This window comes from Pungitius pungitius, chromosome 17, assembly GCF_949316345.1.
Source record: "Pungitius pungitius chromosome 17, fPunPun2.1, whole genome shotgun sequence".
NCBI classification, from domain to species: domain Eukaryota; kingdom Metazoa; phylum Chordata; class Actinopteri; order Perciformes; family Gasterosteidae; genus Pungitius; species Pungitius pungitius.
Window position 1 is genome coordinate 17,270,246 of NC_084916.1, and position 132,958 is coordinate 17,403,203.

The window sequence follows — 132,958 nt, forward strand, 5'->3', positions numbered from 1 at the left end:
TAGTTAACGGTAATTAGACATTTAACAAATATTATAATTATGAGTTTGTGGTCTCGGCCTTTAGTTTCAAGTCTTCTTCAATACAGTAAGATGTCTATTTAGTGAATGATGGTCTATTAATGGCGGGCTTTAGGGGGCGGGCCTTCCTGTGATTGACAGATAGCTACCTTATCTCTTCCTGAACTCAGTCAAATGCTTTCTCATTTAAAAGAAAATCGCAGTTGGTGCGCACGCTACCTGACAGGATGAAGAATATTCCGGAGACGAAGGCGAGGATGGTGCGCTGCGGCCGGATATGTCCGATGTTGCTGATGACGAAGGCGGTGAAGACGAAGAGCAGGGAGACCATCGGGAAGGGAGTGGCGGTGCGGACCATTTCTGGAGGACAGCAGGATTTGGGGAGAGAGAGACAAGGACACGACGGATTAAAAAAACCCGACCGAGGGGAATGACCTCAGAAAGTCCCAATCCAATTCAGATTATTTATCCACTCCTATTTGATAAAATCACAAACTCACCATCACATGCACCACATAATGTTCAGCACGGGGGAGCATTTTATAGAACTCTTCCTAACCACTAATCCCCTTAAGGACTTAAGAGAACATTTTGTAAATTTCCCAGTTAGAAGAACTTTTTTTTTTGTTTCCTTCTGACCGAATGTGTACTGCAGCTCACTCAGGCACCAGGCAGCGCATGATTTATTCAACCACACTGTTACTACATTGTTACGACTTGTGAGTGTACCTGAGGACATTTATCTATCTAATAAAAATAACCTAATGTCCCCCCCGGGGTCTCCAACCACACCGCGTTCTTCCCTTCAGAGACACCGCCGGTTCACAGTGTCAGCGTCTTAAATCTTTAAAACGGCTCACAGACAGAATCGCTCCGTGGGGAACTTCAGCGAGCTCTCCACATTCGTTTAATGTTTCAGCAAAAAAAAAAAAAAAAAAAGAAGCGTGGCTCGGATCTTCAAATCCCAAAGGTTCTGGTTGGTGAGCATCAGGACTTACAGAAAAGAAGCTAAACTCCAACAGATTGTGTGTTTAAAGAATCAGCGTTTAATTTTCAAAGTGTGCAGACCTTGATCTTGTGTTAGCGATGTGCAGATGTTCATTGCTTTAGGTTGGTGATAGATAACCATCAAGGTCTAATTAGTCTCATAAGACCATGGGTGTGTATAGATGTTTCTCCCGATGTACTTCTTTTTCTTCTTCTTCAACTCACTGAGGATGTTGGCTGTGTTTTCTGTCGTGATCTCTATCTCCGGCTCGGTGAAATACTCTGACGCCACACATCTGCCCTTCTCTGGCCCTGAAACAGAGAGAGAAGACACCCGAACGGATTGAGCAAGAGAGGTAGAGACATGAGGGGGGGGGGTCAGACAATGTGGAAAAAGAAGGAGAAAGGGACCGAGTGTCGGGGAATAGGCGAAAGAGGAAAGGGAGACCCAAGAGGAGGCTATGAGGAGGGAGAACAGCGAGTTAATGTGGATGTTTGAGTTGAATACAGACAGGACAATTAACCTCAAAGGCAGAGAGGACACACACACACACACAGCTCTTCTAAATGCCACCATGGTTTCCTCCTCTGACCTTCTGCACCAGGCGTCAGACGACAAGGAAACACAAACACAGCCGTCCTCCCGAGAGCAACGGCGTGACCCCAACATGGAGACAGCCACTGCAACCAGGCCGCTTATTTGTACCTGCGCTGTCCACCCTGCTGCCGAGTGTGTGTCTCTGTTTGTCTGCACGTGAGAGGGGATTTCCTGCAGCCCACGTGAGCGATGGCATTGAAAAGTGCCGACAAAATCACCGGACGCGACGGGGGGGTCACCCACCGGCCACGAAGCACACCCGCCACAGGCCGGAGTGCAGCGCCATCTTGACCTCGGTGGTCTGGTTCTGCTGCAGCACGATGCCCTCCTCCATCAGCAGCCAGTAGTCCGTCGACACGGCGACGCCCACCAGCAGCAGACCGCAGGCGCCGAACACCGACGAGAGCAGCGTCAGAGCCCTCGTGCTGAACGAACTCATCTGTGGAGACAAAGAGCACCGAGGGGGGTCAGAGGAGACGGGTTGGATCTCGGTGGAGATACGTGACGAGCCGCTGCAGAGGAGGAACAGGATGGGTTTATTCAGGGGGGAGAGAGGGAAAAAACAGAGAAGACACGGCGTGACGGGAGAAGGACGAGGCGAAGAGAGGATGGAGATTGAGTTAATGTATTGATTTTTAAATCTTTAAATATGCAAAACAAGATCAGGGATGTACGGAAACGATGAGTGAGGAGCCTCTGATTTTCATCTTTCTTGACTTTCATCGACTCCGGCTGTTAAATATGTATGTGGTATCGGACAGGAGACGAGATGAAAGGAGAAAGTGAAGGACAGGAGGGGGAGAGGGTGGGCGAGCTGCATTGCGAAGCGTCAAACAGTTTGTCAAACCAGTGCTGAGATTTCTGGAGGGTTTTAGAAACAAGACGACTCAAATCAATGGATTGCACATATTTATGAGCCGCAGTGCAAACTGACACGGATGAACCACGTTAATAAAGTACATAAAACTTACTTCTTCAACTTTATTGCTATTTCTATGCCATTAATCAATTTTTTTTTTTACCTAAGTTCCTTTGGTTATGCGTTTTTGTGGTAGTAATAATGTTAAATCTTAAAAAGAAAACAAACGACAACACAAATTCAGCCACTACGATTCTGTGGTGTCTGATCCCAAGTCATAAACACACGGTTTAAGTTGTGAATTAAAAATACACACAAACACTAGATTTAGGTTTAGGAAAATGAAACTTGAAAAACTTACGTGGAGACAAACAAAAAGCACATGAAAACGTGTTCAAAAGAAGCTCCAGGTTGTACCGACTTGAACCGAGAAGTCAGAGAAGCTCCGAACCGACGCAACATTTACGGTGAATATGAAACAAACAGCCTGCAGGAGGACGGTCGCTCCTCGCTGCATCACAAACAGGAGTGACCTCATCAGGAGAGCCAGGATGACCTCATCAGGAGATGAGGCTTGAGTTGTGTTCTGTTCATTTCATTCCATTCCATTGATCCAGAACTTAGGTGAAAATCTAGGTAATCTTTGATCTCTGGGTAAATAAAATCTTTGTTTTGAGGATCCAGGTCGTGTCTCAGTCCGATCAATTCCTCACCATGATGTGTTTTCTTCTGCCAATGAATAATGAATAGCTTTTTCTTTTTTGTTCGATTTAATTTAATCAACACAAAGGACCAGAGGTGTGTTGAGGAAAGACCAACTTCACACAATCAATAATTTGAGATAAAATGTGCATCAAAGATGAAAATATTTAACTATTTTAAAAATGTATCACGAATATGTTACAAATCACCTTCTGGTTCCAGTTCGAATTTCCTACAAACATGTTGACTTTGCAAAAAGTAATAAATAAGGATAAAAAAAGCATCATTTATTTATAAATGATTCATTTTAATTCTCTTGTTTCAATACTTTCTTGGGAATTGGCTTTTCAAACAGCAGAAAATGAAATTCAGAATTCAGAAATGTGGGTTTGGACGACAATAACAATCATGCACAAACACACACACACACACACACGCCCACACACACACACCCACACACACACACGTGTCTGCTGTGATAGTGGACAACAAATGGGCTGGGATGAGTTTCTCTTTGTAGTTTAGGTCTGAGGAAAATAACCACAATTCCCAGGTCGCACCAGCTGCTAATTATGTGCGTGTGTGTGCATGTGTGTGTGCGTGTGTGCATGTGTGTGTGCGTGTGTTCATGCTGGGAGAGTCCAGGAGCCGAGGCGATGTAATGAATTACAGATGAATACAGCGTAGGTGGTCAGGCACAAACAGGCGGAGGTAATGATGTGAAGAAGGAGGGAGGGAAAGTGGAGGAGGAGAGAAAGGAGAGAAGGACATGAAGTGAAATGAGAGGAAGGAAGGAGGAATGGAGGGAAAGGATGATCGAAAGAGGGAGATGGGAGTAAGAGAAAGAAGATGAGGAGAAAGGAGTTGAGGATGGAAAGAGATGAGGGAGAGAATACCATCAGGAGATAATGCAAAGATATTAGGCGGGGAAAAAGGAGAAAAAAAAGGGTATGAAGGAAGGATGGAGGGAAAAAAGCAATGAGGACAGGAAGCAAGGTGGGAAGGAACCAAAAAGTGTGTAAAAGTCAAAGAAATGAAAGAAGGCAGGATATAATCGAGCAAGGAAGCAGTGAGGGAAGGAAGAAAGGATGGATTGAAAAGTGAAGGGTCTAAAAAATGATTAACGGAAAGCTCCTTTATTAAAAAGGACTTCATTTTCAATGTATTAAATGTGTCTATTTAAGTCTATGTTGACTAAAATAATTACTTTAAACAAAAATGAGGACTCATCATTGTAGGGAAGCATTTTTAATTGGCAGCACAACTATGTGTTCTGTAATAATGTGTCTCATAAATCCCTCTCTCTCCCTCTCTCTTTATACATACATATCTACATAGATATATATCTATACATCTATATCTATATATAGATATGTATGTATATGTGTGTTTTGTCATAATAAGGATTCTTCTTGTGTAGGAATAAATGTGTGTCCACATTTACAGTTTCCCGTAGAAACGCACACATTTGGGGGGAGCTGTCCACCGCTGTGGTGCTGAAGCCATCCCCTCTCCTGTCAGCACACTGACCACTTCCTGTCACTCTCGCGTCTCTCTAGCGGCACCAAACGATCGCGCTTCTTTTGGGGGGGATTTGTCGAAAAGTGTAAAGTCAAAGCGGCGCTGACTGTTCTGGGATGGACCTGCTGTAGGAAAAGCGTGATGCTGATGAGGAGCACGAGGCCTCTCGGGGAGGGTGTTGTGATGGAGGCAGCTAGACGGCAGTTAGCATCCCGTCTCCTCTCAACTGGCAGCCATGTTCTTTTAGGGTCAGAGCCGGATGGGTTGCCTCCCTGCGGTGCCGGAGGACATGACACTCCTTGCATTTGATTTGTATTTTTTGGGTCATCCTGTTATGTATGAACTTTTTTGGGGGGGGGGGGATTAAAAATGGAATCATTGAATCCATGACTTCTTCACTACAAAGCAACTCAACGGGAAAGTTGTATATTCTATCTGTGTTCATTATTAATTCTGTTTAAATTTCATCTGAGGCTTAGAAGCAGCTTCCATGGGGTCGAGGTAGGAGAGCTGATAGGTTTCATTTATCAGGAGCTTTGTCCATGGAAATTCATTTCCGTAAATAGTCTTCGTTTACTTAATAAAAAGCCCATTGTGCAGCGAGGTCTTGATCCAACAGGATCCTTTGTTGGTGGTTACTGGGTTGGTACCCGGGCGTCTCGCCTAATGAGTGAGGACACACACGTTGGCCCGTTTGACACACACAAACGACGTGGACTTAATTAGCAGTCAGATTAGAACTGAGCAATAATAAAGGATTAGCATCGGATGAGACTTGGACACATTAAAGTCTGGTGACACGATCGACTCAGACTCAGACTTCCTGCTCCAACGGGATCCGTTTGATTTCCTCTCACGGGTCAGACGTTTGTTCAGATCATTCTTCAAATGTGGAACTCGTGAGCTTCTTTGCAACAAATCAGGATTAAGAAACATTTGACTTTGTATGATGATTTTATGGGTTGTTTAGTTTTTGTGGATTAAATGTTGGATATTGTAAGTTTTAAATGATTCATAAATAACTCAAAGACATTTCTTATTTAATGATTTGAAGCCAGTGTTCATTTTTCATGTGTGGATTTGTGATGAAGCTCTCGCTGATTGATTTTAGAATATAGATCACAAAACCTGTCAGGTGAAAGCTGAATTAATTCAAAGGGTTTCAGTATTGAACACCAGCAATATGTAACGGGCAATGTGGAGAAAAAGACTATTCATGAATGACTCATGAGGGTTTTGGAATCCTTTGTGGTGTCGTTGTGGGGTTTGGCAAAGTGAACTTGTTTTTTTCCTATAAGTTCTCTTTCTGTTTTTCAACAACAAAAACCCTCACAGCAACATGAATCATTGATTTGTGTGTGTCAGGACGTCTCCTCAACCTGCTTCCAAAATAAAGAAGGGGCGAAGAAAGAAAGTGAAGAGAGAAGACGAGGGAATTGGATGAAACAGACGTGAGGCTCTGCAGCAACGACGGGTCAATACGAAGCCGAGCGAAGCCACCGGGTCGGTGAATACCAACACGTTCCATCGGACCGGGATTATTCATACTCAACTCATTTCAACCGGCAGGAGTGGAGAAGTAAATTTAAAGTTTACAAGAACGACCACGAGCAGAGAGGAGACGATGAAAGGAGACGGGATGAGGAGGGGTGGAAGGTCAGATACGTCTGAGGGAGGAAGGCGAGCGCTGTGAGGCTTAAGAACTGCTCTAAAGGATTATAAAAAGTAGTAATAAGTGAGGAGAGGAAGAAAAGACAAGCGCAGAGAGAAGAACGCTGCTCATCAAAACAGAAACAAGAAAACATTTGTTGCTAAACTGGCAAAAACTAATTGTGTTTTAAAAATAGCATCAACGCTCTCCAGGTGCTGAAGAGAATTCTGAACCACGTTCACGTCTCCGGGACTCGGTGCTCAAAGTGAAACACTTAAGACGATGAAAGCTTTGGGAGACGAACCCTCGTCCTGCCGTCCGCCGAGCGGCTGCTGGGCTGATAAAGATAATTAGCTTATACGGGGGCTAAGAAAACACACACACACACACCCACACACACGCACACACATTGTGGAGAGAAGGAGGGGAGGCCTGTACCAGACTGTTAATGTGCTGAGGAGATGTAGATCAAACACACACAGGGATGAGCAGAGGAAGAAGAGCTCACTGGAAAGACCTTGGCCCCAAAACTGAGGAAAGTCCTTGTGCCACACACACACACACACACACGCGCACAGTGTATGTCACACACATGCACACGCACACACACACGCACACAGTGTATGTCACACACACGTGCGCCACAGCTAGCAGGCACACACACACACACACATTCACGCTCCTCCATTCAGTTTGGATGTTGTGTAATTTGAGTTCGTGGTCACATTTGGCTTCGGCTCGGAGGGGGGGAGGGGGTGAGTGGTGGAGGGGGGAGTAGTGGGCGAGGGGGGGGGTCACCTCTAACTGCGCACGATGCAAACACGGTACTACATGTAAACCCCCCCTGGTGGTGGAACCGCTAGAACCTCCAAAATGTCTGCGTGCCAGGAAAAAGCAGCCTGCAGCAGGATGGAGTGAGCGGCTCGGGGGGGCACGGCGTGGAAGTGTGTCCCCCTTACGTCCACTTGTGTGAATTGTGTTGAGACAATCAAGAAAAAAACGGACAACGCTCTGAGCTGCCAGAAAGGACATTACGGGACACTTGTGTCTTTGGCCGTGATTTGAACCAGAACCGACATGTCGGATTCCAGCGAGTTCCTTCTGCATCAAAGGTTTGGATTAAATAAACTTCCTCTAAAAGCCTAGAGTCTCTGAACATGGCGGCTAGGTTGCAAATATTCAACAGGGAATATTCAAAGTTGACTTTCCACGCGAATTAACGGAAATAAACTGTATTCACCTTGTCATAAGCAGACATGCATGCAAACATCTCTAATACAACCCTTTTTTGATATTTTGTGAGTAGAACTTTATTCTTTGATTCTTTCAACGTCCTCCTCACTGTCTCCTCACTGACTCCCAAACAGTGACCAGTTGCCTCAGACGCTCTAAACGCGACGCGGGACATTTGTGGTCAGTTGGCGTGCGTCGCGTATTCGCGGCTGAGAGGGGGCGTGGCTTATCACCCTGAAACAGATCAACTTTCCGCCATGGTTTTCTCCTCACACACGTGATCATTGAGCAAGCGTCCTTCATATCACTTGATATTAAGTCTACCAGTACGTCATCGGGTCTGTGCACAGTGTCTCCTGTGGCGCAGAACGCTGGCGACGCGTTCGGCGTGAACGTGATTCATTCCTCCATCAGTGATGGTGATGATGAGGATGATGATGGTGCTCCACGTCTTATTCAACCAGAGGTTCTGTAAACGTCTCTGCAGTCGACCAGATGTTTGGGACCTCCTCCCTCCTCCGTGGGTGGGATTGCACCATCGTTCCTCAGCGGTTCCTCCACACCAACGTGAGGGATTGTCAAACTCTGACAGCATGCGCTCTTCATCCAAGTCAAAGTCTTCCTCTCCGCCAGGTCACCCTTCACCCATTAAAGGCCCCTTTGACGAATGCACACAGAGGTCTGCAGATGTTGTTACGCAGCCAGCTGCAGTCCCAAAGTTGTGGATCCAAAAGCCGCGTTAACTGAAGCCGCATTTGTCTCGTATGGACGTTGCCACAGATACAAATCTTTGACTTCCGTTCTAGATTATTGCGACGGGAAAATCTGTGGCTGTGGGCATGAATTCACCAATCGAGGCCCTTTCACTGGATATTGGGATCGAACCATGCCATGTTGAACTATTAGATCTTCTTAACTGATAATATCAATCACATACTGATATGGTACTTTATTGACTTAACTCGATGCCACAATGTAGCATTTGGCCCTATTGAGCTGCATTCCTCTTTAGTGGGTGAAACACATACTGCTGTGAACAATCTGTCGGGTGGCTTGAAGACTTTTATCTTTAAACCAAGTGGGATCTTCATGCCATTGACTCCCATTATATGTCATTACTGCAGCTTTGGGAATGCTAATGCAGAAGCTTCCACATAAAGGTTAAAGCCTCCATTCTATCATTACATCATTATGTCATCTGTCATATTATACCAACAATATTACATTGCCCGTCCAGCTAGATGCCAAATAGCAGGAAATGAAAAGAGAAACTACTTGAACACTTATCATATATATACAATAAGGGGGGGGGTATCACAGGATGGGAACCCTAAGACGTAGGCAGAACACACACGCGCGCACACACACGTGTACATTTTTGTTTGCCTCACTCTTGGCCTCTCCTCCCAATCCTCTCCTCACTCTGACACACACACGCCCCCCCCCCTCTCCCTCCTCCCTCCTGTGCCCCCCGCTGCGCTCCTCCAGGCTCCACATTAAGTGTCACAGAGGCTCCTCTGTGATCTCCGTGCGGTGGATCCTCCGCTAACAGACCAGGACCAAGGCAGAACCCCCCCCCCCCCCCCCCCCCCCCCTCGCCCTCCTCCCGCCTTTCCGACGGCTGTCGGCACACAGCGCGCATCCCCTCTGCAGAAAGCAGAAAGACGTGAGGCTCGTCTCTTACACAACACCCTTTAACACACAACGCACGAGCATCATCTCTGAAGCCTCCAGCCGAAACCCAAAGAAGCGCAGCTTCAACAGGAGTGCGAGATACGAGGGGAGAGCCGCGGGGGGGGTCATGGGGCTGGATCGGCTCGGCTCGGTGCGGCGCAGCAGGTCTACTCACCGTGCGGCGCGCAGAGCGGGTCGGACGTGCAGCCGACGAGAGGAGGTCCGTGCGCACTTGGAAGCGCGGCCACCAAATCTGCAGTTTCCCCCTTATCGCTCTCTCTCCCCCCCTCCCTCTCTCTCTCCCTCCCCCTCCCTCTCTCTCTCTCTCTCTCTCCCCCCCTCGCGCTCTCTCCCTCGCCCTCGCCCTCGCTGCACAACCCCTCCTTTCTCTCTCTTTCTCTTCGTGTCTCCCCGTACCTCCCCTCTCCTCCTCCCTGTTCTCCCCCTCTTTCTTTCACTCCTCCTCCTTTACTTCTCTCCGCTCTTCCAGCACTGCGGAGAATCGTTGGTTTGGGCTTCACTGTACTTTGGTTTAAGGGAGGTGGGACTGGTGTGTGTCTGTGAGGTAGGGGAGGGGAGTGGAGGAGGGGGGGGGGTCACAGTGATGTAGGCTGAGGGGGGGGGAGCGGCTTCTTTAGATCAGAAGTCAATCACAACAGTTATTTCAGACTGAACCTCGTTACAAATAAAAGTGTCCTTATACTGCTAAGTTGTACTAAACGCATATTAACATGTCGTGTTCAGACTTGTACTTTGATGGACTTTAAATGGACATCAGCTCGTGTTTCTGGTTTTGGCAGCTAACCATTGCTCTGCAGCACTGATGGAGGCTAACGTGTCTAATGCTTCATTAAAGTGTCAATAAGAGGCTGTTCATTAATGTGGAAATGAGTTTAGTCCATCGTGTGTCCACTTAAAATGTAACCATGACACAAAAACGCAAAACCCAAAACAGGGTAGGAGACCTGACAGGATGTCACATGTATAAAAAAAAGGAATGTGTGTCCCTGTGTTTTGGTTAGTGGCGTTGTGTGTGTGTGTGTGTGTGTGTGTGTGTGTGTGTGCGTGTGTGTGGTTGTCTGTTAGGCCTCCGTACCCTCTTTCATGGTTGAGTGGCCACATCAGCCCCAAGCGACCCACAGACTGGTACAGTAGCCTGTGACTCACGCTGTGTGTGTGTCTGTGTGTGTGTGTGTGTGTGTGTGTGTGTAAGCGCATGAGTACACACGTGGGAGCAACAATGGAATTCCTCCCGCCGACCGCCACTACTCCGTCCACACGAGAGGCCCCACTGTTGACTTCAATCAGAAGACGATGCTGAGCGGGAGAAGGATTCTGACCGTAAAACGTGGTGAACGGAGTTCTCCCGCTGAAGCGTATCTTCGGCTCCCCGATGGACTAATGCGGCTCGGGTGCAGTTGTAAGACTCCCACAACGACGCGACAACGAGCCCGCCTTGTTTATCATCATCCTTCCAAGTGCAAGGAGAGCTTGATGTGAGCTGACATGTGCCATGTGGTCTCTATAAGGTGCAGAGCCAGCGGTGATTACAGCCTCCAGCGCTGGCCCACATTCACACTGGCGTTTCCACAGGAAGGAGAAAGGGATTAGTTCAAGTGGGTCGTCCCCGCTTCAGGTGGGCTCTGATCCCGCAGGCGTCACACCAGCAGTCTGCTACCATGAGTCCCGTCCCCGGGGGGGTAGGACGCTTCTCATCCGGGTTCTGACTAAGGTTAGTGTGGAGTACCACAGGGTCCCTTCCTAGGTCCTGTTTCATTACCTCTGATGGTGATGAACTAGGCTCAATGACGACCCCCCTCATCAACATTATCCTCATGATACACTGCAAAACGCTTAGTGATTTTGTTTCAGTCAACCTTTTATCTGTTTTTAAAAAAATGATCAAAATGTAATTATAATTTTTGACCCGGTGAGATCACCTGACTGATCATATTGTTATTGTATTTAAGACAATATAAAATTTCTTATTGATATGAAACATGCTAATACTACTTAGTATAGTAGACTAATGGCTCATTTGAATCTTTGTTTAACAAATGATGTGATGACATCCGTCCATTCCTCTTAACTGTGGACGATTCAGCTTGTTGTTGTGTTCCTGTAACCTGCTTTCAATAGTTGCAGAAGAAACTCTGCTAGAAATCAATTTAAACTTAGGTTTGTTGGTTTTTTGCTCGCACGGTGGAAAGAGTAAAAAAACAAGAACACTCCTAATGAAGCCCAGAATGCAGAGGGTGAAGGAACCTGGTGACGCGTGACTCATGATCACAAACATAGTAACAGCGAGGGAGCACACGTCCTACTTAACAGTCAGGCCAACTGGTCCAGAGTCAGACATCAAGGGGGGAAACACCATCCATCAGTGTGGGCAGCCGACTCACAACTCCAATCAAAAAGACCCCTGGACAGTCCCAGCATTTACATATTGTGAGCTATGCATGCTGGGAAATATGCTCCCAGCGTGCAGCTGTTTGCAAAGGGTTTTGAGCTTGGAGGCAGAAAATGATGTTGGAAGCTTTGAAAGTAGGGAGTTAAATAGACAGATGAATCATAAACTTTGGTTTTTTTTTTCCAAAACTATCAGTTAAAAGGTTAAAAAGGTATCTGAGCTGAACCTGGGTGTATATTTGTGAATGTAAAATCATTCTCAGGTCAGGCCTGCTACATGTAATCTGCTGCAGGAGGCAGAGGACGAGCGAATTGCTTTGCTTTTTGTCTTTGTCCTGGAGACAGAGACAGGAAACGAGACGTGTCGGTGGGGGGTCCATTCAGTGACGCTGGCAGCACCTGGGCCCCATGCTCCTAATCCCTGGAAACCGCCACCTCACCCCCCCCCCCCCCCCCCCCCCTCCCTGAGGCTCTCTCTGTGAGCAGCAAAATACACATTTTACTCTTTTTCCTTCTCCAATGTGTCCAAAAATGTGTGCTTTTGAAAGTGGTGTTTTTGTTAAAGTAAGAGTGTTTGTTTTGATTTATTTACAGTGGGCTGGTTAAGAAAACAGAACGAGGAATGGATGCAGATCATTTTCAGGTCATACTGGAATAGAAGTCAACAATATATTAGTTCCTAAAAAACAAAGATGGATGCCTTGCATCACAACATTGAAACCCTCTAACAACCCGCTCTGCATTCATCACACTGTCTCTTCTCCACGTGAACTCTCATGGAGGATGAGTTATTCACATGGGAATCCTTCCCATCCGACTGTACCGTCACACTCGCTCTCCGTTGACCTTCTCTCCTCTGGACCTCTCTCTTCCTCACTTTCAGAGTCGGAGCATCTAACGATGGATTTTCATAGAGCAAATGTAGGAAATGTCCAGCGTTGGGATGTAAATGATGTGTAACGAGACTGATTCTCCACGGCGTGCAGAAGGATGACGTGAACCCAGCGATCTGCTCGGCTCCCGAGAACCTCCGGGTGGTCCTCGAAGCTGCTCCTTCTGCCAGAGAATCAAACTCCCCCAAAGGATAACTGACCCCCCCCCCCCCACAGACTGTAACTGAGTGTCTGCACACGGAAACAATGAAGGCTTAAAATCCTTCAGAAATAAAGGCAGCAGAACTGTGCAGCGACGAAGGAGGTAAGAAGTGGAGCTGCATAGAGCAGAGTCCACATATTGTCCTTGTCCTCCCTCGTCCTGTCTCTGTATTATTCCTCTGGGGTCCCTCCCCCCCCCCCCTTTCTTCTCGCCCCACACTCTATTTTTAGCTCCCTGCCAGGGAAATCCAATACATGAGCAGCGCTATTTATAGCCAATGGTGCATTGATGTACAACAGCACAGAAAGGAGGGATTTCTACATCAATGGACTGCAGACCGGAGGGGGGTGTGCAGGGAGGGGGGGTAATGAGGGAGTCAGCTGGTCTGCAGCCTGTCGGTAAGGTACAGTTAGAGCCGATCACTCCTGTTCATTATAAATCTACATTTATAGTGAATATCCAGTGGAAATGATGGGTTCCAATGATTGGATGGTTAAAGAAATGTAAATAAATGAGATAAAAGGAGCAATGAGAACAGAATGATGGATTAATATGAATTACATGAATCATTTATCTTCACAGGAATGTGACTGGGCCATTTGCATTGCATTCTGGGGCCTCAGTGCATCCTGATGCAAATGTCCCATTTAAGCTCCATGCACAGAACACACACGCACACACACACACACACACACACACACACACACACACACAAAACAAAGATGTGACAGCAGCATGAACTCATAACACAATAAATTGTGTACATGGGGGATTGTGTTCATGTTTGCATGTGCGACTGGATGTAGATAATCTGCATGTGCGGCTCTCTGTGTATATTCAGTATGTGTGTGCGTGTGTGTGTGTGCATTCACGTGCACCCTGGGTAATCTTACTCTATTCCAGTGGAACTGAAGGCATTAGATTGTAATGTTGGAGGACAAAGCCTGAAACAGTGTAACTGCACATTTCCCACGATGCTTTTGGAAGCCGTCGGCTGCTTGTTTTATAGCGTGAGCAGCATTTAAAGGCCAGAGGTGAAACCCCCATTGAGTTGTGTGCTTTGGTTGTTGTACAGATGTGTCTTTGAAGATCTCTGAATGTGTGTCTGTGCAACGTGGGAGATGTTTGGTAACAAACCAAACTGATTCTCAACGCACAGCTTTTTATCCTCGTTATTTACAGCCGCGAGATCTCTTTTGCTTTGATAACGTGTCTCTTCCGTCAGACTAGTGGAAAGAAAACATCATATTTTACTTCTGTCTCTATTAGCGGCTGTAGATTTACAAACATCTTTGCCGTTTTTACATTTTTTTTAAATCTCCGACTCGTTTTAGTATCCATAAGTTCCCAGTTTGCTTCCTCTCTACTTCCTAAAGTTTCACTGAGCGGTTTGTTCATCCATCCTTCACAGCATGATTCACACACACACAACACATACTGTATTTGTGTTTCTGGTTGTTTTGTGATTCGTCCGGTGGAGGAAAGAGAAAACCTCTGACTCGCTAACAAGATGAAACAACAACATTGATCTTCACATCCTTGTCGATTCCTCGTCATCCAAACAGCTTCAGGGTGTCAGACGGGGTGTGATGTGTGTGTGTGTGTGTGTGTGTGTGTGTGTGTGTGTGTGTGTGTGTGTGAGGAATCACGCTGCTTCACGCCAGCAGGCTGAATCGGTGGAAACGAATGTCCACAGCAGTGAACCAGCCGACGTCTCGTGGAAGCTTGTTTCCGGTGATTTGGCTGGTTGCCGAGACAACGGTGATCAAGAGGAATTCCATCGGGGAAATAGCATGAGGTAGAAGAGGTGAAGGATGGAGGGGAGGAAGCAGCGAGGGAGTGATTATTATTAAAAAAAGAATCTGGAGAGGTCTCACAGTCAGGCGAGAAAGGGGGGGGGGGGAGCTTAAGAATGCACAGAGATGGAAACATGAGCTGAATACTGACAAACCAATTAATCATGTTTATTAGATATAACTGAGGCTGATTGACAGCTGGAGACGTGGAGAGAAACAAAGAGAAGAAGAAGCCTAGGCTGGCATTTCTGTTTCGGGGGGGGGGGGGGGGGGCTTTTCTCCCAGAGGACACTCGGCTCAGGCTTGGCTCAGAAAACTGGAGTTCTGACAGATTTATGTCCGATTCCACCCTCCAGACCATCCGGGGAGAGAGCTCACCTGGGACCCCGATCAGAACTCTGAACACTGGCCAATGAGAGGGGAGACGGAACAGCCGACGGCGTTGCCAAGCAACAGGAAGTATTATCGTTAGCTAGCATGCTGCTTTTGACCGATTTTAATACTGACAGTTAAAATCTCAGTTTAAAGCCATAGGGCCTGGGGCTCCTCCATTACCCAGCATGCTCCAGGGCGTCTGATGCCTGGTGACAGAAGGATGAGGTGGAAGCGTCTGTGACACTTGAGCTCGTGTCTTCACAGAGACCCCCATCCATCGTGGTCCATTTACCAGGCTCCACTCGGACAGAGAGCTGCACTCTGATTGGACGAGGAGAGCTGCACTCTGATTGGACGAGGAGAGCTGCACTCTGACTGTTGCATATCGACAATAAAGGAGCCTTGAATGCTAATGCTCACGCTAAGATTCTGTGAGTGGTGTTTGCTCTAAAAAAAAAAACACTGAATAAACAACATCAGAATGTTTCATCCCTCCGAAGCCTTCGGTGTCGCCATCACGGCGCTCCCAAGGTCACAGCTCAGCATGTGGAGACGGGCGTGGCGCTGTCTGACGCACGCATTATAAATTTAAAGAGGGCGCGAATCACTAATTCATAGAAAGCAATGCGTCCCTGTCCTCTGTCCCAGGTCAAAGCGCAAGTCAAACATCACATTTCATAGGAATTGTAACACAAAGAAAACATGTCTGGATTTTGGGGATCAACTGCAGAGGTTTCATATTTATATCTATTAGTTATATTTTAGCTCTTATGCAGCTGTAGTTTCTTCAAAAGGTCCAGAATCTTACAGAGAAATATATCTTTAAAAGCCTTTTGCTCACACTCTGATTCAGAAAACGTGGCACAACCTTTCAAAATAAAGTGTTGATCATTTCATCTTAAATCCCAAATTGAATAGATTGTATTTGTTTGAAATGAATAACGGACACAATTAGGTTAATTAACTGAATATAACTTATTGATGAACACATCAATTAGAGTTACAGGTCAAATCTACGTGATCTAAGTGATGAAGTTAAACAGCCTCCCCTTCCTCACCACTTCCTGTTAAAACGCTGCGAGCCTCGTTGGGTCAGCAGACGCTGCTGAGGCCCGAAGGGACTGGACACACACACACACACACACAAACACACAAACACACACACACACACACACACACACAGACACAGACACTTATTTATTTTATTTTCACTTAAAACCACTAATAAACCAAAGTGCAACGTATGACCCGTTATCAGGGGAGACAAGAGAGAATGATGTCATCAATTCTATCAAATGGGATTAAGAAGATAAATTCTGACTTTTTAAATGACGAATGACATTTTCCAAGGTTACCTCCTCAGGAAAATCATGAAATGTGACCTATTAAAATCTCAAATATGGCTGCTTCACTGGGTGTGCAAAGCACTGAAAGTGAAACTGTGTGTGTGTGTGTGTGTGCGCTCAGGTTGTGATGCCTCTGACCCATTTAGGGCCTCCTGCTCATCCAGATGAGCGACTGCATGTCTGAGGGCTCCGAGGCCTCGGCCCCTCAGCTCCGGCACATCTGTGACAGACTGCAGGCTGCGTGTGTGTGTGCGTGTGTGTGTGCGTGTGTTTGGATGATCTAAGCTTGTGTGGACTCATTGCTAGAGGTCCAATCTGGATGTTCTTTCCTTCAGTGAATGTTTAAAGTTTCTATGCACATATGGGACACACAGGAAGCACACCCTGTCAGTAGGAGTGAGGAGGGTGCAGTAGCAGCGTGTCTCCAGCAGGCTGCAGAAGCCCCTCCTGTCGCCGTCATTCTGCCTCACGTAGCAAATCTAATGAGGAGCGATATGAAGCGTTTGATCTGCTGCTAAACGGCTTCTTTGTTCACGTGCTTCTCCTCACTGTTGAGATGAGTTCAGGGTCATTTCACTGCAAGTGAGTCCGGATTCGTTCCAATCTCTCGCCTCGTTAACCCCCCCCCCCCCCCCCCTCAGTGCTTTCACACGTTTGCACAATGAAGCAGGCCGGCTGCTTGATGAGCCAACGCAGTGTGTACAAGGTGGCCTGACGACCTTTGACCCCTGGAAAGAACCACCCCGGAGTCAACTCATCCGTTAACAGACGAGGTTCGATTCCTGCCCCCCCCCCCCCCCCCCACCTGTGGGATGTTTCATTCACACACATCCACAGCGCTTCAGTCGTGCAGCTTTGTTGAGTAAAACAGTGCAGCTTGAATCTTGAAGTGGTTTTGATTAAATTCTGCTTTCATTTCGAAGCTTTTCCAAAAAATGATCTTCTTCCATTAAAACGTTTGAATGCAGCGTTTTTAAAAGTCAACTCCAGCTGTGGAAATACATTTTTGAGTGGCTCGCTCAAATTGGAAGCTTTTATTCCAGAGGACAAAGAGACTTCTTCTTCTTCTTCAGAACGTCACCTGGTGACGGATGCGACATTACTGAGGAGGCAGAAGAATAAAACGTTTCTGCAGCCTGTTGGAGGACGGAAGGAGTCGCTCATCATCTTGGACGTGAAAGGAATGACGACGTCAGGAATATTCACGGCTTGAATAAAACGGACTCTGTCCACAGAGCGTTTAACGGCCGCCTTCTGTGACGAGATGACGCATCGCTCAGAACATCCATGATGGGGGGGGGGCCAACGGCCTTTACCCCCCCTTGTGAGACGCGTTATTCTAAATACATGGAATCACAACTGACATTCAGAGCCTCTTCCTCCTGAACACACACACACACACACACACACACACACACACACTCACAACGGGGTCACAGAATCTCTGCTCGTCTCGTCTCCTCTGATGGAGTCGGGCTCAGGAGGGAGGCTGGATCTCCTGCTGACTGTCATCAGCCGAAGCGTCAAACTGCACGCACACGCACACACACACACACACACACACGTCTCTCTCCTGCTCTTCTGCAGATGTGAATACAAGGCAGCCAGCTCAGACTTTTATTACAGGTTTTTTGTCCTTCTCTCTTCATGGTCCTTCAGGTCCTGATTCCAGGTTGAAATGAGATCTGAGTTATGGACACAAGCAGCAGTCAGTCACTCATCATCCGAACTGCACAACCTCCCGTTAACTCAGAATCATTCAGATGGAAGGTTTTACTTTGTTATCAACATTACTTCTGAAAACACCTTCTTGAAGTCCCAGAAGACTTTCCCACAGTGAGCTGGAGACCTGGAGCTCAGAAGGTCATGATGTCACCCTATCGATGCTGTGACTGGCACACACGTAGATCTCAGTGTGCGTCACATGGACATCACACCTGGGGCTGATGGTTAGAAAAAGGAACCACGGATGCCACATCAGCCAAGTGATTCAATAAGTCCTGAAAAGACGCACACACACACACACACACACACACACACACACACACACACACACACACACACACACACACACACTCCCATCCCTCTTTGTAACACTCCAGCTACACTCATTCTGCTCTATTGAATTCCTGTCAGTTCCACTCTGCTGGCTCTGCTGCAGTCCACTCCAGTCCAGTGCGGTCCAGTCCATGTAGTCCAGTTTGTTCCGGTCCAGTCCAGTGCACATAGCCCGCTCCAGTCTGTTCCATTGCAGTGCACGTACTCCAGTACCGTCGGTCGAGTCCAGACTACATCGTGCAGGGTTAAGAGAAGAGGGTCATGAGATGTGATCGGGTCGGGCTGAAGGAGCCAGGACGTCACGGTGCGGGTCGACGGGAAGGCGATGGGAGATTCTCCTCAACCCGCCCTGAGATCAGCGCATCTGGCTCCCTCTAGAGGAGGAAAGCCCAAAGTGCACCTTGTGTGAGAGTGACAGCAGGAGGATGGTCACAGAGATCAGGTGACCTGCAGGGTTGATCACTTATGTTGGGGCAATTCTTTTAAAATAATTACAAGTTTTCCTAGATGTTAGGTTTGCAAATGCAAATGACGTTCTGATTGGTTGAGAGTGAGTCACGGGGTACATCATTGAGCGCTAATGTACAGTTGCTGTTCACATTGACCCCAGCGTTCCATATCACTGCTGTTTGGATTTAAGTAAGAGGCAAAATAATAAAAAGAACATCTAATGGATAACATTTTTACTCTCTTCCACAACTATAATAAACACATATATATATATATATGTGTGTGTGTGTGTATTTAAATCGACGTGTTTCCCAGACCTGCTTGGAGGCCACAGCAGCTCTCTGGGAGCAGAAGATCTGCAGTGATTCACTGATTCAATATGTGTTCAGTAATGTATTCAGCTGATGAGTCAGACGGGACAAATATCAAAGAGGAAAAAGAGAAATATATAAATATAATGTAATGGGGCTGAAAGAGAACATCCAGCTCGTCTCTGTGTCTCTTCTTTTCATCTCCACCATGTCCTCGTCCTCCCCAGCAGGACCTCGCTGACCCAGCAGCGTCTCATCTCATCTGTTGGGTGCATTCATCACTTCTTACCTGTTATGTTCATATATATATATATGAGGAGCGTGTTACGACCTTTAATCACTTCATCCATCAGCCTCAGTGATGCACTCAGAGAAGTCCGACCCCGGGACGCGGCGCTTTCACTGAGGCAGCCGTGCTGCGCTCTGATTGGCCGACCCCCGTCATCGGGGTGAAGGGCTGAGTGGTGCGAGCGTCGGACTGGTGTGTGCACACACATACCTGCGACAGCCTCTGGATACACGTTGTAAAAGAGAGAGGAAAAAAACCACATCAGTCTCATCAGTATTGAGACCGATGGGCATCGTCTGGTGCAGATTAAGAAGATTCCTCTTCTTGCTCTACTGGGGGAACCACTCTGCTGGCTTAGCCAAATGTAATCAAAGCCAACGATTTTGAAAAGGTGCTTGAAGAGAGACACAAAAGAGTCCAACGTGGCCCGTGGTTAAGGTGAGGAAGATGAGGAATGACTAGTGGGAGGAGGAGATGTGTCTGGTCCCTGTCAGCCTCCACCTGGGCCTGCTCCACCACGCCTTGTTTTTCTCTCTTTCATTCAGGATGGACACAGTATGCAACACACACACACACACACACGTTGTTGGGAGAAATGAGGTATCACAGAGCTGCAGAACTCTACTTAAAGGTTCTAATGTCTTTCATCGGGTAACGACTCGACACAAAAGTTGTGAGGAGAGTTATGTTTTTTAATGACTGTGTCTCAGGTGGGATTGTTTCCCTCTGAGAACCAAAGGGAGGATTATACAACAGTTCTCATGATTAACTACCGAGCTGGAACGCACTCGGGGAATACTTTATGAAGCGTCTCTCGCATTATGGTTTGAATCATTAAACCCGAGTAGCAATGAGTCCGACTCCTAGAAACCATATTACCTCAGTAGACTTTTTCCCACCAGAAGAATATTTTAGAAAAAGCAGAGGAAGCACCTGAAAACTTCTGTTTTCTTCGCATGAAATACTCTCAGATCATAAGAACGCTTTAAAAGAAACTACCACGTCCCATATTGGTTTATACCAGAGAGATGTGTTAAAATAAATTCAAATAAGAAATAATCTAGAGAAATATTCTTTGATTGAGAGGTCCTACAGATAAGAGGATGATAACCCTCACACATTTAATATTTACAGTTGTCGGGCCAATTTTTGTATTTATCCTTGTTCAGTATTTGCTTGTTGATGGATGGACAGCAACGATAAAAAAACAACCTCAAATCCAAATTCAGCATGAGCAAACCAATCAAACTTTATCAAAGGCAAACGTAGTGTAATACTGTCTGAATAGTTCAAACATGTAATCCTAGCTCATAAAAAGTTGAAAAAGCATCATCCATATCTTCTTAAAAAATGATATTCAATACCTTGACGTAGCAGTTTGCATAGCTGGAAAAGCAACAAAGCAAACACCAAGATGTCATGTGTTCATGGTGACAATGTGACGCTATCAATAGTTTATCTAAGTCCAGACCTGTGAATATCATCATCGTCATCAAGTTTGTTCACAACGAGGCGAGGAAGAAGCTTAAATTGTGCCGATGCAGCCACCACACTGCTGGACAGATGTGATCAGCTTCCCTCGGGTCAATAATCGCTCTTCTGTTCCCATGGGAATGGAACTAAGCTCCTGCAGGAAGATCAAATATGAATCTCATGACAGTACAAGCTTCATGTAAGACAGCGCCGTCTCCTGCATCAAAGGGGAAATGAAAGGAAGGGAAAGAGCAAAGTTAGAGGGTAAACTGTATTGATCCAGAGGGTGTCAGGTAGTGTCTATAGGCCGTGTCATTGATTGATTAGATAGGACTACACAACTAATCCCCCCCCCCAATCCTCACATCCTGTGAGAGCCACCAGCTGCTTTTTATATATTTAATATATATAAATATATTGAATTGAAAAATGTATCGAGAATATAATGCCGATCACAAGGTGACAATGACACTGTCCCAGTACACCTTTACTGGCTAGCGTAACTGTTCCAGTCTTCTGACCTCAACAGGTAAGTCAAAAAATGTTATGATGTGTATATTTAAAAATTCTAATGTTTTGAATAAAATGCATTCAACATTGTGTTGATGTTCAAAATATGTGAAAAAAAGTAATGAAAAAATGGAAATGTTTTTGCAAAAGAAAAAAAAGATTGTCAAAATGTTTTTAAAGGCAATCAGAAATATACTAAATCAAAAAGGATTTTGTAAAAAAGTCAAAAAGGTTAAGGTCGTTAAAAATCATGGGAAAAAAGTAAAAAAATTGTTAAAAAAGATGTTAAAAATGATTTTCAAAAGTCAAATTAGGGGAAAAGTCAAAAAAGGAAATGAAAAAATCCTTAGATGAAACATTTTTTAGAAAAAAAGTGAAAATATGTAAAAATATGATGGAAAAAAGTAGTAAACGCAGTCCCATCTTCCCCTGTCACCACTGTGGACTCCTTCCGTTTCCTGGGCTCCATCATCACCCAGGACCTCAACTGGGAGCTGAACATCAGCTTCATCACCAAGAAGGCTCAGCAGAGGATGTTCTTCCAGCTGAAGAAATTCAACCTGCCAAAGATGATGATGGTGCACTTCTACACGGCCATCTTTGAGTCCATCCTCTGCTCCTCCACCACCGTGTGGTACGCTGCAGCCACTGCCAAGGACAAGGGCCGGCTGCAGCGCGTCATCTGCTCTGCAGAGCCCGGGCCCCCCCCCTGACTGACTCTCACTCTCATGTACATTCACTTTATCACTTTCTGTTGGCTGGGGCACTTTATTTTTATCTTAACTAACCCATAGCATTATATTCTATTCTATTTTATCTTATTCCTGCACTATTTGGCACTTATTAGCTAAAGGAAATAAATGTAATGTAATTGTCGTACTGTCTGCTTTCATGCATCAACCGCCAAGTCAAACTCCTTATATGTCTGACATATTATGGCTGGCAATAAATGTTTCCTGAGCATCAGCTGATGCGTGATGGGGCAATCACATGTCATGGAATGCCTCAAATCTGCAGGTTTATTTCCAACCAATCAGGACACCAGGTGATTTCACTGATTAACGCACCGTCAAGGCAGCCAGGAAGAACTAATCAGGAAAATCAGCAGTGTGCGTGTGACGCAATTCCTCAAACAGGAAACCATTCGAGGCGCTAGAAGTAGTTCCTGAAGCAAAAAAAATTAATTTGAATTATAATTATTAGCAGATAATAATTAAGAGTGACTACTTGAAAACAAGGCTCCTACAGCTAAATAGAAGAGCATGAGCATCGGTGTGCACAACAAAACGTCCCCACTCTCACTACTCAGTGTACTGCGTGAAGATTCATGACCTCTTCTTAAACTTACCTAGTTTACACTCTACCTAAGAACCTGTACGTCCATCCGGCTAAACCTCAACTAGTCTTCGTTGGCTTTCCCGGGCACGCCCCCCCCCCCCCCCCCCCCGCCCCCAGGGTTACCACACCAAAAAACAATAAAGTGGTGCTGGTCTCTCCAGATCCCGCAGGCTCTGGAATCCACCAAAGATCTAGATTCTACAGACCGATGGATGACGTAAAGGAGACTACGCTGAATATTTCTTTTTTGGTGCAGTGAGACCCTTGGCGAGCTCTGCTGGGCCTTTTGTTGTTTATTTACACCCTCAGAGACAAAGGTGCTGTTTGGAGAGAGTGCGCTCGAGGCAAAAAACGTTGAGTTTTCCTCTTAAAAAATGTAATCTCCACCACTGATGTAGCAAAGGAAAGATGAAAACCCACCAGAAGAGAATGGAGAGCCTTTGATGCTGCAGTGGGGCACCGTGTTGGATTACATGTGGAAGCTGCAAATGGAAAAGTTTTTTTATTTATTTATTTACTTTCCCTTTTCATTCATTTCACGTCTTCCCTTGCAAGAAAAGTGTTTCACAAATTAAGTTCCTTCCTCTTCGTCTCGTCGCGTCGGTGCAGACCTCCAGCGGCCGACAGTCGATGCACTTGAGCCGCTGTTACCTCCGTTGCCCCCGGATACGGGGACGATCTTCTTCTTCTCCCATCATGCAGTGCGTTGGGTTCCGAGCACACAGAGAGGAGTCTCACACACACGCCACACACACACACACACACACACACACACACACACAGTGCTAAGACTATCAGAACAGATCACGACTGAAGACCACTGAAGTTCAGAGGAGAAAAATGTGTGTGTGCGTGTGTGTGTGTGTGTGTGTGTGTGTGTGTGTGTGTACAAGCAGTACAAGCAGAAACTGTCCAGAGCTCAGAACATGAATATTAGATTCAGGCAACATGTGTCCAAAGTGCTGGATTGTGTTTGAAATGGTGAAACACGGAGCGTGAGCGCACACAGGAGCAGTCACTTATTTCTGTGTGTGTGTGTGTGAGTGTGAGAGAGTGTGTGTGTGTGTGTGTGTGTGTCAGCTACTTTCTGCTGCAGCGAGATTTCAGCGATGTGACATCACAAGAAAATCCATCTTGTCCGATCAATGCAGGTTTGTTCCCCGCAGCGATTACGGCTCCCAAAGCGGTGGGGGGGAGGGGGAGGGGTGGTTGGGGGGGGGGGGGGCGCCGCGTTAGCACCATGACATCACTAACTGGAGGGTCTTCACTGAAAGAACAGCAGAGAAGGCTTGACTCGGTGTGTTTTGAAATCAGTGACATATTACGGTTATGTTTCATTAAACAAATTTACGCATTTACGCAATTATTATTAATTTGCCTTGTGACCTTTTATTGAATACAGGTCAAATGTTCAAATGTTCCTTGAGCTCTGGTTAGTTTCTAGTTGAACTAGTTTCATAGAATGGTATTTAAGGAAGTGGATTCACGGAGGGGTAACGTTTGAACAGCCGTCCCGTTAGAACTTGGACTGTTGCAAGAGGTCCAGTCGCTGTGTGCAGGTGTTTAGATTTACTCCTTCCTGCATCTGTGAGGATGTGCAAAGAGAACAATACGTTGTGAACACATGAATGAACATGGGCATTGCCGCTTCAGTTGAACGCTTCAGCGTATTTAAGTGCTTGTTGTTATTGTGATTGCACACATTAGGAGACGCCGCTGCACTCCTCCAACCCCTCAGGGAGGGGGAGGGAGACGCAGATGAAAGAGAGGGCCCACTTCTAAAAGCATGTTAGCATGTAAAGCTTTGAGAGCAACGTTGACCCTGCAGACGTGCAGATGAGGACGTGGAGGGATTAAAAAAAGAAAAGAACAGGTCATGAATGCATGTGGAAACATTTAATGAGATGATTACATTTCCAAAACAGCTGCAGTTTAATAAGAAACATCCTCTCTCCATCAGAATAGATGATAAGAATAATAATTTGCTGTTATTGTGATTACAGAGAAGGAGGTTTATGGATGAATTTACACATGAAAGGGGAAGCGACGCGATATGTTAAAACTTCGGTAATTTCACATCAATTATTATTAGAATAATGAAGGTGTTAGTGTGATTATAAAGACCAGGTAAAATCAGCACAGCAAATACAAAAGTTCAAATAAATGAAAACCACTCCTCGGGGTTCGCTCCTGCAGCACAGTGAAGAACATCTGGAAAGCGTTTACACTGAAGCTGATCAGTCCAATCAAGTCTGATCAACCTTCATTTATCGAGGCATCCTGAAAGATCGGCTTCAGGCAAAGTGATGAAACCACTACGTCTTTGAAAGAAGCATTTGTTGGAACAGAAATGAATGCAGAGAAAGGTAAAAATAAATCAAATCCCACCCCAAGTCAAAGGGGCTTTTTAATCCTGCCTACATGGCCCTGATTGGTCATCATCACTCCAATCAGTGCACAGGACGGGTCGCATCGTCTCGTCTCTCTTCGTCGTTTCTCCATTTAATGTTTGCATCGTTGCTTTGTTCTTTTCAGGCAGAAGGAGCAGACAGCAGCGACATCATCGGGACCAAAAGGCACAATGAGACATGCAGCTTTTACTTTGAGGAACACATGAGGCTCCATGTGTTATATCTCTTGATAGAGGAAGCAGAAACGTGGATTGTTGAAAAAAAGACTACAAAGTTAATTCATTATAAAGCCATTACAGAATGAACTTGGAGAATTATCAAGGTACATCGATGGTGAATGAATGTGTTAGTTAGGGAATACCTTTAATACACATTTTAATTAGAATGTGTGTGTTCAAATGTCTCATAAGCAGGCCACTAGCTGGCTGACTCCCATTTTCTCCCATGATGCCCCCAATTACTCGTTACTGCTGTCCCTCAGCTTTGTGAAATTCTTAATTACCCATTTTTAGCCAAGTCCATTTAACATACCAAACTGGATCTGAATCATTGAACCTTTCCCAGAGGCAATGGTACTTTGGACGGGTGGATGAAGTAAATAAAAAAACCCTTTTAACGGACTCAACGATTGACAGCTCCACTTTTTGCTCGTTCTTCTGGTTTATAGATGACTTCCTCCCCCTGAGACACAGGAATCCTTTTCTATTTTAACATTAGAGAGCATTTTTGCTTTTGATCACAGAAAAAAATGGCAATTATGTCGAAGAAGAAAAAAAGATGAAAACAGTCTCCACGGAAACTAGCTCAAAAAGGACAGCATGTGGTTTAACGATGAACAAGAAGTATAACACATTTACCTCTTTTTTGTGACAGTGCGTATTCTTTGTCACCAAAGAACAACTTTTTATCACACAATGTCCGTTCCTGTACAGTGTACTATGGTGTAGTATACCACATAGTAGTATAGTACTGCAGTAAAAACAGTCCACTAAGCAGTGGAACACTGGCCAGAGACGCCTCCTGCACGTCTCACTGAGTGCTTTGGTGGACCCCAAAAAAAACAGAAAAGCCCCATTACAAAGACCTGTTTTTACAGAGAGCGGCGTAAGTGTGGCCGGCTTCATGAACCCAGGTAAAAACACCGCGGGGGGTGGGGGGGGGGGGGGGAACATTACCAAGCGACATTAATCAAAGAGCACACATGAACACACTGACGACGGTTCACTTTCATCGTGTGTGTGAGGTGAAAAACTCCCCAGGTCTTATGACAGCGCTGTAAAAGGGGCATTAGACGGGATCTCCTGCTGTGTGCGTCTGATTGTGTGGCTGCGATATGTTGGAGGCAGAGGGGTTGTGTGTCTGCACTGCCCCCCCACACCGGCAGCACCTCTCTCTCTTCCTTTCTTTCCTCCTTTTCTTTCTCCTGCGTTTCTCAGTCCTTATTCATTCCATCACTGTCTCAGTCTTTAGCCCCCCCCCCCCTCTCTCCTCTTTACCTTTTGTCACGCTCTTGTCTGTTGATTCTGGGTCTTATTTAGCAGCCAGGGCTTTATCTACCGCCTCTTTTCCCTCTTCACTTTCAGTCTAATCATCGTTTCTTAATCTTGCATTTCCCAGGCATCGAGCCAGAGTTTTATTGACTCTAAAATGCATTCGTCAGCTTCTGCTACACATCGTAACAGAAACCGGTGTACCCTGTTTCGCCCTTCGTCAACAACGGCTAATTGAATGATGATCTGATCCACTAGCGTGCGTGAGTGTGAGTGTGTGTGCGTGTGCGTGAGCTTGTACTGTTTGGAAGTAACAAAGCACTGTCACTTCCTTCCAGCTTTTAATCTTGTCCCCTCGTCTAGAGTTGCAAAGTTGAATTCATTATTCCCACAAACGTTCCAACAAAGCCTGTCAATGCCTGGATTTGAACATAAGATTTTCATAATACTGAGATATGAATGAAACAATCAAACTGTGTGTTCACCCACTCACCCAACAAAAAAAAAGAACTCAGGCATTTTTTTTCGGTTCTTTATTAAAATCATCTTTTTTTATTGTGTATCTCTGTCATGCTTGCAGCGCAGCACGTTATTGTCATCGCCCCCACTAGAAGGCTGGAACCCAATGGCAGCAGCATTTTACCCCCCCTGACCTGTGTGTGTGTGTGTGTGTTTGTGCAATTATGTTAATCTGCAGTGTGTGCATGTGTCCGCGTGTGAGCTGCTGACAATAAAGTGTAGCACGACTAGCCATCATCCCGTACAGTCAATACAGCAGTATTAATACAAGGCCTTGACACATCGATCAGAGGTGCTGTGTTTCCACTGCAGGCTAAAACCCGGCTCACCAGGGCTCACCAGGGCTCAGGTCAAACTGAACGCAGTACCTTGGACCACAGCGACTTACATTGATGCATTGTGTGCATCGTAAGGAGGTTGTGTTTCCATGATCTACCCGATGACGGGTGCAGGATTGCTGCTGTCCACTGGGGAGTAAATTGGGAGGAGGTTTGAAGATGTGATGATTACATTGTATGTCATTTAGCGGACGCTTTTATCCAAAGCGACATACATTGTAATTTAACCCATGGTTTACATTTTGCCTGGGGAGCAATTAGGGGTTAGGTGCCTTGCTGAGGGACACTTCGAAATGGCACATGGAACAGCCAGAATTTAAACCGCCAACCTTGCTGCCCCACATCACAGTACTCCATGCGCCACCATCGCCCAATCAAAAGGAAGCCCTGGTTCGGCCATTTTTTGCCTCAGTGGAAACCAGACATTCAAGCAGATTCCTCCCTGCCCCTGACATGTGTCATATTAGCCTTACCAGCTTCGTAAAATGAAGATAGAAACAGTGTGTTCAGTTTTTCTTTTGATTTTACAGCACAGCAGCTTGGCAGATACAGCACATTATGTACGTATACCAAAGTCCTCATAGATATTTTATAGGTTGGTTGGCAGGGGTAGCTGTGCATGTTTTTGTATAGTAATTCAGCTTCCAAGAGATGCAAAAGAAGCCTGTGCTGCTCGCTACATTGTGTGTCAAAGAGGTCACCTCACTCTACACTGCGGTATAAACTCCAGGGTCCGATGTGAACTGGAAACGGGGTCGAGAAGGCGACCTCTTCTTAAGTGAGAGTTGTGGTAAAAGCTGCTGTATCCATAAAAGGTTTAATTGTTGTTAATCTTCAGTCCAAACCAAAAAATAAAGGCCCCTCTGGGTAGACAAACACGCGCCACCACTGCTACAGTGACACGGTCATAAGACACTCGCGCACGTCGTCACTTTGTTGAAATCTTAGCGTTAGCTACAGTAGATAGCCAATGGAGGCGAATGGTTGGTCTTAAGTGAGCAAAAACACAGTTATGTACTGGTCTCTGTTTTCGCTGGGCGGGAGGTTCGAGACAAGGAAAGACGGACAAAGAGACATATTCATTGAGATAATACCGAAAATTTAGTAGACAAACTTATATAACATAGATCTAAACGCCTTGAAATATACTATCATATATATTTAGATATTCTATCTTTTTTTAATGAAATAAATATATCCATAGGTAATCTTTTTTCAAAACAGACCGACTTTACAATTGCAGACACGCAAGAACACAATGGATAGACGTGAGGAAGCTCCGAGCTCACACCGCTAGCACCTGCTGGTGCTCGACTGGTGCTACCTGCTAACAAGTTACCGCCGCTAACTTGCTAGCTAGCGCGGGTAGGTCAGGAGGATGAACATAAATGTTTTTTAAATGGCAAACTTAATCTAATCTGTGTGTGTCTCAGAGATTGTTAGCGTTAGGGGCAACACACTTGAGGTTCTCTCGGTGTGATTGCACACAAACATGTCACACCTAATCAACGCTCTCTGCTGCCTTTGAAAGTTGTACAAGCAAAGCAATGAAATGCCTCAAAATTGTAGAAAGTTAGAATTTGCCTTTTGAATAATTATGAGGGAACATGTGTTTTTGACACATATCACATGTCATATCTAATGTGATTTAAAACAATATTATGAGAAACCACAATTTTCTGTAACATTACCCACACACACACACTCACACACATCTATATCTATATATATATTTGATAAATACATATATAGATTTTCTTCTAAAAGAAAGGCAGACTTTGTACAACATGTTTACGTTTAAAACTTAATTTCTCTTTTAGTTTTTCTCAGCTGAAGTAAATTGTGGCTCAGATGCAGATTCAGGAATACGAGAGCTGACGAGACCAATGAGTGGATGGCAGAGGCATGGCGACTCTTCACTAAAGCTCCACTGATGTGCGCTGATGATAATCTACATGTTGATGGATCTCATTAGCTCGACATCGGACTGTAACTGCTGGTGTCAGCTCGGTTATGGATTAAAAAGCTATAGCTCTTGATTGAACATTTAAGGGTGACAAATACTCCCCCCGAAAAATAGAAATCTCACAGGAGGTGCAACTTTGTCTTCCAGGCACCATCTCTTACATCCTCATCAGAACTAGCTGGCCTCCAACGTTGAGGAGGACGGTCTCTTGGTCATCAAAACGGTACTGGCACTAGATTGAATTTTTCACCAAGCCATTTGGATTTCCAGTTATACTGTCTTGAGGGTAAATCCAAGACATGTTGGTTAAAGTAAATAACTTCATAATCATACTTAATACAAAAGGTATGGCATGAAAAAAATCAGTAAAAGTCTACTAATATATATTTCCCTGCAATCTGTTGCCTTCTCTCACCAAAACTGTTTAGCACCACCATGTAAGAGACCCATTCTCTAATCACACCTGGGTTGGTTGGTTTCGCCGATGTGTTCTAGTCTTGGCATCAGTTGGACGACTTGCATGAGAAAACCCAACAAAACTTAAACTGTAACCAATTCCAGATCTAATTCATCATGGACCACTGTAGACTTAATATGCTAAATTTAGTATACTGTTGCTTAAAATGAAATAAAGTTATTTTACTGTCCATCTCTCAAACAGACACCAGCACTAACCATCAAAAGTGCTACAAACTCCAAACTCAAAGTGTCTGAATTGTTGCTGCAGCACACTTGATTGTGGCTGACTTTACATTCGATCAAATACAGGGTAAAGAAAATGCCTCCATTGATGCAGTTAGGTAGTTGAGAGAATGTTTCATGTGCAGCTTGAGTAGTATGGCACAGTGTTTACATTGTATTAGACATAATACATGTCTTGATATATAGTACACAGTTAATACCAACAACAACTACAACACAAAAGTAAAAGAAAGGTCTTTGCATGAACAGAGGGTGAATAATGTTAGGATAGTTTGGATGCCCTTTCATGTCTGTGTGTGTGTGTGTGTGTGTTTCTGTATGGGTGTATTTGAATGTGCACATATTTTTGAGATGATGGAATACTCTGCAAGAAAAAAGTAAAGACAGCAGCTAAGGTTGTACAGATTGATTTGAGCTCTACTTAAGTTTGGCACTCAGCTTTTCATTAAGCCAGTAGAATATCAGTCAGAGTCGACTTACCCTGTTGTCAAGAATACAAACACAGAAAAGCACAGACACAGAATAACCACATCGAGGAGAGGAGCAGAGAGGGGAGGACAAGAGAGGACAAGAGAGACGAAGACACAGCCACCACAAATTAAGGTTACGAAGGAGGTAAAGAAGATAAAGAGAATGTAAATACGGGGCAAGGGAGAGAAAGAAGTGGGTAACCGGGTAGAAAATAAAGACAACAGTAGAGAGTGCATGGATCATACAGAGAAGACAAGGTAGTTTTCAGCCTTCTCTCCCTCTCAACAAGAAGGTATTCATCATACACGACAAAGGGGCCATGGGAGGTCATCACAGTTCTGCGGGGGTGTAAACAGTTTTTTAAGGAAAAAATGACAATAGGGGTAAGCCATTTCTTAAGGGAAAAATATAAGAACACTGTTCTGTGATAAAGGCTTCCGAGAGCAGCAGGCATACAGTACTACAAAGTTCCTGAGCCCTCAGTAAGCAACTACTGCTCTGCTTCAACGTCCAAAGCCCTTTACGTTCGGAGCAAAGGAGTCCTCTTCAGTTGTCCCACTCTAAATGTCCGTTTGCAGGCTGCTTTCAGTGTTATGGTTAACAACCCTGTTCAGGATGCAAGTTGTTGCTGTGTTTAGTAGTCATTCACATACTGAGAGGGATGAAAGGAAATAACAGCAAGCACACTATTGCTTCTGTTTCCCTTTGACCTAGCCCATAGGGTTTGTTTGGCTTTACGGTTTGTTTGTGCAGAACTTTAGGAAAAGGCTCAGTGCGTGTACTCTACTGACTCAGCCCTGCAGAGCTCCCTTATGACTTTTGATACCTTCAGACCTCGCTCTCCACGCTGGAGAAATGGGCCGAGTCCCTTCTTGAGCAAAGGCTCTTGGCTTTGAGGGGTAAGTGAGGTGACTGAGGAAACCTCTGGGGTTGGGGCACAGAGCGCAACCTCTGGTACTGTAGTTTAGCACTCGCCGAAGCCATGGAGGAGGGCTGTGGTGCCCCAGGAGTGGATGAGACCACAGAGGGGGAGGATACAGAGGAGGAGGAGGTAAGTGGAGGAACATGGCTGGGATGGGACAAGGATGGAGGCGCTGGAAGGGCAGGGAGTTGGGGTGGCAGGCTTGCTATGAGGCTCGGGGGTGGGGATGATTTCCGTCCTCGATCTCTATCGGTTCTTTGTGTTCGCTGCTGTAGGCTGAGGTTTGACTGGCTGCCAGATTTGGGTGGATTCTGTGAGCGCTCAGGTTTGGAGGAGGATGAGGAGTCATGTTTTGGCTTCAGTGGACCACCGAAACTCTGGTGGTACAGCTCTTCCTGGCTTCGAGAGCTTGCGCGGGCCCACTTTGAGGAGTGGGGGTGTGGACGGTGTCGCGGAGAATGACACGAGGAACAAGCTGAACGCCCTTTTCCTTTGTTCTTTGATTTCCGTTTACTCTTCTTTTCATCCTGTATGTGGAGTTTGTCCACTGACCAGTATCGTCGAGGAGGTGGCGGCGTAAGTGGAGTGGGAGGCCAGCGCGATCCTGATCCCCACACTCCCTTTCTTTCATCACCTCCAACACCGTCACCGCCTCCTCCAAAAGACCCCCATCCACTTTCTGCTGTCCCCCACCTGTCTCCCCGCTCCAGGAACAGGTCATCTCTACTGGTGATGCTGCCGGTTTTTTCCCTTGAAGGATAGGTGCTAAAAAACCAACCACCCCCACCGATGCCTCCTACGGACCTGCCCTCATGATCCTCCCAGTACCTCTCAAACTTCCCAAACTCTCCTGAGGAACCATCATCGTCAGAATATATCCCAACAACCTTATCACGTTCCCGCTCCTCGTCTGACATAGTCCTTACTCCTCCACGCCTCTTTCCACGGTCTGCTTTTCTCCTCTCCGTCTCAGAATCTTCTTCCTCACCCTCTGCTCCGGACTCCCACTCGTGGAAAGACAGCCTCTCCTTAGAGTGCATCTGAGCTCTTCCATCTAGTCCCAGCAATGGCCTCCTCTCTCTTTCTACTGCTACTGTTCCCCGGTCTGAACTTTTACTCTTCCTCCGTTTGGAGGAGACAGGCAACAAGGGTGGAAAGGCAGATGGAATGGTGTCGGAGGACGTGTTGACTCCTCCCCAGAATTTGACAGATGTCGAAGGCTTACCGCTGGAGCTAGGAAGGTGCTTGCTGTTCCTTCTCCTGCTTTGTATTTCTTTACCTCTGATTTCTTCATCGTCATCCCTCTCTTTCTCTTCTCCCTTCCTCTCTTCTTCGCCTGGTACGTTCCATCCAAAGCTTCGGATTGAACTTTCACTCTTTTTCCGAAACGACTCTCGCCTCAGGCCTGGGTATGATGGATAATCTGGTGTGCCTGATTTGAGTTCCTCTCTTTTGTCAGCATCCCCTCCCTCCTGCTCTGACCTCTTCTGTTCTCTCTTCTTCATCTTGTCCTCTTTCTTCCTCTTCTTTGCTTTGCGCCGTTTTCGCTCCCTTTCTCTTTCCCTTTCCTCCCTCTTCTTCTTCTTCCTGCCTTTCCTCCTCCTCTTTCCGTCACGCTCCCTCTCTTTGTGATGTCTCTTTTCCTCTTTAACTACTCCTCCATCCCCCCGTTTTTTTCCTCCTTCCCGCCCTCGCTCTCTGTCACCCCATGATGCCCACCACTCCTGTAATTGCACCAGCTGGCTGCCCGTTCTCTCTCTGCCATGATCCTTCTGAAGACGTGGCTTTCGAGGTGGAATTGGTGGAGGTGGTGGGCTGCACGGCAGCGAGCGCGATGACATGCGACGGGAACGGATCTTCTTGCGTGTTCCCAGGAGGAGGCTGGACTCCTCTGTGAGCAGATCTGAATCATAATCGTCGTCTAACGTTAAATCCCGGTCGCCCGCTCGATACCGGAAACTCAACGAAGAGTTGCAGGAGCTGTCACTGGAGCTAGAAGAGGGAGAATTCGATCTCGACTGTGAGACAGAGGATGAAGAAGAAGATGAAGTTGATGAAGTGGATGAGGAAGAGGACGAGGCACTGGAGCAGGAGGAGTAGAAACGGCATGGGGAGGAAGGAGTGGTAGGAGTGTGGGTAGGGGAAGAGAGCGTGACAGGTAGAGGTGGTGGAGGACGTCGCCCTCTCCTTCCACCTCCATCGCTGGCTCCATACCTCCCACCTCCTCTTCTACCCAGAGGGAGTATATTTTCATACAGGGGACCTCCTGAGTTTTTTCTCTTTGCCTGAACTAGGCTTCCTCGTCGCCAGAAAGGAGGCCTTCGTGGCGAAGATAGGAGTGTTGGAGGTGGCTTTGGGATTAAGTGCCCTGGTCCTAGTTGGGGGCCTTTAGGAGGCATTCGCAGCATCGCTGACGCTTTGTGGCCTCTAGGATTAGATTTGGGAGTCTGTTGGGGGCCTGCTGCTTGTAGTTCAGAGTTAACTCCCAGCCCCTCTGGATCTATAGGACCATAATAGCGCTTATATTCATCTAGCACTGTGTCACCTCCTCCCCCAGCTCCAACTGCCACTCCGCCTTGCAGGCCCCAATGCTGTCCAAGATTCAGCTGATACTGTGGGGCCTGAAGTTCAGTAATCCCTCCTGCAATCCCCCCAACCCCAACTCCCCCACCACTTCCTCCGCTAATGACCTTCTCTGGCTTCGACCGGTTCCAGCGATCGACCACGGCAAGCCTTCGGTCATGGCGAGGCAAGAAGGTGGAGCAGGGCATGGGGCCCTCGAGCAAAGGGCTGTTTGAGGGTCCTAGAGCCATTGCTGAGTGTCCTGTAGTTGGTGGCGAACCGGGTAGCATGGTAGTATAGTTTGGCCCCTGTTGCTGTTGATGGTGGTGCTTCTGATGCTGTTGAACCATGGCAATGGCAGTTGTGTTATTTATTGTGGCGGTAACAAGATGTTGTTGGGCTGCATTGGGCATGCCGGTCATGGTGTGGTACTGGGGCAAAGAGCTTCCTCCTGGTGCTGTCTCGTCCTCAAACTTGCAGCAACTGTACATCCCCTGGGCGGAAATATAAAAGAGGAATTGCAATTAGACCAGCAGGCTGCCAAATATGATAGGGAGGAAATTAGTGTACATGTGTGAGACAGTGAGACGCAGAACGAGACGACTGGCATCTCATATTTTGGGAAAGAAACCTAAATTTATCTTTGAATCATTTTTCTCAGATTTGGTATTTCTAACCAACTCTAATACAGCCAGACAGTTTAATAGTCTTAAGTCAAGGGTCACTGACCAATGGGTGGTTCCTATCGGTTAATCAGTTAATCTCGGATTGACCATCTTCCCAAACATCATATTGCAAAAATAATCAATGTCACTCTGATATATAAATATTAAATCTTCTTGCTGAAAATCTCTTTTACACTTTACATGTGTCTTGGTGTTATTACTTTAAGGCGCTTGATTCAACTCTCACTTGCTTTTAATGAACTGCTCCCAACGTCCGTGATGAGAACCAGTCCGTCTTTTTACATCTCTGCGGCAACATCCAACCATGTTTGATATTAATAAAGAATGAAGTGAAGGAGCCAGAGTGTGAATTAGGAAGTCCTCATGAAATATTTTTAAAGTTTAAATCCTAAGCAGAATCAATAAGTTATACAACCATGCCAAGACATGGAATGCTACTTCTACTGTTTCCCCCATACCTTTGCATATTTACAGCTCCCTGGAGATAGAAGCGACTATCTTAGCAGTCCTGTGGAGAGCCATGTAAATTACAGAGACTCTATTATTCTTCACACCTGAAGATGATCTATAATATTCCGCGATATCGGTCACATCTTAATGACAAAATGCGTGGGGCCTTGTGTAAATCTCGGTTCCCCACGGGACACAGATCTGATGGAGAGACTGTAATAATGGCCCTTCCGGACACATGAATCAGCAGTCCCAGCGGCAGAAGTGCTATCTCAGGTTCCAGAACATGGGGCGCAGCACACTGTGAAATTGAAACTGTGAAATTGAGTCACTGATTGGGTCAAAGCAAGCCGCAGAGGCCAGCTGCAGAAGCTATAAAGAAGGACGGCATAGATTTTGGAAGATACATGCTAACTAATTGCTCATGGGGTTGGCCTATACATTGAATTCATGGTTTTATTCTAAGAATGAGGATTGCTACAGAGAGAATGGAGTTTGCTCATGGAAGAATGTTTGACGTAAACCGCATCATGCATGGTTGTCAAAGCAGTAATGTTATCTAACAGCCTAACAGTGCCACCAGCGGTCCACCATCCCTTTGTCTCTTCTCACCAACACAAACACCTCTCCAGTTCTCTGTGAAGCTTTTCCGATGCTTTTCCGACACTTTGGCATGTCTCCTCCGCCCTTCTGTCCTTTCTTTGGTTCCTTCTGGCCTCTCCTGAACCCCTGCTGTAGTCTACTACCTCTGCCTCCACCTGCATACACGTTTGTCCTCTTATCTCAAAACTTCTAATATTGCTTTCCCAATCAGAGTTTATTTCCAATTCCTACATTACCTCCAGCTCTGACCTTCTCTCCCGCAATTTCATCCAGTACCATAATTAAACCCCCCCCTTCCTGTCAAACCTCCTTCCCTTTCTCCACAACTCCTGAATCTCTTTATCAGGTCCTGTACTAAATATTTCCAGATCCTCAGTGTGAATTTAGAGAAACTCGATTGGCTTTCAAAGAAGTTCTGTGTGACTCAGAGGAAAAACTAGTTTCACCTCTTTGTGCCTTTGCTCAGTGCCAAAAAGTACCTTCCAAAGCCAAATCTTGATCTTATTTGTTCATCAACCTGGTTCTCTCTAATTAGCTGAATGAAGTAGATTTCATGGCTATAACAACACTCCATCCCATCCAGTAAACTGTAGACATTCCCTGGTTTGTTCAGCTTTAGCTGTACAGTATAAAACTTCTCACGTATCAGAGTTTACTGCCGTGATTTGGAAATACAAATTCCCATAACAAACTAGGTCTTGGAAGTCTTCCAAGGTCTTAGGGCCTTCTGTACGCTTTTGTGCCCACATAGGCACAAAGGCAGATTGCCTGAGTAACCCGAGCCAGGCGGAGACATAGGCCAAGGAGATGAGTTGAAAGGTTGACACTTTCTCAGATGAGTGAACAGGAAACCATTCATCGTTACAGATGAAGCAGAAATATTACAGTTACTGGATGACTTTCACATTCCATTTCCAGGAATTGTTAAACTCCTCGCTACATTACAATTTTTGTCATAGAATCGCAGTTTTTTACTAGTCAATGCATACATTTCCCCAACACTGATGTCACTTGACTTGGCTGATCTATGATAGAAAGATAGAAGGAGGTCCATTCACTTGAGTGTATAGCGGGCGCAGAAAGGCAGCGATTACCTGAGCTGCAGGTTTTCGTAAATACGACGTAAACTGGTCTCAAAGCGAGCGCCTTCTGCAGGGTTGGCCGTGGCGCTGATAATGCTACGTTTGCAAATGTACGTACATGAGGCCTATTTTACAAAGCCACTATTAGCTTCCTGAATGTGGTTTTGGTTTCCTATATTCTGTCTCTATCTTTGCACTCGGTCTTCGCTGTGTTGGTCAATAGTTAGACATTACACGCTGTGTTGTGCTTGGGAGCATGCTCTCACCCTGCTGAGAGCCAGGAGGAAGTCCATCCCACCAGATCGCTTCACGCAGTGCCGTAGTTTCCAGTAAACCAGATGCTCCCAGGCAAACACCAGGAGGCTGAGTCCCATGGCCACCAGCAGCATGTAGAAGACCCCTGCCATGTTGTCTATGTCCAGTTTACTGCTCATCACCTGGTGGGCAGAAGGGAACGACAGAAAGGAAGCAGAGGGTCGGAAACAAGAGAGGAAGTGAGAGAAGGGATGAGTTAAAAGAGGAGGCAGAAGAGGTAAAAGGGAAGTATGTAGGAATGGAGAGGCAAAGAGAAGATTGTCTATTACTCTCCTCCGTCAATGTGTCTCCCAGGTTGAGGAGAAACAATTCATTTTAACCAGCAGTACACAGAGAAGCTTTTGCTGTGCCGGGATGTTTGTGCACATTGAGGCAAAGTTAATATCTGGTTCAAACCAACAAAATTTACAGTTTTCAGACTAGTTCAACATGCATAGCTCCCATCTGCAGCCGGAGTGTAATCTCTTTTGAATGAATAATAAATAATGATAACCGTGAACAAATACTGATGTCATCAGTCCTCCTCTGATAGACCTGCAGTGCAGTTTTGTTTGGTGTGTGATATTGATCCAAACCCACAACACAAAACACAGAATCTGTTACAGCAATGACTTAAATTATTAAACGAACCAACAGATAGAGAAAGGGTATAAGATGTCATACCTCGATCTTATCATTGTGGCAGATACCCGACAGCCAGAGACGCTCCAACATATCAATCTCATCTGCAACAGAAGAGATGGAGAGGAAATGCTGAAAGAAAGTTCCATGAAAGAAAGAATAAGATAACAGGCCAAAATAAAATTTCAAAAGAGTTAAAGGGGGAAAAAAGATATCGGAGGAGTTAAAACACTACAGCGCTAGAAAAGGAGATTAAAGGGAAACATGTTAAGGGGATTACTGCCCCTTTGTTGTGAGAGCAAGGTGTTTGATCCCCGAGAGAGAAGAAGAAGGAGAACGCAGAGACAAAAGAGACGAACAGATGATGAAATGCAGCCCGATTGGACAGAAATGAGGAGAGAGTCAAATCTTATTTGTTTAATGTTAAAAATTGAGCAAAACCAAAACAGGAAAAACCTGAAGATAAGGAAACATTGCAACTCATAAGCTAAATTAAATGTGGACATTTCTATAAAGTATGATCAATGTTCATCAGCCTTATTGTGCTCCAGATGTTTTACATGCTAAAGAAGTATTTTAATAAGAGGCCATTTGAAGAGAAAGTCATCATTTTGAAGAGAGAGTCGACAGGAAGTAGGCGAGGCCCTTTGAAGCAGGTCGTGGAGCGGGCCTGGCACCCGAGGCGAGCCCGCCGAGGGCAGAGCGGCGTGTGGGAGATGAAAGAAGGGGCAACGCACAGCAGCACGACGCTTCCTGCTCCGACTGTCAGCGCCACCCTCAGCGCCGGCCATCAATGCTTTAATCTAAAAGAAATGAGGCGAGCTGGGGGAGAGAGAAGGATCAAATGTGCAAAGAGACGCATGCAGAGACGGATGTGCACCAACGTGCACGCGCTCACGTGCACGCGCTCTCGTGAAGACGTCCCAGTGAAAAGGAAGTTCCCATTCCACCCCGCGGGTTAATTAACGCAGTCCGGAAAGCTCCGCCTCGCAGATTAGACCACCGCGATGACCGGAACGTCAAATCCGCTCAAACCAAACGCAAATCTCACTCCGACAGGATTCTCCTTTCTACCCCCCCCCCCCCCCCCCCGGCAGTCTGGTGTGGGAATTCAGACGTTCCTTGACAGCCAAATTAAACCCAGCTCAACTGCATCGACCCAGCCGAACTGAGGGGCTGACACACGTGTGCTCTGCGATAATCGAATCCATCGAGTTAGCAGTGAGTGCCGTGCTGCCCCCCCCACCACACCCCTCCCCCCGGGGCCTTATCTCGCTGTGGAAACCTTAATCGTGGCGATCAGCGGCGCATTGCGCTAAGGAAGGAGTCTTCCCCACAAAGAGATGATTGACAGGTTGTACCCCCCCCCTCCCCGCTTGGAAGAAACACAACATGGCCTTCACAAATGGGAACGGAAAGCGTGCCAGAACCTCAAATTCAATTCACGTCGTGTTTCAGATCTTTGTTTCCATTCAGTTAAAAATGAATCTCTCATCAGGCTCCTTCTGAGCACCTAATGGACTCTGAGCTTCTTACCTTCGCCCCCCCCCCCCCCCCCCCCCGCATCCGTCCCCTCACAGAAGGTCCACTTCTCGTGGCTTTTTGTAGGGCCGGGACTTTAGCGCGTTAATTGCAATTAATTAATTACAATATGAATTAAGATTAATTAATTACACATAAAAATAACGCATTACACATTTTTTATGCATTTTTACACTTTTTTTTGCACCGCGGAACGTTTCTCACTGGATGAGTTTCGGAGGACCGATTATACTGGAGCACCAACTAGCGTTCATGACTTCAGACAACAACAAACCACAGTGAACATGAACGAAGAAGCTGACGAGACCGTGTCGGGTGGCCCCGTGAATGGGAAATCTTATTATAATAAACACACGGATGGAAGCGTCGATAAGAGCGTGGTTGTGTGCAAGCTGTGCAACAAGGAATTCACATCAAGCCTCAAGTATCACCTCAACGCAACACAATTAGCAGCTAGCGTGGACGTACAAGGACCCACACCCAACCCACACTGCACCAGAGGACTGGTTTAAGGACCAGGGTAACTAAGTCCACGTCTGAAAAAATAACCAATGTTCTGAATGTACTTGAAAGTATTGGTCTACTTAAAAAAACATAGTTTACAGAAGGTCTACTTACCTATAGGCTACCTGAAATTCTGAAAGTACTATATTTCTAAATATGCTATTGCTACACTGGAATTTGTTGAATAAAAATAAAAATCCATGTGAAAAAAATGACTTCTCACTGTTCTCAGGTCATATATTTGTATGTATAATATATGCGATTAATTTCGATTAATTAATTACAAAGCCTCTAATTAATTAGATTAATATTTTTTATCGAGTCCCGGCCCTACTTTTTTGAGTTTTTATGCTGTGACTCTGTTTTTTTGTCACGGCTATTTGTGGTAACGTTGTGTTTTTTTTTTTATTTATAGTTCTCTTTGTGATCACACGGCATTGAAATATACTATTTCTTTTACACTTTACACAATTGGGCCAATCCTTCAAAATCAGATAAGAGCCTAATAAGACCTACAGATATTAGAACAGTAAAAGAGTGACATCATCTGCAGGAAGGCAGAATATCTCACAAATGATTTACAAGGCGGGAGTCTCCATTACTATCTAAAGTATGTTGTTGGGTGCAAGCTGAGTGTTTCTGTATCACCGGAGCGAGCCTGTAAGATAAAAACCATTTTTTTTCGTTCTTCAATTTCACATTTGAACAAATCTGTCCCCCGTATTTAGATTACATTTCATATTCAGTTTAGTTTAAACAAAGCAAAAGGGAGCTTTTCATAGGGAGAGGAGAGGAAAATACAGAAAGTCATCTCAGGGTGTTGGCACAGCTTCTGTGTGAGTGACAGAAGTACATTTAAAATGCCTGATATGTCCCTGCTGGGGGGGGGGATCGCGCGTTTCCTCTGTGTCTCAAACAGATTGCTTTGTGTAAACTCAAGGTGTTTTTCGTCAGCACACCTGTGAGAGACAGAAGCCGATGATTGGACGAGCGGGTGGAGGCACACGTCTGCAGTGGGTGTGCGTCTGTGGGAGGTGGAGAAGTTTTAAAGCTCTTTGTTGCACCTGAACGCACAAAGTGGGTGAAATAACACCACCTTCACCTTCCATTTGCAGCACGTGTCTCTGGATCCGTTCATTCGTTTTTAGATTTTGATCCCACATGATCCGCGGATTTGGTTTGACTTTGGAATATTAAATAAAACACGAGAAGAACATTGCAGGTCCAGAGCAATATCAGCAAATCTTATTCCCAGTCAATGGAATTAAAATCAACAGCAGGGACTCTGGAGACTCAAAGCCACCCGAACAAGAAGGAAGGAGGAAACCAGGCGACGCCGCTGCCGTGTGTTCCATTCTCCTGTTCCTTCTCGTCATTCTGTGGTGCATCAGGTGTTTTCTGTCGGCCTCGCTCCGTCAAAAGGGGGGCGGAGCTTTGGATGCGCGGCGCCGCTGTGGAATCTGAGTCCAGGTGCAACGTCGGCGGACGGGAGGGGACTCACTGCAGGACGTTTATTGTGAAAGGGTGGCAGTGCTTCTCCGTGGGGGGGAGGGGGTGCTCCTGAAATAGTTCAATCAGGGCCCTCCGTGTCTCCTACAGAAGATGCATGTGTAGGGTGGAGGTCAAGGTCAGGGCAGGTCAATAAAGAGCATCAGATTTTTATCTGATGTTCTAATATGATCCATGGTGTATTATGATGCTTTGTGAGCCTAAGATGCTATGTGTTGCTCTAAGATGCTTCATCATCATCCGTGTTACAGACTATCCCAGTTTATCCGGTTTCTGTGTGTGTGTGTGTGTGTGTGTGCGTGCGCCCTGGAGTCCACAGGCTCTCTGATTGTTGCTGAGCTGATTCACCTTCACCAAGCTGCACACCTGCCACCATTCCACTGACCCAGTCGATCGATGCTGCATCAAAGCGGCGGTTTGTCGTTTCAATTTGATTTGCCCAAACTGTTCCTGAAACGTTGTGTTCCATCCTCAACTCCTGAGTCTGTGTCTGCTCACGAGTCCCCAAATCACTGATGGCAACACCACAAAAACTGTTCAGATCAAACGCGGGTGGATGAAATCCAGCGTTCTGATTGGTTGAGAGGGAGTCACGGGGTGCATTATTCAGCGATAATGTACAGTCGCTGTTCACAGTGACCCATTGTTCCACATCACTGCACTCAAAATAACACGTTAGATTATATGCGACCGTTGGTTGACATTTCATCTTTTAGCTTAGTGGCGATCGCCGGAAAAAACCCGTAAATCCCCCAAATGATCGTTTTGAGGCAACAAGCGGACAATTAAGATGGACGTCATGAGTGATGTGAATGAATGAGACGGCGAGGGACCCGATGCTGTTTACATGCACGTACGGGGACTATTTGTCTCTAGACTGATGAAATGTGACACACAACGTTTGGTGGTGACAACTATTCTGTGCTGAAAGGCAGCTATTTACTTACTGTTGATAATGTCGCTGTTTACCGTGTTATAAACGCAATAAGGTACTTGAGGCTGTACTTTATCTTCAGTAATGTTGTTCGGTCGTTCAGCCTCTCGTACCTTATTGCTTTAATATGACAGACGGAGAGGGGGAAAGCTTTGAGTGGGAATCAACATCAAATCGAATCACTAAATTGACTTCTAAATGTCCTTCAAGACAAACAATTTTTTTCATTTGAAGAATTAGGGGGGAGGGGGGGGGCAACAGAGGAACCGCTTTGGAAAAAAATATATATATTCCGATGCTGAGCCTCTGAATACACACACATGTCTGCACAGTGTGTGAGAGAGAGTGTGTGTGTGTGTGTGTGTGTGACAGCTTTAACAGAGATCACACTTCCCCGGCTCTTCTTTTCTGCTCTGCTGGCTTTGACCTTCCAGTATCGATCTCTCTCAACGCTCTTAAAACCTTCCTGTCCCCCCCCCCCCCCCCCCCCCCACCGCCGCCACAGCTTCTTGTGTCTCAAAGTTGACGTGAACCTCAACCTTGTTTCTAAAAACGCTCACGTCTAACAACATGAAAACATCCCTGTAATTACTGAAAGAGGGGCAATCACTGACTGCAGGATCCCAGGATGATGTGCTGCTGATGAGGAGGCAGCAGGGAGCAGCGACTCACACTGTACCACGCTGACTGCAAACCCAACGCACAAAGGAGCATTTCCACTCCTGAACGCTTCCTCTCTGCTGGAGGTCACTTGCATTGACCTTAACCCAAAGTCCCTTCACCCCCCACCCCCACCCCCCCTCCAGCCTTACCGTCTCCCACCAGCTGCAGCAGAGCCAGGTCCAGGGGCCGCTTCCAGCGGGAGTTCTTGTGCAGCGCGATGCCGTAGCCTGTGGTGGCAAACACCTTCCCAGAGCCGATGGTCATCACCTGGTGGAGTGACGCGTGAACACATCACACATTGGGGGGGTGGGGGGGGATTCGTCCTTCAGCTCCCAGGACGAGTAAAAGCAACGTGACGCATGCGTGTCGCACGTGTCATATCTAAGCGCTGAATGGGTTCGGCATGTGAGTACTCTCCTTGTGTGTCTAACTCGCCCCCAGAAGGGTGTTAAAACTTGGAAATGGTGAAAGGCTCCTAATCAGATTCAAACACACCGGCAGCCAAAAGGAAACACAAATCAGCTTAATTGCTGGTGCGATGTGATTAATGCAAAACATTTGGCCGAGCTCTAAAATCAACGTCTCAGAGCCTTAGAGCGGGACTTTGTCTCAGTTGAAGGCGTCATTACTGCAGCGGTGTCTGGGACCTTATTACCAAGGATCCCTCTGCAGGACTTTCACACTCGCCCTGGGAGCTGAATCACATGCAAACCTATAAATAAATCAACACGGCCGAAAAATGACAATATGCGGGACCAAAACAAGCTACGGGCTGTGAGGGACACATATTAATGCGGCGGGGGGTGTTTCATTAATTCAGTGCAGATGAAGCGCCTGTTGTGCCTGTTGTGCTGCAGTCGGTTTGTCGCATGCTGGAGATCCGTCGGTTGTGGCTGGCAGCGCGTGTGAGGACGCACACATCAATGTCCTACCTTACAGCCCTCGTCCTTTCTGGCCATATAGTTCAGCACCGCTGCATCATAAATGAAGGCATCCAGCTTCCTGCAGGGGAGGAAAGGATGAGGCCAATTACAACCGAGAAGTGGAAATCATTGACTTGGAGCTGGACATTAAAGAGAGACAAAATGAGGAGGGACGGTGGACCAAAGCTCTGCTCTGCTGAGACAATGCCTGGCATTGCATTCTGGTCCTTCTTCTGCACTGTGACCATCTAGAAAACATCCGGGAGGGGGGGGGGGTGCAGATATCCTGTAATATAGACTTTCTGTATTAATTTTTTCCTCTGTTTCTTCTGAGACAGATAAATGGTCCAAAGTGAGAGACGGGCCGAAGACGAGGTGGATGATGTAAAGGAGTGCATCATGAGGTTTGTGTTGTTGATTGTCCCATTAAACATTTGAACCCTCATCTTCAAGCATCACCCCCCCCCCCCATTTTATGGCAAGTGTGCTTTTCGCCCCCCTGGGCAGATAATAAACCTGCCTCGTTGAAGACAAGTGGCAGCCAGCGCTGAGGCGGCAGGTCCCCCCCCCCCCCTCCTCCTCCTGCACTGCGGCTGCAGCTAGCATGCATTATTTAAAAGTTCCTCCTATTCTTTGCTCCTATTCTATTCCTCGCCCTGCGCCCCCCCCTCCGGGAGCCCTGATGCTGATGGGGCTGCATAGGTTACAGCTGCTGAGGCAGGTCGCGACAAACAAAAGGCTCCTAGGATTGAAAGGAGGGGGGGGCGCTGGTTAAAAATACAACTATGTTCATGTGTGGAGAGGCGGTGTGTGTTTGACTAGTGGAGCCCAGGAGGGAGCGCAGCACAAAGGTGAAGAGAGGTTTGTTATCGGGGGGTCACACACAGAAGGAGGAACGGGATGGCGAAGCATGAAGAGCAGCGATGGCGTGAGGGTCGGGATGGACGGGGGTCCAGAAGCACGGAACCTTCCAACACGTTGGAGAAACTCAAACTCAAAAAATTTGAATATATATATATGTACATCGTTCGTACAATGTCCTTCAGCTACGGCGGAGGCAACCAGGCGAGTTGGTCTGGATTGTGAAAATCAACGTTTGGCCCCAAATAACCACCAAGGTCCCGTTGGAGCAGGCTGATTGGCGTGATGGGGACTCGTTGCTGTGGACGTTGGAGCCTTACAAACACACCGGGTGGACCTTTGCGCCCGTGGCCTCGGTTTCTATCGGGTCTCCTGTGCTCTCCTTACCCAGACTTGAGGTTCTCGATGGCCTCCTCCACGCTCTTCTGGTTGTTGCGGATCATGTACTGGTGCATGTTGGGGTAGTTGGAGCGGATGTTCTCCTCCGTGCTGCCGTTGGGCACCGTGCCGAAGCGCAGCGGCGGGTACTGCTCCGTGGGCTGCTGGAACTGCGGAGCAGAGGGAGACGAGAGCCGTGGGAGGGAGTTAAGGAGCAGGACGAGCTCGACGTCTTCTCCCCGAAGGCATTTCACTCGCCGATAACCCAGGCGACTCGCTGGGATCAACCTTCTTCGTTCCCTCTGCATCTCCCGCTGGTTCACTTTTATAAATGCGGTACCTTCTTATCCGACAGCCCCGACACCGTGTCGATGTACTCCTCCTGGATCATGAAGGCAGCCAGGTTGGCGGTGTAGGAGGCCAGGAAGATGACAGCGAAGAAGGCCCACACCAGCACCTGAGGGGGGGGGGATAGGTACAGGGGCTCAGGCTGACAGGTGTGGAAGTACTTTAAGATCTGAAAGCAACACTTTCTTTGCCCATCTCATCGCTGAACCCTGAAAAGGGACACGGTGTCATGCCTGGACGGTTCAGGCGTGTTTGTCTCTGCGAGAAAAAAAGTGTCCCTGCAAATGTGTCCATTTCTTACTCGGAGTGACAATTCCTTGTCATATGCATGAGGGACAAATGGTAACAATAGTAATAGTTTAGTTGTATTGGTATTTGACTCTTAAGCAATTTAATATTTCCCCTCCTTTTTAATAATCTTGTGGAATATTATACTTTTTAATTCGCCACGTTTATCATAGAGCTATGGCTATATATATAGTACAATCCACACTTCTTCACCTGACCCAAATTACTTGAGCGCATTCAGAGGATCCTGTGAAAGGCGGTTTAGGGACTTGGCGCAAAGATCTTTCAGCTGTGCAGACGTGCTGCTTTTATTTCTGCGAGCCAGCCAGGATCAAGTGAGAGAAGTGGAACATCAGTGCTCCCACAGCGCTCCGTCTTCATGCCAAAAGTTAACTTGCACAGTCTTCTTAGTCAATACAATGAGAAATGGGGCGAGAGAGGCTTGACTTACATCACGTCATTTTGCTGACGCTTTTATCCAAAGCAACTTACACTGCATTTTTAACCCATGTTCTTTCTGCCCGGGGAGCAGTTAGGGGTTGGGTGTCTTGCTCATGAGGACATGACGCATGGGGCAGCCGGGGTTCAAACCGCTGACCTTGTGGTTCCCATCATTCACCATCATTTACAGGGGAGTGATCTCAGTGAATGAGAGGGAAGCGTTTCGCTGACGAGGATTTGGAGGGTTGAAGGACGACTTCTCACGTACAATGACTTCTTGATGGGGGTCGTGACCCCTCTTATTCGACTTTAATGTATGACATTGATTAAACATTGACAGGGAGCATGCAGGGATGGACACTGATGACCTGACATGTGATACGGTGCCATTATGTGAAATGGTATCACGTTGGAAAGTTGTCTTTTGGGTGCGTTTAAAAGAATCGCCTGTGTGAAGCCAGGCTGCGATTTAACTAAAAACAACAACATTCCCGGAGAAACGGAACCGAGATCGGCTCTTCTGACCCCCGCTGCGCCGCCCACGGAGCAGCTAATGGCCTCTTGTGATGATTGGGGTAGTTGTGGGAAGCACTTGTGACAGTCGGGAGAAAAGAGGCACCTGGAGTTGCTCCCCCCCCCGAGGCTCTGATTTCTCTCCTCATGTGGAGGGAACGCAGAGTAACAGCAGGATGTGCTGTGAGACAAGTGAAGGGACCCTCAAACTGATTGCACTGGTGCATGAAACTCACATGTATTTATAAATGTATACATAAATATATATATACAGTATATATATAGCAAGAGCTGTTTGGGAAATCTCGACGTTTGGCCTGAAGAACACAGACGAGAAGCAATAGATCCCCTGAAAAAAAGTGGCAGCTCTGTAGACGGATCAGTTCCTTTGCTCACGTTCTGGAGCTAATTATAATTTTCTTTGATCTGCTTTCATTTGCAAAACCAAGCAGACTTTTAAAATAAGTATCAGTTTCTGACTGAACAAACGGAAATGTGATCGATTCTGATACATACGCAACTTGGACTTCTTCCTTTCACCAGCGAATGGACGCCCTCTAGTGCAGCTCCCAATGGATAAAGAGGCTGGAGGGACTCACCATGATCTTGCTGGTGGTTCCTCTGGGGTTCTCCACAGGCACAGAGTTGTTGAAGACCAGCGCCCAGAGCAGCCACACAGACTTCCCTATGGTGAACTTGGATCCACCCGACTCTGAGGGAGGGAGAGACAGCGCGACTTGAGGAGACACTGTGGCAGACATTAGCCAATCCAGAAGGTAGATCATGCAAGAAGCTGGAGAAGAGCAGCAGAGCCTTTCTGTAGCCTCAGAGGAAGAGTTGACACGGAAGAGAGGAGAGCTCAAAGGCTTTGAGGAAGAGGAGGCACAGAGGAGACGACATGCACCTTCCTGTCACAGCAGGTGTGCATAATTCCACCTGTGTCAGTCTGTCACAAAGCAATGAATGAGATGATTAAAGATGAATGTGGCAACGAGCTAACGGCTCGGAACAAACGATGAACTGACAAGTACTGTAAAACTGTCAAAAACAAGCGCCGCCGCGCCGCCGCTGTTTGTTTTATCATAAATAAACAAGCGTGAGCGGGGGCGTGGAGCGATTGTTGCCACAGTGGGAAAAAGCTGGAACGCTTTGCATAATTTGAGCAAACTCCCTCATCGAATCACCCCCCCCCCCCCCTGCCCCATCCCGGCTTGCATAACTGTCGAAGTGACAAGTCGGTGCTAATGCTGCGTAGCGGCGCGGTGGGCCGACCGCGGCGGCGCCTCTTACTCTTGGCGCTCTGCAGGCTGCGGTTGTATCCCACGGGGCTGAAGAACTCAAAGATGAAGACGGTGACAGCCACCACCGACAGGCACATCACGAACATCATCACCCACACCGCCGGGCTGTAGGGCTCTGCAACACACAACCACACGGTCGCCTTTCATCTCTGGAGCAGCACTTTGTCAAATGGAGGGAACAAACACACACGTCCTGCTCAGGAGGATCCAAAATAACAACCTGAGAGAACACGAGAGGATTCGAACGCCTTCTTTTAATTGCGTCGTGTACTTCAAAGGTCACGCTAGCACACATGGACTCACCAACGTCGTCCATCAGAGGTTCTCTTCATCACCGTTTGTACCACGCCGGCGCTGACCTGTGCATGTTCACGTGTTCTCAACGACGACGTCCCGAGAGCACTCTCACCCCGACCACGGCCAGGGCGCGTGGTTACCACTGCGCTGATTATAGCACGCTAGTGTTGCTAGCAGCACGTAAACGCTCTGATCATGAAGCACAACCCTGAGACGTCTGATATTGGGTCTAACGTACAGCAGAGTACATTTATTTAAGTGTCAAAAAAAGCAACAAAGCTGCACCTGAACTGGTTGACATTGGGGTTCTGTTAAGAAGCACTGGGAACGAGCCTTTTGTTTGATGCAACAGAACAAGGTGAAACTGGAAAAGGTGTCACACCTGGAGGAGTCCCACAGCTCCACACCGCATGACAAAGACGACGGGCGTAGTTCACAGCCTCCGGGTGGAGACGGGAGGAGGAGATTATCTCCTCTCCCGAGGAAAGCAAAGGGGAGAGGGGGGGGGGGGGGTCGACCTGCTGTCTGAAGAAGATTCATCATTCGTACGGATACTCAGAAGCAGCAGTGAGCAGCATCTGGAACGCGGTTCGATCACAGGAGCATGAATGTTTATTACTAATCATAACACAGTTCACTTTCATCTCATCCAAAATTTCCCAATTTTTGTTCACCAAAAGGGAAAGAACACAGAGTTTAGGGCGTTTGATAAAGATTTTTCCGCTGGCATCTCCAGAAATGCTCTCTGAGGAGAACTCTAAGTGGTAGAAATAAAATAAAAGTATTAACTCCTGTTTGTGGTCACAGCAGCTGATCATCAGGTTCTGAAATGAACCTAAAGTGACATTTCATTAACAATCATGAGGACACAAACAAACAAACACATCAATAGGAAGAAAAGAAAAATAAGTGAGGTCCTTCTTTCGAAGTCAAAGGGGCAATAGACCTTCCTCTGAAGGACGATTGAGCTTCTCGCATTACGCTCGAGGTCAAGGGCAACAGTTCAATTGATTTTAAATTGTTGATGATCATGTGCTCGTTGTAAAGACCTCTGTTTTTCATTTCATCCTGCACGCAGAGATTTGAGAGAAAAAATACTCTCACACCGATCCAAATTAAAAAGTTATTTCTGAGAGATCAATTCATTTATAGTTATAAGTACGAATGCAGAGGAACTGGTCCAAATCTCCCAGGAGGCCGCTGTCAGTGTGAAACCGTCACGTAGAACCGGACCAAGTTGAAGGATCTTTATTTTAAAAATGCGTGTTTTCATTCCACTTCACGCAGATTTAAATGCATGATCCAAAAGTGTTTGCTTTGAACGCTTTGAATTCGTTCAGCCTAATTTGAATGTATTTACTCATTTCTGCTTTTAGGTTGGAGAACTGTTTCAAACTCGATTACAGCCGCTGAGTTTACAAAGGAGAATAAGCTTTTTTTTTTTCATGAAGCCTTCACACAGAGCGAATACACCTGTTTTCATTATTTTGCTATTAGTTCAATTAAAGGATTTGTTTTTTCCGGCACCGGATTTATTTCATGCATATTCTGGAGGCTGTTTATGATTTTGTATCCCAGTAAAATGACTTTGTGTTGGTTTTAATCCACTCTGCATCCCTCTGGTTAAGTCAAAAAAGAGCTTGGCAGTGAATGTGTGTAAATAATTACACGGTGCACCGCAAACACTTAAGATGCCGTTTGATTTATTGTCAGCCGCGGAGTGTAAAGCAGCTGCGAGTTGTTCTGGAAGCGCCTTCAGCCTTGTTTCATTCCCGTTTTAATCCACATTCATGCACTCGCTCCTAAATCCACGCGTTTAACCGGCGAACGCCAGCAGAAGACGTGCTCTCTGGGACGCACACCAGGGAGCCGCCACGTACACCTGCCGCAGGTTGCTGTGAGCAGATCCAACGCAGGCAGGAGGGGTCGAGGTCGAGGTTAATGAGGTGTACGCCGCGCACTTCCTCGGGGGCATTTAAGCAGCAGTTTGCTACCTAAAGTGACAGCATCATTTATTCATCGGGTTTGCCAACACGCTCCCAGCAGGTCCAGAATCTTACTTTAAGACATTCTCAGCACACAGCAAAGGGAGCTATTCGCTAATTAGGACGTTTGAATGGAATCCAGTTTCCACGTGGGACATGTGACAGCCACAGTGTCCTTACGTAGCCTCCATGCTCTGGGTCTTATTACTGGTATAGTGTGCACCTGGAGTGTTTATTATGCAAATATCATGTGCATTTATTATTAAATCAAATTTGCACCTGAAAGACAAGTGCACAGGGAAATGGAATCTTGTACTACATTTTGGCTTGCAGCCCTACACGAGGCATTGATCTAACAATGGAAACATCTTGTACCTTATAAATATCGCCATAAAGTGACGCAGACGTTTACCCGCAGGAAGAGGACTTAATTTGTTAAATGTCACCACTGCTTTTGAAGAGAAGGATGGTTGTTTGCAGAATACCAAGCAGCATCCTCTTAAGAAACGAGAGGGAATCATCATCCGATTGGTGGAAGATCTCGGCGGGTGGCCGTTTGTTCGCCTTTGTGAAAAGTGATGGCTGAAGAGGATTCACGTCCATTTAAACGCCAACTTCAAGTCCCTAATGAAGATGTACTTTGAACCATGTGAGAATACGGTCATTCATTTTTAACAAAAGTCAAGAATGCCTTATTGTGAGAAAATCTCCTGATGGTTTCAATCACAGAGACAGCTGCAGAGCGTCAGAGAGACATCGGCGGGCTTCAGCCCGGCGGCCAATCAGCAACCAGCTGAAACACAGGGCGGAGTGAGTGGAATCACTCATCGTTGAATCAGATCAGCTCCTGTGAGGCTCTGCTAAATGGACATTTCTTTGATCCTTATTTCACGAGGTGAGTCCACGAGAGGACATTTGTTCTCACGGAGTAGAATGTGACACCCGGGAGACGCAAGATCCAAGATACAATAAAGGAGCCAAAACAAAAGGATGCGAAGATGATCTCAGGCAGGATGTTGACGGGTGGCTCCACGCATTTAATCTCACCCTCACACCTGAAGCAGTGCATCATGGGACACTTGGGAGCCATCCACGGATCCTTTTGTTGCAGCTGTCTGCGGCTGCTGACTTCCACATATCCTCCTGGAAAGCGCAGGCCCCCGGAATCGGCAGCTCGCCGCCCCGTGGCGGTCCAAACGGGTTGTTATCGTCCCGGCTAAGCTCAGTGTCCCGACCGTGGGGGCGTTGAACGCGTCTGCTAAAGAACCCGCGGCGGCAAACGGCGTCTGGCGAAATGGCATTCCTCCGTTAGCACGTGTCTCAGCTATGTCAGAGCGGGGGACGGGAGGCGAAAGCACTTGAATGTTTGTCGGCGTGAGAAGGTTTCCAGCTGGCAGGAGGCGCGTGACTGGATTGTAAATGCAGCCATCAGAGCTGCTGCTCGGCTCATTAGGGGCCGTTAGGCTTTACTTAGTCACAGGGGCCTTTTTGTGTCTCACTGTATTTTCGCTCATGTGTGAGGACACACAGGCATTTTAAGGCATTTTGTTGGATATTGTTGTGTATACCTTTTCAATAATTGATATTGCTCCACTATTTTTTTTAGGTTGTATGTTGACTTGGATCCACCCGACTCTGAGGGAGGGAGAGACAGCGCGACTTGAGGAGACACTGTGGCAGACATTAGCCAATCCAGAAGGTATATCATGCAAGAAGCTGGAGAAGAGCAGCAGAGCCTTTCTGTAGCCTCAGAGGAAGAGTTGAAATGCAAATATTTTCGAACCGGGAGGAGAAGTTGTTGCCGGAGCAACCAGCCTGTCATTTGTTCTTGATTACTTAAATGTAGGTAATCTGTTCCTTTGCGCTGTGGCCGGTATCTATTGATCTGGGCTGTTTTATTCCTGCTGGTCTTCTCTAATTCTCCCTAAACGGCTCACACAATGACACAATCTTTCTGCCTCCCTGCTTGCTCCACTTCATCTTCTTCACTTGATTGTTTCTTTCACCCGCGACCTTTCCTGGCATTTCTCTGTTGCCTGCTAACCCCCCCTCCTAACAATGCATAGCATGCTTACAGAACCCACTTATTATACGGCTTCCAGATAAACGTCCTCTGACAGAAGGACGGATGTTCTCCGCTATGCGAGTATGAAGTAGATCCCTTAAGGGAGGACAAGTACAAGTCTCTGAAGTGAGAGCATAAGTCCACTCCTGCAGCAGACGTATTTCATGGATGGATCGACCTCGCTCAGGGGGGGCTTAAGATTTACAACCCATATCTGTAGGTAGCGCATTGAGCGCTCCAAGCTCACTCCATAACCTTCGAGAACAGATGTAGGAGGACAGAGATCGTCCAGAGCTGTTTATGAGTCATTTTAATCCAGGCAGGAGTTATTAATACTAACAATGTATTATTCAGGACCCGAGGTGGCGTACTGTATTTGTTTAAATTGATCGGTATAGCAGCAGGCAAAACCAGAACCAACCAAGTAAGTAATTTACACATTGTAGTGTTGTAGTGTTACATTGTAATGTTACATTGTAGTGTTGTAGTGTAGTAGTGTTACATTGTGGTATTACTGTGTAGTAGTGTTACATTGTGGTGTGGTAGTGTTACATTGTAATGTTACATTGTAGTGTTGTAGTGTAGTAGTGTTACATTGTAGTGTTGTAGTGTAGTAGTGTTACATTGTGGTGTGGTAGTGTTACATTGTAATGTTACATTGTAGTGTTGTAGTGTAGTAGTGTTACATTGTGGTGTGGTAGTGTAGTAGTGTTACATTGTGGTGTGGTAGTGTTACATTGAAGTGTGGTAGTATAGTATTGTTACTGAGTAACAGAGATCAGTAAGCATCCTCAAAATATGAATATCAATATACTCTTTCAGATTTCCACAGTTCTCCCTAAGTCCTGTTTTCAAGTCTTAATGCTAAGCTAACTGCTTAATGTTTGAGAATTTGCATATTTTGCAGGACGTTTATCCATTACTTTTCATCATTGGCTTTAAGTTAACATTTCTTAAACTAGTCGTTAAGAGAATATTCAGTTCAGAATTCAGAATATTCAGTTTTTGGGGTATTTTCCAGCAGAATATGAACGTGACTGATCACTGGGTCATGATCTGAGAATAAAATCCTCCTCAGTACCAGGCCCATCGCACAGAGTCAGAGTTGTTTGCCCATCTGAATGCACCGCTGGAAGCTAATAAGTCATTTTATCATATCGTCCCATCTGGCCCGCACAATACGCACAAACACACACATACACTCACACACACACACACACACAGAGCAGCATGTCAAACAGCCGCCGTTGAGATTAAAACATCTGAAAATATCTGCGACCGCTCTATTGCTCATTTTATCAAACGCATTCAACCTCAGCCTCACTCTTTTGTGTCTGGTTTATATCTGTACACGACACACACACACACACACACACTCACATACACACACACACACACAGACTCACATATATTCTCTATGCTCCTCTCTTTTTTTGGTTTGAATTACTCGGTCCCAAACTCTTCTGGCCTTTTCTTTTTTTAGTCTAAGAAGATTTGTGAATTAAGACCTTTTATATTAGCGGAGGGCGACTGAATGAGACGTATAATTAACTAAGAAAATAGGAGACAGAAAGTGAGAATGGAAGAAAAGGAAGAAAAAAAACTCCACCAGGGGCCTCATTTGGATGCTGCGAATATCGAAAAGTCAAAAGTCCAGATTGCGGTGAATCTTTTACTGGGTTTTGCAAGTTATCAGAACCGCTGCGTGACACTGCCTCCGTTTAATCCTTTTAATGTCATCTTCTGATAACAGCCGCAGATGGTGCAGAGAAAGGAACCTCTGTCCATGTGTAAAATACAGATGTGTACTCATGTGTTTGAATTTCAGGTCACATGGTCACGATGATATTGATTCAATTGAATTCATTTTATTCTGTACAGCTTTTGCTGTTGTCAAGCAACGACCTGGAGTTCGAGGATCTGAGGGTCTCAGGTGTCGGCCATTCAGTGATTCAAAAACCTATATACCTCTATTTTTTATTTAATTGCAAGGGATATAAAGACTTTAACATCCGTCTGTTTTTCTCTAGAAAACGTGCTTGTGTGAAAATAAGTCCTTCAGCGTACGTCATTGATCGATATCCAAAGCAAAAAGGTCTTTTCCTTTGTCCTGTTGTTCAAGACCTGCTTGATTGAACAATAGATGATTTACATAACACCTCCTATAGTCATTACAAGGATAATTAATAAATAATCTGTTCCATCTGACCTATATTTTTGAATGATCACCTCATTAGGACTTTCATCTTTTCATCTTTTCATCTTTCAACATGTTCAGAACAAAAAACCCAGTTTGATACCTGAGGGTTTTTTGTGAGCATAAAAGTTTCCAGATATTGATATTCAAGAAGTTTGAGTTTTGGGGCTTTTTGTGCTAGTTCCTCCACCATGTTTCTCTAAATTGAAAAGCCTTTTGTACCTGTAAACACAATAAAATGGATTTTGACAATCTTCCACTTCAGCAGTAAAATAACAGCAGGTCAATACTTTGAAATCTCTAGTTCTTCAATATCGTCCATCAGAAAAACACTGCTGAAGCTTTTCCATTGACTCAAGTTTGGTTTTCTGCAAAAGTCTCAAGTCTGTGAAAATAATCCAAAATTCCCTTTTTGTTTGATTCAGGAGGAGAGACGATGTAAATCAGTCATTGAGGTTCAGAAATTATACTATATTTTCCTTATGTTATTTGTTTAATGTCTTTTATAGGCCTTTCTACTGGAATCATTTGATCTGAGTATTTTGTGCGTGATTGGAATTCGAATGGACTTCATTTCCTTCATTCAGTAGTCAGTAATCGCTCAAATAAACCGGCTTCCTTCTGACGTTAAAAATGCTGAACTCGACTCACCGAGGAAAGCGGAAGGCGACACGGTTCCGTTGCTGCGAGAGACCATGACGCTGATGCCGGTCTCCACGAACGGAACGGAGAACTCCACGACCTCCGACCTCTCCTCGTTGATGGTGAGAGACCCGATGGCCATGTCCGCTCTGTTGGACACCACCTGGAAAAGAGGACGCCTGCGGTTGGATCCTATTCAATAGTTGGAGAATATAACATACTGATTATAAAAGGGGACAAAAGCCCGGCGGCCCCTCTGAGGCTCCCAGAAAGTCCTCTTCCTCTATCAACTTCTTACATTGTTGTCGCCTGTCAATCAAAGAGCACATGTTTGTTCCGCCTTCATTCAGCCGTGATGGCTGAGTCAAGTGGAACCAGTGAGGTCAACTGGAAGTAGTTCACGTGAGTCTGTATTATCGAACAGTCGGGACAGAGCATTCAGGGCCAGCAGGTTGTGAGTTCATCAGGCCGGAGACTTCTCTTCATCGACTCGTGAGTTCAAGTGCGTTTCCATGAAACGACACAATTACACCATGTCATCAAGCCCAACTGAATGTTCACTCTGAGGGATAACCTTTATCAGACGAGTTTCCATTCTTAGCGTAACACGTCCTAATTACCATCGTAATGAAATATAATAATTTACCATATGGAAAGGCATGAAGCTGATTGAATGGAAGTGAATGTGAAACCTCCTCAGGATGAATACAAAAAGAAAAAGATGAAGTTTACTTTGTAAAATCAACAGTTTCTTTTTGAAGCCTTTTCAAAGAACATTTCTGCCGAAGGTTGATCTGATAGAAAGTTTAGTTCTGTCTGTCAAGATCTTTCATTCCACTTTAATTATTCCATTCAATCCAACAAGGTCCAAGTATCTGAGGAGTCTGTAACACCTGCGATACTCCTGTTCAGTAGAGAAAAAGGCGTAAAAAATGACAACCTGAGTGAGTCTTTTGTTTAAAGAAGGAGGTAAAAAGCAGTGTGACATTTAGAGGAATGGCTCAAGTGATTGTCTAAGTGGGGCTTAGACGGAGAAGACAAAGACAGGGTTCATTTAAAAAGAATCATCCCTTTATATGTCATTTTGTATTTCTTGACTACTTATATAAGCTGAAGGAAGAGGTTTGAAGTTAAATAAAATGACATTCATAATACTGGCACTTTGTTATAGTTTTTCCCAACCAATTACCCAAATGTCGTTATTATGTCATCAGTAAAATTGTATTTGAATGCGAGATTCTCCACAAAAGATATCACTGGCGTTCGTAAAACTTTTTTAAAAAGAGACATTTTGCACAGTTTGTCTCCTGTGCGCACAGACAAACTCCACTGAAAGGAGTGAGCGGCTTAATGAGCTGAGGGGCAGAGAGAGAGAGTCACACACCTGCATCTCTGAGGTCTATCTGAGACAAACGCCTTGTAAACAACAACATCTGGACTATGAGCAAATACTGAGAATATTTGAAGCTAACGCACACGCATACACACACCTACACACACACGCACACTTATTTGTGACCTTTGTTCTGTGAGTTCATGATTTAATGAGACATATGAGACGCATTTCTTTGTTTTGCTTTCACTTCTGTCTCAGCCGCCTGTTGTTGTTTTTGTTTTGGTCCCAGTTTGGTAAACATTGGGTAAACTCTTGACCAACACTAAAAAAAGTAAGCACTGAAAGAAAAATGCCCTAATTTTCAAAAAGGTCTTGACCTAAAATAACTTAAAATAAACACGGTCCTCACAATGTCAGAAGTACAAGTCCACACATACACACAGAAAAGGACACACGGCAATAAATTGCATCCCTGTCTGACTTTGTGTTAAACCAACCTCCGTTAATCCAGCCACCAGAGGGGGATTGGCATCAGTATCTGCCAACACACGCACACACACACACACACACACACACACACACACACACACACACACACACACATGCACACAAAGTCTCACAGTCTTTCTCCTACACTAACCCTCCTGACAAGCCCCCTCCATCTCCTCCCTCTACGTCTTCCCTTTTGGAGACAATCCTCTCTCCCTCGGTCACGTTTTAAAGGATAATGAAGCAGAACAAAAAATATTTCACTGGAGCCCAATTAAACACCCCTTTTTATAAATACAATAAAATAATTAAAAATAACAGAAGAAGAATGAATGACTTGGCTGCTGTATAGAAAATAAAGTGAAATACGTAGCAACAACATCAGGGAAACAAAATGTTTAAATAAACTACTCTAAGCTAAATTATATATATATATATAATGATAATCATACATATCCTCATTATACGTCCTGGTTCTTTCAGGCAACGTTTAATCAACTGTTTAGAAGCCACCCTCCAATCAGCTTTACACTGACTACATTTGTTGCTTTTTGGATAAAGTGCTAAATTTCTAGCCATGCAATACAAGCCATCAGACCCCCTACCTCTCCGACCATGCCGTTCCACTCTCCGTCGATATTCTTTCCGTGCCTCCCATTCGTCACCAGGTAAAGGTCGTAGGTGAAGCCCACTATTTTGGCCAGTCGCTTGAGGACGTCGATGCAGAACCCTTTGCAGCAGTGCTTCATGGGCCCGGTGCCGTCCACCACCAGGCTGAAGAGAAAGGACTCATGGCTGAACAATGCTGTGATGCGTACTGCGTGTCTTACTGTTACACCGGTGGTTACGGATAATAAAACTGTATTCCTGATGACATACAAATTAAATTAAAGAGTGTCTTTGAGTGTCTTTAGGTTTTAAAATAAATTATTATTATTACTGAGGGAGGTAAGGTTGGTATGAAAGGACTGTGATTGGATTCAGACTGAAAGTTTGGTATTAAGACTTCATTTATCTTCATTTGGAGATCTTGTGAGGAATCATGAATCAGAAATATCAATCTGCAAATATCACTGAAAGCCTTTTTCCTGTGAGAATTTGAAAGCTCACATATGAATGAAGTGCGTTTTGATCTCCGTCACTCGAGTGGCTGCTTCGCCCCACATCAGCTGTCCACATCGAGTGCCCATGTGATGGACCTTGAGACATTTGTGGCAGCTATGGCAACCCCACGGGCCTGTTGCCTAGCAACACAACTTTGCACTACTGCGTTTTCCTCAAAGCCAAAGTACAGTTACCTCCTCTTTATTTCGTTAATTTTCTGTTGCTATCTTGGCAGCAGATGTGAAAAAGCTCATTATGATGATGTCCTAATGTTTAGCGTATATTATAACTGATTGATAGACCCCCTGTTCATGAAATTAATATTTCTTGAGCTGAAGTTTGGTTATTATGCAATAAGTGGTTGTCTTCGAACGTAGGAAAGATTCTGAGTAAAACATTGTTAAATTTAAGGGCTGAAGTAAATCTAAAACTAGACCTTGATGGACAGCTGAGAACAAAAGCATAAAAGACGACAATACACAGTTTGTGTATCTAGTATGATGCCAATCCCCCTCTGGTGGCTGGATTAACAGAGTATGCACGTCAAAATATGGCTCAACACATTTGTATGAAGGAGGAAAAAAGACAAGCTAGTAACAGTAGGTTGATTTTCAGGAGAAAATAAACTTCTCTCCCAGCCAGTGAAACTGATGGAGGAAGATGTCTTTATCTCCTCATTGGCAGGAAGGAAGCTTATCTGGGATGGACCAGAAGCCCAAGCTCTCACACACACACACACACACACACACACTCTGCCCCCCCCCCCCCCCCCCCTGACTTTTACCTAGTGAGCCATAAATGCCCATGAACCACCGAGCGGTTTGTTTGATGTGTCACATCCTTTATGATCAGAAGTCAGTAAGGATTCTGTGTCGTGTTGTTTGTTGCATCATTTGGACTCCGGTCTCATCTTTGGTCTCATTTTACACCACATAGTGTCTGCTGACTGCATTGTAAGTGCCAATACATTTTACATTTTACTCACTTTACGTATAATAACATCTTCTTCTAATCTTAATAACATCATTGGCATTGTAGCACCAGTTTAAAGCTGCTGAAGTTAGCAGCATTTTTGTGTTTTTGAAGAGACGTTTCTTATTCCCCGGATTGATTAAAAGACAATTAACCTGCGTTTTGCTGTGTGGTTTCACACTTCTTTCTTGGTTTTAATGAGCAGCTGTAACAAAATGGTGCTAACTGCCTGCTGCCAGGTGTCACCTGACTACAGGTATCCGTAGCTTTTGTGAGGAAAAGTAATCTTCTACCAGGGATAATTGGATTATTTTTTACTTGGGGTCTAATCCTCTGTGCACAGCAGCACCCAGAGATGGAAAAGATTCACTCTTGTTCATGGAAGCTTGGTCAGACAATTCAATTTGACCAGGGATCCCAGATGTTCTCTATATAAAAGTATCATTCTATCTTCTTCTGAGCATCTCGGCCTTTGGCTACGATAAACCGCAGGTTGTCTTTTATTCCGGCTCCATTCACACCTGGAGCTGTTTTCTGCTTTCTTGTCTTCTTTTTTTTAGCGGATATCATCAACAGGTTTGCAGAATGAACCTTTTCCATGAGAACGGGTGCTTTAAAGAAAACAGGTTTGTGTCGTCATGGCAGCGTTTGTTAGCCGTCGTCCGACCAGCAGAAGCAAACAACAACAACAACACTGATGAGAACAACGGCTCGCTCGGCGTTACCTCGTGTTGACGGGCATCCGACAGGGGACCGAGTCGCGGATGCAGGAGCTGGTTCCCGGGTCGGCCGGCTCCACGATGACGAAGGGCCTCTCCCCCAAGGTGACCACCCGCAGGTGCTGCGAGTCGTCCAGAGGCTTCAGGAAGGAGCCGTAGCGAGACCAGGGATGGTAGCGCAGACGGAGGTGGCCGTTCTCCCACCAGCCGACCTGGAAACAAACGACCACGGCGACGTTGGGGTCTCTTCTGGGTTGAAAAACAGGCGTCAACTAAAGACCGAGTCCACTACATAGACCCAGTGACTCGATGGGAGCGACGGCAAATCTGCCTTTTTCGTTGTTCCAGATGTGGTGTCATATATTCAGACGTTATTTGCATGGAGACAATTGTCATGTGAAAGGGCAAGACGCGGTTGCAGGGATTTGTGAAAAATCATGCAGAGCTGCTCAAAACCCGCAGAGACACAAGATGGGATCCACAGCGAGTCAAATACACACACATGTCTTTCTCATTTACATAATACACCTTCCTTGAAGTCTACTAGACCCTCACGCCGACCTTAACCCTCCGTTATCCCACCAAGGAAAACCTTCTAGGATTTAGTTACACTGACCACTAGTACTGGTTTTGTTAGAACCAATAACAAGGAGCAACGCATTCATGAAGAGACACAAATGATGAGTGTGCAGTAACACACTTCAGGGAGAAGTCCTCCAGACGACCCCTCCAGCATCCTTAGCATGACCAGAAGTAAATGCTCTCTATCGGCCTGTAAACACCAAACACAACTCTAATAGGGTTATTCACACACACACACACACACACGCAGGGCCTGGACCCTTGGATTGCCAGCTCAGCAAAAGCCAAGAACTGAATGTAAATTGTCTTCCTCTCGGTTACCATGGAGACCAGCAGACCTTCAATCAATATCAATAACAACAAAAAACACTAAAGCCAACTTAAGGTAAAAAAGTCGTATTTACATGTGAATATGTTAAAAAGGTCTGTTTGGTATTCACTGCAATCCCTTCCTTCTTGAAAGAATGTACCAAAGTCAATTATCTCTGACATTAACATTACAATCATTAAACTGAGCTTCACTCCTCGACAGCTCGGGACGCACGACTCGCATGAGTCAATAATTCAGCATTCCGCCGAGCGCACACACGTGTGAGTGACTGCGTTTGCAGTTAATGCTCTGCGATCGGGCCACGGCTCCGTTAGAGGGGTTCTGACGCGATGGACCCAAAAGATAAAACAATATTAGATTTAGTTTATTCCCTTCAGCCCGGCGGCTCCTCACAGCTGTCTGAGTGTCCTTCACTTTCCTTCTGAAAGGTCACAAAACCTGGCTACATTTTCTTAATAATAATAATCAAGGCTGGAAGCAATTTTCAATAAAAATGGTTAAATATGTCACCAGTTGCAAATCTCTATGTATATATATTTTTTAATTCTGATTTGGACATTAAAATAACTAAAGGACGTTTACTTCATTAAGACTGGTCTTTGTTCTTTTGATTATTTGACATTTTTACAACATTAACTGTATTACCTGTTTGTTAAAATGAGTCAGAACATTAACAGCTGTCACTGTGCTGCGAAGCAAATGAAAAATCAGCTTTCGGGGCAGATTCCCAATGACATTGTGAGTATTATTCTCTTCTTAAGCACTTTTATTCAGAGCTGCCAACCTGTTGTTTTGAGGGAATCTTCTGACACGTGTCGATCCTTCTCGCTGTGCCTTGCTTCTGTTCTCAGAGAAAAGTCAGCATTTATGCCTTTAAATTAGTGCATAAAAAAGGGGCAAACTGCACTCAGCTGCAAAACTTTAGAGGCACATTTGCGCTACGGTATCAAAAGAATATTATCTTCCATGAATTGGACCTTGAGCGGTTACTGCGGCGGTGCTTTTAGCAGCTAGAATCAATCCATCAGTTTGTGGGCGGGGGGGGGGGTGGGGGGGGGGTGCAGGGCGTCAGTTTTAAAGCCTGCTTCTCAAGTGCCTCCTGAATAATTGTAAAGCATTAACAACTCTTGTTGCTCACTATGTGCTGTGAAGCCGTAAAGTTCTTATGGCATCTTAAAACTGGGATTGAGCTGTGTGGGGTTGAGGGTTCCGTCCCCCTGTCGATCCTGAGTACTTTCTTCTTCACTCATTGATCCACTGTATGTTTCCCTGCTTACGTCTTCGCTCACAGAACAAACAAACGCAACGTGGCTTTATCGTGGCATCACGTGACCTCTGACTCCGTCCTACAGAAGGAGATGCTCACGTAGTGAGAAGAACACGGAAGAACCTCTTCAACCCCAACGTGATCTGCACTGAGGCACAAATACACAAAGTACCAATGCAATGACTGACTACTATACTGACAACAACATCAAAAAATGAAAATGACAAATGTAATGTTTTACACGTGTTTGAACTGCCCGTGTTGCCCATTGAATGGAACATTTAGCGCAGGGATGCATCCATAAGCACAAACTGTTTTAGGGAGATATATTCATTGCAGAAATTCCAGACAAATTATTCACTTTGTGTGCTTTGTGTGGGGTTTGATGTGCAGAAAGTGCGAAAAAGGTTAATTACAAAACCTGCTTGGTAATTCCACAAGTTCCCATAATGTTTTCTCTGCTCTGAAGCAGGAAGAAGTCTCTGAATAATTTGACTCTTGATAAATAACGTCGCGAATTTGCAGTCAGCTCTTGTTCGTCTGCCCCAAGGTTGCTGCGCTCACGAAATGTGTACATATGTCCCAGATTCAGCTCAGGAAAGGTTAATTCAGCGAACATACGTCTGGGAAACCGCCGTGTTCACACAACTGTACTTGAAGAGAGCCGCCAGGCAGCTGAGGGCAAGTCCTGGCGTCTGACACGGTTTGTCTCGTCCGTCAGGCCGAAGCCCCCAAACCACACAGGAGATCACATTCGTGCTCAGAAAGGCCGCCTCGTATAGTGTGAGAATCTTTATCCCACTGAAGAACACAAAATACAAGGAGTGAATGTGAACACATCGTAGAGCCCTTTGAGGCGAATATGGGATTTTTGGGCATTGCAAAGTGAATTTAATTGATTGCAGTTGTCTCTTCTGCTTTCTTGGACGTCCATTTGCAGTCTCATGTTGCTTTGATACGAGATACCTGGGCTGATTTAAAGACCTTTTTAAAAAACCAAAATAACTGATGAAAAGATGACAAAATGCCTGGAACTCAACCAGCAGAGCGAGGAGCACGACTTGGAAAAACAGGAATAAAATGACTCAATCTCCAAAAATAAATGCCTCCCGTTCATCAAATGATGAGGAAGCAACTTGTGTTTTTTTCCTCGACTGTTCCCTTTTTTTATTGTTGGAAATATTACTCTCCGTGATCTGAATCCGGTGTGATTTGTGGATTTTATCGTGCGTGATGTGTACAGCTCTGCAGTCCAGGTGTAGACTCTACCATTCAGTCCGAGCTTCTTCACATGTAAATTACAGATCATCAGCTTTAAGAGCCGACGCGGCGTTCTGCTTCTTAGCTTTAAACCCAAAGTGAGGAATGGAAAAGGTCATCACATCCATGCTGTAATCAGCACAGGGTCTTCCTCACAATCAATTGTCTCAAATATCATTTTATTAGAAATTAGAAGAATACCAAACCATTGAATCCTGCTTTTGGCATTTTGAGTCCTCACTCTTGAAATCTGGTGAGAATCCAGCACCGCACCTTTAAGAGGAAGCCCGGCTTTGCAGGGGAAGAACTTAGAAACCCAAGGACTCCCACCGATGAGTAAGAGCTCGGTGTTATCCTCTCTTTCAAAGGTCGATTTCTCTATTTCGTTATCATCCTTCGGAGGGGGGGGGGGATCTTGAGCTTGCACTGGTCTGTAAACATATTGCACCGTGGAAGGTCAGGAGCAAACGGAACACAACGGGACAGAGAGCTGTACTTGTTTTTCTGAGCAGGAAGAGCGCCTGGAGGCATTGGAAGTGGCCTCTGAGGGCAGATCTCGGGTTGGCTTGCCGTTACTGTAAAGCCTGCTACTCATGCCACTTGATGGCTAACCGGGCTAACAACCCGAAACCAAAAGGGCGGAGGGACCGGGGGGGGGGGGGACCGGGGGGAGCTCTAAAGACATCTGGGAGAGACGGTGAGCAGCAGAAGGGAGAAGCTGAGCAGTGATGACTCGCCGTGTTTGACGGGCCGTGAAATTGGGCTTCGGCCCGTCTCGCCGCCGCGCTGCCAGCGCCGGCTCCAGCGCACAGCTGTGTACTGACCTCCTCCCAGCCTCTCCCGTTGGTGTAGGAGATGACATCGAGCAGCGGGTTGGACAGGTAGCCGTCACTGTTGAAGGAATAGTCCCGCCCACCGATGGAGATGTTGGTAAAGTACCTGTGAGAGGAGAGAGAACACAGAGGTGATGTTTTTCTCATATTAAACAGGTGTTTCTGAAATGTGCCTGAAGGATTCTGTCTGGTTTTCCCATAAAATGATCTTTCCTCTTAAGATCCCTGAAGGTTGAGGTATTTCCTACATAATATGTAGATTTTGGACCCAAGTCCAATCCCTATTTAAGTCCGTTATTACGCTGAAGATTATAATAAATTAACGGAGATACATTCAACATTATTAAATATGTGGAATACATTTAATAATAATGAATAATTATAAAAATGCCCAAGGATCGACCTGTGATGACAAAGCCACATTGAGTAAAGTCTTCTCGGCACCACGTCGTCCTGTCTTGCCGTATGAGTTACCACGGTTACGGGCATCGGCGCCGCCAAGTCATTTTGTCGTAATGTAAAACCTTAGTGAAGCTGGAGTAAAAAAAAAAAAAAAAACGAGGCGCGAGCGCACAGCAGGCGATGAGGGGAGGTGTGTTCCCCCCCCTCTTCAAGCAGAGAAGAGAGTAAACATCAAGAAAGACACAAAGCAAACAGCTCTGGTGTGAGGGAAAGAAATGGCTTTTACCTTTGATGCTTCAAGACAAAATATCTGCCTCAAAAGTAAATCAAAGGTCCCTGATTAGCCTTCGCACCCCCTCAAAAGACCCCCCCCCCACACAGCTTCTCAAATGACACTTAATCAACTGCAATTGGACTTCAAAGCAGCGACATATGCCCTGCAGATTGTGGAAGGAAGACTTATAATGTCATAACTACTGTGAGAAAGCAGCACACTGTACACTCCATGTTCCAATCCGACACTTTTCTGATCTCCAAATCCGAAATATTAACTTTAAAAATCCATGACGTTAAAATACCAATTCCGCTGCGCAGGAAGTGGTGTGACTCACTTATCTGCTGCAGTGATTTGATCCAGATGAATCCTGCCTTGAGAGCAGCTGAACAGAGTGTCCCAGAAGAATCAAAAGGAAACATCATGAAAAAAAATGGCAAATACATCCACAAGAACAGCGAGTACCAACGATGGCTGAAGCCTGAGCTCGACTAGTGTGTGTCTTATCATCAGAGATCCCCGTGTCTCAGTCGACCCATCGCCATCTGAGGCTGGAACCCGCAATCATCCACATGATCCACCAGAAGATCCGCTCGCTACGTCTCTCTCAGTCTGCGAGCCGGGGCTTCAGTTGATGAGCGATTCTGAGCTCGAGTGCATGTAGGGACCCTGCAGCTCGCATGTTCTAATGTGCAGAAGCACGGCCCCGGGCTACCAACTGAAGACAACATTTATTCGTATCCCTTGCTGTTGAATCCCTCTAAATCCCCCGCACTGGCCCTTTAAAGGTGTCCTAAATGAGCGAGGCAGGAGGAAGAAGGCGTTCCACTTACTCCTGATGCTGCCGTAACCTTCGTGCTGCACCATCACAGCCCGCTGGGCTCCCTGCAGCCCCTCGCCGTCTTCACTGATCGAATCCACTCCGGGAAGGTTTTCAGATGCCGTCAGATGATCTGACAAGGTCTGAATAAAACTCCTGTGACCAGACTTGAGAGCCGGACACGGTGCGTTTGCTCCTCTGTTCACCATCGAGCATCCGGCCCATGACCCTTAGTGGTCAGCTGGGGGAGTTCTTGGGTCAAAGTGCAATGTTGCCCCCCATGTGTTGTGTCAAGTTGTGTATGAAGCACTATAAGAAATGAAGGAAAAGCAGCTTATTTAGGCTAGAAATCAGGATATTATATGCATATCCCAGCTACATTGTTCTGCTGCCTGATGAGTTGCAGCTAATCTCTGCTATTGTTAAGTAAACAGGCTTCAGCCCCTAAAGGGGCTTCTGACTGAAAAGTCACAATCTTCACTACATAGTTGATTCACTTTGGATCCAGTCCCCAAAGGACAGGAAGCGGTCAGCTCACTAATTGCTTCTGAGACGCCCCCGTCTCCTTATGGTGTGCTAATGTGGGCAGAGACGGATAATTCACTGCATTGTTAATGTGCATTCGATTCAGGAAGGAAAAGGCACGAAGCCGCACATGAACAGCTGCTGCTGTTCGTCGCTACAAATCCTGCAGACCCCCCCCCCCCCCCCCCCCCTATGCTGAATGCAGGCTGGAGCCCACAAAGCACCAGCAGGGAGGTTGAGGCTGATTTGTTTAAACACATAAAAGCACTGTGCTGCTTTTCACCTGCAGCCCCCCCCCCACCCCCCACCCACCCCCAAGGCTCAATAGGTGAGTAATAAGCGATACGAATGCACCAAGCCACACACGCACACAGACACACACAATCTCTCTGTGAGGGCAGAAAAGGTTCTAGCAGCAATGCGTTGGACCTCCTGTCACCATATGTGTTACGAGTGTTTGCCCCCCCCCCCCCCCCCCGCGGTACCCACAATGCATGATTTTAACCGACACCCGGGTGGTCCTGAAGGAACTTTATCCTCCACCTGGTTTACCTCCAGATAAAGAGAGAGGCAGAAGTCAGTGCCCCCCCCCCCCCCCCACACACCCCCAACCGCCTCCCTCCCCCTGTAGGAGTACAGTCGCACTTTGCACCGGAATACGTTCTCTCTGCTCTTATTGAGTGATAATATTGCACACACACACACACATATATTCATGAGTGGATGAGACCACGGACCCCGAAGGGAGGGGCCACAAGCTGTGCCTTCTGTGTGAGTCACAGCTTGTGCACACAGTGCTGGACCAGCACACAACCTGTTATGTGGGATGTACATTCATGAATTACCACGACAAAAGGCCACTTTGAGATGACTGTCAGCCTGAAGCCACCTGGGGAGGGATTTGTGGAGGTTTGGAAACAGGAGGAAGCTCGTGGATTAAAGTCTCCCCGCCCACACACACGGTTCTGAGTTCTCTCCTTTTCATCGGACCTGCTGCCTCAAGTCGTTAAATGTCCTTTGTGCATTTTAAAAGGACACATTCCCTAAAGTCATACTGACTAAATGACTAAAACAAAGGGGACTGATGATCTATTTACAATCATCTTGTCTTCACACTGCCATGTCTCCAGGCCTTAAGAATTATCTTTGGTTAACAGTTTGCCGGTGTCTAGGGCTTTTATTGTGAAAGGTCAGTAGGTCCCTCGGGGGAAGCGATGCATCCTTTAGGTGCCAAATAGAAGTGTGACGTTTGGTTTCAGACGTACAATCCGCCCCATGTGAGTACACCCAGGAGGTATCTGACCCTCATGTGTTTCCTCCTGCATGGATCTGTGAGCCCATGAGAGTGGTTCCTCTGAGACAACAAAGTCTAATGAGTAGGATGAGGGATGCAATGAAGATGTAAACGAGGAAGAGGTGGAGCAACTAGAAGGAGAAATTCACCACAAGATGGAGAATGAAAGGAATCTGGTCCGGCGAGCAGAGAAAAAAAAACGCTTTGCTTGGATGAGTCGGGGATGAAAAGAATCGAAAGTATTATTCATTCAGTAGATGGACGTCCAAAGTAGCTGCAGCTCTGTTGTATTTCTCATCTGCACTGCAAGTTCATCCCCCCCCCCCCCCATCTTCCTCCCTCCCTCCTCTTTGAACCTCTCGGTTGCTCTCGCCTTCCTTCCTCTTATTTGTTTTTCCGATCCGAGTCCATCAGTCTCCCGCTTTTGTTCCGTCTCTCACTCGTCCCAGCAGGGTTGTCATGGCGATGTGTGCAGCTTGGGATTACACGTGTTTTCATCAACGGCGTCCATGGCCGGGTCTGAACCACGGCGAGGCGGCACAGCGGAGGCAGGGGGGGGGGGGGGGGGATGGGGGTTCGCTTGGAGACACTTAGAGGAGGAAGAAAATTATGTAGATGAGGAAGCTAATTTTCAATCAACTTTGGTTTAAGAACAAACTACTGCGTCTGAAAGTGTGTCAAATCTGTAATAAAATACCAAATCAAAGCAGGGTTGAAAATAACTCATCAAGACGGAGAACGTTTGTGAGGAGGATGAAAAGGAAAAACTGGGAGACGGCAAAAAGGCGACAGGGAGAAGGGACACAATGAAGGGAGGAAGAAGAGGAGGAAGATGAGGAGACGTTGGAGGGGCCGATGAAAAGGACGGATGGAGAGAAGGGGAGGAGGAGAAGAAGCTTCTCCAACGGCACGGTGAATAAGTTAATGTTCTCTTCACGGCCCCATTTGCATGTTCATGAGCAGGAGTGGCAGATCTTCCATTAGACAACAATGTGAGCGCACGTGCACACGTGCACATTGGCCCTTCGCTCCCCGCCGCGGCGGCCTTCATTAGCGGAGAAAGGACGGGTCACAGCGAGGGAAGGCGGCGAAGTGTGAACGCGTTGACAGCTCAGGATGTCGGCGTGAAGTCATGGAGCCTGAAGGAGCACCAGGGAGCTGGAAGGAGCATGAAGGAGCATTAAGGAGCCTGAAGGAGCACCAAGGAGCATGAAGGAGCACCAAGGAGCACCAAGGAGCCTGAAGGAGCATGAAGGAGCACTAAGGAGCCTGAAGGAGCCCAAAGGAGCACCAAGGAGCATGAAGGAGCACGAAGGAGCCTGCAGGAGCCCAAAGGAGCACCAAGGAGCATGAAGGAGCACGAAGGAGCCTGCAGGAGCCCAAAGGAGCACCAAGGAGCACCAAGGAGCATGAAGGAGCATGAAGGAGCACCAAGGAGCCTGAAGGAGCACGAAGGAGCACCAAGGAGCCTGAAGGAGCCTGAAGGAGCACGAAGGAGCACCAAGGAGCCTGAAGGAGCACGAAGGAGCCTGCAGGAGCCCAAAGGAGCACCAAGAAGCATGAAGGAGCACCAAGGAGCCTGAAGGAGCCCAACGGAGCACCAAGGAGCATGAAGGAGCACCAAGGAGCCTGAAGGAGCATGAAGGAGCACCAAGGAGCCTGAAGGAGCACGAAGGAGCTCGATGGAGCACAAAAGAGCATGAAGGATCCCGAAGGCGAAAGCTTCTGTCAGAACGGAAATAAGTTTATGAAATTAAATGGAACCAATCGCCTTCGAGAACAGTCTGAGACGACCTGATAACAACATCTCCTTTGCCGTTTACGTTGACATTCCATCACATCGAGTGGCAGCAGATGTTACATAACCCTAAGAACTATGGGCAAATTAGCTTGTGAGCAAATCATCACGATTTGTTGTTGTTGATGTTGATCTCAAAGATTTACACATTTAGAAATATATAATTATTGACGTGTTCTGGGAATAATCAGTTGGTCTCTTGTTATTGTTGTTGTTGTGGTAAACATTTGAGTTTCCTTCTTCACCAGGATCAATACTTTAATGGGTGTCAAGTAGGAGTTTGTTGGTTTGAAAATGATGCGCCATGCTGGACGAGCCTGCAGATCCTTTTTTGTATGACGGCAGGAGTTTCATTTAAATGAATTTGTATACATTCTTATACATCTTTGCAGTTTGAGTGTGTGTCGGCGATGCATCGATCTGAGAGAACGTTCATCGTATTCCTGCATCTGCACCTCCAGTGAGAGTGTGAACCAACATTAATATTTATCCCTCTAAGTACTTCCATCACTTCCCTCCACCCCACCTTGCCCCCCCCCTACCTTTCTTTCCTTTCTTCCTGCCTGTCACCATGCATCATGCATCCAAATCCAATTATCCAATATACATGCAAAACGATGCGTCGGATGCCTTTGTGACCGAAAGCCCCCGGAGGAGCCCAGACGGCACACGGGGTGGCCAGCAGAGCCAAGCAGTGAACTGGGGGGGGGGGGGGGGCTTAATAACATGAAAAACGAGAGGCATGAAGAAGTGATATGGGGGAGGGTGATTTGTACGTGAATGGGAGAGACGAAGGGGGGGGGGGTGGAGCATAAGTGAGGAATTGATGGAGAATGACTGGGTGAAGGATTGAATAACTGACAGAGAGACGGACAAATAACTCAATAAGCTCACGGACGCTTGAGTGAATCAATCAGTTCAATCAGGCGATTCATTCGCCAATCAAAGGGACATTTGACAGTTTTATTTTGTGCTTGTGTGTCTGCTTTTCTTTTTTCCATCTTAACGGCCAAAGCTGCTACAAACACTGTGAAGGGGTGAAAGAGTCTGAGGTGTAAATCAAGTCATTTACGATTAGATGAACTGTATCTTCTTCCTCCTTTCTCTTTAAAGTCTCATATTTTATACCAGGGGACGTTTAGCGTAGCGTATTAAAAGGGACGCAGTGTTGGCGTCACAGTCAGCATGACGAACACAAAAAAACACAACAGGTTGTTGTTACCGCTCTAAAAATGAGTCACACATGGTTCATATTGTGCACGAGCGTCTGCGTAGAACACTGGCTGCACCATACGAAGATTGAAAAAGATCGTCATTCCTTCCCTCTGTACTTGAGGCCATCCTAGAATCCTAGAATGACTCCGATATTCTGTTCTTTCGTTATCGCTTCACTTCAGGCCGGCAGCGAGGCGCTTTCCAGGCAATCTAAAAGAGGGAATTTCATTGCAAATGACTCATTTTGAGGAAGAAACACCTCCGGTTGCCTTGAAAAAGCTGCAGCTGAACGTTGAAATACGTTAATGTGTATGTACTTTTTGTTCCACGCCTCTCACGTGGGAGCCGTGCTAGAGAGCTGACCCCCGAGGTCAGGGCCGGCGCTAGCCATTTCGGTGCCCTAAGCACAAATGCTTGGTGGTGCCCCCCCCAACCAACCAACCAACCAACCACCACCACCACCAAAGGAATAACAACCATTCAGAATGTCTTAGTTAGGTTCTCTTTATTCCCCAAATAACTTCTAAACATAAATAATTTACATAAACAAACATGAAAAGAAATACATTATATAAAAGATTAAATTATAAATTATAAATACCAAATACCACCACAATTACTAAAAACACAGATTTGGAACTGAACATTGTAAATGCAGAACGTATTCAAGTATATAACCGTGTAAGTAATAATGTGCACATTTCTTCAGTAAGTACAAATAATAATAATAAAGTGCAAACTGCACAGTAGAATTTACTTTACCATCTCTATAAAAGAGACCATTCTGCTATCCGATAGAACAATATTACAAACATTTTCACTACCATCAGTTGTCAAAGGCCCTACAGAGGCACACACCTGCATTTCCTAGCTGCAAAATCAGCTCTCAGGTCATATGACAGTTTCTGAGCCACGTCCCATTGATGCTGATGACAGTCAGACCACTTAAACGTTCCTGCCCCATTGATGAGCGCAGGTACGTTTTGATTAGTTTGAGCTTTGAAAAGCTTCGCTCAGCAGAGGCAACTGTGACAGGGAGAGTCAGTGCAATACGAAGCAATCCATAGATTGGGATATGCCTCTTGAAGCCGATTGTTATGCAAAAACGTAAATGATAACATGAAAAACAAATGATAACAGAAACGGTAACAGAAACTTCAGGCGGCCCGCGGACGAGTACTGAATACGACCCACCGGCGGTCCGTGCGGACATTATGAGCGCGAGTACATGTGGGCAGCCGGCCAACCGGTGACCGCTAGCAACGGTCCTCACGAGACAAAGTTTGGGGACCCCTGATTTAAAACATTGTCTTAGCTGAGAGAGACGCGCGAGCATCATCCCGCTGGCTCTTCTTTTTTCTTTTTTCCGCCCCCGACTCTTGATGCCTTTTCGAAGCCGTTTCAAAGCTGTCTGCCACATTTGAGATTTGAGGCATAATGGAACAGACCACTGGGAGGTGGGGGGGGGGGGGGGGGCGCACAGGAGGTTCCCCTTTTTCTCCACTAATTTGGTCTAGGCCTATTACTTTTTGACTTTGTATTGCTTTTGCATATTAGCATGCTTTAGACATATTTTATGTGTTATTTATACTAGTAGCCTACTGTGATGATTTTTCACGTCCCAGATTTTTTGGTGCCCCCCCAGGCACTTGGTGCCCTACGCGCAGCGCGTGGTGTGCGTGTGCGGAGCGCCGGCACTGCCCGAGGTCGAATGAACGTCCTCCAGCGAATGAGCAGGAGAAAAGATAAGGACGTGTACGAAGGCCTCTGTGCTCCTGATGATCTGCAAAAACAAAAGATCCCAACAAAAGGCCGCGTTACGCCCGCCTCCAATTAATGCTAATTTTATAATTGCACTTCCACTCCAAGAAGAATGAGCCGCATGTATTTCAGAGGCCAGGCAAATGATGGGTTACAACGGAGGAGGGGAAAAAAACATTAGCGGGAACATTACCTTCGGAGGGACCATTAACACAGTCTTGGTATAATTAGACAGCAAACTTGACCCTCCTTTTTGATTCCTTCCCCAAGCGCACATTACCAAAACTGATCCTCGGCCCGTCCTCCACTCGACTCCTACAATCTCAATGAATCATTCTGATCGTTGAGGACACAAGTCGTGACTTTAACCCGACTCGCGGGGACCAATCAAGGCGCTTCGGCACCAACAGAGCAGAGACAGATGTGCTTCTGCTCCCGATCGCGCTTGGAGTTTAAGACGCAGCGCTGAGGGATCATCGTGTTTTGTTAAAGAAGCAGCCGATGAAGGGACACAGAGAACGTGATGCCAGAGGACAAAGCAGAACAAGACATGAGGAAGAGGGTGTCTCGCCTGGGAGAGAAAAAACAAAGAAACCAAAGCTGGCTGCACGTGTGAGCCTGAAGAGAACCAGAGGGCGGAGGGAGGACATAACACCGAGGCCACGGAACACAGCAGACGGGGGGGGCGGCTAGCGGGCACGCTGACGAGCGGCGAGCGACGAGGGAAGGTGTGAAAAGACGAGGGAGAAGGAGACGATGAAGAGCGCGGTGACCGGACGCTGAGTTCTCACAAAACCCCTTTGATCGTCTCCTCTTTCTGTGCCATTCAAGATGCAGAATCCTGTCATCAACGGGAGGACTTGACCTTTATTGTGACACATAAACTGTTAACAGGAAGTAGTAGGTGATGAGCATCAGAGACGTCGGCGGGTAGGGGTCCTCTGGTTCGGTTGGAGGTCAACGGGGGAGGGGGGGTATTTAAAAAGGGAGATGGCAGACGAGGGTGAGAGTGACTGAGCTCCTCCACTGTGGCCTCTTTCTTCCACTTCTTCCTCTCTTATCTCCTCCTCCTTTTCATCTCCTCCGTCACCTCCATGACCCCCTTCATACGTTAAGCTTCATCCTCTGAGTACAATGATGATATTTGAATTAACAGCTTACAATACTTTCTTCCTTCTTTCCTGCATATTCTGTCCTACATTCTCTATTCTATATCTGAGCTGAGAGAGAATTACAGTCTGCGTTTTTTAAATAAAACAAACAAATAGCGAAGGTTACATAACGTCTGTCCTATTTTCTGGTCCTGGTGTTTCCATCCTGTCCCTTCCCTCCGGTTTACCTTTGCAGTTAGAATGCTCTCCATGTCCCAGGTGTCTGAAGGCCTTAAATCCTCCTTAAATCCGTGCGCCCTGCTTCCCTCTGCGTGTCTGATGAGCGTAATCGTGCCCAACCGTGGCCTTCACCTGGGCTCACCTGATTAGTGTGTTTGTAAGAGGCAGAGCAGGCAATCACAGTGCTTTTTTCTGCACAGTCTCCTTCCCCACAAGGATTTAGGGATGTTATCCTGACACGGTCACAGGAATTGCATCTTTTTCATGGGAACAGTTGGTGAGACACGGAGATGCTCAGTGTGGGTAAAGATCAGGGAATTTGAAGGGTAATCCGAGCAACAATTTGGAGCAGTTTACAATATGGATAATAATCCTTTTGTCCTTCTTTTTGTTTTTTATGCCCCCCCCCCCCCCAACCCCCCAGATGTAGCCTGTGGTGTATTCAGGAGCGAGGAGGAGACTTGTTGGTGGATCGGTGCCTCGCCTTGAGTCCATCTTCACGTCCTCTTGATGCACTTTGTTAGTCATTTGAATGTCATCATCGTGAGCTGCACTCCGTCCTGTTGTGCTGCCTTTCTGGATTCTGCATGGATTCTGCATGGATTCTGGATGGGTTCTGCATGGATTCTGCATGGGTTCTGCATGGATTCTGCATGGATTCTGCATGGGTTCTGCATGGATTCTGCATGGATTCCACGCCTCACGTTGTGTTCTGCCGACAGTTGTTTGTAGTCCGATGGCCGGAAGCCTGTTAATGGTCTCCGAGCACCACCACCACCACCACCGACATGTGCCACGTCGTCTCCATCCTCCACTGGTCCTTTCCCTCCACCATCTCCTGCAGCTCTGCAAGCCAAACGTGTTTTTCACGTGTTTCCTGTCTCCTCCTGCACCACCTCTGTGTCTCTTCAGTCTGTGCATCCTGAGATTTGTGTTGTCTGTGTGCGTGAGCAGCTGGTTGTTCAGAGGCGTTTTGCTGAACGCGGCCGTGCAGCTGTGTCTCCTTTGTTAAATACACATCTGTCTCAGCTGGCGGGACACGTCAAGAGAAGAAAGATTTGACTAATGGAGATCATTAGGAAGCAGAAAAGGTCTATTGTCTCATATGACTTTCCTGTGGGTAGAGATATTTATTTAAATGTCTCTCGTTTTAAAGAATAAACACAATGAACAAACACGTGTGTGTGTGTGTGTGTGTGTGTGTGTGTGTGTGTGTGTGTGTGTGTGTGTGTGTGTGTGTGTGTGTGTGTGTGTGTGTGTGAGGCTGTCCAATCCACTTTAGTTGTGTAATGCACAAGTGCCATCCAACATTCCCATTGCAATAATTCAGAAAGTCCATGAAATAATGAATAAAATCAACTTTGTTTGACTGTCTCTTAATGATTAATTATTCGGCAGACATGCTGATAATGCATCACTGTGCTCCAACGCGTTCGGTGATATTCACTCAAACTGAAGAGCAAAGTCGGCTCCGTTAATCAACACCATGTTGAGGCCCACTGCAGCGTACAGGAGGAAAACATGGTGATTACAACACAAACGTATATATTTAAAACCTCTCTAAGGCAAAGAGATGAATCCCTTTTTTCTCACCAGCGTTCCAGGAAGACCCGTCCAAGTCTGCCCCTGATTGGCTGGAACTCACTGCCTACATGGATGGAATCAAACTACAGATAGGACGGAGATGAGGTTCTGTTTTAATGACCAGGGGTCGAGACATGGGCCGAGACGGGATCACAGTCGCACACTGACACACTGAAGAATAAATGTAAATCCAAAGCACTCCAAAAATAGATCTGAAGAATCCGCTTTCCCCAAAAATAGCCCTTACTCCTCATTCACCCTAAAAGTAATGCTGTGAAAGGCTGTTTCCATCGGAGCCGCAGTGAATCCAACATTTCGGGCACGTTTGCACTTACTTCCCTTTCCTTGCTGGTTGGGTAAATCAGAGCTGATGTCAAACGCCAAGTGGAACTACACAAAGAAGCACAGATGAGCGATGATACGCCACTGAACCCTGAAGCTGCAGCTACATCCTCCTGAGCTTCCCACCTATCGAGTGCATCAACCCTTCCTCGGCGTGCCGTGGTGATAACGCTCAGTGGAACGGCACCGAGCCCAGCGTCTCACTCCGTCACACCAAACCAACAGGAGCAAATGAGCTGTTATCTGATCCCGGATGTGTGAAAGCACAGGAGTTTTATTATTTGATTTTCTCACCCATAGTGCATCACTGCAAACCGTTTGTTAGCCAACGAGCTAAAAGAGATGTTTTTGGTTCTTTTGGCAGTTTCAACATCGACTTCTGATTTCAAATGGGGAACAAAATCCGAAGTGATTTGATGGTGCATAATATTTCTTTCGTTAGCTATAAGTGCTGCGTGGTGGATGTGATGTGTGGCCATTAATACTCAGAGTTCAGGCGCCGGCGTTGTCCCTGGAATGAGTGAACGGGCCGGACCGCTGTGCACAACACCGACAGGCGGGGCCCCCTTTTGGGGAGGCCTTCGTCTCCCCCGAGAGCAGAGAAGCCTTTGTGCGTTCCAGGTGTCACTCGTGCTGCTGTGGCGAGGGCCGTCACATGTCCGCGGCGTCACACTCCCAGGGGCGCCCTGCACCTGTCGGCGTGACGGACAGCCCAGCTGCTGATTGGGAGCGTTCCAAAAAAGCCGGATTCTGAGGGGTGTGAAACGTTTCAGGGAGATCAAAATGAACCTCCGTGCTTCATTAAAGAGCAGGAGGCGAGCAGGCAACCTGCGCCGAGCCCCCATCTGCAGGGGAACCGGTGGTCTGTGCAGGGAGGGCTTCTCTGAAGCTGTCATCGTCTGTCACATCGCCACCAATCTGTTATTATCCCGCCGTTAGCTGTAGTAATTTAGCTTTTTGGGTTGTGCTCGCGCTCTGTCAACGCGCTTCATCTGCACCTACTTTCAGAATCCCAGAGTGCCTTTCAGTGATTACAGGGGACAGGTGTAAACATCCAATCTTCTCCCTCAACATTACACAGTGACAGATGGATTTGTTTAAAAAAAGGATCATAAAAACACTCTTTTGTGACCACAGACTGGAAACAGACCCATTGGATCGTGGACTTGTCCAACCCTCAAAATGGTCTCATTGTCTTATATTGAAACTGGAGCCAGGCCCAGAGGACAGACACCGATCCGAGACCTTGCTCGTGCACTTGTATAACTCTGTCTGATACATAGATTTGTGTAACGTTTAATAGACAAAATCCAAATGCAATTATTCTGCATCCCTTCTGCAGAGTGAATGTTACACAGCTCAACCGCTTTCAGTAAATGGAAAAAGGAATCTATGGAGCCAGCGGAGCGGCCGATGCCCAGACATCTCCCGTGACCCTGACAGCTGGAAAGAGAGCGATACCTGACTCCCCCCCCCCTGACTAACCCCCCGAGGGGATTGAGCCAAAGAGCAGCAGCAGTCAATCAAGCACACAGTTAAAAGTTGGACTTCTGCACGTTTCTTTCCCCTATGTTATAAAAGGACTAGCAGGAATGTATTACCTAGCATAGGGCCTATGTGATCCGGTCCGTACTGTAAAGATACCTGGGTGCTTACATTCCTATGGACAGACTCTCCGTCTCCACCATAAAAGTCTTGACTAGAGCACAAAGCTCCTCTAAGATCTCGTATCTTGAATATTGCTCTCATCGATGCGTTTTACTTTCAAATATTCTGATTTAGCTTCCCCCGGTGCCGCAGAGAACCAGTGGTACTCCTACAGGACGTTGATGGTTTCTGGCAAAGTGCTGCTGAGTGGATCCAATACGCTGTCAGTATCAAGGTCTCTCATTAGAAAATACCTTGACACGTAAACCCAAGTGAAGAAAATTCATTTGATCGACCTCATCAGTATCAATCTCTTCTAAATGCGCACCCGAGCTGTAGTACAGAAATCCATGCTTCCATCAGTCAAACATCGCCATGGAAACACAACAGCGGTTTCCAGGCCGGAGTGACTCAGCTCTCAACGCGACGGCGCCGCTCGCTGCTATTCATGTTTCCAACGGCGAGCTGCCGTTTGCAGACTCACTGTGCCGTGGTGTCAGGGTCCAGCCTCGCCCCCCCCCCCCCCAGCCGCCATCATCTTACCTGATCCTGTCTGGCACGCGGTGGGTGTTGTTGCCGTCACTCTGGCAGTTGCCGGCGTACTGCGCGCGGCTGTTGGGGCCCTGGTCCCTGCGCAGAGCCATCGCCCCGTGGGTGAGCACGGAGACGCCTTTGGCGATGCGCCTGCAGGGATTAGGGATCAGGGACACGGGATTAACAGCGGGAGACACGGGGACATTCTCAAAAGTCGTCTTTGAAGCTGCAGTGGAGCGCACGGAGACCGGTTTCACTGCTTGAACGGGTGCACCCCCCCAGAAAACCATGGAAACAATCAAAAAGACAGAGAAGTCATAGCACTGAACAGGGGGGGGATGAATGGGCTTCTCTCATCGGTACCTTCAAGCTAAATGGTGCAAAATGTTAAAGAACACTAATTTTAGCAACTTAAATTGTGTGAGACTTGAAAAGTAATTACATCGTCACTGACTGAGACGCTGTAGAATTGCCCAATTTCTACAAATTAGTTTCTTTTGTTGGGGGGGTGCACTCGCAGACAGGAAGTGATGAATCAAGACTAAAGAGCAAAATCAAATGTTCTCCCTTTGAGCTGCAAACCGGGCCGGTGGGCATTAGCTCTATTTCCTTTCTGCTCTGCTTCCGTACTCTTTGGATACCCGGGTTTTTAAAGGGACACGGCAGCATTTAGTTAATACATCAGTGGGTCGTCCTGCTGGGAGTTGAAGGGGAAGAACACTATTAATGCAATTTAAAGGGAAAGGCGTGTAAGGCTGTGAAAGTGTGAATGGATGTTTCTGTGAACGAGTAATTCATGAATGAAGCAGCAGGAGCTGAGGCACCACAGAACTACAAGCTACAACATGTATATTTAAAGATTACCTCATTCCAATAAATACATATGAGCAGGCTCCCTCACTGTCTGTCTCGGGGTATTTAAGAAATAGATCAGAAGCTAGTGACAAAATAACGGTCACTGCTTTTTAATACGTCCTTAATGTCCACGGTGATTTGTAACTCACATTAAAACCGTCTCATGCTGCTCAAGCCGTCATTTTGTAGGATGAGCTCAAGCTTCAAGCGATGAGTTCAAGCTTCAGTCCCGTTCCAGAAGGCCAGATCTACACCACATCTAATGACCCTGACTCTACAAAGCGGTTCAAGGCTTCCCTCATTCACCTCCCACTCCAAACAAGCTGGGAGGGGTGGGGGGGGTGGGGGGGGGGCGGACATGATGGTGTGTGGAAGGGAAGCTGAGAAGTGTCGAATTCCGTCCTCTTCACAAGGAGTGAGTGTCTTCACAGCCAAGAAGAGTTTAAAAGTTGTGACATGACTGGCAGAGCGGAGAAGTTACACAATTTTCTCCTCCCTCACAAAGTGACGCTGCCCTCGGCGTGTGACCCACCGACCCACCGACACACCCTTTAGCTGCCAAGGAAACCTTTTTGACCCCTGTGTGGGTCATGGTAACGCCTTGTCCTAATAAAGTCTTCTCTTGTGTTTTACGACACGTTGAAGCCGCGTTTCTCGCGGGACGGGAATGAGCCGTTGGCGGCGCGGCGGGCTGTGACTCGCTGGACCACATCACGAGCAGCGCTTCTTCTCTGGTGTCTAGGGAGGCTCCATCAGCAGCAGCAGCAGCCATAGACTTACTGCAATGAGCCACTGAGTGGGGGCAGAGGGAGGGTGCGGCGGAGGGGGAGAGAGGGGGAGGCTATTTTGCTGTCACATTGAGTCGAGATGTTTAATTGCTGGGATTTGGAGGACACAGCTGGTGTGTCATCTGCACCCATCAGTATCCAACAAACCACCGTGCACTGGTCAATTGTTTAATGGTGCGTTCAAGCGATTCTAATCGACCTACTGAGACGCGAAATGTCACATTAGTTGTGATTGGGTGACTCGTAAATATTATGTCCATTAAGTCCAAATGTCGTACGTATATGCAAATATTGCACACCATACGTTGATAAAATTGTAAAGTCAAGGTTGGTCTCTTCAGACGAGACCCACAAACTCAAGGTGGACTGACTGAGCTCAGTCAACTCCTCCTTCTCCTGAAGAGACCAACCAAGCTTCAGGAGGAGCTCAGTCACTCAACCTTGAGTTTGTGGGTCTCATCTCAAATACAACAGATAACACTCCTGTTTGTAAACATGATTATTTATTGATTTATTTATTGATTTATTTATTGTTTTGCATTTATCCCGCTCCAAGCGCCGTCCATCAGTGCAAAGTGAGCCCCCGGAGCCTCGTACCTGCGAGGCTCGTCCCTCCAGCCCTGCGGCCGGATAGCGAACAAGGCCTTGGGCAGCCCCTCCAGGCCCAAACCGGACAGCGCCGGCCCCACGGCGAACCACATGTGACTGGGCCCGGCCTGACCCGCCACCAAGGCCGCCCGGAAAATCAGCTCAGCCTCCTCCAAGGAGCAGTACAGCAGACGGACCTGGAGGGGGAGAGGGAGGGAGGGAGTAACATGGGGGGGGGGGGGGGGGGACATGAAAGAAGAGGACATTATTTATTAGAGAATATAATGAGGAGTAGGTTTAAAGTGTTTAAAGAGGAATCAATGACAGCAAAGAAAGGAAAACAATACGACGAAGGAAGTTAATGATCAAACAATTGAGAGGTAGAGGAGTCAGAGGGGGAGGGTGGTCTGAGATGGTTAGAGGGGGAGGAGGAAGCCGAATAATAGCGATCATAGAAAGAAAAGAGAAGACAAATGGACAGGACAAAACGTAATTCTTCACAGGTTCCTTCTTTTGCTTAAGGATTACGGATGATACTCATTTATACATCAGTACACTAGCTGCACTGTTACATTATTGCTTCTCCTTTTTAGAATTCTATATTAACTTCAACACAAGGAGCCGTGCTTGATTAACGGAGCTTCTCAGTCCGCCTGTATTTCCCTCTCATACATTATAAAGGAGGAGGAGGAGGGGGGGGGGGAGATTGTAAAGACAAAATAAGATTAAAAACATGAAGCTAGAAGAGGGTGGTAGAAAAGAAAAGGGCTCTGTGTGTGTGTGTGTGTGCGTGCGTGCGTGCGTGCGTGCGTGCGTGCGTGCGTGCGTGTGTGTGTGCGTGCGTGCGTGCGTGCGTGCGTGTGTGTGTGTGTGTGTGTGTGTGGTGATGCTGAGTGTACTTCGTATGATTACACAGACCAAGCACTCAAGTAAAATTTTGCTCCACGCTTTCTGTAAGACCGTCCGAGAGGTTCTGAAAGTGAAATTTGTCGAGATCAAAATGCTCCACCGAGGATCCATGTTGTGCTGCTCGGGGACGTCAGTCACTTCCTCTCAGCAGTGCGTCGTTGTCCGTTCGTATGAAACAAAGAGGTTCAGGCCTTTGGATTCTTTCCTAAATCTGGGAGCATTTGCCTGAAACACCTTATTATGACAGCGCTGATTTCTTTGCCTCCACATTTCATACTGAACTCCATGTGCGGATATTTAACATTCATTATTTGACACTTCCATTTTTACCACCTATCAATATCAGCCTGACGCGCCAGATGGATTGTTTCACAGAACCATCTGAGATGCCGTCACTGGAAACTGTTTTCAAAAGGGCAAACACTCTTAAAAAAAAGAACTTGGCCAGTGATCGGATGAACCATCTGTCAATCAAACTCTTGCCAAAGACAGTTGGAATAAAACAAATCTCTTCCATCATTACTGCCAAAATAACAAATTGGTAATTTAAAGATGAAAACATATTTTCTTAAGGAAAACAATAAAGACTAATTCCTCCAGATAAATAAAGTCAAAGTAGCCCACGTAGCTGGAGACAAAGGACCGTTTCCTGTTCAGCACCACAGCGTCTTGGACAGCTCCGCTCGGGTTAAACCGACTAACTGTGAAGCTGGTGAAACATTGATATCGAAACCTGAGCGCTCCGCTCGATAGTCCATTCTCCTCCGTGTTAATGGAGACGCGCAGAGACGCATACCTTCTCTTACGGCTCTTATAACCGGCCCAGGCAGTGCTGCAGCCCCCCCAGTCAGCATAAAGATAAGTTGTCAGGCCGGCGAGGCGAGCAGTATTTATGTTTGAAAAGAAGCAGTTTGAGGGCGCGGAGGGGGGGGGGGCTTATTTTAATTCCCGGTGTAAATAGAATACAGATCGTTCACATTGCCGATTCGGCTCGTAAGTCGTGTTAATGTAATGAGAGCGGGTGAGGGGGAATGAAGAGCACTTCATCTCGTCATCACCGGGGGGGTTAGGTAGATATTTCCATGAACCCTCACCACCAATGGAGCAGTCACAAGGTGACATAACGACAATAAAAAAGCGAAAATGAAATAAAACAGTTTGTGAGGAGGTGGGAAGGATGACATTTTGATTCAGTAATCCAATGAAAGCCAACAACTTCATCCTTATGGATCAGCATGCGAGGCAATTTGAGGTAAAAATTAAGAAAATGTATTTTTTTGCCATTGACGAAATGTCCGCCTTTTAGCTTCTCTTCATTGAGGTTGACATACGTGACGTGAATATAATTATCTTATTGGAAGTGAGCCCTGACATTTGCAGCTCATGCCGGACCGCGGAAAACAATCAATGAAACGAATGACATGAAAATGTGACAAATGCTTAAGTTTGAAAACAACCTTTAAATCCAGAAGCAGAAACATGTCGTACAATTCTTTGTATTAAGCGATTTTGGAGTGAACATGGATCATTGAATAGGGATTAATGGTTTACTATTTATTGTGCTATTAATACCAATCTAAATGCAAATACAATTGATCCAAATAATCAAATTTAGCTGAAAATCATTGAACTAAATGCTACTAGCAGCAGGCTAAATACATCCATAACCCAAATTACAAATCCAACGTGCTTGCTACAAATGTGTAGTTTTTACCACATCAATGCAGCTAGCTAGTTAGCACAAAATGCTATGGAACGTCTTTTAAGTGACAGCCAGTGAGCAGGAACACCTGAACGAGGGAGGTGGCTCGGCTAAATGAGCCGAAGGAAGCCATCATGACTTTGAAAGCTTTAACCACCGGCTGCACCTGAGTGGAAGAAAACGCTACCTGAACGTGTGAAACTGCACATTCAAAGAGCAGCTCGGGCGCGTTACATCCCTTTCATGACATTACATCATGTTCGCTCTGCTCTATTTGTGATTCATGGGTTCTCACTTTCGTTGACTTCAGTCGACAAAGGTCATCTGTGCTCACAACGGTAACACGATAACAGCCGGGAAGGAACAGGAATTGAAGGGATGCAAAGGGGGGGGGGGGGGGGGGTTATAAAAAAGGGGAAGGAGGGGAGAAGAAGAGAGAATGACACAAAGACTCCTTTCCTCTTATTGCACATGGAGACCTCTGTTCAATGAGATGTTTTTACAGTATTGGCACTTCGGCCTCGACCCAGTCAGGCAGTTGTGTTGCCTCAAACTCTGAAGCTTTGTTTCCCAGGCAGACAGGGGTTCATTTTGAAAAGGCTGTGTGACCGATGTGAGAGGACGCGTTGGTCCATAAGGAGACGTGTGGGAGGTAAATCCAGAGAAGACCTCAGGAAACCCCTCATTTGAAAGACGCGTGATTACCCCCCCCCCCCCCCCCCCCACATCATCCCGCCAGCAGCTGCAGAGCAGAAACGGTTTAACTGCAGTCACACTACAGGTGTGTGTGCGTGTGTGTGTGTGTGTGTGTGTGTGTGTGGTCCTCCAGCATCTCTGTGTAAACGAGCAGCTTGTCCTCAGTCGACCTTCCTTGCAGAAGGTTTTTACCGGAAGCCTCTCATTAAATGTTCAGATGTTTTCCTCCATCGTTCCTCTTGCTCGAGTATCTTTTAAAGTAAAACCTGCAGGTGCAAAGACAGAACTGCAAACATATTGATCTGACGAAGTTGATTAACCCGGTATTGACTCTTTGGAGTGCTGCATCTGCACGTTGCTGTTCATTCATATCAAAACGTTTTCATGGGCGCATTGAGTGGGAATATTTTCCAATGTTGTTTCCAAGAGAGCCGAGAGAAGCGATAAGCGAAGGGAACACCTGGACTCACCTGCGCTTCGTTGTCTTTGAGCATCCGTTTGGCTCGGGCCCCCCCCGGGTCGTCCGTCACGTTGAGAATCACCACGCTCTTCTTCTCCCAGCCGATGAACGAGCCGTCCGTCATCCCCTCCACCATGGCCAGGAAGTCCTCGTAGCCGTGGTGACGGGTGGTCACCACGGAGAAGGAGGTCCAGTCATACTCCTCCAGGACCTCGAAGATGACCTCGAGCTGGAGCGAGGTGGAGCAGGTGAACTGCAGGTAGATGGACCCGCTTTCCTGAAAGCAACGAGAGACGGCTTTACAACGAGGACGTCTAAGGTTCTGCTTCAGTGTGTCCTGCTGGAAATGCTGGAAAGAGCAAAATAACTTAAAAATAACTCTATAAAATTATAAAAACCATTTGGTCGAAAGATTCCAAGGTTTTCTGCCTTGTGGGTACCAACTAGTTGTTCATCTCTTCCTGGACCTCAAGGAAGATAACTGCCATAAAATGAAACTGAAACAGAAAATGATCTTCTTCAGGCAGGACATGTGTGTCAAAGGTGACAAAAGGGGCCGCTATAAAAAGAGCGCTAACTTAAAGCAGTAAAAACACATGCTAATACATCATCTGTTTGTAGGGGTTATCGCTGCTCCGTATCAAAAGATTTGTGGCTAAACTCTTCAAGCAACATATTAGAAGGCAATAAAGAGTCCAAATCTGGCATCGGTATCGACATGCAGAGCAGCACAGTGCCTACATGTAATCAAAAGGACTTCATCGAGTCTAACAAGAGAAGGATGTCTTAGTGCCTTAATGCTGGCTGCGTCTCATGATGATTATTTTCAGAAGCCGACGGTTCGACACCCAACGCCACCAAATGCCACAGGAGCTGCAGCTGCTGTTTCCAATTGGCTCAACATGACGTGTCTCTCGTTGGACTGCTCTGTTAGCGCGATCGTCTCATTGCTAATGTCTGCCGCCACAATATTCCCACGCAGATTAGCCAGCTGACCTTTATTACCCCTAATTAGAAACAAGGTGACCCTGAATGCGTCTCGATGCACTGTATCGGGAAGTTTGAAAGAATCGTATTTTCATTGCAATCGCCCATGCAACTTGTCTCAGTTGTACGCTGGGCTTCTGCAGAGCAAACAAGGAAAGGTCAAACCATTAACAGATATCTTCTGCTGGGTAACGAGAAGTGGTGATGGGGCCGAATCCTGCGAGGGGACTTCAGGGACTGCAGAAGAAACTGCATTCTTGAGGAAATGAAGAAGTCTCTGAGAGCTTGTGGCTACGAGCGGTTAAAGGACCGATTCGTAACCTCCGCTGGTTTTTCTAATCGTGGCACCGAAGATGATCCGAACGTCGCTTCACTTCCACCGTGCAGCGGAAATGAAACAAACGTTAGTGGGAGACGAGCCCTGCAGCCACCCCCCCCCCCCTCCACCGCGTTCATTAGGCCCACTTACAGCACATGATGTCAGTGAGGAAGTGATGAATGGAGAGAACACAAAGGCCACAAATAGTTCATGTATTAAAGGGAAATGTTGTGGTTATAAACGTATTAAACATATTATATAACGTAGGAAGAAATTGTCCAATAATAAAAACATTTTCCATCCACTTACCACAATTTACTGATGCAACATGATACGGGTAAGTTAAGGATAACTGATTCATAACTATGCTTTAGATGAAAGGGTGAGCTTAACACCTGGTAGGTGTGTCCTGGATGGGCTGCAGTGGAGTCCATTGGAACAAAGGGAGACATCAAAAGTACTTTGAAGTACTTTGTGACATGTGACTACTGTTATAAAGTTGAGGTAGATAACACATTTCAAAACCTTTTTATTTCATAACATTGTGATGGTGTAGTTGTGATGTCAACGTTCTCTTCTGAGAAAGGTGTCATATCTTCTCCACGCAGATATTTAAAGCTTGGTTGGGTTGCTGTTAAATTCTCATTCTGTCTCAACTTTATTAGTCTCCTAGTCTCTAATATTCATTTGAAAGTAAAGGTCTCTTTAATAATAAACTGAGCTCTTCAGTAATTTCTGTTGTTGTTTCGTACGTGCGTCTCATGTTTGAGCTTGCATCGTGAAGGTGTCCATTTTTACCTGTTGCTCCCGTCCCAGGCTGGCCCCTCCCCCTACGGCTACCACGGGAACCCCGGTCTGGGCGGAGACGAACTCCAGCATGGGCGCCAGGGGGGCGCGGGTCGGAGGCGGCGGCCTCTCTTCCTCAAACACCAAACCCTGAAAGTAGGAAAAAGGCTTCACATGAGACTCCCATGAGCTTCTCATCGCTCTGGTTTTCTTCTGTTCTCATGCAGCCTCCTGGAATAAATCAAGAGGGGGAAGAATGAACAATTAGAACCATCGTACTGACTTCACTCCGCCAACACGCGTCCTGACCCGCCATTTCTTCAACAGGTTCATCAAAGTAAAGAAACCGTGGGAGAGGCTTTTAATAAGTGGACATGTGTGCGGTTCTGATTGGCAATCAATGTTCACTGTCGGGAGAAAAGGGAAGCTGCAGATAAGCTGACGAAGCCCCACCCCCCACTAACGAGGTGCTACTCCGCCCCCCCCCCCCCCGGTGGGCTGTTTACCTGCTGAGGACGCAGTGTTCTGTCTAAACGCATGAGGGAATGGCTGTTACTTCCTGTGATGGTGCGGGGGAGGTAGGGGGGGGGGGGGATTTAAGGCGACCTAGCACGTGTCTTGTTGTCGCGATTGAGGAGATCAAATTGGACGTGAGATCCTCATGGGGGGGGGGGGGCGCATTTGATGAGCTTAAGAGGCTACAGATGAGACGTAGAGACAAGAGAGAGTTCACTGGATCCAGATGTTCGAGGCAACACCTGCTGGGATTAAAGACAAATCAGTCCCTCCACCAGGTAACCACAGACCAGTCCACCAGTGTCACACGGAATGCATGAGTGGATGAGTGGATGGTGGGTGGGTGGGGGGGGGGGGGGTACCTGAAGCGGCGTGGTGGCCAGCAGCTCACACAGCTGCAGCAGGAGGGTCCCGGGGCTGCTCTCGTTCACGGCCAGGTAGATGACGTTGGCCTGACCCGACGGCGTCATCACCGTCTCCCCTACGAGCGCCGCCAGGGACAGGGACGATGAGAAGGAGGAAGAAAACGAGGCCATCGCGGCTGCTCCTTCCAGCGAGGCTGTGTCGGTCACTCCCCTTCCTCCTCCTCCACCTCCTCCTCCCGGACCGTTTCCCGGACCGGGCCCCTGCCCCGGCTCGCCCACCCCCGCGCCTCCCACCGCCGCCGCCGTCGTGTCCGGGAGCAGGGAGGAGCCCGAGTGGACCACAGCGATGTTGACCCCACCCGAGTCCCTCTCTCTCTCCCGGGGCCGCAGCAGTAGGGGGGGCGAGGGGCGCACGGGCCCCGTGCAGGCCAGCACAGCCAACAGCAGTGAGAGGGCGGGCCTTGGGGCCACCATGGGGTAAGGGGAGGGCCAGTGGCAGCTGTCGGATGGGGTTCAGCAGGTGAGGCCGGGGGGGTTTTAGGGCTTTCTGGGTAGTGGGTGACGTCTTTGGGACAGGGGGGAGGGAGGAGAGGGGAGGTGGGGGCGTGGGGGAGGAGTCAGTGGCTCAGTGCTTCACCTGATGACGAGAGGAGACCCTGGAGGGAGACAGAGAGAAGATGAGCTTCGAGGTGTTCCTGTTATTGTACCTTTTATCTCTTCTTAGCTGAACAGAACATTACATCATAGAACACTGTGTTGCTCCTGACTCACATTGTTCAAACTCTGTAACATTCCTGATTATTAAATTCTGTAGAGAATAACAATTAAAAAGTCAACAGATAAGCATTGTTGGGAGTGACAATGAAAATGTGGTCTTGATCTAAATGAGCATCTTGTGGATGATTATAACATTTGATGCGATACTCGATGGTGAACCTCTTCTGGAGGTTATTGAAGGGAGGGGGGGGGGGGGGGCACTGCATGCAGGTTCAGGTCATTTCCTCCAACGCAGAAACTCCAAAAGAGGTTTTTCATCTCTGACTGAAGTGTCTTTTCTCCCGCATGGACCTGGGGAACCAGCCGGGGCAGCAGAGGTGCAGAGACACCTGCGGGGGGGGGGGGGGGGGGGGCGAAGGGACGGGCGCAGGTGTCTGTGTGTGTGTGTGGGGGGGGGGGGGTGGAGTATGCTGCTGTGATGATACCTCTTGGCAATGGAAAGCAATCTGTGCATAATTTGACGTAATGGACGAGTCCAAATTATCTGACGGCGTTTCAGAAGCTCGATAATGACATCACAGCGGACGCATTTCGGCAACACATTAGCCGCTGTTTGCTCTCGTTGGTAAATTATGATTTCCATCTTCATGTTTCTCTATGCTGGTTGCTCATAATGAACTGCTTTTAACATTTTGTTCTTGCAAAAGGATAAAAGGGTAGAAAGTATATTTTTTTTTGAAAATTTTGAATGCTAAAAACTTCGATGGACTTATTGAACTGTTCTTTCTCTCCTTCAGCAGCATCTATTATTTTTTCACATCATTGCAGCATGGCCATTTTTCACATTGAAGTACAATCTGTCACAATTTTTGCATTTATACCATCAGTCGCTGCAATGCAACACAAAGCCGTGTTTGGCTACGCGGGATACGAGCTAGCATCGTGATATCGCTGTATCAGTAACATGTTAGCACACGCGACAACACGCGACCCTACGACAGCTTCGCCTCAGGCTCCTGGACCGAAGGGATGATTGAATATTACTGTCGTTGGATGACATTGTGCACGTTAAGTCCAGCTCTAGTGAGGATGGCTCAGTAAATGTACTTGACTGAAGACGATTAAAGAGATCGTCCTGCAGCGGGCGGTAGAACAAAGTCTCATTGAACAACTCATCAAGGCGTTTTGCCTCTCGCTCTCTGAAGATAAAAAAGGCCTTCCTCGTGTGATCAAAGTTCAGGCCACTGGCTCCATGTGGACTCCAGCTTCTAATCCACTTTAAGAATACAGAACATCAATTGATGATGGCACAGCAGAACATCCAACATAACGGTGTGTAGGATATTCCCAACACACTGCAGATGAGTTGAGTCTCTATTTAAGTGAATGGAAACAATTGTATAAAAATGTATTTAAAATGTTGTACACGTTACCATTAAATCTCCTTTTCTTTATCCTTATATACTGATATAACAACGTGGCACATTAATGCGTCCAAAAACCACGCCGACAAAGGACGACCGTCCAAATGCAACAAGCAGACAGGACGCAGCTGTCAAGTCCTTTGTAGGAAATTTAATCTCAACAGTTCATCCATTAGCAGGAAAAAAGAAGCTCTTTGTCCCTTTTTTTTTCCTCCACTGTGTGAAACATTCTTGAAACCTTGTTCACAGTTGAAAGAACACTCAACTTTGGCAGAAATTGCTCCAAGTCACAAGAAGTAAAGTGTGAGTGCCAAAACAATGTGATAATTGCGCAGAGAAAACATTAAAATGCCAATCTTGTAGTTTGAGCGGATGTCATGACTCGATATGAAAAAGGGTCGGAACAACGGGAAAATAAACTATTTACTTCTCAGTAGAAACTCTGAATCTCAATTCACACATCGATATATTGCCATATAATCACATTTTGCCCTACACAATGTGATCTTCGAGTGAGGTCAAAGGTTATGTTACAGCTTGTGATCTTACATCTCTAATGATGCATTATTAGCACACCAGTACCCAACAGCCTCTGCTCCGGCCCTCACATCCAACTGAGAACGGTCATTTTTGATTTCACCAGTTGTCTGGAACGCTCTTCATCAACCTCCATAATAAGTCGTTTAAGTGTTGTCTTCAGCTTCTGCCTCTTGTGATATTCGGGGGTAATGCAGGGACGATAGCACGGTAAAAGCCAGACAGCGTTGGGGTCTATTAAAGCCGCTAAGCTGCAAAAACAAAATGCATCTCTGGTGCAATAAGAGAATAAACTGTAGAGGATCATTGAAACACATTGCAGCTTAAGAAGGAGCCAAATGGACTGAGTAACAGAAGCAGCGGTCCTCTTTGCAGGTGTACGATATCCAGGCAAAGTATTCCAGTGCGGCAGTAACACGTGAGGACTGGAGGAGCCGCTGTGAAGTTCATTTCCTGTAACTGTTTGGGAACACACGCCAAACCACAGGACCAGGAGCATGTGGTGTCATTATAATGTCTGTGGTTATCGTTGCCCCGGGTAAAAAGTTTATATCTTAATGGGTCTGAGTGAGCTCATCTGACGTTAATTCGCATTGTTAACCCAACATAACTGACTCCTTCCAAGAAGCCACCAGCAGAAGGCTCACAAGCTCTGGTGCTTTTCTGGTGCCTTTAGGTGGAACACACAAGAAACATCTTTTACCTTGAGAAAGGCACGTGACAATAAGTCCCTGTGTGAGTGAGTTATTTAAAAGCCCTTCCACCGTCACTGAGACAAGGTTTGTGAGGGTCTTGGATAAAGCTACAGCATGGAAGCCTCAGAGGGACATTTCAGGTCACTATAATAAATATGAATACAAACATATTTTTCATATTTACCGATCCAAAAGGTGATGTACGGTCAAATTAGTTTAGGTGTAGTTAAGTTGAAGTTGTGTCTGAGTCACTGTGGACATGACGGCAGATGAGCTGTGCTGCTTGTGAATCATGTGACGCCTGCATGAAAGCCATTAGTCACGTCGTCCGGTCACACGCTCAAGCTGTTGCACGAACGCCGCCGACCAGCGAAACCGGGGAGGTTCTGGCCCTCCGGAGAGCATCTATTAAAAGTCTCTTTGTTACACATTCTGTAAACCCAACTTTTATTTGGGGAAACACAAAACCATTTTTGGTTGATATCGTCAGTTTGATTAACGATGATAAAGACCGGTGTCTTTTTCGCTGATCTTAATTAATGTTTTCTTTAAAACTGTGCTGCTGCAGTGACCCACTTTCCCAACTCGCATCATTAAAATCTCATCTTGTTTTATATCGACTTATCTTTTCACAAGACAAGGTTGTTTTTTCGACTATCGATGCGCTCACGTTGGTTTCCACAGGCCTTTAACCTGAGGCTGGGTTCTCACAGAGACACTATGAACAGGACAGTAACTACTCCCAGACTGTTAGGAAGGACACATTAAGGCGGCGATGGTTGTGGTGCACTGATGGTTTGCTGCATTGAGATGAAGCCTCGGACTCCAACGAGCGGCTGCATGTGCGGCGGCCGCTGACTCCCGATTGATCGTCGATCGGCAGTCTGCCGCCTGAGTCACGGTGGGTTGGAAAACATCTGCGATCTGCTGCGATCTGCGAGGGTTTGAGGAAGCAATGGCCATCGTCAGCGCTCGCCTCGGCAACGAAGACGAGGTTCGGTCGGGAGTGGAATGAGGAGGGAGGACAGACAGCGGGCAGCGCAGGGTGGATGAAGACAGGTAGAGACGCAGGGACATGGGATCGTGTTCATCACGTCAAGCAAGCAAGTGTTTAAAGTCAGAAGAGTTCTTCTATTTGTAAGCCTGTAACTGTGGGGGGGGAGCAAAAATATCTTGTTGTTTTTTCCCAATTTTATTTTAACAACAGACTTTTTTATCAAAGCATCTTTCGACCAGATTTATTTTTCATAACTTTTTTCATGGATGGACACGGTCAAATCGTACCTGGATTGATCAGGTCCAGTCCAGATCCTGGACATGGATGGACACGGTCAAACCGTACCTGGATTGTTTAGGTCCAGTCCAGATCCTGGACATGGATGGACACGGTCAAACCGTACCTGGATCAATCAGGTGTAGTCCACATCCTGGACATGGATGGATACGGTCAAACCGTACCTGGATTGATCAGGTCCAGTCCACATCCTGGACATGGATGGACACCGTCAAACCATACCTGGATCAATCAGGTCCAGTCCAGATCCTGGATATGGATGGACACCGTCAAACCGTACCTGGATTGATCAGGTCCAGAGCTCCCCAATGACATCAGAAGAGCACAAAGCCTCTACAGCTACAAACACACCTGTACTGACTACACCTGGACCAGGTGGAACTTTAGAGCCACTCACAATGGAAGTACTTATAGCCCTTTATAGTTGGGATTCCACTGTTGCGGGTCTGTGCCCATTTTACTCAAACTAACCAAACACTCTTTTTATCATAAACTAATTGACAACACAGCGGTGAAACGACAAAAGTGCCACAAGCGAAGCATTTCTCACACAGCGGATAAACTCTGGAGGGCGAGGCTTCGCCTTCAGGCGTCTTCAAGCAGCGAGTCTATTTTTCAACAATAAAAGCAAGGTTGATGATAAAAAAAGGGCACAGAATAAATAAACCCTCCGGAGGGCTCCCAGCAGCAGCTGGGAAGCATCGCGAGGAGACCTTGGTTTCCAGGAGATAACCTGCACCCAACGTTTAATGCACATATTGTTCCCTTCAGCGATCTGCATTCAGCTCTCGATGAATACTGGACCTCAGCAAAAGTCTCCGGACCTTTATGCTAAATGTAACGCCGTCGCTCCAGGAGGTGGGACAACACTAAATTGGGGGGGGGGGGGGGGGGGGGGCTTTAGACACCAGTGCCAGTCAGTGTGAGAAGAAGCGTTTTCTTTCCCTTCAGGTTTGGGTATTTTTAATAAGAGTTTCCTTTAAGACTGAATTCTGCTTTTGTGATGAATCAAGGAACCCGCAGCACCACAACATGCTTCCTTCCTTCCTTCCCCTGCTCTCTCTCTCTCTCTCTCTCTCTCCTTTCCTTCCCAATCAATTCGTCTCTCCATCCTCCCCCCCCCCCCGTCCTCCCTCTCCATCTTCCTCTCTCTCCTCTTCCTCTCCTGTGGGCCATCAGGATTCATTACCGAGCCGAGCTGATTCATCGTAGAGTCCCACATCACTGGAGAGCATTGAGGCGAGCCTATAAATCTGAAGCACACACACATGCACACGCACACAAAGTGAAACATGCACTGCCTGCACGTCTCGCATACATATCGGGATATCAAAAGGCATCAATAACTGAACCCGTGGCATGCAGCAGAGCGTAACTAAGGACACACACACACACACACACATCATGAGTCCAGCCTGCAGAGCGTCCTCTCAGGCAGCGTCCTGCTGTGCGTCCTCGTCCTCTCCGGCTGCAGTCAGGGGACACGACGCTCCCTGACTGCGTGTTCCGGGGAGAACGCACCACCCACTCCATGAACTCAGAACCATTATTCCGAATGGCATTTGACTCTTTCAGCATTTTAATGATTCCGACCGTATTCGTGGGTGATTATTTTAGGGAATATTGGCTCAGTTTCTCTCGAGTCCAACCTGCGTATTCTGTATGAGTTAGTGGGTAACAGAACCAGAGTTCTCATAGTTATAATGGGGCACGTTTTGGAGGATGAATTACCGTGAGTGAACGGCGGGAGGATCTGCTGACTGTCCCCCGGGGGGGGGACTGGAGGCCGGTTACGCTGCGATCGTGGACACGGTTGAACCGACCCGAGGACAAGCACGGGTGTGAATGACAACGTCGATCACGGCTCCCTGAATCAACGGCGTCCCGTTCTGGGTCAAAATGTCCGCCGTGGGAAGAGACTTTTCCCATTACGGACCTGGAGTCCATTAGACCAGCAGCCATTGGTCCCTTGAAGCGCTGACATCTGTCACCGGGTAATGGAAGTGACAGATGTGGGCGGAGTGTGTTCTCTTCAGGACTCGCCACTCAAAAGGTGAGTTACAAGGAAGTGGCTGCCTTTAGCGGCTGTGTGCGTCTTGGGAGCGTGTGTGTATATGTGTGCGTGTGCGTGTGTGTGTGTGTGTGTTTGTGTGCGTGTGCGTGTGCGTGTGTGTGTGTGTGTGCGTGTGTGTGTGTGCGTGTGTGTGTGTGTGTGTGTGTGTGTGTGCGTTTTTTGCCCGTTAATCTTGCTGTGTGAATGAAATCCGGGGCAGGAAGTGATCGTCCGTGGACGTGTCAGCTCGCCAAATGTCTCTCCCACACACACACACACACACACAGACACACACACACACACTCCATCTTTCCATCCCCTTGCCATCAGTACCCTCGGTTACACACGCCCTCCTCCATTCACTCTGTTTGATTAACACCCCCTCCTCCTTTTCCAGCCTCCTTCTCCCGTCAGGCTCGCACTAAGAGACATGCCGAGACAAACACACACACACACACACGCACAAGCACACGCACACTACATTGCAGAATCGTCCCAGTGCAGAAAGGGCCATTACGAGATTCCGATCTGTTTAGCACTTTGTCCGTTGCGGCGCGGAGGTCGTTTGGAGCTCAGCCAGTTAAGAAAAGCGAGGAACAAATACGCCAACAACGACGGGGTGCAATGCACTCCATTAGAGTCCATGCAAACCCTCGTAGAGGAACGAGGCCGGGTACACTGCACACACACACACACTCACACACACACACACACACACATACACACACATACACACATACACACACACAAACACACACATACAAAGACCATCAATAACTGTCACCCTGTTCTCAGATTGTCTCAGTGCCATTGCTTTGAACCAGAAGACTTTCTGAAGACCCTCCCACCCCCCCTCGTCCCCCCCCCCCCCTCATCCCTCCTCCCTCTCGCATTCCTCTCTCTCTCCTCTGGCTCTCCTTCTGGTTTTCCCCTCTAATTTCATTTTCATGTCCCTATGCCCTTACTTCTTTCCACCCTCCCAGAGCGAGGGAACTGACGAAGACGATGAAAGCTCTGATTTGGGGTTTGGAAGGAGTCAAGGAAAGAGGGGGGGGGGGGGGGGGGTGGAGGGGGCATGGCGGTGGAGGGGGGGGGGGGGGTTGCCTTTGTGCAGCTTCCTGCCGGGGATGAAACTTTGAGTCAAAACAACTTTGGTGAAGGGTCCCTTCGTGACCATGAAGCTGTGTCCCGTCACCAGAGACGCTGCTTTCGTCCGCTTTTACGCCATTTTGTTCCTCGGTGTTCATCGTGGAACAGAACGCCCCCCCCCCCCCCACACACACACACACACGCACACACACAATGAAAGGCTCCGATTGCACGTACTGTAAGGCAAAAAGGCTTCTTGTGGTGAAAATAACTTTCATTGTGCGACCATTACAGAAGCGGACCAACAACGATTGATTGATTGATGATTAATGGATTCGCCGAACACGCTCCCACGACTGCTGAACTCGACCAGTCAGCTATTTAGCATTTTGGTGGGAATACATTCCAGCTGCCACCGTGCATCCACCGAGCTGCAGACACAAAGGAGTAAATATATTCGGCTCTTTGGTGCTTTCACTGCGCAGCGTTGGGTTGACCTCGTCTTCTGGGACGAGACAGACTGTAAAAGTGTCTTTACTCTTTGTTTACACCTGGGCCAACAAACACTGTTTTGTGTTTCACTGCCAGATGTCCACAAAACTTGGCACACCACACAAAACATTTAAAACGCAGTGAGGATGAAGGAAACCATGGCAACCGCACGGCTGCTGGAGGGAGGGACCTCCGGTGGTTTGGACTGACTCGAATGTTTGAACAAATCGTGACCTCCGATGGATTCAAACTCCTTCAATAAAATAACCCTCCATCTACGACCTCAGGAAACATCGGCAACCTAATAAATATCACAGTGCACATGAGTCCCGGTCCCCCCCCCCCCCCTTTGTCCACAAACACTGTGTTAACTTCTCCTACGCAGGCTGCGCTTCAACACATAACGTCCTTTTTTTCAGCTTTCCAAGTTAATAACGTTCCTTCTGGAGGACGGAAACTGTCAATCACATGATTGTTAATAAAAATGAATAAATCTTTACAGTCCTCATTGTTTGATCATTTATCTGCTCGTGTGTAATACGTGTCGCGTGTGTTTTTGTGTATTGGCATCGATTAATGACACAACCCATCAGGGCGGGGGGAGTAGTGATGAACACAGGACACACATAGAACATGTTCTCACAATATTCAGTGCTTAATGGTCCCCAAAGTGCTTCATAGGCTGCAAGTGGGAAAAAAACAACATTGTTGATAAAAGTGAGTTCAGTTATGTCTCGGCACTGCATGGCGGGGGCTGTTATTTGAGGTTTGAGGGTGATCCTGGGGAAGCAGGAAATAGGTGATCAATAAATCCCTGAGGCCAGTGAAAGCGTGACAGATGTACCTGCCAGGAGGCTGAGAGGCCCGACACGAAGGCTCCTGATGGGACACAAGGCCCCCCCCCCCACACGGATTCAGTGTCGAAAGACGACATCACGTCTGCCTTCAAAGCCGCCAGGTCCCCCGCAGGGACCCGGCGATATCACACCTAATGATGAATTAAACATGGGGGGGACGCCGCCTCCGAGGCCACACAGCTGTCTATTGAGTGCACGGATGTTTAAGACGAGATTGTGTGCTTGAATCTTAAATTACACTTAACAAGTCAGATGCTGTGTTTGTTTGTGGTTCATTTTGAATAAGTTCTCAGTGTTGATCCGTCAGGTTTTAACTTTGAGTAAACGTCCTGTTGTCCACTGAGGTGAAGGGTTTTACTTTATGCCTAAAAGTACTGACAGAGCCTTGTAAAAACATGATAATGTGACGAGTCTGTTCAGCTGAAAGGTAACTAACAGAAACATTTCGGTCCTGACTGCCAATTTATTTTAGATCAAGTAATAACGACAATGACAGGTCGCTGCCTTTTTAAATGACTTGCAAAATTCACAAGTTGTCCGACTGTGGAACTCCTTGATGTGTATTTTGCCCTTTTCACCTCAATCAGAAAAATAACCCCTACAAACTATATTTTAAGTGACAGTGCCGTGTTTCTTGTATTTGTCCCGACGACTGTTTCAATTTAAACATTACACTCTGTCTGGAGGTCAGACAGAGCTCAATGCTTATTAGTGCAGTTTTTATATTTAGAAACACAATGGTTTCAAACATTTACCACCCACTTTATTTCAATAACATGGAGAGTGAGAAGCGTACTTTCCACATCTGATAGAAACGTGCGAGTGCAGAGGAAGAAGCGCAATGGAAACCATTCCAGTCCCACTGTGGTTCAAAAGATTCAAATAGACGAAGACGAGGGAAAGTGGGCACTAAAGGAATCATCATCTCATTGCCCCCTGGGGGGCATTTAATGGCTCCTTTTCAATGCAATGTCAGTGGTGGGAATCAACCGTGAATCAATGAACTTCCTCAAAAACTTGCCATCACCTCCTCCACCTGCCCTGCACAGCTGCATGGAAGCACCTCCCAGAAGCACCAAGGCGCCAACGGTGGGTGAGACCAAGCCGTTGTGTGGGTGGGATTGTGTGTGACAAAGTGCACCCACACAACCGACACCACCATGATAAAAAGCTACGGCTAATAGCTAATACACACCAAGGCTGGTAGAGGTTGAGTTTTAAAGTTTAACTTAGTCAATTGTTGGCAGACTTATTTTTAAAGAAACCAAAAAGCTCAAATAAATAAAACAGCTAAAATCTGATAACCTTTCACAGAAAAACGTACCAATAACCACCCAAAGAAAGGACTGTCTTTGAGGTGTGCTAATCTGTCAGATGGGGGGAGGGGGGGCGATGTGTTGATACTACGGTCCCAGAGACCTTTTGGAGACATTGTGAGCACTGCACCAGACTGTTAAACATAACAGGGCCATTCATGGACCAGCATAGCCAGCCAGTAGGAGACATAAGGTGATCCTGATTGCACGACTCTGCACCTGAAACCCTCCTCAAGCCAAACGGATTGTCGTGATGGTGTAAATAATCACTCTCTCACACGCTCAGGCTTTACAATCACCCTCCTGGGTTGGACTCTTCCCATCTCGCCAGGCTACCAATAGACGTGTTTGCCAGCCACCTCGCTCCCATTTTGTGGAATCGTTCCGGTCCGATGGGCGCCAGCGCCGTGCGTTCCTCTTGTCACGTGACGCACACTGTACGCTCAACTGCTGGGTTTCACCTGCGTAGAATTGTCGTTTCCCCACTCGATGCTACGGGGGTCGAACCCGTGCTTCGGTGGAAACGGGACCGCCGCCATGGCCGCCGGACACAGATTTGCTCTCGAGTCTCTGCCATCTGCTCGACATGCGCCTCAGCAGCTTGGCGGCAACAACGACGACTAAGTCCTCAAAAACCGCAGCGACGCCGTGCATGGCGCGTGTTTAAAGTTATTTGCAGGTGTGTGGACCGTTCTCCAGGAGGACCGATGTCCAGGAGGACCGATCTCTGCCTATAAACCAAAACAAACACCTCAGCAGCCAAATGCATTACGGCGCATCTGCTGAGGCAGCTGCTTCTGGATCTGTGAGTGTGTGGAGGTATATGACAATAAAAAACTGTTAGTGAAGTGCTACGCTATTGACAGAACAATAAAGTGTGTGTGTGTGTGTGTGTGTGTGTGTGTGTGTGTGTGTGTGTGTGTGTGTGTGTGTGTGTGTCTGGGGGCAGGACGAGGGAAGCAGCTTCTTCCACATTTGATCCCCATTAACAATTAAACACGGATTTGAGATCAATGGCTGAAATGTGTAAACATGGAGAAGAACAGAGAATAACGAATAGAAAGAGAGGATGAATAACAAATTTACTCTCATTTTGATTCAAATCACTTCCAGGATGGTCTCATGTGAATTGAGTCCAAAGTCTCTTGGAAACCAGCCTCCAGGCCTCCGACCCGTTTATCAATCTCTGCATTTGTTTATTGGTGAGGGAAGAAGGGATCTGCTGTTAATTGGGAAGTTGATCTTGCGTGACAGTTCAATATTAAATCCTCGGAGAGACGCATTATTTTTACAGTCGGCCCCCACAAGACAGTGAGATTTAACAAATAAAGGGCTGCGGGCCCCTTGAGGAGGACGTGACCGAATCTCTTTTCACAATCAATTCACACGGTGTGTTAAAACTACAGAAATATAAATTAACTTATATCAACATCTTATTTAGCCAAAAGTCAAGCGTTAAAGGTGACGATATGAAACACTCGTCCTGCTGCTTCTCTTGTTTCACGGTACAAAGCAACGAAGCACCTCGCCTGTCTGTCAGTGATCCTTTGATCTCTTCGCGGTGTTGCACCAACTCTGACGGCCATGTTGGACGTCCTCAGCTCTCCGGCAGCAGTGAAGATGAGCTGAATGGACAATTTGGAGAGTTCTCACAGAACTGAATAAACATGGACCCCGCAGGCGTAAACAGAACATCCTCCTCAGTCCTTCAACTCCAAACTGCCCCCCCCCCCCCCCCACCCCCTCCCATTCCTCCCCTGACGCACCATTACCAATAACATCACACAAGGACGGTCACACAGTGATTTAAAACGTCAAGCCTGTTTAAAATGCGCGCACGCACACACACACACACACACACTATTAGATCCCTAATAGATTCAGTTAAAGAAGTCTTCTTCTTCTTCTGGATGCGTAATGGCGTTTCTGACCCATCGGACTCTTCTTCTAAAGCTCCAGAGAGGTTTGAGAGGTCTGCAGGTGGAACGCCCATCAGCACCTTCAACCGCTGAGGGAAGCGCTTGTTTCTGTTGTGCCGGTTCCTCGTCTGTATTTCTGATTTGAATGAAGACTTGGAGACATTAACTTTGTGAAAATAAAACAATAATCATTGTTGGATCCAATTTAACTGAAGAAAAATCTGATTAAAATGTGTTCATTAGTACGATGGCTTGATTCAGAATGATAACACACCCAGTCCAAGACGGATGTGACTGACTGCTTTAATGACGTTATTATCAAATCTATTTCGTAATTTCACCAGGACCCGATACGAGTCACCATTAATGAGATCACACCACGTGCCTGAGCTTTTTCTATGTTTTATGAGTAGTATTCGTACTAATTGGGTGACGGCGTCGCCCTGTAGGTTGATCAAGAAGGAAATGAATGTGTCTGTATGACCTTAACTGCTGCTGACCTTTCATCCAACACCATCATTATGTCCACTTTATCAAACCTGTCTATTTTTTCTGTTTTAAAAACCAAATTCCGGCGAAACTTCATTGTCTGAGTGTGTTGCTGTTTTCACTCTGAGCGTGCTAATGTTAGCCGTTAGCTAATGGTACCAAGTCCTTTTTAAGAGTCAGTGGATGCATCATTAACACCTCGGTGTCATCCTCAATCACTCACAGCTTCCTGGCGTTGATTGCTTCATGAACCGAAGGCACCTGAAGAAGCCGCTGATGGATCATCACCGGGACCTTCGTGAAGCAGACGGGTTCGACCTCTACGCCGACCTCTACGGCACCAGGTCTGAAGCTCCTCTTTTCCTACTCTTCAGATCGCTGATGTTCGAGCGCAGCTTCCTGAAAGTTAACCCCAGGGCCATGAATATTGATTGGCCTCCGATCATCCCGTCTCTGTGAACGCCCCCCCCCCTCCCCACGGCCCCCCCTTCACATTCAGCTGCTGCTCCAAACCTCTCAAAGAATTACATCTCATTCTCTTTTATCCTCCAGCTAAAGTTAAAAGATTATTTTCCTCGATGTATTTCCTTCTCTTAAGAGAGAAGAAGGTGTCTCATTTGGAGTAGATTTAGCTAATTGCTTTTACAAATAACATTTCACACGGATAAATTGTTTTGCGGGATTTATTTTAAATATTGTCAATTTAATGAATGCTCTGATCCGCGTGTCTCATTGATTATTTCTACTCTGAGCACCGACATAATTAACCATCCAATATTTGACAGTTTTTCTCGACTGCTTAAGCACATTTTTGATGTTTTATTTTAAACAGTACAATTAATTAGCACACCCACAAACTCAATACACAACACGCCTCAGATCCTTTGCAAAATGGAACTCTTGTAGAAACTATGCACTAATTTATCAAAACCGTACAGAAAATGCTAGGATTTGTCTCTTCGTCTGGCTTTGATGTGGCCTCCTCCTCAAACTCACTTCCTTCTGTTTTGGTTGAAGATAGGAGAACTCAACTCATGCATTTCATAGTGCTTAAAACTGATTGGTGTGTCTGGTGTGTGATTGGATGGGGTCCAGTCTACATCCTGGACATGGTCAAACCCGTAGGACACACATACAAGAGATTCCTTGCTTTATAGTTAGATGTATATGTGACTGCACATGCAGACTTACAGGGGACCCACTATGGAACCCTGTGGAACACCACAAGTCAAACGGACCGTGACCGCCCCCGAAAGGGTTCTGTGTGATAAACCAGATTGAACCGCCTGATCTGCCTGATCTGCCTGATCCCTGCTACTGTGGATCCAGACCACAAACCAGACAAAGAGACACAGAAATCTTGGAGATCGATCAGCGAGATGCGACCAGAAGGATTATCGTTGCTCCGTCTTCTACTGGCAATCGGGAGCCGGTATTAAACCCTCTTCTGCATTTAGCCGTAGCCGGACGACTTATTTTGTGAGCCTCTTTGTGTCTGGTTCTGTTCTAAATGGGGCAGCATTGCTGAAGTGCCAATAAAGACACAGAAGCAGCAGAGCTGGCCACTTTAGCACTATTTTACAACCACCAGTCTTTCATTCAAACCCACCCAAGGATCTCAAATCCTTTCATACATATTCTGTTCAAAGGGCTGGCTCGGCCCAGAAGGCATAAAAAGGCTTTTACCAGAGCAGGACGGTGAAAGTACATCTCACCTCCTCATTAACATCCACTTTGTTGCTTTGCTGATCTATGCAGTTACTGTTTCGTTGCAACAAGATGCTTTCAGCTCATAGCAGATCTCATCAGACTTTAAAACCCAGAATTCTCCGTATCCTTTAAGCTACTTTCGTACTCCTTTCCTTATCCTCCCCCAAAAATCATATTTAAAAAAATGCAATACCCTCGGTTCCGGTGCTCTGCTGCTCCATTTGAGCCTGAGACACATTTTGTCTCTAGGAAGTGTCAATGCAACTTCCGTGTCTTTCCTAATTCCTAGGATTGTCGTTTTTGTATCTACTGGATAAAATACAAAATGTATGTGTTACGCAAAAGAAATGATCAATGTAGATAATGTTTTTACGTCAGATATCAGATAAATTACAGGCTGCAGGTGCCAGTACAGTGAAAAATGGAAAGTACCTAGATAGAGAAGATAAATGACCAGTGACTTTTTGATGATGGCTGCCATAAACCAAACGCCAGTCTTTTTTTGTAAAAGGAAAAGCTTACAACTAATAGTTCTTCTATATATTCGCTAAATATATGACCTCTTTAAATACATATGCCTGAAATTCTGCTTGGCAAGGAGAACATGTAGCTTCAGTTGTTTGTCTCTTTCTTGTGGCTCTGGTTCAAAACAGCACCTCTAATTTCCCATCGGAATCTTCTGCCCCTGAAGGCGTCAAATGCCCTCCGCAGGGAGCGGTGAGACAGCTCAATGAAGACGGGACCTTTGGTGCAGCATCTTCAATCATACAAATTGATGCAGAGTCTATTTTGTACGTTGTCAAAAAACAGAGCAGATGTTTGTTGAAGACATTTAGGGATTCTGCTTAATAACACGTTTAGAAAAGATCTCACGCGTTTCATTTCAAGAGGGTGACTTTGCTTTTCCCCCGAAAAGAGGTAACTTTGGCTCATCTTTATCTAGTAATTACAGAAGGCTATATTTATGTATGTTTTTATTTTTGTTAGTGCGGTTTAATTGGTTTTGCGAAGCGAGGGAAAGCTACAATTTTAAAGTTACAAAATAAAACGCCCACGAAACATTCAATGTAGATGAAAATGATCAGAGAGAACGCTGTTTTCATCAATATTCACCAAACCTATTGTTTAGACTCCAGTTCATTACTTTCCAGCTTTGCATTTATCTAAAATGGTGTCTCTTATTGTCACGTATGTGTCTATTAACTTGAGATATTTGTACGCAGTAAAGAGCACAATATTTTCACCAACAACTTACTCCCACATTTCCCAGTAAATACAAGTGATTATAAAACGTGAGTCATATTTGTTAAATATGCAGTGAATGTTTAACATAATGGAACCTTTTGACTGTGTGCTTCTGCTGCAGCAATAAACTTTCACTTTTACGTTTTAATGATTTTAATAAAGGTTTGTGTGCATCCCAGCGCTCAAATAACTTAATATTTAATATTCATCTTTTTCAACTTTGCTCTCATAAGAGTGTTAATGCTGATGCAATCTAAGTGTTCTGTTTCTATTTTTTGTTGTTTACAACCTTCCTACAGTTTGTGCCTCCTCTACAGTTTTAAATATTGCTCTTTGAAAGATGGATAACAAGACATGTGCAGAGCAATGAAACGCGACTCAAGGGGAAGCATAGCTGCAGGAAATATCCGTTTGGGACGTGAATCGGGAGAAACGTGCAGAGAAATTGCCAAAATATCCATGGAGACATTCGTAAGTAAATGTTCGTAGTCTTGGTGTCCTTCGCTGTAATATTATGCGACCTGACAAACTGGACACTCTGAGAGACGGATGGTTGACGTTGAAGAGTCATAAACAGCAGGAAGCATGTTTGAATTCACGGTGATGATTGGCAATCATTGGTTCCGCAGGCAGGTTTCACCCTGAATTAAATACATCTGCTTCCTCCTCATTCCACGTCTTCATTCCACTCCAAACTTTTCCTTAAAGAAATGCGGCTTTTCAATTTTTTCTTGAAATACACTCATCCACCAATTTGTATTTTCACCATCCTTGCATGAAAGCAATATTGGCACTGAAAGTGGTGCAGAGGGCGGCGTGTGTGCAGCTATCTGTAAACGGCCAACTCCAAATACACGGCTGACACCGAGGGCCACCGGCGAAATGATTTACAACCGAGCTGCTGATTGGACCCGAAGGGAGTCAGGTGCTCGCTCCTACATGCAGACACGCAAAAATCACACGAGCCTGTGTGAACATGTGCAGACGTGCAGCACGCACCCAGAAACCAACACCAGCACAGAGCGGTCGACGTGTGCGGAGAGCTGCGGCCGCCTCGCCACCAGCGCTTTTAAGACTGAATGGATGCTGCAATTCAATGAATGCAATGACTTTCGTTAGCCAAAGGGAGTGTGATTGGGTGCTGGAATGGGAATAGTCTGCAAGACAAAGGCCACTTGTAAAAGCGGCTGATGGAGTCAGGCATTCAAACGGCCCCGTTATAAGATGACTGGAGTGGATTCAAATGAGCGAGGGGTGACGTTCTTTCATGTCTCTCTGGTCCGAATGTACCACAACTTCACCTTACAAAGACAGAGTCTCAACCACTAATGAGAAATACCTAGTTCAACGACTCATCTGGACCATCGTTTCCTCCGAGCCGCTCTAATTGTGTTTTCACTCTCGACGCGTTAACAGTGGGTGCAGATCGCAGCACAGATTCCTCACAACCCCTGTTCCTTCTTGTCGGTACGATTTTTGATGTGTTAATTGAAGACTCCCTGAGAGACCGACAACAGGGGTCAAGGGTTTGGATGACGGGATTAGAGCGCGTTGACGCACTCGGCAGCACAGAGAAATACAGTGAGAGTGATGGTTTGGAGAGCGTCCGCTGTGGTTCGGGCCTCACAGTCTGTGTTTCGGCGTGACACTGATTCTCTGCCCTCTTTTGAAGCCCACACGTTTCCTAATTAAGGGTGTTTTCGCTCATCCAGACCTCTGCACCGGCACATTACTCCTCAGGTCAAACGCACCGTAATCAAGATTTTTTTTTTTTTAAGCAGAAAAGAGGTGCAGGAATCCCGCAGAGGGCCCGAGGAGGATGAGGTGAGATTAACGAGACTCCTGCAGCGTCTTCACAGTAATTAACGGAGGCGCTTTGCCGACCCTACAGACGCCTCTTTAAGTGATCATTAACCCAATTGTGATTAAAGAGACGGTGCTGTGGACAACAAGTCAAGGTGAGAAAATATTACCCTGCTCCCTTTTTTGGATAGAAGGAAAGGGAGTAAGGGGGGGGGGGGTGCGTGTGATTTCTCCTTATGAAACTTTATCCTCGGGGGAGGTCTGGAGGAGCCCCCGCCACGCTGTGCGTGTCGGTGTGGGTTTCCGTTTTGGGTTTGACTTCCTTTGACAGTCGTGTCTCCGGAGGGTTGTTCATGAACTCTACACGAGTCGCATGTTGCACATGATTATTTCACATTTGCAATTATTTGTTAGTTTCACCAAAGAGCAGGATAAGGATCAATATGCATTATTCATACATTAAATAATAAAAATGAGTATGAAATTTATACAGGAAATCTTGTGTTTAACATACTAAATCCATTATGTTAAATTGCCAGGGGAGCAATTCTTTTTAGGAGACATGTGACCTGTTTTTTTAAGCAGGAACATCGGAGAGGCCTCGTTGGAAACGGTTCTTCAATGAATGAACCCGCTCTCAATCAAACTACAAAGTACAAGGCTTGTTTTCCTGGAGTGATAAGGAAAGGCTCTGCTTTTGCATTACCATCGTTGTTTAGAACAAATAATAATAGCAGTGAGCGGTGCTGGAACCTTTTGATGTGATCCATTAATAACTATAGACGAAACATCGTCACGTGAGCCGTCCCACAGAAGAGCTTTAATGACTCTGAACTGAATGCCATGGTCCCCCTGTGAGCTCCACCCTGCCAACTCATCGCCTCCAACTAGCAACCAGCAGCCTGGGGGGGGGGGGGGGGGGGGGTTCGATGCTGCCGGTGAGCCGAAGTCCTCCCGGTCGCTCCACCACAGAAGATGAAACACCCGATGAATCACAATGAGAACACCTCCGCCCGCTCTTATCTGCTCCTCCTTGATTGAAAAATAGCCACGTTCGCGTCTTGGCAAGAGTGCGAGCGGCTGGCTTCGGGGACGCCGAGGTGCGGCGGCGTGTTTGTGTGCCGCAGCGAGGACGGCTGAGTGGAAGAGGCAGCTCGATGTAAACACACTGACAGGACGGAGTCATTCGTAAAGTCGAGGGAGGGAAGGGGAGAGGCATTAGGGTTCAAGGATGAGAGGAATTAGAGGAAGACATGTTCGGAAAGGTTGAGCAAAGAAGAGTTGGTGGTGCTTTAACGCAGCGATGGAGGAAAGAAGGATTCACTGAAGGGGGAGTAGGGAAGGAAGGAAGGAAGGGGAAGGAAAGACTGTAAAGGAGAGAAGATAGTGGAGGAAGGGGACAGTAAGGAGGGATCATACAGGTGAAAGTAAAACAATGAAGAGGCTGAAACAAAGGAGGCAGGAAAGTAGAACAGAAAGGAGAGCAGAAGTAAGAAATATAGAAGGAAGGAAAAGTGGCATCGGAGAGCAACAAAGGGAGGGAGAGTGAGTCTGAAAGATAGGAAGTGACCGAGGTGATGTAGGAAAGGAAGAAGGGCAGATTGGAAGGAAAATGAGAAATGAGAGTAAAATGGTGATGACGGAGTGGTTGGACAGTCCATGCAGCAGCTTTAGCGTCCTGATGAGCAAACTGTGGTGGAGCATCGATCCCCTTGGACTGAAGGAGCATTTCAGCAGACCAACGGAGCTTCACCTTCCTTCACAAGGAACCCAAACGGTCTGCTGTGTGGAAGAGACGCAGCCAGGGATGAGAAGGAAGGAAAGGAGGGGATGGAGGACAACAGGGACCACGCAGGAAGAGGAAAGGAACCACTGAAGGAACAAGCTGAAGAGAAGACGGCACCTGTACTCAGTGTCCCTCTCTCTCCTCACAAGTCCTCTATGTGCTGAAGACGTTTTTTAGCCAGTTCATCTGTCATTCCTTTAAAAAAAAAAAGAACCTTTTTGCAACCATCCATCGTTCATCACTGCGCACCGTCTGGCTGTCAGATGTTCCCACAAGGCGGCCTGGGAAAAAACAGGAAGCCAATAAACCACCTGGCACCCGGTAGAGGGGAGAAAAAGCCGTCCTCCCACAATAACCCCCCACCCCCCACAAGAGCGATGAGATGCTTTGCAGAAGGTGGAGTCATAGGCCAACAACTGCCAACAGAGAGTCTCTTCTTCTTCTTCCTCTCCTTCTTCTTCTGTCTTAACGAGCCCCCACCCTGAAGCCTCCACCCTGGAAAGGATGGAGGAGTGTTTACGATCAGCGCTTTTAGCCAAACGCTCAAACCGTGGCCCCCGATAAGCAATTTACGGCCCTAGATTAAAGTGCGGTGTTCAAACAGAAGAGCGGGTGTGGGGGGGGGTGCTCACACGGGACACGTCCCGTCCTCACCATCAGGAGGATGCAGTCTCCTGGCTCGCATCCCATGAGGCACAACATCCCCCCCCCCCCCCAGCAGGTTGATGTATTTCACATGGCTTTAGAAGCTCTCATTCCTTATGCTTTCATAACGTTGGGACAAACCCATGCACTGTATGAAGCCCCTTCACACTGCAGGAACCTCGCCATATTACATCCAGACTCCCATCCACGGCGTTTGCACAAGACTTAGAGGAGGAGAGCAGAAATCAATAAGCGGCAAGGTGATGTGTACCCGGTGAGGACGGGGGGGGGGGGGGTGGGGGCGCGTGTCAGTGACTCCACAGGAAAGTTAAAGCAAAAAACACATAAATTCACGGACACGGACTCCTACTGTAAAGCTGCCGGCTGCCGTTATCGGGGTCGGCGGTAAAACCCACCTCTGTGTCGGTGTCTGTGAACGTGAAAGCTCGGCTTACGCCTGAACCTCAGCGTTGACGCCAGACACGAGGAGGACATGCGTTTTAAAGAAGCGGGCTATTTCTGTGCCGCTTATCATCGCAGAGTCCTGCATTATTTAAGAGCCTGTCAATAGGACACGGAGGGGACGGGGGGACGGGGGGAAAGGGCCGCTGATGAGACCGGCGGAGGGCCGCTCGCCGCTGATTGGGCGGATGTCGGGGGGGGAGAGACAGCCGACGCGCGGGCCGCGGGTCCGGGCAACGCGGCGGCGAGGCCCCCGCAGAGGCGAGAGGAAGAATCAATTTACCCGCGGGGTAATTGGATGGAGATAGCGGCGGCTTTACGGGCCGATGTCATAATCTCCTTAACGGACGCTGCGGCGCCCTGTTTGGTTTCTGTCACACGGACGGAAACAACGCGAGCCATCTGAACGTTGCACTGAAGAGCGTGAAGGGCTTTGAGGAGCTCGGGGAGGGGAGGGGATAGGGGGAAGGGGGGGGGGGGGGGGCTCCATGGCGGAGGCTGAGCCGCCCTCTCATTGGGTCTCGTGTAAAAAACAGGTGCAGATTGAAAGGACGATAAAGGTGGAGGACACACTTTCACCGGGACGCTTTTGTTGCTCTCTGCACTGAGCCGCCCGACGTGGGCGAAACGCCGGTGGAGCTGTGCGACCCCCCCCCCCCCCCCCCTGCCCACGCCGGCCTCTCAGTGAGACGGGTCAGCGGGTGAGGATAAAGAATATCTCCATTTGACACTGAAATACACACTACGATATCATCATCTGATGCTGCAGGTTGACTGAGGACAGGGGGACGAATCGGAAGTGTTTCAATACGTGCATCCTCTAAGTTTGTTGTTTGAAGAAAAACTGTATTATATTTATTGGAGAATTACTTGTATGTAACAACAGTGGAAATCTAAGTACTAGCTGCATTGGAGTCCAAACAGGGGTCCAAAGGCCCCTCATCAGCAGCTACAACACGAAACAACAAGAAAATCCCAAAACAATTATCAAACTGTTATTGGTCTCCTCACGTCTCGAACGCTCCGGAGGAAGCAACAAGGAAACGGAGCGCAATTTGTCTTTTAGTTGAAAATGGGCCCAGTTGTTTTCAACAGTGCTTGTTTGATTCCCCCCGAGCGCAAGCTGCCTTCCTGCATTCGTTGATCTGCACGACTTCGCCGCTAATTCAGGAACCCGCACCGAATCTGGGGGTTGATGTTCATAAAAACACTTCGGTGGGGACTTGTGCGCGAGCGGAAGCAATTAATAAAACAACAAAATCAAAAGGTTTGGGATTTGAAAACGTTCTCTGCAAACTATCTTAAAGAAAAACGTCCCCAAACTGCAGCTCCTTGCGTTGCAAATGGTAGAAAATATGCAAAAGCTGAATTCAAACACCAAAAAGTCAATAATAGAAATGTGAAATCATCTTGCACACACGTTCATGCAGCAAACCGCTCGCATCACCTTCATAATTAGAGCCTCCCAGCAGAGAGCAGCTCTGTGGGCTGATGAACCCTTGAGCAATGCGGTAAACCTTCAGCCACTCTGCTGTCTGGTCCCCGGGCGGCGAGCGGCGCTCTGCAGATAGAGGAGCCGTCCTCAGACACAGCGCTGTGGTATAAAATCCCATCAACGCTCCATTTGTGACAAGTGGATTGAATTATAATTATAAGACACACTGCTTCATTTAAACGTGAACTATATCATAGCCGGACCATTTTGAAACAACTGGAGCTGAACAGCACAAACAAATGCTGCAGCACGGAGCACTGAATTAACAGTATAATTAAGCCCAACGTGCCCCTCAAAACAAAAAAAGGTTGAAACTAATGCTTTCATTATGGCGAAACATTAAAAGACGCCAGGAAATGGAACCAAGCGTCCCAAACTTACATCAACAAGCCTTTAAGAACACGCCGTTCTTTCCCTTCACTCAGTCCGGAATGTTAAAGCCGAGCAGATGAGTCTGTCTCTGGCAATCAGGGGGGGCGTCGTCTCCCTCGGCGTGACCTTGCAGCGGGACGCCAGCCCTCTGAGGACGAGGCGCCGCGGCGCCGTCGTCCATCGCCTGGCGGGCTGATCTGTCACTCATTAAAGCCGGAGACAAGGTCCACCACAACACGTTGAGTCACCAGGACATTTGACAAAACTCAAGGTGCACATTGGGCTTTAAATTGTACGACTCGTTCTTCGTGAGCAGAGATTTCCATTTGTTACTGAGACGGACGCAAGGAGAAAGCTGCTTTGGGGCTTCGTTTGACTCTTCGTTTGACTTTGTGAGTGTAGTTCCACGTCGTAAGGCACGGCCCATTGATGAGGCTTTTCTCCCTGATTGGGTGACCGGGAGACTTAGTTCCAGCTGAACTGTATGAGTCATCTGGCTACAGGCTCCAACACGACGTCCACTGGACTGATGGCCTGGAAACCTCCAAAGAGCCCTTCAACGCGGTGCAGGTTGTGAAGGTTCGAGAGTCTCAGGCCACCCAAGTCTGAATCGTTTCTGCATTTGTGTGCAAATTTACGAGATTAGCTTTGACGTCTGCCGGGAGCCTTCGGTGCTTCCCAGGCTTCCTCTGATCAATAATTTCATCATGAAGATGGGTTTCGGGGATATATCGATTGTCTCAGACGTATTGCTTCCATTTACGCCCAGCCAAAAGGTTCGAATAAAGTCGAGCACTCCGAAAGTGGCTCCAAAGCTTGAGATGGTCGTAAAGACGCTCCTCCGTCCCGGAAGGAGGTGGAGATGTTGGAGGGGGGGGGGGGGGATTTGGTGGTAAAGGAAACAGCCGAACGAACAGCCGGGCAGATGAGGAGAAGCATTATGCATGGAATGCTTAGTGAAAGTGAGATATGAAGACGTTCTGTCCTGAGTTATCAGACAATTCATATATTGGAGGCTAAAATGTCAATATTTCAAAAGGCTGAAGGTGAGGGCCAATGGGCATGCGTTCTACACCCATGATTACATACAATTCAATATAATTACATAGTATTCAGAAGAGCGGGAAAATACTCATTTGATGCCAATGCATAGTTAGTCAAACGCATCGTGCCAAAAATACCTGGAAGTCCTTCTGCGTGCCGTCCGATTTTGCAGCATGGAAATCAGAGGAGCAACAGGGTGATGGTTCAAGGTGAAACGTTATGAGGAAGTGCTACGTGTCAGATGAGGAAGCTGGTGCAGGCGGAAGGCAGGCAGGCAGGCAGGACTCAAACGCAGAGTTTTCAGAAGGTGATCTTTATTCACCACAGAACCAAACAGAAGCCAAAAACGTGCACCAACGAGGACTGACATGGACAATGACGCGACAAAGGACAACTGGCACACAGGGCTTAAATACACAAGGGAGGTGCAGGTGATTGGACACAGGTGGAATCAATCACGCAATCACAAGACAAGGCAGGAAGTGAAGTTAACCCAGGACCACAAGAGACATGAAACTTCAAACTAAAACAGGAAGCGAAGCCAAACCGTGACAGAACCCCCCCCTCAAGGACCGAATTCCAGACGGTCCTAAAGGGGAGCAGAACCGGAAAAAATCAGACAAGGGGAGGGAGGGTGGGGACCCGACGATCCTGGACCGCGCGGGGAACTCCGGGTGATGGCGGCCATGTGTCGGGTCCTTCGGGGGGCCGGCCGGGCCTCAGGGTCTCGGGGGTTCTGGCGGGGCGGCGGCCGGGCCTCAGGGTCTCGGGGGGTCTGCCGGGTCGGCGGCCGGGCCTCAGGGTCTCGGGGGGTCTGCCGGGTCGGCGGCCGGGCCTCAGGGTCTCGGGGGGTCTGCCGGGTTGGGGGCCGGGCCTCCGGGTCTCGGGGGGTCTGCCGGGTCGGCGGCCGGGCCTCAGGGTCTCGGGGGGTCTGCCGGGTCGGCGGCCGGGCCTCTGGGTCTCGGGGGGTCTGCCGGGTCGGCGGCCGTGCGTCGTGGCGGGGGGCGCCGAGCAGTGCGGCTCCGGCGTCGTCGTGGCGGGGGGCGCCGAGCAGTGCGGCTGCGGCGTCGTCGTGGCGGGGGGCGCCGAGCAGTGCGGCTGCGGCGTCGTCGTGGCGGGGGGCGCCGAGCTGTGCGGCTGCGGCGTCGTCGTGGCGGGGGGCGCCGAGCTGTGCGGCTGCGGCGTCGTCGTGGAGGGGGGCGCCGAGCAGTGCGGCTCCGGCGTCGTCGTGGCGGGGGGCGCCGAGCAGTGCGGCTGCGGCGGCCCAACCCCTGACCCCACCCCCCCCTCAAGGGCCGGATCCCAGACGGCCCTTAGGGGTGGGGGGGAGAGGACCAAGGGATGGGAGGGAGGGGGCACGATCAGGGGCCGTGGGGACGGGCCAGGAGGCTGGACTCTGGGGGCCGGAACGGGCGGAGGCTGGACTCTGGGGGCCGGAACGGGCGGAGGCTGGACTCTGGGGGCCGGAACGGGCGGAGGCTGGACTCTGGGGGCCGGAACGGGCGGAGGCTGGACTCTGGGGGCCGGAACGGGCGGAGGCTGGACTCTGGGGGCCGGAACGGGCGGAGGCTGGACTCTGGGGGCCGGAACGGGCGGAGGCTGGACTCTGGGGGCCGGAACGGGCGGAGGCTGGACTCTGGGGGCCGGAACGGGCGGAGGCTGGACTCTGGTACGTCCCAATTGAAATGATTGACATGCTTGGTATCGTCATTAGGTCGCAGGCCAAGACCCGACTGACCATCTGGACATGTGTTAGTGAGTCTTCTGATTCTGTCTTTGCTACCTGACTGCGGCTCTAATTAGTTCACACTGAAGAAACAAATATTAAAAAAAGGATTACACGTTTCCCGTAAATGTAGTTTTGAACAGACGTCACTGATTATAGGTAGAAATAGGGCACCTGTCAGGGACTATTTCCAGCAGCGGATTAATCTTCATCTGGTGCTGCGGTGAGTAGGTGACCAAGTACACAGTGATGAATGGAGAAATTCAAAAGGAGTAAGAATAGTTTCCAATGACATTCATACTTTATAACTTACATCTTCAGCATCAATAATCCAGCGAGGGGGAATTAACACCAAAATAGATCCGGAGGTAATCAGAAAGTAGACCTAATTTACCCAGAAATAAACAAGAACAGTATAAAGCTCTGAGGTGGAGGAGGTGGAGGAGGTGGAGGAGGAGGAGGGGATGTGAGTATGCAGGTTTTCATTACAGGTTCATCCTCCCACAGCCCAAAATATGTTAAAAAAAACATGCCGCCTACTGTCAAAATATTGATGGTGATTGACATCAAAGAGCTTTAAATGATTAAGGCTGTGTTTTTAATACTGTTGCCGGTCCGGGTGGAGCATCTGGCCCAAACGGTTTGAGATACTGAAACGCCTCATATTTTATGAGGTTGTCAACTTACAACTTGCTAATCAACTGAAAGCTGCAGCTGTAAGAACACTAGAGGAATAACAAGTGGGGTGTTTCCCTCTGAAATGCCGAAAGAGGAAAGGAAACTCGTTAATACTCAACAAGGTCATTTAAATTTGCTAAATTTGTGCAAATGATATACATGAAACAACAGGAACCTGAGCCGGGAGGCAGGCCGATAGTTGCTTAATTTGACATTTGCCAAACTAACCAGCACTTTCACATGTGATGAAAATACAGAATATCTTGACAATGCTAATGCTAGCCTTTAGCTAGTCCGAAAACCAGCAGAACGAGTAAAACCCGGGGAGAGATTCATCGAAATGGGTACGAACATCACTTCAATTTCAATTATTTCATGAGAGACATGCAAGCTGCTCGAGAGTCCACTTCGACTGCAACACCCCGAAAAACCTCCAGTTCTCCTTCTCCGGATCCCAGAGGAGCTGGAGGGCTCACCAGAACCCACACCACCCCTCGAGGGGGGGGGGGGCACTCAGCGAATGCTTGAAATGCTTGAAATGAAAGGCGCGGCGGCTCAGACGGAGACGAAGATGAGGAGGAGGAGGAGGAGGAGGAGGAGGAGGAGGACGGTTGCCGTGGGTGATTTTTGGTACAGAAACCTCTGTTGTTGTCATTCACTGTCGGAACAAAGAGGGAACAAAGAGCAAGAGAGACACGTGGCTTTGAAAAAAACAAGTCTCCGAAAAACAGAGAAAGGTATGCGATGTGATGCGGACACCTGGAACACAACCTCCACACTGCAGCATGTAAAGGACTCTTAATAATATAAAATATAGAGACACATCCAGACTTAAGAGGAACAAACTTCCAACCCAAACCGGTGAGATGAGTGATGAGCGACTATTGGAAATAGTCAATAATGAATAAATACAGTATATTCCATTTGTACCAAAAGAATCCCCCTCAATCCCACACACATTTTTCACAGAACTTCTGGACGTCGAAAGAACATTCCCAAATTTAGCATTATGGATTTCACTTCTTCTAAAGTCATTGAAGAGTCTCAAGAAATAAGAATAAATTAAGAATAATTAATGTTTGTAATAACGCTCTCTTCTTTTTTTCCGTTTGTTGTACATCATTAAATTACCCAAAATGATCCCTGCAGGCTTCCATACAGCATCATACGTTCACCTGCACGCATTGGGTCATCACCGAGGAGCTGAATTATCTTCCTCACAGCCCGGAAAATCGCTTCCATCCAGCAGCCGTCTCTTCAGGAGCCTTCGAAGCAAACACTAAAAGAGGGCTCTGATCCACGTTGGAGCGTTTTTCGTGGCACGGCGACTAAAGTGCCGTCTTTCTGCCGTTTTCACTGTTTTCGGCTATGTCACAAGCTCCTTTATAGAAAACAGACGGAGGAACCTTGGACACCGCCGTTTTCCTGCCATGCATCTCGTCGCAGGGCCTCCGTGTCCGGACCATCAAGGGCTCGGTTCCCTTTGCTGTTGCTTTACACAACAAACAGCCAAATGACATTCACTTAAACCAAGAATGGAAACACAAGGCGACCCGACCTGCGGTTCCCTTCTGTGCAAACAAGGCTTGTTTCAAAGCCTCAGCCTTCGACCCGCCGGGCCGAACAAGCAGCGCTGTCGGGTTTGAGCGCTAATCTGCAGAGTAATGAGCTCATAACTCACCGGTTTCTACCAGGAGCCACAAGAGGTCATACTGGCTGCAGGGAGAGCTACCAAAGGAAAAGCTCCGAGATCTGGGTTTTTTTTCCAGCATCACAGGGCCCGACGAAACGATCAGTAGCACACGGCTCGAACCCTAATCGATCGATTACAGCATTTCCGCCTCCACCACGAGGGAACAGAGGGAACAGAGGGAACCGGCGTGGGCCAAATGAGCCAATCAGAAAGCATTTATGCAGAAACCAGGAGATCCTCTCAAGCCAACCGTTGGTCATTGGATTCGCCTGCTGGACTGTGGGCGGATGCCAAAGGAGCTGCAGAGGAAGACCCACGGGAACCGATGGAAGGTGTGCCCCCCCCCCCCCCCCCCCCCCCTCTCGACACACATGACGTGCTGCTGCGCTGTTGTTGTTTATGTTCACTGTTGCACACGAGCTGTTGGTGTAATATGAATGTCAAGACCATTTTTCACTTCTGTTGACATAAATGCCACAAGCCGGCTGTGTGGCACCGGGGGGGGGGGGGGGGGGGGGGGGCTGGTTTAACCGTGAGTTATTATTTTACATGTGGCAGTGTGGCATGATTATATATCATTATCAGAGTCTAACCAGCTCAATTGTAATGCATGAAACCCCTCTGAAAGAAAACCTTACTCAATAAATCACTTATCAGTCTACTCCAGCGTCACTACATCTACACGACTCCTAAAGGGACTCAACCCCCCGAGCCAGCCTCATTACACTATAACCTCAGGCCCTCCATCATTGCAATTGACACTGTAAACAGGGAGTTCCACCCACTGGTAGTGTATTACATGACTGTACATAGGGTTAACTAACACAGGTATAAAACGGCATTAATGCCTGAGAGTGGGAATCGACCCGTTCCGTCTCATCAGTGAAATAGAGAGATGTAAATAAAGATTCTTTCAAAAATTATTAAAAAGTATTTCTGAATATTCATGTTTACCAAATCAATGTTTAGGTTTGAGCCTGTTGGAATGATCGCAGTCATTCATCCACACAATGAACAGTGTGTTATTGGTATCAGGACATTTGGTATTTTTCTTTTATGTTGTTTATGAAGACTGACCCTGGACCCTTTAAAGCTTCTTATGCACAGATGCTTGCGGCAAAAGAATTAATTAGCATTTCTACGTATTTTCTTCCGAGATGGAAGGATGCTGTTTTGGTCAGATGGTGAAACTATACTTTGGTCTGATTTGTTCTTCTTTTTGCCCTCAGGCCTAAACAGGGTGTTTATGTTCTGCATCTTGCTCTGCATTAAAGTACCGATGGGTGTCATCAGCATATCTGTGGTATCTGAGCTACATTATGAAGTGCAAAACATGGAAGCAGATCATTTACACTTCTATCAGCACATTATTTATTTTATAGAGAAAGTGCTATTTTATCATTTGTCTCTGAACCAACAGAAAGTTGTGCAATTTTAAATTTTAAAAGAGCCACTGAAATTAGGTGTGTGCTGCTCAATGTTCACACACTGTAGCTGATGCTTTCAAAATGTGCGTTTAATCACATGACCATTTATGCAAAAGCAAGCTCTGATTGGTCATCTTGTAAATGTTCATTCCGGTAGCTTCTCACACAGGTCTTACTTTGAAAAGCCTTTAAAACATCACGTGACCCAACGAAGCATCACGTGACCCAACGAAGCATCACGTGACCCAACGAAGCATCACGTGCAGGGATTCGGACCCCGGCTCAATCGACTACATGGCACATGCACCTTGCTGTCGTCCCTGCGACCTTGAGAGGTGACGAACACAGACAGTGGGATGAGCCACACCGGTATTTCCTCATCGGCCTGTGAAACCCCCCCCCCCTTCTCCAAAGCTGCTGCAACAATGCTCAGCTCGGATCTTAGGAGAGAGGGTTGTCCAGGCAGGCTGAGGGCTAATTGTCAAATGTGTGTGGGGGCTGTGGGGCAATTGGCAGCTGAGGCTGAGCTCACTGGGAGGCTGAAAAGGAGAGAAGGAGAGGGAGAAAGAGAGGGAGAAAGAGAGGGAAAAAGAGAGGGAGCAAAAGGCAGGGAAACGAGCGAGAAGAGGAAAAGCTTAAAAGGAGGAGAACAGAGGGAGAAAGGGAGGGAGAAAGGGGGGAGACCTTAAACAATCCTCAGGTGCTGATCGCCCCTTAACCCCAGTCTCCTTGTCTCTTCCTTTTCTCTTCATCTCAGCCCCCCCCCCCCCCCCCCTCCTCCCCCACCCCCCTTACTCCCCAGCGCCTTTGTCTCTGAAAGCTACACCAGATGGGGTTACAGGTGCACCAAAAATGAAATAACAGATGTAGAGCAGCTCCACCCTGGGAGCAGACATCGCTGCAGGAGCACCGTCTCAGTTGCGACCCGGTTTCAAAGGAGCCAAGATGGCTGAGCTTCTGTTTGCTCACAAGCGACGGCACCAAATCGGGAAACAGGACCAAAACAAATGAGATGATTTGTTGACTGTCAACACGAAGACAAATAAAACCCCCGATAGTGAACCTTCACCCGGTTCCACCGTGGTCCCGGGACGATGTGAAGTGTTGTCTTTTTTAAAAGTGGGCGATATGTTTACCACAGCGATTCATTTCAATCTGGGACTAGATGTCGTCTGGAAGTCGAGAAGCGCTCAGCGGTGGAAACACGTGAATCAATAACCGACAGAACCAGTTCTATCCAATTCCGGCTTTTAGCAAATCAATCAAGTCTGCTTAATTCCAGTTATTAATCTCTTCGTCCAAACAAGGTCCAATTAAAGACCAAATTCAATCAATATCCATTTGATTCCACCTGTCGTTGGTATTCACGTCAGCCCGGCGTGTCCATTACGGGAAAAGAATAATTGTGCCTTCTCGTCTTCTCCATTTGAGTTTCTTTCATCTCCTACTGAGTCCACACACACACACACACACACACACACACACACCGATGGCTTATGTTAACTCGATTAACTTTGACCCCGCAGCATCTCGTCCTTCAGGTTCCAGCCACTGGAACATCTCCACCATCATCCCTCCTGCTCGCTCCTTACTGTTCTTCCCCACCTTCCGCTTGATCCTTTCCTCTTTCCTTCACCCTATCCTTTCCTACTCCCTCGCCCTGTTTGGTTTCTACTTCCGGTCCCTCTTCTCTCCTCCCTCAACCCCTCCTCCCTCCTGACATCCATCACTTGCGTTCTGACACCGCGGGCGGCTGTTTCACTTGGTTTCATCTCCACACTCCTGCTTCAGATGTGTGCTGAGAGAGACAGAAGAGACAAGGGGGGAGTCGTGTCCAGGCGTTAGTCCATTCATCTCCTTGTTCTCAGGCATCCATTCACAGAGGCTGATGGAGCGCGCCGATAAAGAGGAGACGAGATATCAATGGTCCCGGAATGAGGAATGAGGAAAGGGAGGAGGTATAGATTAAAAAAAAGGGCGTGAAAGAGGAAAGGTATTAGGAAGAATGAGTTAAGCTATAAAGGGAAGGCGGCAATAAGGACCGAAGGGAAGGAAAGAAAGTAGAAGAAAGAAAGAGAACAAGAGGAAGGAAGATGTTCAGGAAGGACCTGAGGGACCTGAGGAAAGGCCGCATGGTCCAAAAGGAAAGCAGAATTAAATCCAGGTGATCCTTGAAAGAAAAAGAAACATGACCAATATGGCTGAAGTCGTCTCAAATGGTTCCGATGCCACATGAAAGCGACTTCAACAACACGAGATGAAGCCTTCAGACGGCTTAGTGTCACAACTAAACGTCTGTGTGACTGTGGAGAAGCGACAGAGACAAAGAGGCCCGAGACTGAGCGAGAGAGAGAGAGAGAGAGAGAGAGAGAAGCCTGGAGTCGTGATGCATTGTGGGAAGTGATGACACACGACAACTTCTACTGTCGTCTGCAAACACACGGAGACGCAGCCGAGCAGGTGGCCGCTGGCCCAGAGAAATCTCTCCTTTCCTCCTACACCACTCCTTCCTTCCTTCCTTCCTTCCTTACTTCCTTCCTTCTCTCCTTCCCTCCTTCGTCTCCTTGTTTGCCTCCTTCTTATCTCCTTTCACAGGAGGACACGCGGCTACCAACAGGTTTTATGATAACCGTCACGCAGATAAAGTCTGTGTGAACCAAAGTGTTCTGAGAGCGAGTAGATGAAAGGGTTAATCACGTTCACTCGGTAACATCCGTCCGGACATATTTTTACATACAAATGTTCCTTCAGAGCGAGCCGTGGGCCAATCAGGGACAGAGGCCATTAAACCCAATTAGGCACATCCATTAATACCAACTCAAACCCCAGAGCCACCGGTGGCAGAAATAACACAAATGCACCTTGTTGGCAAAATGTGGGGAAGTTGAGAGGTTTGTTTTTGGATGTCACACAAACGTCCTGGTTGGTGTCTGTGTGGCTCCTCTAACCCTCAAACTCCACTAAAGTAAGTAAACAACTAAAGTGTAAAGTGGGGGAAACGTCCCACTGCTACTCATCTACCACAAGGTCAGCTAAAGGAGATCGGGGAGGAAGGAGATCGAGGAGGAAGGAGATCGAGGAGGAAGGAGATCGAGGAGGAAGGAGATGATTCAAAGTGATCATTCAGCCCATCACCTGATGATGGAACACGATGAGGTGGGATTGCCACCAAAGGAAGATTTGAAACAGGAAGATTGAGCTGCTTCTGGTTCTTTCCATTTTTTTTCTTCTTCCGTCGGGCGACAGACGTCCGAACCGATGCCGGGTCGGTATCTCCATCACCTGCACGGCGTGCCTTCAGTGGCCCGGTGGTTCTGCAGCCTGCGACCCTGCAGGTACGTCGTCTGTGTCAAATGTGCACAGTTTCTTTTCAGAGTTGAGAGAGTTTTGGGGTTTGTGTTTATGTAAAGTGGGTTGGTGAAGTGGTCACTGCGTTACATTCGGTCCGGTCCAACGTCGGGACGAATCCCTCAGCAACGGCTGACCTCAAAATGGCCGATGGCAGCCGACATGATGGTTTTTCTACTACTGCCGAGGGGGCACGAGGTCACGCTAACGCGTCCGACACGCCAGTCGCCGCCGAGGAGAGGCGGTCGGCATGGTTACCGTGAGCTTTCATACAACCCCAGCGTGAGAAAGAAATAGTTAGTGCTTAGTTTGGTGTGAGGGTGAGGGTGAGGGTGAGGGTGAGGGTGAGGAGCAGGTGGAACGTGATGCTCTTAGTGGAAACAAACCGGCTGCTCACAGCTTCTGAGCACTTTAAAAGAAGCAAGAAGATTCTTCATTACGGGGCCCAACCTCAGCATAACAAGAGATGGAAGGGGGGGGGGCGCCTGTGGGGGACTGGATATTCAAAACAAACTGTGGAAACACACACACACACACACACCCACACCCACACACTGCAGCACCCTTATTACCTCCTTATTAGGAGTAGGGTTTTTATTCCCATCATGCTCTAAGGAATTGTGTTTGTGTGTTGTGGTGGAGGGAGGGGGGGGGGGGGTGCCCTAGCTCTGAATCCCAATTTCCTTATCTGTCCCGGGGAGTGATTTTCACACTCACACAGACACACACAGACACACACACACACACACACACACAGCCGCTTGCTGCTGCACCAGCTGCTAATGTGCGCAGAAACACACGCGCGCAGAGGACATTGATCCCGGTCTAATAGTTGCCCTACAGCTAATAATACTAAAAGGTAGAGGGGGGGGGGGGGGTGCGGGGGAAAGGGGGGGGAGAAGGGGGAGAGACGGGTAAAGGGGGGGGGCTCGACGTACATCTGCGCAACAACCGTTTGGGAAAATACAGGATAAAAATGCCTGGCGTGAACGTGCGCGGGGCTCTCCGACATGTCACATCTGTCACATCTGCCCGTCACCGCGTGCAAGTGGCGCGCTGACTTCCCCGCGTGACAGAGAGACGGACAGAGGGGGGATCGCGCACCGGTCCGTGCGCGCGCGGGCGTGTGTGTGTGTCAGCGTCTGGCTGAAAAAGACCAGCCACACCGGCGTGCACGCGCATCAATGACACAGAGGGGTCAAAGCCTCCTCGCGCAACACCGGCCGGCTGCGTCCCACCAGTGCCCCCCATGGGCATGTGCACATACGTGCACAGACGTGCTCGGGCACGCCCCCGGAGGGACATGCAGCATGCGCCCCACATTCAAGCAACGTGGAACGTGAAGGGCAAAGCCGGGGACACTTAATGAGACAAGACGGAAAGACAGCAGAGGGACAGACCAGAGTCCAGCGTGAGACACGGAGAGAATTCACTCACTGTCCTCAGCAGCGCGAGCCTCTTCTTGTGTCCGCGCGCATCCCTCCTCCGGACATGTCCTGCGGCGCAGAGCCTGCGCGCTTCTTCCGTTGCGGGGGTAATGTCCTCGGAATGAAACGACAAAAAAAAACCTTTGGACCACCTCCCCCCCCCCACCCCCACCCCCCACCCCCTGCCCCCACACACACAGACACACACGCATGCACACGCACACACAAACACACGAAGCAGGTGATCACGCGCGCACGCACAGTTTGGACCTTTTCCTCCACTCGGCGAGGCTACATGTTGCTGACTGCTCCCTCTGTCCCGCTCGCTCACTCTCTCCTCTCCCCTTATTCCCTTCAAATTCACTATGTACGCTCTGTCACCTAGCAACGTCTCTCTCCCTCGCTCTCTCTCCTCTTCCCTCCCTCCCTCCCTCCCCTCATGCCTTCCTCGCGACACGTGTTGAATGCTAAACTAAGTTGCCCGCTGTGGGATGATTTCTCTTCCACGTATTTCCCTGAATGTTTATTTCTTCTCTCTAGTCATCTCCCTCTTGCTTCCCTCCCAAGGACGCCCCCCCCCTCCTTAATTTCTTCCTCATTCCTTCTCTCTGGGACAGATGGGGGAGGACACTCACACCTGAGGAGGAACCTGTGTCGATCAAACAAATAAATTGATCAGATTAGAAAGTTCACTGAGCAGCTCTTCTGGGTGGCTTACTCTCTGCTTCACTGTGATGCATTTTCACTGGGGGGGGGGGGGGGGGCAACTTCAGTCACAACACAGGTTATAACACATTATAATGTGACCCACTGGTTGACCCCCTTCGCATAAGTCGGCTTTAGTGTTACTCTTGATTCATTTTTAGCAAATCGCGGTGCTTATTCTTCTGATTATTGTGATGCTCTGAAACCAGGTTAGAAAAGTCCTCCTGGAGTCAGGACTAAACAGCGAGGATTCGTAACCTGCTGAAAAACACCAGGACCCCCCCCTCTCTCTCCGCTGCACAATAATTGCGTCCTCTAGATGAGCCAGACGTCTCCCCCCAGCCTCCTCTCCGCGGGGTAATTAACACGCCGTTCTTTCTTTCCCGCGTTACACAACTCACGCTGGAGATGATGCAGCTTCGGGGGGGAAAACTCTTCTGCAGTCAGCAGGATCTCACCTTCACACACGGCATCACCTTCCACCGGCTTCTTGAATGCATAGATGACATCGTGCTCTATCTTTACACTTTGTAGCTGTGTGTGTGTGTGTGTGTGTGTGTGTGTGGGTCTCTTACAGGCCGCCTCACCACTGACCCACACCATCGCCAGGTGCTTTTTAATGTTTTAAAGCGACACCCAGAGGAGACGAGCGTGCTGCTGTGTGTCGTTCGCCTCGTCCTCGTCACATTGGATGAACGAGTCCTGCTCTTTATCTTCCTTCGAGGACCTGAGAGAGGCGTCTTCCTGGCACGAGAATAGAAACGAGCTCGCAGACCTTTCGAAACGCGCTTCTAATTTTCCGGGAGGAGGCCGGGCCGCACAGATGAGCGGCCATCTTTGTTCTCGTTTCAGCGCCGTGCTGCCGCTGTGAATCGACCTCCTGGCTCCTGGAAGCCGGCCTGCCAACGTGCAAATGAACTGAAGGGAGTCTGGCGTGAGGGAAACAACACAAAGAGGGCAACAAACGCACACACGCACACAAAAATCAAGACACATGGAGACAGAGACACAAAGTTGTCACGAACGCTTCATTTTCTTTGCATTGACGTCTTTTCATCATTTCCTGTCATCTTTGTTTGTTCTTTTCCTTTCCAGCAACGCGCTACGGTAATAACACTTTGGGTCTGGAGAACGATACCTTTTGTACGTGTTTTTTGCACTTCTGGAGGAACCAAAAATAAGCATCACATCAGGATGTTTCCAGCAGCTACAGCGGAACGAAGGAACATTTTTCAGCACATTTGCAGAGCGGAAAATGTGGAGACGTCAAAAAAAGAGTATTTATGAGCCAACGGCTGCCTTCCGAGTGCTCTCTGCAGATTCTCTGGGACGTTCAGCCATTAAACACAAATGACACACACATTATCCTCCGGAGCAAAATGCCTGCCATCATACGGGCGACATCAGAAAGCTTTTATTTTGAAGGCACCAGCCAATCACTCCCTGCAGACAACATATTGAGTCATTCATTTGAGAGCCGGTCTGGTTTTGCAGTAGGTTGGATCCAGACATTATGAGTCACATGAACATGCGCTGCTACACAAGTTTTTATCATTTTAAGAATCAGAATCAGTCTCTTTTCGCTGATCAAAAGAACCGCTGATGCCGTCGATCACGACTCAATGACATATTTATTATTTATTGTGTGGATTTCAAACTGGTAGTTTCATGTCTCACAGCAGTCTGTGAAATGGTTCACGGGTTCCATCTATTTGCTTTGTGTTCAGGTACAAAAACGCCCCCGTAGGCAAAAAAAACACCTTCCAACAACTATAAACACTTGAGTTGGTCAAATAAAAAAGTGTTTTATTTTGAATGATGTTTTCATAACGCAGCTGGTACACACATACGGATGTATTTCCATTTTATAATATATATACAGTATAATGTAATTATATTTTGCACAGTTTCCCTCGTTGTTGGAAAGAATGTTATTTTAGATCAAATCTTTGGGAATCCTGACTAGATGCAAAGTAATTCCTCAGATGTTACACATCCTCAACAATTAAAGCTATTTGAGCAGGTCCACCTTCCATCACTCTCCAGAGAAGCAACGTCTGACAGGAAGTCATTCCTGGAAAAATCGCAGCTCAGAGCAGCAAAACCAGGCTGCAACAAGTCTGCCTGCGGATCCTCTGTAATCACCTTAAACCACGGGAGAAGCTCCCAGAATGCCTCAGTAACGCCTCTTCACCAGAGCTGAGGTCTACAGAAAGGTCATCAGGACGGGTCAGACGTCATCTGTTTGATGGATGACTTCTGCTCTTCAATACCTTCAGTGGCCGGGAGTGTGGACGTGGTGGACACCTCTGGTATCCGTGTGGACGTGGTGGACGTGGTGGACGTGGTGGACACCGCTTGTGTCCTGGTGGACGTCACCTTTGGGGCTGTGAAGAATTGAATAACTTTTAAATCCGAGTCCACACAAAGGTCTCAAATGCGAGGAAGGGGTACGGATCAATATCATTTGTGACTACACACGACTACCTTTCCCTCGTTGACTCGCCCCCCCTGAGCCTCCTCAGCGGCCCCCCCTGAGCCTCCTCAGCGGCCCCCCCTGAGTCTCTCTTGGAGTCTACTTTGATGGACTGATGGGAGGAAAAAGCGTTACACCTGAACGGTCTGCACTTCCACAGCGCTTTCATCCAGGGGGGCTTCATGACTTTTCTGGCGGGGGTTCAGGGGCCTTCATGTTTGCGCGGGGGGGGGGGGGGGGGGGGGGTGGGGGGGGGAAAGGTGGAGAAATAACTGCCATCTCTGCTATTTGCGCAGCACAAATGAGAAGGCGCCTGATCTCAACAAGATAGAAGGAGCCCTCGGCTGAAGGATCCTCCAGGCGGGGGCTGTGATTTCTCTAGAGGACCCCCCCGCCCCCCTCCACCCCCCCCGAGCTCGTTAGCTCTCGGCTGTCTCAAGCACAGATGATGACATCAGCAGCAGCCTTAAAGTCACCTGTTATCCTTTAAATGTGGATAACCACATGTACGGTGAGGTCCTCTTTACTTCATGGCTCTTTGTCTCCTGAGCAGCTCGTTGGTTGAAGGTCATCGAGTCGACAGAGACGCACCACAGATGGCTCCAAGTGTGCGACGCTTTACAGACGCTACTTTGGAGCCAAAAATACTTCATTTGACGAGTATAATAAAAGCGCAGGAATCTCTGCGGGCGGTTTGGGCTCCGACGGTTCAGGCTGTGTTAAAAATAACTGAACACACACACTATGAACAGAACACACACACTATGAACAGAACACACACACACACACACTATGAACAGAACACACACACTATGAACAGAACACACACACACACACACACACACACACACACACTATGAACAGAACACACACACTATGAACAGAACACACACACACACACACACTATGAACAGAACACACACACACACACTATGAACAGAACACACACACACACTATGAACAGAACACACACACACACTATGAACAGAACACACACACACACACACTATGAACAGAACACACACACACACACACACTATGAACAGAACACACACACACACACACACACTATGAACAGAACACACACACACACACTATGAACAGAACACACACACTATGAACAGAACACACACACGCACACACACTATGAACAGAACACACACACACACACACTATGAACAGAACACACACACACACACTATGAACAGAACACACACACACACTATGAACAGAACACACACACACACACTATGAACAGAACACACACACACACACTATGAACAGAACACACACACACACACACTATGAACAGAACACACACACACACACACACTATGAACAGAACACACACACACACACTATGAACAGAACACACACACACACACTATGAACAGAACACACACACACACACACTATGAACAGAACACACACTCACACACACACTATGAACAGAACACACACACACAGCATCAACACTGCAGACAGGAAGTCCAAATCTGCACCGTTTAACTCTTGCGCTGAAAACCGCCTTTCACCTCCGGTCAGACTCGAGGGGAAGTACGCAGAGATTTATGTCCTCCTCGGTCCATACATTGTCCCTCGTTATGGACGAGTGGGACACCAAGCCGTGTTCGGGGGAAGGACTGTGACCCACTGAGGCCTCCTGACAGAAGACGCATCCTTTCCTTTTGAGAAAACCTGTCGGCCTGAACCCGAGTGCTGGAAAGGCTCCGTGCTCCTAAAGCCCCTTTTAGATGAAGGAAGGGTTTTAAAATAAAGAAAAAGGAAGCAATCTGCAGTCTGGACACACACCACCCGACCCAGGAGAACACCTGTGATCCATCCAACTTCCATCTGGGCCCGTGGCCACAGCGCCTAATGAGCTCACCTTCAGGCCAACCGGTGGATCCTTGGACCCATGAGTCCTGAGGCCGGAGGACCTCGCTGATCAGTCCTCCCGTCTCTGAGTCCTTTTCCCCGGGAATGGAGACGTCTGACGGAGGGTTTGTCGTCCCGGGGAGGTGCTCAGGCCACAGGTGACGGCTCCCTCCAGCTCGACTGCGACTCCCCCCGGCGAGGGGAGAGCGAGCCCCAAGCGGTGGTCCTGGGGGGGCCGATGGATTGACTTCCAACGAAGTGGTGTCGTGTCCCGGACTGCTTTTTTTCTGTAATAACCAGGCCACGACGCATAGTCACAGATTGGCGTCGGCTTTGAATGAAACATGAGGCGCGCTTGATTTGTCTCACCTGGTAGAGGACGCATCCGCTGTTGCAGGGACGCTTCCCTTATTCCTGCCTCTGCACCGTTAAATCAGGGGGTTCAAACCCTTGATTCCCTCCGCTTCATCTGCGTCGGTTGGAGGAGCCCACGTTCTACTGGGCCCCCCCGCGGGACTCAACGTGGACTCTCGCCTGTTTGCAACCTCTGGGACAGCTTCACGAAGATGAATCGAGCAGCGGAGAACAAAGGGACTCCGAATTGAAAACACCTTGGTCCGAGGTCCGTGTGAGGGGGCTTCGGTGCGGAACGGAGGAGTCTGGCTTTAATGGAATCACGTCTCGGTGGAATAATGATCCCAATTAGGGGACAATAAAGGGCAGATTAGGGACGGAGCTCCTGCTCCTGCCACGATTCTTCTGTGAGTTCAGCAATCAGAACGTGGCCCGGATTCCAGACGCCCTGAAGCTGAGAGCTGTCGCTTTAGATCGATCGGCGTGTCAGCTGTTCACTTATTAGGGCGCCGCGGGGGGCTCCGTTCAAAGCGTGTGCGCTCCGCTCTGATTGGCTCCGGTAACGGCGGCGCTTTTTTCCCCTTGTGTTTCACCAGATCTTCTCCAGACGATCAAAGCCAAGTCAAATTCGTCCTGACCCCCCACAGGAAGACGGCGTCTAAGTCCTCAACCACTGAGGGCCTCAAAGGGGCTTCTGGTGACTGTCAGATAGCTCCAGATAACCCCCCCCCCCCCCCCCCCCCCGACCCCCCCGAGTCACGTCACCTACAGGCAGCGTGTGGATGGTTTGCTCAGACTGAAGCTCCAGCTTCCTGAGAGGAAACAAGCTCCGGGGGAAGCAGTTCAGTGGCAACGACGCAACGTGGACACCAGTGGACCCACACACACACACACACGCGCACACACACACACACACACACACGCTGGAGACGATGTGAGCGTGACCTTCAGCCCTCGTGGGGGCGGCCGCTTTCCTCTTTAAACGGTGTTTGAGTCGGTTTTGAAGCCGCTGTGTGAACAGCGTTGGTCATGAAATAAATCTCAGGTCTTCTATTAAATAAATTCTAACGATAATAAGGCTCCCAGACGTCCTCCCCGTGTCAGTGTGGGTTCTCCGGTTCCCCCCCCCCCCCACACACACACACACACACACAGGGAATCAATTAGGAGGTGGCTCTCATGTGCTGGATGGTCAAAAGGAGGAAGCGGTGATGGAATAAAGTGGTGCAGTGAGAGCTGATCCTCAGGCGCTTGGACCCGTCCCGTCTTTAATCAGAGCGCCAACTAATAACACGGGAGGAGGCACCGCAGCAGCCCCCCCTCACTCACTCCGCCCCCCCAGGCACATTAAGGCACTCCCTGACAAGCGCTCCCACGACACTTGCTTGGGCTCAATGGATGGGAGGCGTGACTTTAGACAGGAAACCATCCGAAAACCAGCATGAATTTGTTGTTGATTCAACAGAAGAAAGTCAAAGGGCAACGTGATGAAGTGACACAACACGAGAAGTAAAGAATGAAGGATGAGAAGAGGAACCATCAAAAAGAGAGTTTACATTCACATGTGTTTTCCTTTAGCTGCTGTTACTAAAGATATCTGGACCTCAAGTTTCAAAAAGAATCCCCCCCCCACTGGGGCAGCCATCCTTTCCTTTCATTCAGACACTCTTCCAGCAGGCTGCCACAGAAAATGTCATTTTCCAAGAACCTCCCAATCTGAGATCTGCTGTCAGCCAGCGATAAGCTGGGAGCTGTTTGCTGGGGTCTCCATTCAGGGAGAGAGGCTCTGGCTCCTAATTGCTTTCTATTCTCTCTCTCCCCCCCCCCCCTCTCTCTCTCCCCCCCCCCTCTCCCCCCCCCTCTCTCTCTCTCTCTCCCTCTCTCTCTCTCTCTCTCTCTCTCTCAGATGGCCTGTGAAAAAAAGCCAAACAAATTCAAATCTCAGCCCTGAAAAACCCAGCAGTCTGTGAATTAAAATATGAACAAACGTGTGGGCCGAGGACGAGAGGGGGGTGGGGGTGGGGGGGGGGGGGCAACAGCCATCCAAGTGGTTTGACGGACGCAGAGTGACTGTCGGCGTACAGTGAGAACTCGTTACCCCGGTAACGGAGGCCCGATCAGTCATTCATAGACCGCAGAGTTCAGCTCGGTCGATGTTCATTGTTCCCGGAGGGATAATTAAGCAGGGCGGAGGGATGGGGGGGGGGGGGGGGGACAAGTCGGCGGAGACGAGGGGACAAAAGGACACAAGGAGGGACAGCGGGGCACTCTGGTGTTGTCATAACAACTGACATTTACATCCCATCTGAACTGTACGAGAGTCGGGACGGAAGCATTCGACCAGCCGGAGACGGCAATCAGACGCACAGCAAGCAACTCAACGGGGGGGGGTGTTTGTGGTGGGGAGGGGGGCAGCTAGTTAATGTAAGATCTGACATACGACACATGCTGAAGGAACCAGTGGAGTGTAAACCACCTGAGAAGCTCATTGGGTAACATATGCAGGAATACAAGTGCACACACACACACCCACACACGCACACACACTCACACACACGCACACACACACACTCACACACACACACACACACACACTCACACACACACACACACGCACACACACACACTCACACACACACACTCACACACACACACACACACACTCACACACACACATACTCGTGTTCCTCCTTTGTAGGGCCCGAACTTATTTTACCCAAATGTGGGATCCACCCTTTCTGGCAGTGCTACAACATTGTAAAAAATCCAGTAAGATGAAAAAAAAATCTATATAATTACCATCACTTTAATTTGTTAAAATTCAGAACTTTTTTTCTCTTGCTAGTTTTTTTGTCACTTTGTGGGGTTCTGTTTCTAACATTCAAAACTTGCGAGTCCCTCTTTCACACACACATACACAATCCTAGTTTTAATATCTTAGCAAGACAACCATTTCTAGACTTTGTATCTTCGCAAGACACAATGTCTTCTGATGGAAATAACATGTTTACATATTTTTTGTTGCTTATCAAAGACATTGTAGGGCTCGATGTCATTGTAACCAAAGATCATCATAAGGTATATGGGGCATTAAATTTCATTAATATAATGAACTCCAGCTCAACACTACTCAACGCTTTCCTAGTACCATTTCTCAAACGACATTGCATAAAATAAACTCCTTAACACATAATATGTTCTCTTGTCTTTATTAACTTAGTAAAGTAAAAGCTAAAATCTCCCCATGCGGGCGTTTGATTGTGGGGGCGCGGAATAGTTTCAGTTACTCATTGGACAATTGTTCAGTGTTCAGAAATAAAAGTCACTGGGACAAGATTAACTTTATCATTGCCTACAAAGAGGCCTCACAAGAAGAGACTGTTAACACTGTCAATATGACGGTGCATCAGCAAGTTCACACTTATACTTTCGTCTCAAAGTAGTGATTCTATATGCCTTCCAGTCTCGCATTCGGAGAGCTTCAGGGTCTGCATTAATGCACTGTTGACACTCCTCTTTGCCTGGAACACTGTTCATGGTAATGCATCTCCGTAGATGCCGGTTCACCGCTGCCGCTTCCTCGGGTGTCCAGGTTCTTTTGATAGCAGTTTGTTTACCTAAGTAGACATAAAAGGAGCACAGAATTGACTTGTTTAAGAATTGTACATTTTAATTGCCACTGAAACACTATTGCATCGATCATCAATTGCAGTAATGAATTAGTTGGAATTTGGATAGATTGTAGTTCAGATTACTGTATGCTTTCAGACTAGGGCGCAATTAGTCATTATAAGAAATGACTCCAAAATACATATTGATCTATGTTTAATAAAACAATTTCATCCTTGGAGCTCCTTAGTGCGCCATAGCATCGTCTCCCTACTGTACTGATTGACTATAGAACCTGAGGTTAGATCCTGAAATGTGTTGTTAAAAGTATTAAAAGTTACTTATAGTTTGGACAAAACGGAGAGCCCCATAAGGAGTGGACTAGAAACATGTGTGTGTAAAGTTGGAACCCTTCAACAACATTTTTGGGGCTGCAGTGCATCATGTTTAAAATACCCCTTTTAAACATGCATCAGCTCAGGAAGTGGACAATTACCCCTGTAAAAACCTGAGGTTAGATCCTGAAATGTGTTGTTAAAAGTATTAAAAGTTACTTATAGTTTGGACAAAACGGAGGGCCCCATAAAGGGTGGACTAGAAACATGTGGGTGTAAAGTTGGAACCCCTCAACAACATTTTTGGGGCTGCAGTGCATCATGTTTAAAATACCCCTTTTAAACATGCATCAGCTCAGGAAGTGGACAATTACCCCTGTAAAAACCTGAGGTTAGATCCTGAAATGTGTTGTTAAAAGTATTAAAAGTTACTTATAGTTTGGACAAAACGGAGGGCCCCATAAAGGGTGGACTAGAAACATGTGGGTGTAAAGTTGGAACCCCTCAACAACATTTTTGGGGCTGCAGTGCATCATGTTTAAAATACCCCTTTTAAACATGCATCAGCTCAGGAAGTGGACAATTACACATGTAAAAACCTGAGGTTAGATCCTGAAATGTGTTGTTAAAAGTATTTAAAAATACTTATAGTTTGGATAAAACGGAGGGCCCCATAAAGGGTGGACTAGAAACATTGGTGTGTGTGTGCGAGGTTAACTTTAAATTATTTAGAAGGAGATAAAGACAGGAGGACCCCATAAAGGACAGACTAGAAACAAAATGTGTAGGGTTGTTATCGGTCTGTTCCTTCAATTTAAAGTCTACAGAATAACCCAATGATGGTTTCTGACGGAAAGCTATAACACAAAAGCCATTTTGACACCATCATACCGTGATAATAGAATTGCATCGTGCAGAATTGCAGTGTGTACATTACATATTTACCTGGGCTATGGCTTCCTCTCCATTGGATTCCTCATGGGAAGACAGATTTGAAAGGGTGTCTTCTGTCTCTATAGCCACAGCAGGGGCCTCATAGTTTGTCACCTATAATTGAGATATTAAAAAAAGAACAGACTTAGAACTTCCCAATAGTATAGTTATCTCAACAACTCTGTCAAGAAAAGTGTCTGATTTACTCTTAACTATTGTACTGGCAACATTTATGTTTAATTTAATGATGTAAATGCAACATCCTTGTCTTTACTGACACAACCAAACCCTGATGGTTTCTCACCTGATATTAAAATAAAAAGCAATAACTAATATATATCAGCTATTATAGATCTGAGACTACACCATCAGTATCAGATACACTAGCTGAATTAATGAGCCAATTCAAACAGATTTCAAACTTTATAATCTCCCAGATTAACAAACCGATGAATCAGTAAACCTATAACCAACACACCTTTTGACGCGATGGCCATTGTGAATCACCACCATAGTTGTAATCAATTTTCCGATCACCAACTCTGAATCCCAGCTTTAAATCGAAAACCCAGACAAGTATGCTGTCAGCCAAGCGACACATATAAATGTACAACTATAATATTTGACAAAAGTGGAGAGGCTTAAAACATATATTCAGCCTGAAAGTAACTGCGTGCACACACACACACACGTCGTTTTAGCCAACCTTATCGGGATCTAGATGAAGCAGTGATATAATGAATCTATAAATTGACACACATTAGCACAGACAGTGATTTGTTGCCAGAAGTCTGTTTTTAAATCTGTTTAAACTGTGTTCCTTGGTCAGGATTTTGACTTTGACTACTTAGTATTTGTGTAATATTAACTACCGAACAAGAAAGCTCCACTTACTGATAAATGCTGTGAGTTGATCTCTTATTTCTAACATCACATTCTCTAGAGGAGGTTTTAAGTTCAGCATAAATGATCTTAGCAATTTACTGGGTAATAAGAGAATATCAGAAACCCAGAGTGAAACTGTTAGCCGTTACCCTGAATCCTGCTATATAGTACAGGGCCCTGGTTTCCTTAACACTTGTTATTGCAGAACCAAGTCTACAAACTAGATGAAAGCAAATAACAACACTATCAAAATGCACAAAGGAGAACATACACATTATTATCTACATGCTGGGATCAATTACCAAGGCTGAGTGTCTGACCAGTGCAATCCTTATATTATTCGGTCTGCATGGTTGGCATCGTAACTTCTGGCCCCATGAAAACCCCCCAAAACACAGCTATCTGCTTATTGAGCCCTTCTAGAAAATCCTCTAAATGATCACATTGTAACGTCTGCACACAACCCCACACTATTATATACACTGCAAATTATCCTTTAAAAAATCCTTTAACATCTTTTGAATGACTTCACACATCAAATCAAGTTTTACAGCACTGTTATCACGTCACGTCAGCTGTTTGAGATAGTTTGTTTACTCTCAGCGCTGCAACGCCAACAGACGTACACGTAAAACCCACGGGACAAACGGCGCAGATGTATACAGACACCGTCTGTTTCACGGAGGTTATCAGTTATGCATGTTTCCGGGCCTCCGGTTGAATTACATAGCCGCGAACGGAGTCGTAACTCTCCGTATGAAACAAACGTGTCCACCATCCTTTGCCGTCCTCAGTCAAACAACAAACCCAACTCATCAAAGCAGATGTATATAGACACCGACCCCCGTGTGTTAAGAAGTGACTCACGCTGCTAAAAAAACGCCGATTTCCGTGTTTCACGGAGGTTATCAGTTATACATGTTTCCGGGCCACCGGTTGAATTACGTAGCAGCGAACGGAGTCGTAACTCTCCGTATGAAACAAACGTGTCCACCATCCTTTTAGCAGTCATTTGCAGTCAGTCCATAACAATCCTTACTCACCAGCGCTGCACTCGTTATTCTAAGCCTTTGCAGTCAGTCAGACAGCCTAACTCATCAACATTGCATGCGTTCGTCTAAGCCACACTAACATGCTGTTGGACCCGCCCCACAGACATAAACAAAGCCTCCGATTGGCCGAAAGTGACGATCGCGGGAAAATCCTGTGATTGACAGTCACCCAAAGCGGCACACTTTTGCCGTTCAGAGTAACAAGATTACGGTTTTTGTGACTAAATAATGCGGCAGTAATCGCGTTGTCATAACAAATGTTAATATTATACTTATTCATCAGAAAAAATATCTTAAGTATAACAATGCTGTAGCTAACAGTTAGCATTTTCTGATCTAAAACTAACAGTAGAAGCTAGCAATATATAGCTAGCT

At 47.1% G+C, this 132,958-nt stretch overlaps 2 protein-coding genes across 3 annotated transcripts in view; both read right to left on the minus strand.

Moving 5' to 3' along the window:
• Positions 1–9,501, minus strand: part of LOC119218993 (voltage-dependent calcium channel gamma-7 subunit) — a 14,837-nt gene extending 5,336 nt beyond the window's left edge. Inside the window, exons 1-4 of the mRNA XM_037473836.2 lie at positions 9,419–9,501; positions 1,847–2,042; positions 1,231–1,317; positions 238–378 (exon numbers count right to left, since the gene is read on the minus strand). Of these exons, the coding sequence (XP_037329733.1) occupies positions 238–378; positions 1,231–1,317; positions 1,847–2,042 (424 nt within the window). The 5' untranslated portion in view covers positions 9,419–9,501. The remainder of the gene's footprint in view (positions 1–237; positions 379–1,230; positions 1,318–1,846; positions 2,043–9,418) is intronic.
• A 17,598-nt stretch (positions 9,502–27,099) lies between these two features.
• Positions 27,100–120,513, minus strand: grin2da (glutamate receptor, ionotropic, N-methyl D-aspartate 2D, a). Of its 2 annotated transcripts, XM_037473706.2 has the most exons (20): positions 120,367–120,513; positions 87,251–87,269; positions 86,611–86,729; positions 85,745–85,882; positions 83,651–83,917; positions 79,883–80,070; positions 77,652–77,792; positions 64,107–64,221; positions 59,849–60,054; positions 57,653–57,821; positions 55,232–55,385; positions 48,026–48,151; positions 47,335–47,447; positions 45,486–45,602; positions 45,155–45,315; positions 43,916–43,985; positions 43,133–43,250; positions 37,874–37,935; positions 37,162–37,332; positions 27,100–34,568 (listed from the first exon to the last, which is right to left on the minus strand). In XM_037473706.2, the coding sequence occupies exons 3-20, from the start codon at positions 86,716–86,718 to the stop codon at positions 31,419–31,421; spliced, it is 5,574 nt and encodes a 1,857-aa protein (XP_037329603.2). In that variant the 5' UTR covers positions 86,719–86,729; positions 87,251–87,269; positions 120,367–120,513; the 3' UTR covers positions 27,100–31,418. The 2 variants fall into 2 exon arrangements, with proteins under 2 accessions (XP_037329603.2, XP_037329602.2); XM_037473705.2 differs by lacking the exons at positions 87,251–87,269; positions 120,367–120,513 and having other exon boundaries at positions 86,611–86,847.
• Between the last annotated feature and the right edge of the window lie 12,445 nt (positions 120,514–132,958).

Bases quoted from the DNA above. Each gene is read 5' to 3' on its own strand.
- grin2da (XM_037473705.2), bottom strand. From the start codon at position 86,784: ATGGCCTCGTTTTCTTCCTCCTTCTCATCGTCCCTGTCCCTGGCGGCG. The intron at 43,986-45,154 runs GTAAGGAGAGCA...CCTCCCCTGCAG, and splicing joins ATCGAGAACCTCAAGTCTGG to GAAGCTGGATGCCTTCATTT. The intron at 37,936-43,132 runs GTAAGGCTGGAG...CTTCTGTTGCAG, and splicing joins GCTGCAGCTGGTGGGAGACG to ATGAGATTGATATGTTGGAG.